This window comes from Gopherus evgoodei, chromosome 1, assembly GCF_007399415.2.
Source record: "Gopherus evgoodei ecotype Sinaloan lineage chromosome 1, rGopEvg1_v1.p, whole genome shotgun sequence".
NCBI classification, from domain to species: domain Eukaryota; kingdom Metazoa; phylum Chordata; order Testudines; family Testudinidae; genus Gopherus; species Gopherus evgoodei.
Genome location: NC_044322.1, coordinates 23870788 through 23993904, shown reverse-complemented (window position 1 = coordinate 23993904; position 123117 = coordinate 23870788). Strand labels below are relative to the sequence as shown.

At 44.3% G+C, this 123117-nt stretch overlaps 1 protein-coding gene across 3 annotated transcripts; it reads right to left on the bottom strand.

Annotated features, from left to right (window-relative positions):
* Positions 1-49960: 49960 nt before the first annotated feature.
* Positions 49961-116323, bottom strand: PIWIL4 (piwi like RNA-mediated gene silencing 4). Of its 3 annotated transcripts, XM_030559800.1 has the most exons (21): positions 116013-116323; positions 114644-114749; positions 113925-114050; positions 112002-112216; positions 109862-109983; positions 107798-107878; positions 107155-107352; positions 106400-106450; positions 105654-105765; positions 103307-103430; positions 81836-81953; positions 79731-79842; positions 78264-78448; positions 74993-75065; positions 73765-73965; positions 70141-70244; positions 63819-63889; positions 59323-59476; positions 58827-58952; positions 52003-52150; positions 49961-50469 (listed from the first exon to the last, which is right to left on the bottom strand). In XM_030559800.1, exons 1-21 carry the CDS (start codon positions 116100-116102, stop codon positions 50353-50355), a joined length of 2634 nt encoding a protein of 877 aa, XP_030415660.1. In that variant the 5' UTR covers positions 116103-116323; the 3' UTR covers positions 49961-50352. The 3 variants fall into 3 exon arrangements, with proteins under 3 accessions (XP_030415660.1, XP_030415671.1, XP_030415680.1); XM_030559811.1 differs by lacking the exon at positions 106400-106450; XM_030559820.1 differs by lacking the exons at positions 58827-58952; positions 59323-59476; positions 63819-63889.
* Between the last annotated feature and the right edge of the window lie 6794 nt (positions 116324-123117).

Here is a 123117-nt window from a genome sequence, read left to right as displayed (position 1 = left end):
TTTATTACATCCAGGCTGCAGGCAAGATCGCTGAACTCCTGTGGACTTGGCCATTTTGAACAGTAAGTTCAGTCTGGTATTGATGCTCATTACATTTGAATCCACCCATGCATGTAACCACATCGACTCCAAATGCAAACAAACAAATAATTATCCCATTCCAGCTGACAGTTTGGCAACCCCAGATGCCTGCACCCCATTTTATTTCTTGATTGTGACAGCCACTTCTGATGTTAGGCCAGGCAGCCCACAACTTACAGCATAGCGGGGGGTAATGCTAACAGGGCTGTATGTACAGTCAGCCTAAGACAGGAACAACTAAATAATCATGGTAAGATGCTTGGACAACAGCATGAACCAAAACGTGGAATTAAAATACTGTCTATAAAGAAGTTTCATTAGAGTAAGTAACACAGATCCATTTTTTTTAAAAAAGTCTCCTTACCATGTCTTCTGCCCCATCAGATGGAAAGAATGCTATCTGTTCTGATTAATCACTAACTTCATTTATCCCAGATACACGGCTTGTTTCGGCAGATATTATTTTAACAGTCATCAGCTTCTCTGGAATGTTTTAAATTATGAACGGAGGCACATCCACTTGTGCTCTTCAAGCAGTAGTTCCATAATTCCATCAGCAAAAGATGTTTAAACAATCTAGCTACCAGATGGCCAGTTAACTCAAAAACTTGGTGAGCATTAAAAGAAATATATTATTGCACTAAATTAATAGCTACTGGAAGATTTTCACTATGGTGACGGCTGTACATATTTATCAGCTCCCCTCCACTGTGCATTTAATAGGCGGCATTGCAGCTACAGACAGCAAAGTCATCTCTGCACATCTGTTTTTCCAATTTTGCCAAAGAGATTTCATTTTTCTTTCCTCGAATAATTTGACCTGTTTCATTTCTGGCAGAGGACTCCGTTAAACGGAGCACTAGCTTCCTGGATTCATTCCAGCCAGAGATGAGGTCAGAACAACAAGAAAAAAGAAGCAGCTGGTGGCTAATAAGCAATGGGAACAAACAGGCTAGGGATTTTTTTAAAAATCAAATGGGATTGGATTCCTAGTTGTAATGGTTGCACAGGAACAATGTACCACATAAACTGTATTTCCTACAATCACAGTAGTTGTAGCATGCCTCCCCTAGTACAGCTAGATAATCACACATGTGTTCAGCTATCAGGAAATCTGGTGCACAGCCTCTAAAAATTTCCACAGATGTATTATGTCTTTTACAAAAGCATTCGGAGCTGGATTCAGGGAGAGTTGGTTTCCCATCTCAAACCCCGCCCCCCCATTTTATTTTTCCACTTTCATCAAATTTCCATTATTCTATCACAGGTTTCTCTGATCCCCTCATGTAGGGAGAGAGCTCTTTCTTCCCACGCATTTTTCATCATCTGGCCTCTCTTTGCCCTGATATTCAACTATCTTATCCTAAAGCAGCGAACAGACCAATTTCTAGTGACACTTCCAGCTGAATGTGATTCAGAAGCAGGATGTGGCTGTTGAAGCATCAACTGATGCCCCTGCTTAAGAAACTCTCTCTCCTTTGCTCTTCCTTTCTCCAAGACCAAAAATTCCACCTCACAGCTCACCAAGGAGACAATACAACATTCTTCTGCTAGGCTGCAGAGCAAGTGTGAAATGTTCTGTTTTCATCATTTACAGAACAAAAGGAACACAACAGTCACAGGTGGAATCAGAAGGGCAGAAATCATGAATTTTGGGAGAGGAGACAGAATGAATGAGAAGGAGAGAGAAGAGTTCATTTTTGGCTAATCATTATGGATCCCTGACAAAATGATGCTTCCAGTACTTGCTTATCACAATCGTTTTAACTTGGGAATGAGAACGGGACACCTCATCTAGCAGCTACATAAGGGCACAATTGTGTCAGATGATGAACACCTCCTGAGGCTTCTCATCACCCTCAGTTCCTATGCTCTTGTGAAAATTGAACGTGCAAAACTAATCTCAAGAGATGCCCTTCGTCATGCAGAATCACACTCATTGGTGATTGCTAGGGACAACAGAACTAGTCATCCAAACCAAACCTTTTATGAAGTGTGGGGGAAAAATAGGTTAAACTTTCTTCCCCTTTATTATGTTTCATGCTGGAAGCCAAAAGAACCAAAATACCATAATAAAGACCGTTCTCATGATATTTCAAGCTATATAGAAAGCAGGAAGGATGGGAATCTCATGAAAGTGCTTGGAGCACTTCTGTACTATCTCCCACTTCCTGATCATGAGAATCTCTCTCTCTCTCTCTCTCTCTCACACACACACACACACTCACACACCTGTCTTGCTAAAAACTCTTTTCCTTCTTCTAAGCTCTAATCTTTCCTTGTTCTTCCATTTTTGCACAGTTGTCTCATATTCTGTTTTGGTCTTATCTAATTTAGATGTGAGATCCTGTCTTACTCTAGGTTTGGAAGGAACAATGGAAATGTAGGTGTAACCGAAACTACATTTAAGAATAATTTCTGGCCTCTAGTATGTTGAATATTCCCACAGCCGCTACTTCCCTTCCCACATGAGTGGTCAGATGGGGAGCAGGGACTGGGTGGGAGCAGCCTCAACTTGCCAGTTGTACCAGCACACTAGGGGAATTGATTTGCACTGGGTAGAGGGCTGGCACAGATTATTTCCTTCTCAGAGCAGAAATGGAACCAGAGAGTCCTAGGTCACAATAAAGTTCCTGATCTACTCCCAGGGCGGCACAATAATGCTCTAGCCCTTGCTTAGAGCTTGTGTCAAAGACACAGTTAGTCTAGTTTTGCAGGTCCAAAAGATCTTGCTAGTTGATCATCCAAACTCTCTGCTGTTTCATTTAACCAAACCAGACCTTAGAACTTTTGAGATTCAGCCATCACTAGTAGGGATGTGGTCAAGAGAAGGGTAGGAACAATGACAAAAGGTTTAGAAAGTGGAAAGGTTGCGAGAAACGGGCATGCTTAGCTGAGTGGACCCATCTGCAAAGAGAGACTGTAAATATGTGAGGGATCAGTAAGAAAAGCACAGAAGGGAATAGTTGGAATCTGCAGCAGGGGAAGTATGTTTTAAGTAATTTGCAGATTTTAGACGTATAAATTCAGTTAAGCAATGGACCAAGCAGCCCAAGGAAGGCTGTTGACATTGCATCACTAGAGATATCCAACACTAGACTAGACACCCATCTAGTATGGATTATTTTTTAATAATCTCAATCCTGACACCAAGCAGACAGAGCTCACAAGAGTTTCCCTATAATCCAAGGAATTACATGACTGTTAACAATTAGAATAACTGCTACAGTTTATCAACCCTTTTTAGAACCATCTAACGATAATATAGTTTCCATTTAGGCATTGCATTAAGAAATCCAAACTCTGGGCACCAGAGGTTCACAGTAGATATGTGTACATGATAAAATGACCATTTTTCTTCTATGCAGTGTTGTTGTAGCTGTGTTGGTGCCAGGATATTCAAGAGAAAAGGTGGGTGTGGTAACAGCTTTTATAGGACCGACTTCTGTTGGTGAGAGAGACAAACTTTTGAGCTTATACAGAGCTCTTCTTCAGGTCTCCTGAAATCAGTTCAATAAAAGATATTACCTCACCCACCTTGTTTCTCATTTTTAGTTCTACCTATGGACAACCCTGTGTTTTACTTTAGGGTGCTGGTGATCTATCAGTTCCTGTATGTTGTCTCCAAAAGAGGTTGTATCTCCATAAAATCCAATCTCTGTTCCAGAAATCCAGTATTTCAGAAAAAGGAGGGTATGTTTGCAGCAATTCTCAAATCTCGGCTTCAGAGCATAAAATGATCAATGAAGGAGTCAGGGAAGACATTTCCCCTCTAACTACATTGCACAAACGGTGCACTGTGAGTGGTGGGGAAGAAAGATTCACTTCCCACCGATATTCATGTGATGACCATTCCCGGAGGTAGGATACCAGAACTTAATGATCCAATGAGGGAAATCATATGTTCTTATGGACACAGGATGTTGCCCTCTGTGAGACATGGTGCTCTGCTCCAATGGTCAAATTTAAAAGTGCATGACTCTCAGTGAGGCAGTGGGGAAGATTGAGGGGAACCACAAGAGAAGAGTCTTTCTGCATGTCTAGCTAAACAGAATGTTGAAAGACATACCCCAAACAAATGTGTTCCTGAAATATCAGTGCACCTCAGTTTAGATCCTGCCCATCTCCCTCTGTGAGAACATCATTAAAGTGTTTGGTTTTAGAGAGGTCTGCTCTCTATTGTTTAGTGGAATGAATTATGTCACTTGGTCCCAGAGCCCTCACAGTGTAGAATGCTGACAAACATCACAAGGCTTGTACCCAAAACCACCTTAATTTAGGATGACTTTGGTAAGAAACATAAGTGCAAAGGGAAAGCCATTGTTCTAGGTCCACTGGCACCAAGGGGTTATATGGGGAAAGAGCGTACCTCTTCCTCAGGATAAGCCACTTTTGCTGTGAGTGCCTCAGCTTCCACTTCTCCCATGCTAACAACCTGCTGCTGAACAGCCATCTTGCTCAATGGCAGTAAGGCAGGACTGTCAGTGTGACAATGGAGCAGGCTGGGCACTTCATGCTGGCTGTGACGTCACCAGCTTTTCTGAGAAGCCCCTGGCCCATAGAACCAGAACATGTTAGTGATCTCTCTCAGAATAACTGCACTTTGCATGTTTACTGCACATTACACCTCCAACCTTTCCCACTTCTAAACTACCTGCAAACTTCTTGCCTAATTTTTCATTTTGTCACGTGGTCTTGACAGCATGACACACACCACCACCACCACTACACACACACACACACACACATTCTTGTAGCTCCATGCCCTCTCCCCATTCCTCATGGGAACAGGTGGTCAATATCTTCAGCAGGTTCTACAGGGTGCTGATGGTATGGGCCACCTGTTGAGGATCTTCTGATGAGGAACATGTAGTCCATCTCATCCTCTCTCTCCTGCCTCAGTACAGCACTTCTAGCTAGGGCTACAAAACAGACTACTGCCACGGCCCTGCTGAGCTGGGGCTAAGAGAAGACTCATGATTTTTATTGCCTAGGGCTGTTCTAATGAACCTGCTAAAGATTATGGATCATCTCTCCTAGAAAGTAAGTGCTGGAGAACCCCAAGCAAAGAATTAGGGGGTGTATCTCAGCCTCAGCTCAGTAGACCCAACAGCAGCAGTCTGTTTGCTGATCGCTGTTGCATTATTTGGGTGTATGGTCACTCAGTCTCCAGAAATGCTTTTATGCCCATTTGAGCCAGTCATCTACACTGGGTGGCCCCTCAAGAAGCTACCTAGTGCCCCCTGCAGCGCAAACAGCAGAACTTCTAGCTATAAGACTGAACAGGGATATGGCAGGCCATCAGCACCCAGCTCCCCACTTGAACGTAAAGTGGGTGGGATACTGAGCACAAGCAAGGGACTGACTGTATGTTCCCCCGAGTTTGTCGAAAACCAACCCATATGAAGTGAACTATTGATTTCAATGTGGGAGCTGGACTCTTCACTCCTCAGACTTCACACATTTCCAGTCCTGATTCCCAGCTCTCTGCTCTAATCACTAGCAATATAGCATACTGGAGGACAAAGTTTTTGGAGCTCATCATAGCACTAACCATCAGAGCAGAGGGTCACAGAAGTGCTGGTGCCAGGCATGGGTTAAACTTTAACTGCACTTCCAAAAAGCTGGAGCATTTACACTTTCTGCAACAGAAAGATGCAAGCTCTTGGCACAAAATAAAACACCCAAGCAAATGTGATTCTGAAAGGTACTAAATACATCTTCTAGTATCCAGCAGTGTCCTACTCTCTGGTCTGTGCATTCAAAAGCAACGCAGAAAGGAGCCACTGGTAATGATGCATTTGTGCGGCAGACTGCATAAAGCAGCCTCCCTATTTTTTAAACTAAGTCTTCTTGTCCAAATTACAGTATACGATGCAGAGAAGAAAAAGACATAGGAATATATGCTCTGCATGGAACTTACCCAGCTGATCCAGTCTGAATGGAGCTGGTGCGCCTTCGGAAATCTCATTGTCTGCAGGAAGAAGAACAAATGCCTGGAAAGAGCAGCCTGATTCATAGGTATATATTGTTAGAGAAATAAAACTGCTTCTAGTAACACTGCAGCGAGGCCGTTGCTTAGCTTGCCCCTAGTTCTGCCAGGTAGTGCTTTCTCTCAGCATGTCTGTTGGGAAATTAGTAATTGTCAAATAAACTTTGGGTCAATTCAGCCACAAAACCAAAGCATATTCTTGCTGCAAAATGAAACCTCGTCGTCCCTCCAGCATCCATACACTTTGCGTTGCCAGAGTCCTAGGGGGCTGCACTGCACCATCCTGATCCTTGGTGGGACACCCAGGCTACACATGCAAAATAAGAACCTCATTTTCAGACATGTCCTCCAGACTTTTCAGAAACCCCGCCACTCCCATCTCCTGTTCCTTTTAGGGTCCAAAGATTGGCCAGAAACATCATTAACCAGAGCAGAGGCTCCAGAAGTGAGCATGCCGATCCTGTGCCCACCTGAATGGACACAAACACCTCCCTTCGCTACTGCAGGCCCCTCTTTGCCATCCGGCCTGCCTGCCCACTGGTTGCTAGGCAACCACAGCAGGCAAACGTATTCGGCATTAACTCTCCCACCCGCTATGAGATTTTTGTTTGTTTTTTCAATTATTTAAAAAGAAAAAAACCCTGAAAAAGGCCAGATCCTCAAAGACAAAAAAATAATAAACAAACCAAAGAGACTCTTTCCCTTTCAGTCACTGGATTTGATCTCCCTGATACAAAATCTCTTGTCTATCAAACGGGGATGTTGTGTAGCCAGAATATATTTCAACCTATGGAGAGGAGGGGAAGTGCTACAGCCCAGTTTTCTCCCTCCTCCTGAATAGCAGACCAAGCGAGCCCTTTAACTCTGTGAATTTTCACCTGTAACACTCACAGGAGAAACTCTCACAAGGCACTAGTAGAAAATAAATCACTAGGGACTATCCTACACTGAGGATAAGACATGGGGACGGGAAATCTAGCAAGTCACCCTCACCAAAGGATCTTGACACTTAACACACATCAGTGAATCTATCCCCACAGTACCCTGGTGAGGTAAGGAAGTACTATTATACTCTACTGTCTTTGTTAATGGGCTCTTCAGGCTAGCAGACAAACCTGTAAGTAGATCCAATGACTGGAGGCTGAAGCCAGACAAATTCAGATTGGAAATAAGGTGCAAATTTTTAACAGTAATGAGGTTAATTAACCAATGGAACAACTTACAAAAGTTGTGGTGGAAACTCCATCACTGCCAATTTTAAAATCATTACTGGATGTTTTTCTAAAAGATATGCTCTAATTCGGTGGTCTCCAAGCTTTTTACACGCAAGATCACTTTTTGAATTTAAGGGCAACCCAGGATCTACCCCACCCCTTCCCCAAGGCCTTACCCCTTCCCCAAAGCCTCACTCCGCTCACTTCACCCCCTCCCCCATTGCTTACTCTCCCCAACCCTCACTCACTTTCACCTGGCTGGGGTAGGGGGTTGGGGTTTGAGAGGGAGGGAGGGAGTGTGGGCTCTGGGCTGGGGTCGAGGGGTTCGCAGTGTGGGTGGCGATTTTGGGCTGAGCCTGGGGCAGGAGGCTGGGGTGCAGGAGGGGGTGAGGGGTGCAAGCTCTGGGAGAATGTGTAGGAACAGGAGTGTGCTCTGGGCTGGGGCAGAGTGTTGGGGTGCAGGAGGGGGTGTGCGGTGCTGGCTCCAGGAGGGGGTTCAGGGCTGGGGGTTGAGGTGCCAGAGGGGTTTTGGGGTGCTGACTCAGGACTGGGGCTTGGGGTGCAGGAGGGGTTTCAGCAGGCAGGAGGGGGTATGGGTTGTTGGATCTGGGAGGGGGCTCAGGGCTAGGAGTTGGGGTGCGGCCTCCCACCAGGCAGCACTTACCTCCGGTGGTTCCTGGTTGACAGTGCAGCATGGCTGCTGCTAAGGCAGGCTTCCTGCTTGCCCTCGCCCCATGCCACCTCCAGAAGGGGCCAATGTGGCTCTGCGCACTGCCCCTCTCTACCAGCACCGCCCCTGCAATTGGCCACAGCTCCCTGTTCCTGGCCAATGGGAGCTGCAGGGGCAGTGTTGCAGGCAGGAGCAGCACGCAGAGGGAAACCCCTGCCTCCTCACTCCCCTGCCCCCAGGGCTGTGGGGCTGCACTGGCCACTTCTGGGAGCGGCGTGGGCCCAGGGCAGGCAGGGAAACTGCCTTAGCGGCAGCCCCACTAAACCACCAGAGATCGCAATCGACTGGGAGATCCTCTAGGATCAATCAATTGATCACAGTTGACCCACTGGTGACCACTGCTCTAATTCAAACAGGAAAGTCCTATGGCCTGTGTTTTACAGGAGGTCAGATTAGAGGATCACAGTGGTACCTTCTGGCCTTATTATCTGTGAATCATCTTGATTTAACAGATGGGGAACTGAAGAACAAAGAAGCAAAGTAACTTGTCCAGAGTCACACAAAAGCAAGTTTATGGCAGAGCTGAGAAACAAATCCACCTCTCCTGAGTCCCAGGCCAACCTCAGCCACAAGCCCATCCTTCCTTTCCTGACCTTAGCTGAGGCAAGACTATGCAGTGGTGCCTATAAGAAATCAGCCAACATTTAATGGTTAGGAGGAGGGACAATGGTGGGAGGTGTCTGAGGGTTGCTAAGACAATGTTTGTTTCAGAGCAGATGTTTAAATTCTCAAAGATTTATTTCCTGGAGTCCCCTCCCCTCATTCAGGGCTCTGGATTTAAGTCCCCCAGGGGGTAGGGGGGTGCTGGGAGGCACCAGCACCTCCAACAGAGCTCCTACAGGTTTGAAAATATTTTCCAAAGCTCTTCTCCAGTGGGCTCCTGCTAAATTTAAGCCCTAGCACCAGTGCAGATGAAGTGCTATCCAAGTTTGGTAAGCAGTGAAATGACAATTTTATCAGCTTATTATTAGTACAGCTTTATTCATTTCATACAAACACACACTATACTCCATATCTAGAGATGGCTGAATAGCATCAGAGAATCTCTAGTGTTAACAGGACCTTTTCTGGTGGTTGTGGTCATTGATTGCGGGGACTGAACCAAGTATCTCTGGATCTAAAATGAGTATACTGGATAAGACCAATGGTCCATCTAGCCCGTATCCTGTCTTCTGATAGTGGCTAATGCCAGATGCTTCAAAGCGAATGAACAGAACAGGGTAATTATCGAGTGATCAATCCCTGTTGTCCAGTCCCAGTATCTGGCAATCAGAGGCTAGGGACATCCAGAGCATGAGGTTGCATCCCTGACCATCTTGGTTAATAGTCATTGATGGAGCTATCCTCCATGAACTTATCTAATTCTTTTTTAAACCCAGTTACAGTTTTGACCTTCACAATATTCCCCGGCAATGAGTTCCGCAGGTTGGCTGTGTATTGTGTGGCATAAGCCCCTGCTGCCTAAACCAAAGGACAAGATCCAATAGTTTGAAACCATTTGTAGGGACAGAGGTCATGCAATACCTTGGACAATTCCCAACACCTGTAACAGATGCCAAGATTGGCCATCACCAGCACTAAAGGGAAATAGAGTTGGGTGGTACATTTTTGCTGAAGCAAAACACTTTGGTTTCCACAAAACTGTTGTTGGGAACTTTTTTGGGTCTGGGGCACAGAGAATGAGACACACACTAAATGGTTAGGCGGATTAAAAGCTGCACAGCTACCGTACCTCCTCTGTCACTAGCAAAGTGAAAAATACCACTGTGAGTCAGCCAGTTGATTTCATCCAGCTTCCAGTTGTCACCAAGGTCCATGCTTCCCATACAGTGTCAGAGAGTTCCTGGTAACGCCTCCCAGAGTTCTTTCTGAGGAATAACCAAAACCTATTGTGAATTATTGCAGTTGCCAGGCTTCAAAATCTGCCAATAGCTAACCACTGAAGCAGAGTGAAACTAGTATTTCTATGTCTATTCCTATTGGCCAAATTGTGCCCACACCACATATAGGGGTGCAAGAGATGGAAAGGGTGTACAGTTTCCAGATTACGTTTAGATGTTGGTTTATCTAGGGTTATGTGGAAATTTGTTTTCCTGTCCGGTGAAAATTTTTGACATTTAAAATTTTTTCCCCATCCCTTCGCACATCGGGATGAAGTTGAAGTCTCAAAAATTGTGATTAACTAAAACGGAAAAAAAACCAGTTCAGGTTAATTGAAATGTTTTGTCTCAGTTTTAACGTTTTTCCTTTTTAACATTTTTAGTGTAAATTTAATAAAATTTCAGGACAACTTGAAACACCAAAACTGTCTTGTTCAACAGAGTTAAAATCTTTTTTAACCAATTTTTTTTTAAGTCAGGTGTCTTAAACCTGACTCTGTTTCATGAACAGTTTGGGTATTGACAAATAGGCATTTTTCAGACAAAAAAATGTAAAAAAAGGTGGCAATCAGTTCTGTAGCTGTATAACCTGTATCTTAGAGACTGCCATAACAGGAGCAATTAGCTAGGGTGCTTCAACTTGTGGTCCCTGGTTTAAATGAGAGGGAGCTACTGGCAGGATTGCTAGGTAGGCTTTTTGAGCTGATGTCAGGGAAAACACTTTATCAGCATTGAGCCAAATTATACCAAAACATTTACAATTACTTGCTTTAAGTTTTACCACATGAATAAGAATTATCAGCACATCTTTAAAAATTCCACGTGTATATTATATATTATATCACAGTAACACAGTATGATAATTTGCCCCCATAGGGGCTAAGCCACATAACAGGTTTTTGAGTCTGCAACTGCTTTCAAGCCAAGGAAGCTAATCTTTTAGCCAAGGCAGCAGCTCCTGCTTTTAGATCCAGAGCACCTCGGTTCAGCCCCTGTAGACCCACCAGACCATGTCCTTTGAACATTAGAAATTCTCTGGTGCTATTCAGCACTCTCTAGCTATAGTTTAGAGCTGAACCCTAATGGTTTGCTAGCTACTCTAGTATTAATTATAATAAATTAATTATAATATAATATTACTATTATTATTATTATTTTAATGGCCACTACAGTTTGAATGATCAATTTCCAGATTATCTGGAGATTTGCACTGTGTGAGGTATTAATAGCACATGGAGGCAGATACTTTTTTCCTCCCATCTTGTCCATGCGGAAAGGAACATGGGAATCATTCCTAGTCCTTCCTGTATGGCCATCTGCCAGTCTATCCACAGGTAATTAGCAGTGTTGGGTTATGACACAGCTTTATTCCAGAGGAGATCTGAAAATAGATGAAGAGTCAGTGAGGCAGACAGAGGCATCAGATGACTGTTCTAGTTAGCAGAAACCACAGAGGAAGACTCTTTGTTTTGACAAGATTGGGCAGTGAGATAAAGAGGAAGCCACTGCTAGATGAGCTGAGAAAGAAGGGAGGGGAGAAGGAGACGGTCCATGTGTTTGTTTGAGGCAAGTCCAGACAAGGAGAATGGTTTTGAACTGGATTCAGTGCTAAGGCTGGGGCTAGCTGAGCTGGTTTTACTGCTGCGCCTGCTTTGCATTCATGCAGTCTTAATGCAAGGGAGATTCTGGGCCACCATTATTACTCAATTAACATAACCTTAGCAGCACAATAGCCAGATGTCAGGAGAAAAACCACTGGATACTAGGTATTAGATGTTTTTCGCACAGACTAGAGGCCTTTTATCCTAGTATCTGGGGTGCAGTGTGTTTTTGAGTGGAAGCTCAAGTCAGTGCTTGTCTACATGGAGAAATAGCCCAAAACCGCTATTGTGGAATAGCTCTCCATATGGACACCTTTATTCTGCACTTTGAAAGTGGACTAAGCTAAACTGCAGAAAGGCACTCAGCGCAGAATAAGAGTGTCCACATGGAGAGTTTGTGCTGAATAGGTACGATCTTGCCTTTACTTCCAGATGCAGTTTAGACATGTAGATGCTATGGCTGTGGGCACCATATGTGCTATCGATAGCTGGAAGTGTGCGTGTGTGTGCGTGCACGTGCGTGCCTGCACCAATAGTTCAAGTTTCCAAATGAATGCATAACCTATGTCCTCGATATTTACATGATAAAGCATAGCCCAGCACATACTTCTAAGACTAGATCAGAAGGAACCTAATGGGATGGACCTGATTCTCCCCTCACTTCCACAAAGGTAATTCAGAGCCAACAGAGTTACCCTAATGTAAAAGAGAGAGGGGAGAATCAGGCCCAGCTGGTCTAATGTTGCTAAATAGCAGTGCTGAAAGTTGCATCCTCATCCCATGGAGCCTGAAAACTGTTGCACTGAATCACTAAGAGTCCTCCTGTCTGGTGCACACTCTCTCTCTCTCAGTGCCTTCCTGGAGCTAGTTGTGCCAACACTGGCAGAAAGCCTGGGGGCCCATTTCCTCCTACAACCACTTAGAGGAAGACTTCTTTCCCTCAGCCCTCACTAAGCAGCTACTACTTCCATGATCCAGAAACAGGGGAGACCTGGTTCCCACTCCTGAACCCTTCTTCCCTGATACATAGGCAGGGCCATCCTTAGGATTTATGGGGCCTTACGCTGTATTATTAAACTGGTGCCCCTACCTTGGTGCGTTCAGCTCTGTGAATAGTGGTGCCCCTATACTGGTGCCCTATGCCGGTGCATTCGGCTCTGTGAATATGGCCCCTGCCTTCTGCCTAGTAAGGAGACTGCAGTGTGCACTGGGTGTGCAGGAGCCGACCTGTTCTTACCTGATCTTCCCGTCATAGGCGTGGACTCTGTGGGCGAGTGCTCTGGGGCCGGAGCACCCATGGGAAAATTCAGTGGGTGCAGAGTACTCACCGGTGCCAAGTTCCTCCCCTCTACCCCTTTCCCCCTCACACACTTACCAGCTCTTCCCCCTCCCTCCCAGTGCTTTCTGGAGTGTCACGAACAGCTGATTTGTGGCGTTCAAGCTCCAGGAGGGAGGGGGAGGAGATGGGGCAGGGGTGGAGCAGGGGCGGAAAGAGGTGGAGTAGGGGCTTGGGGGAAGGGGTGAAGGGGGACCGGGCCTGGAGTGGAGAGGGGGGGTCAAGGACCCCCAGGTAAATCAGAAGTCGGCGCCTATGGTCCCGGTGATGCCTCACATTTTCGGGTGCTCTATGCAGCTGCATATGCTGTGTATGCCTAAGGATGGCCCTGCACATAGGCTATGGGAAGCTGCCAGCACTTCCATACATCATGGAAGACTCTGTGGGTAAATAGGAAGTAGCTGGTTTACAGCATCACAGATATGATGCAAGTAAAACCGACTGATTCAGATGGGACATGATTTTCAGACAGACTGTTTAGAACTCTGAGATTTGCGGCGTGGTGATGAACACCCCATTAGCTCAAATGCCTTATGCAGTTAGAACAGATCAGAGCTGAGGGAGATTTTCAAAAATCACCTCAGGTATTTAGGAGCACATGTTAAAGAGGAAGTGATGGCTGTCATTGTGACCAACACACAGGGATTGGTTGAAGCAGGGACCTCCATGCATAAAGTATGCAGTGCTACATCTTGTGCTAATGAATGAAGACTCTGTAGTTGGAAGCCATAACAACTCATATCATCTGTGAATTGGCACAGAGGGGGACTTGTAACTCATGCACCAGCGGGTTACATAAGCATTTCCTCAGCCCTTCGACTTAGGGCTGAGAAATTACAATATACACCTGAGACCTTCCACTTAGTCCTCTAACAAAAACAAGGAGGAGAAGACTTAACATTCCTGATATTTCTAAGGCCGAGGCCGGGGTGGGGAGGGAGAAAAAAACACACACCCCCCACAAATCCTTCACAACACTACACATCAAAAAGGAACAAAAAATGGGCACAAATCCAATTCTTTTTCCTTTTTGCCCTCATCATTAAAGTCCTCCCTAACTGCAGAATAAATACTGCAATATGTGAATTATTATTTCAGTAACATTTTTTTAAACCTCTAATCTGTAAGAACTGGATGTCAGAGGACAAAGGTCAGTTAAGCTTCTGGTTTGGAATTTTTCCAGTTTAAAGCAATCTGTTGCATGTAGTCTCTGGACAGTAACAGCAGCACTAGAGTTTTTAAAGACTAAACTGTGCAGAATTCAACTAGCCAAAACAACAGGAAAATAAGTTGTAACAGCTTGACACTAAAACACACAAGCAAATGATTCATGGGATTAAATCCCCAACACTGCACCATGCAGCCATCAGATTTTGGAGGATGTGGTAGAATTCTTCCAAGGCTTTTCAGAAAGCCTATGACATGGTCACTCACCACAGGCTCTTAAGCAAAGTAAGCTGTCATGGGATAAGAGAGAAGGTCCTGTCATGGACTGGTAACTGGTTAAAAGATAGGAAACAAAGAGTAGGAATAAATGGTCAGTTTTCAGAACGGAGAGAGGAAAATAATGGTGTCCCCCAGGGGTTTGTACTGGGACCAGTGCTATTGGACATGGAGAACAATTCATCACCATCCTCTTTATACCAGGTTCCCCCACGGTCTTATTTTCTCAAGACTAACCACATTCAGTTTTTTTTAACCTTTCCTCATAGTTTAGGTTTTCTAAATCTTTTATCATTTTTGTTTCTCTGCTCTGAACTGTCTCTGGTTTGCCCATATATTTCTGAAAGTGTGGTACCCACAACTAGCCAGTACTCCAGCTGAGGCCTCACCAGTGCCGAGTTGAGTGAGACAATTATCTCCCATGTCTTACAAATTTCACTACACCCCAGAATATCAACCTTTTTCACAGCTGCATCACATTGTTGGTGCATATTTAATTTGTGATTCCCTGTGACTGCAAGAGCCTTTTCAGCTGTACTATCACCTAGCCAGGTATTCCCCATTTTGTAGTTGTACATTTGATTTTTTCATTCTAAGTACTTTGCACATATCTTTATTGAAATTCATCTTGAGGTTTTCAGATCAATTCTCCAATTTGTCATGATCATTTTGAATTCTAATTCCATCCTCCAAAGTGCTTGCAAGTAGAACCCCTCCCTTGGAGTCACCTGTAAATTTTAGAAGCATACTTTACACTCCATTATCCAAGTCATTCATGAAAATACTGACTAGTATCAGACCCAGTACAGACCCCTGCAGGGCCCCTGTCATGGTATAACTCCCACTCTGAACCTTAGCGTCCAAAAGATGGGGTACCAGCATGAATTCCTCTAAGCTCAATTACCAGCTTAGTACTTGTAGCGCTGCCACCAACTAGGAATTCCAGTGCCTGGTACACTCCGGTCCCCCCAAAACCTTGCCCTGGGACCCCCAAGACCCAGTCCCTCTGGATCTTAACACAAGGGAAGTAAACCCTTTCCCTCACCGTTGCCTCTCCCAGGCTTTCCCTCCCTGGGTTTCCCTGGAAGATCACTGTGATTCAAACTCCTTGAATCTTACAACAGAGAGGAAAATTCGCCTTCCTCCCTCCTGCTCTCTCCCTCTCCCAGACTCTCCCTGAGAGAGAAAGTAATCCTAACACAGAGAGAAATTAACCTCTCTCTCCCCCTTCCCTCCTTTCTCCCCACCAATTCCCTGGTGGATCCAGACCCAGTCCCCTGGGGTCTCACCAGAATAAAAAAACAATCAGGTTCTTAAACAAGAAAAGCTTTTAATTAAAGAAAGAAAAACAGTAAAAATTATCTTTGTAAATTTAAGATGGAATATGTTACAGGGTCTTTCAGCTATAGATACTGGGAATACCCTCCCAGCCTAAGTATACAAGTACAAATTAAAATCCTTTCAGCAAAATACAAATTTGAACTCCTGCCAGCCAAATACACATTTGCAAATAAAGAAAACAAACAGAAGCCTACCTCGCCTTTTCTATCTAGTACTCACTATTCTGGACATATAAGAGACTGTATCAAAGAGTTTGGAGAGAAACCTGGTTGCATGTCTGGTTGCTCTCAGAACCCAGAGAGAACAACAACCAAACACTAACAACACATACAAAAACTTCCTTCCCTCAAGATTTGAAAGTATCCTGTCCCCTGATTGGTCGTCTGGTCAGGTAACAGCCAGGCTCACTGAACTTGTTAACCCTTTACAGGCAAAAGAGACATGAAGTATTCCTGTTCTATTAACACTTAACTATCTGTTTATGACAGCCCCATTAGATAAGCCCTCCCCCCGTTTGACAGTGAACCATTGATAACTTCTCTTTGAGTGTGGTTTTTCAGACAGTTGTGCACTCATCCTATAGTAATTTCATCTAGACAAATGGTTCTCAAAGCTGGTCCGCTGCTTTTTCAGGGAAAGCCCCTGGTGGGCCAGGCCAGTTTGTTTACCTGCTGCCAGGGCCAGCTCCAGCGTTTTTGCTGCCCCAAGTGGTGAAGCGGGGCGGGGGAAAAAAAAAAGATTAAGCTGATCGGCGGCATTTTGACGGCAGGTAAATTGCGTTGCTTCATTCTTCTGTGGCAATTCAGTGGCAGGTCCTTCGTTCCCTTTCTTCCTCTTCGGTGGCAGCTCAAAGAGGAAGAGGGACTGAGGGACCTGCCCCCAACTTGCTGCCCCTTTCTATTGTCTGCCCCAAACACCGGCTTCATTCGCTGGTGCCTGGAGCCGGCTCTGCCTGCGGCGTCCGCAGGTTCAGCTGATCATGGCTCCCACTGGCAGCGGTTCACAGCTCCAGGCCAAGGGGGACTGCGAGAAGTGTCACGGGCCAAGGGATGTGCTGGCTTCCCTTCCCGCAGCCCCCGTTGGCCTGAAGCGGTGAACCGCGGCCAGTGGGAGCCGCGATCAGCCGAACCTGCAGATGAGGCAGATAAACAAACCGGCCCAGCCCGCCAGGGGCTTTCCCTGAAGAAGGGGCAGACCGGCTTTGAGAACCACTGATCCAGACCACATTTCCCTCAGCTCAGCACTTGGACACTGAAGATATCCAAATACCCATCTAAATAAGTGCTGAATTTAGGGTGCAGATGTACAACTGGCTTTGGCCTGGTTTACATTGCATAAAAGTTTTACCAGCATAGCTATATTGGTTGGGAGTGGATGACTTTTGGCTGACACAACTCGGTCAGTGAAAGCCTTGCTGCAGATGCAGTTATACCAGTATAAATGCACTTATAATGGTATAAATTACTTCACTTCACTGAACCTGAATAAGCTATGCTGGCATAAGCACTTTTATACTGACACAACTGTGGGAGTGTTGCCACTTTAACTATTAGGGCATAGTTAAAGCAGCAAAATAAACTTTTAAGTGTAAAGAAGGCCTTAGATGTCCAAATTTGAAATGTTCACAGCAGTGCAGTCACTTCACTCTGCTTCTGCACAGCCTGCTCTCAAGTCATAGTTCAGCCCTTGGAAAAGATTCATCGTTTTGAACCTGCCTTTGGACAGTTACACACCTGCTCTCAAGAGCAACATGAGTGAAAACTTCTTACAGCCACCTGCACAGCCAATGATCAGTCCCCTAGAACGCAGTGACACGGAATCACTCAGACCCTTCTGAGGCCAGAAAACCAGTGTGGATGTGCGCACACACAGTCATATAATAGGAATAACGTCCATTGTGCTGGAATTACAAGGTAGGAAGCTGCCTTGGCGTGGCTTCTTCATTTAATCATCCTCAAAGGCCCTTTATTGCCTCACATATCCCTTCCCCATGGAACATTCTCCTTTAATTAACCAGAGAGCTAATGAGCTGTTCGTTAATGCAATCATTCAAAATAATCCATGTAGCTGCTCTTAAAGTTTCTTAAACCATGAAGTTTGAGCCAACTGGCATGGAATATGGTCCCAATGTTAATTACATGATCTCATGATAGTTATCTTGAACTACTACATTATTAATCTGACTTTATTATAGCTAAAGGAGAAGCCAAGAGCACTGTGGGGTTTTGGGCATTGCAATCCCCGAAAGAGAAATCTTCTAAAAAGCTGTTCTGACTTGAGACAAGACACTAGTTTAGACATGGTTTATGCATGTTGGGACAGGGTTTAGATTTCTGTGTTGAAATGTACATTCCGACCACGTCCCACGCCTGCCCATGGAGAAAGCATTCAGTGCAGGCACATGGGAATCATGAAATGAATGATCTCCTGGGAAGAGCTGTTTATTTAAAATAGCAACAACTGTCCTACCCCCTATTTTAAGAGCTGTCTCCAAACAATCTTTTGAAAGATTTTTAGATGGAGAAAGATATATATATAAGCTACAATGTAAATTACTTTACTGAGAACACATAGTGATCATTAAAATGTTTCAGAAAAATTCTAACACCCTTATTTAAGCTTAAAAGTAGTATTTTAGGGCCAGATTGTCTAACAGAGCTTGGTGGCCAAAGGGTGCTAAGTGTGTTTGAAAATCTAGAAATAACTTTGACGATGGGAATAGCTGAGTGCTTTTCAAAAATCTGGTCCAATGTGAAATCAGTAGGACTATTTGCAGAGTCAGGAAACATTAAGTCACCTTCAATATTACTAAGGTTTCTGGAATCTGGCCTATTGTAAGACAGCTATGGAAGAAATGTAAAAGATTAGATAGATGATAGATGGATTTTGATTGAATTTGTAGTCGCCTGTCTATAGTCCTAGACACCTATGTATTACTTAACTTATGCAAAAAATAATCATTTAAATCCATTTCAGATTCCCCTCCACCTCTGTCCATAAAAATCAACTCCAGCAAAGCCCCCTATAGATTACACTAACCAAATCTCTCCTCAAATTACTTGGGGGGGGGGGAAATCCCTCACAAACCGCCCCAGAGAACCTCCCAAACTAAGGCTGTGCAATGCCACAGAAATGCAGCCACCTCTGGGGTGGAGGGAAGCCACATTGCTGGGACTGGAAATATTGGCCAGGAAAGTGGTGTAATCTCTTATTTTGCAAAAAGTCTTATGAGATCAATATGTCCACGTGGAGCTGGTAGGACCCTTTATTATTATTATTTTAAAGCTCCAAGAGATCCTTTCACAGTAAATTGCATGGAATAGTTAAGCAGATGGTTTTTATTTCTTCTTTTGCCTTTTATTTCAACATCAGTCATGAAATATTTTAAAATTAGACTGTAAGAGACCTATTCTGATGTTAAATCCTCAGGGCAAGTGCTGTGTCTTCCTCTGTGTCTCATACAGAGCTGACCGTACTGTCTCTACTAAACATATAACAACCACCAGATAAAAAAACAAAGTCTTAGCCTATTATCACTAATTCAGTCAGTGGCATGCATAGACTGATAAGATGCCAGTCCATTTTATACACGGTATTTGCTTATCTAGTCAACAGTTAATTACTTCTCTGTGGCTTTCCTGTGAACTAAGAAGAGGTATCATGCATCTCACGAAGTGGGTATTCACCCACAAAAGCTTATGCTCCAATACATCTGTTGGTCTATAAGGTGCCACAGGTGTTGCTTTTTACAGATCCAGAGTAACACTGCTACCCCTCTGATACTTATCTCCCAGAAAGCACATGGTTCTTTTCTATAAACACGGTGGAAAATGTTCCAGCTACATCTGGATAAGGTCTTTCAAAAAATCTGAATTGCAAATAGTAAAATCTTACCTGACAAAGTGTCCGTAGTGTGACTCCTCTGGCACGAAAACTCTTCACCCTGATACTGCAAGACCAAAGATTGTTCTCCCAGTGAGCTATTTGTACTTCTTCTGTTGATGACACTGTGAAAACTATGCAGCCATTGCCTGGGCTTGCTTAGGTTTGTATAGGTAAAGCCCTGGAATTCAACTGTTCTTGTGGGTTCAAAGAGCTTCAAAACACTCTAAACCACCTATCAGCATTACCAGTACTGGGAGTATCTAAAGTATGCATTCATTTACTTGAGTCATATAATTATCTTTAAAAGCAGCAAAGAATCTGTGGCACCTTATAGACTAACAGACATTTTTGAGCATGAGCTTTCGTGGGTGAATACCCACTTCGGATACATCCGACGAAGTGGGTATTCAGCCACGAAAGCTCATGCTCCAAAATGTCTGTTAGTCTATAAGGTGCCACAGGATTCTTTGCTGCTTTTACAGATCCAGACTAACATGGCTACCTCTCTGATAATTATCTTTGGGATATTAAGTCACTGGAAGTGCAGCAGGAAAAAACATACACAAACACTTATTTTCATTCCTAGAAGGTAGAAAGTATTATTGTGAGCAGTTCCCATTTAGCAGCTGCAAAATGACTGCATTGCCATATGGGCACTTCTAATTCACATATTCCCAAGCACTGAAATCTAACAGAGCCATTGGTTTATCTTTAGTTCCTGCATCTTCCAAAGGTTTAACCAGCGTGTAATCTGTTTGAAGATAAGGATTCTCTAAACCTACCGGAATCACAAGAGAGTCTGATCCAAAACCCACTGACTTCGGTGAGCCATGAATTAGATCCTTACTAGGGAAGAAAGTAAAAGCAAGTAATCCTGACTGGTGACTTTGCAGTGAAAAACTTAGGCTGAGTCATCTACGGCCCAGATAAAGAAAAGAGGACATTATACTATATCTAGGGTGACTGGGCTATTCAGATCTTAAAAGGATGCTGAATATCTTGAAAAACTCTGGGTATTTTCCATTGATTCCAGACCACCTCAGAACAAATGGCTCCAATGAAGGGACATTTGCAATACTCAAAAACCACTTTAGGCAGCCTGGGAAGTGAACTGAGGATGGATGACATGCAGGTGACCTTCTCAGAGAACCAACTTGGTCCAAGCACAGGTGAAGAAAAGAGAAGATGGATCCTGGAGACGAATTGATGGATGTACTACTGTGATGAAGAGGAGGGGGATTTGAGTCATAGAGCGCTGGGAAGACATCTGTGATTACACCGTTTGACTGAGCCTGACTGGTTTCTGGGTCGTGAATATGATTTCCTATGTGCTGAAGGAAGTGGTGGAGACAATTCATCAGGTGATACTTTAGCCTCTGAATCAGTACAGAATCAGTGCTACTATATGGTGCAATGAGGCGCTGTGCAGCTGGAAGTGCCATCTTTTGGCAGATTAAGGACTTGACATCTTTTTCATATATCTATAAAGGCCACATATCCCTTTTTGTAGGAGTTTAGGTGTTAACTCTGGTGCCCTGACCAAATTCTAACAAGAAATTACCTTCTACCTATCTATACGATAGCCTAGACAACCCCACTATAAAGGTGGGTGCTCAACTGGTTGGAAAATCATATTCAAACAGTTGTTTTTAATGATTCAGTGTCAAGCTGGAAGATCATATCAAGTGAGGCCCCACATTAAGTTGTCGTGGGTCCAGTTCTAGACAATATTTTCATAAATTATTTGGATAAGGACATAGAGAGTACAGTTATAAAGCTTGTGGGCTATACCAAGCTGGAAAAGGTTGCAAGTGCTTTGGCCGATAGGATTAGAATTCAAAATCACCTTGACAAACTGGAGAAATGGTCTGAAACAAATAGGATGAAATTCAAGAAAGACAAATGCAAAATACCACATTTAGGAATAATCAATTGCACAACCACAAAATGGGAAATGACTGCCTATGAAGGAGTACTTCAGAAAAGGATCTGGGGATTATATGAGTCAATATTGTTGCAGAAAAAGCAAACATCATTCTGAGATGTATTAGCAGGAGTGTTGTAAGCAAGACGCAAGAAGTAATTCTTGACTACTCAGTGATGATAAGGTGTCATCTGGAATATTGTGTCCAGTTGTGGGCACCACGCTTTCAGAAAGATGTGGACAAATTGAGAAAGTCCAGAGGAGAGCAATGAAAAGTGATCGAGGGTGTAAAACAATATAACCTATGAAGAAAGATTGAAACAATTGGGTTTGTTTAGGATGGAGAAGACTGAGGCAACCTAATAACAGTCTTCAAGTATATAAAAAAAGGTTATAAAGAGGAGAGTGATAAATTGTTCTCCTTATCCACGGAAGACAGGACAAGTCGTAATGGGCTTAATTGCAGCAAGGGAGATTTAGGCTTAGACATTAGCAAAAACTTCCTACTGTAAGGGTAGTTAAGCAGTGAAACAAATTACCTAGGGAGGTTATGGAATCTCCATCATTGGAGGAGTTAAAGAATGGGTTAGACAAACACCTGTCTGAAATGGTCTAGAGATAATACTTAGCCCTTCCTCAGTGCATGGGACTGGACTAGATGACCTATCGAGGTCCTGTCTAGTCTTATATTTCTATAATTCTATCTGAATTCTCCCTACAGTTTCTAATAGATAGAATATTCTTTGTCCCTGCTTACCCTAAATTGTTCTATAATGTTAAACAGCTGCTATTTCCCACCTCAAAGGTGACTGCGTTTTATTTGTGAGTAAAATTATTACTCCTAGGTACCCCATACCTACCTCATATGCATATTGGGAGGCGTAATACAGTTGATAGGCCTGCCCCTGTTCCCATTGACTTAAATGGGAGCACAATTGTGCCCAAAGACTTATCTAATGAGATTTCCAGAAGGGCTAACATGGTATTTAGATGTATTGACAGGAGAATATCAAGTAGGAGTGGGCACCTTATTATCTCTGAATACAGCACTGATGAGACTACTACTGGAATACTGTGGTCTGTTCTGGCAGCTCCACTTTAAAAGAGCTGTTGAAAAACTGAAAAGGGTTCAGAAAACTGGTACAAGACTGATGTGTGTTTTGAAAAACACACCTTTCAGTGAGAGACTACAGGAGCTCAATTTGTTTAGCTGATCAAAGAGAGGTTATGAGGCAACCTGACCACAAATCTGTAATGCAGCTGCTAGAATGATCTTGGAACAATTTCAATTTACCAAGGTATGTGGTGGATTCTCCCTCACTTGAAGTCTTTAAATCAAGATTTGATGTTGTAACATATTGGAATTGGGTTAGTATTCCTTTAAATAGCATTTGAGTGGCCCTTACTGTCTTCTGTGTTTCAGAAGTCACCGTAACCCTGATGAAGTAGCAGTGTATATTGGTAGCTAGGCCTTGCATGTTGTATATAATTAATAAAGTTATTTGTGCTCATATGATCCCTTACTGTTACACAACAGCTGTCTTTCTGAAAGAGATGTTCTAACTCAACCAGAAGACATGGGCTCGATGCAGGAATTACTAGGTGAAACTTTGTGGCCTGCGTTATACAGGAGATCAGACTAGCTCCTTCTGGTCCTAAAAATCTATGTGATTCTTCCTTGCCTGACCACGTTCTGACCATGTCACTGTCATCCTTGAGTTCCTCTGCTGGATTTCACACCACATGGGATTCAAGCTTCGTGTCCTCACTTTCAGGGCCTCTCCAATCTTTGCTTAAGGCTCACTTCTGCTGCGATGCCCCCAAGAAGTCAGACAAACCCTGACACCCAGGCTGTGCAGCAGTCAGCAGGAGATAATTTTAGTGGTCTATTAAAAGAAAGAACTTGCACTAGTTTGGATCCATCAGGCTGTGCAGTAGCTAAACCTATGTGAGCACATGGTCTTATCATCATTGCTTAGGATATGATTTAGTCACAGAGGTCACGGATTCCATGACTTTAATGAACCACCATCACTTTTTTGGCTTCAGCCCCTCCCCTGCCACCCCCGGGCTCTGACTTCAGCCCCCACCTCCAGCAGTCAGCCCTTCCTCCCCGGTTATTTTTAATAAAAGTCATGGACAGCTCACCAGGTTTCATGAATTTTTGTTTATTGTCTACAACCTGTCTGTGACTTTTACTAAAAATAACCATGACAAAAATCTTAACCTTAATTATTACCCTCAGCTTCTTTCCCTTCTGTGGCGACCCTCTCTTGTCATGCCTTCTATCAAATTTTAATGGGGTCACCAGGGCTGGCATTAGACTTGCTGGGACCTGAAGCTGAAGCCTATGCCCCACCTCCCAGGGCTGAAGTCTGAACCCCATCACCCGGGGCCGAAGCCTGAGCTCCATCGTCTGGGGCCAAAGTCCAAAGGCTACAATCTTGGGTTGCAGGGCTCAGGTTACAGGCCCCCAACCTGGGGCTGAAGCACTTTGGGTTTACATACCCCCTCCCTTGCCTGGGGCAGAGGGGCTCAGGCAGGCTTAGACTTTGGTCCCCCGCTGTGGGGTCGTGTAGTAATTTTTGTTGTCAGAAGGGAGTCACGGTGCAACGAAGTTTGAGAACCCCTGAATTAGATAATAGCATCACAGAGTTTAAGGCTAGAGGGGACCACCAGATCAACTCCTAGATACCGCAGTCCACCAACACAAACAGCCCACAACCAAAATGAGACCAGAGTATTACAGTTCTGAGGAGACTAGATTATTATGTGCTACAGGCTGAGAATAGAAGGGATTGAGGTGCACCAGTGCTCAAGGCCCTCCCAATGGCAAATAAACAAGTAAGTGAGATAGACCCAGTTAATCCTGGCGAGTGACCTGCACCCCATGCTACAGAGGAAGATTGGAAGTGACCTTAGTGGCTTTTAATCTGACCTGGGGGAAAATTCTTTCCCAACTCCACATATGGTGATCAGTTAGACCCTGAATGTGAACAAGAACCAGCCAGCCAAGCACCTGAGAGAGAGAACTCTTAGTACTAGGGCTGCATCTCCTTGTGTGTTCGTACAAGGGGGCCCTGATTCTCAGTGAGTCCTGGGAATGCTCCTGCAATACAAATACTAATGGATAGATAAAGGAGGAGAGAGAGTGAACTTTTAGGACAATATTGTAGTAAAAAATATGATTTTTTGAACCAGAAACAGACAATTTTCAATTTGTACTATTTAGCATATGGCAGAGCAACAAGCAGCACAGCACCACAACCAGTATCTTTCTCCAACTTCTACCCATTCAGATAGGATATGGTTCCACCATCACATTTGGTCATTGGACACCATACCCTACAGGGGACAGGCTGGTGTTGTGGTTAAAGGCCAGGACCATGTGTCATGAGAGCAAGGTTCTATTCCTTGCTCTAGCATGGACTTCCTCAATGACTTTACTCTCAGTGTTGCCTGTTTGCCATCTTTAAAGTGTTTTGAGACCCATGAATGGAAAGCACTCTGTAAAGAAATTCACCATTGTCTAACTCACACTGCAAGTTCAATATCTATCCCTGCAGCAGCCTCACTTACCTGACATGCACTCATGACTGAAATGGAAATAGTTCAGCAGGAGCCATGACCTCTTGCCTGGGCAGATCTCTTGGTGATGGATCCCAGAAGAATGATCCTTGGTCCAGGCAGGCAGCAGGACTGATTATTTTCCCTACATCTGTGTATTTCTGAAGGCCTTCTCTGCCTTCCCCAGGTCTTTATGGAGTCTTTTGAGGAGGTAACACTAACGATGGAGAGTGATAAGGTTGCTCACAGCCAGATCTTACTTCTATTTGCTTGCTTATGATGTCTTCAGCACTTTGGTAACTGGCTATGTGAGGCAAGGTTGTTCAAGTGCAATTAGAGGACAGCACACTAAATAGCAATGAAAGGATCCTCCCATAAATGTCATTGCTAGGCTGGAGAAAGATGTCCTCCTTGCAGCCTTCCACCCCAAAGACACTTCATTTATTCCCAGACATGAGGAGGACCACAGAAACTTCTCCCACCGTAAGTTGCCATCTGCATGCCCATATATATATAAAACACAATAGGTCAGATCCTCAGCTGGTATAAATAGGTATTGACTGTGATGGAGCTGCACTGATTTACAGCAGTTGAGGGTCTGGCCCTCTATTGCTCAAGGGGATACTCAATAAAACAGTGACAAGATAAGAACACAATGATTAGAGAGCTGCCAGAAGAGACAAAAGACACAAACACCAAAGAGTCTTCCTTATTAATACAATTAGGGGAAATTAGACACAGGAGTAAATGGATGAAAATCTATGGCCTGTGTTATACAGCAGGTCAGAGTGGATGAGCTAATGGTCCCATTTGGCTTTGAAGTGCATGAAATTACATGAAGGGGAAGGGTTGACTGCTGGGAGCCAGGGGTGTAGAGATAATGGACCTGAAGCTGGGACTGGTGTGGAGGGCAAGGCCACGGGATTGAGTGGTGGAGGGACCAGGAGGCCTTAGTGTGGACATGACTAAAAATTATTTCAGCAAATTTGTGACTAATAAGCTACTTGCTTATGATCATCTTGATCCATTTTTTTTTGGATGCTGCACCTCCTTCCCTGACCTTTCGACTGTCTGTGTCTCCTTAAACTGTATGTTGCTTCAGGGCAGGGACTGTCTAGTTTACATCAGTACATGCCAGGTCAGAATCAGGCACCACCAGATCAGAATGAGAGTTTCATCAGTCACCATGTGGGATTGCCCTGTTGTCATTGTCTCCATTAAGGGCTGTTTTCAGGTATGGTAGCTTGTTTCAAATCATAGTCCTTAGAAGCTCCAAGAAATACATATGCCATTAGTGAACTCTTACATAGGACAGAGAAGGTTCAGATACAGATATAGACCTGCCTGCAAAGTTCCAGACTGGGATTTTGGCGTAGCCATTTGGAGAGATTGGGACAAGCCACTGTGTTTAGATCAGAGTTCAGCTCCAAATGTCACTGAAGTTCAGGGGTGCTTGCTACTGGGGTTTTGGTTTGGGCTCGTTTAAAAAAAATTAGCAAAACTCCCACAGCTGTAATTACATAGACGATAGAATCCTGATAATCATCCAATACCTACTGGCACAGGGCATGCAGTAACTCTTCTTTAGTTCACATGTCTGTGCTTAGATGCTATCAGTCAGCACAGGGTCTAGTCACATTCATTCCTACATAAACAACCAGGCAAGCCAGTCTCATTTTTTAGAAAGTGATCAGCAGATATTGTGCAGTTCCTGCGAGCTTTAAAACAAGTAGTGAGTCATTAACTACATGATAGATTTATGGCATACTATGTAAATCTGCCTTTAAGAAGAATGAGGCAAAAGATAAAATTCAATCCAAATCTTTTCCCTCCTGCTTTGGATTTCAGTACTGGAAAGAATGGGGTGCTGATGAAATGCCATGCAGCACATAGCATGTTTAGAACTACAGTGGCAAATAGCGTTATTGTACAGAGGAATATCTCCCTCTTATATACACCCCATAGATTTGTCTGGATGGGAGAATCCCATGGAATGTGGCCAAACCCCTGAGTTCCTTCCTCAGCCATGATACTTGAACTCTGCAATATCCCACTGGATGGATTTTTCTAAAGTCAGATGGAAGCAGACTATGAAGCCTAAACTCCAGTTCTGCACCCAGATATGAGAGTCACATGTACAGGGTCTCTTCAGCTCAGAGTGGAGAGAAGCCTTTAGTCCAAAGATAAAGCACTAACAAAGCAGGGACTTATTTTCCACTGCTCTGCCCCTTGGATTGGTATGTACTACTCTGGGAAGGCTGGGTATGAAATACACCAAAAAATGTGAAAGGTTCCTGCTGCCCATAGCTGACTGAGTGGCCAAAGTGTTTCAAGCTCTGCTATGCCACAAAACATTGGACTTTCAGAGATTCTAAGACCAGAGAGGACCATTGTGATCATCTAGTCTGACGTCCTGGATAGCAAACACCGTAGAACTTCCCCAGAATAATTCCTAGAGCAGAGCTTTTAGAAGAACAGCCAGTCTTGATTTTAAAATTGTCAGTAATGGAGAATCCACCACGATCCTTTCTACGTTAATTACTCTCACTGTTAAAAATGTGCTTTATTTCCAGTCTGAATTTGATTAGCTTCAAGTTCCAGCCATTGGATCTGTAAAAGCAGCAAAGAATCCTGTGACACCTTATAGACTAAGGGTACGTCTACACTACAGGATTATTCCGATTTTACATAAACTGGTTTTATAAAACAGATTGTATAAAGTCGAGTGCACGCGGCCACACTAAGCACATTAATTCGGCAGTGTGCGTCCATGGTCCGAGGCTACCGTCGATTTCCGGAGCGTTGCACTGTGGGTAGCTATTCCGTAGCTATCCCATAGTTCCCGCAGTCTCCCCCGCCCCTTAGAATTCTGGGTTGAGAGCCCAGTGGCTGATGGGGCAAAAAACATTGTCGCAGGTGGTTCTGGGTAAATGTCTTCAGTCATTCCTTCCTACGGGAAAGCAACGGCAGACAATCATTTCGCGCCCTTTTTCCCTGGATTGCCTTGGCAGACGCCACAGCACAGCAGCCAGGGAGCCCGTTCAGCTTTTTTTTTTTTTACAGTCACCGTATGTGTACTGGATGTCGCGGACAGAGGCGATACTCCAGCGCTACACAGCAGCATTCATTTGCTTTTGCATGATAGCAAAGATGGTTATCAGTTGTTCTGTACCATCTACTGCCAGTGTAAATTGGCAATGAGATGACGGTTATCTGTCCTTCTGTACTGTCTGCTGCTATCATGGGTGCCCCTGGCTGAGATTGGCTGGGGGTGCAAAGGCAAAACTGGGAATGACTCCCTAAGTCAATCCCTCCTTTATGGTTTCTAAAAATAGAGTCAGTCCTGCCTAGGATGTGGGGCAAGTGTACTAGAGAAGCAGTGTATCAGAGAGCACAGCTGCTCTGTGTCAGATCCTGCAGAAATGATGAGCCACATGCCATTCACGGGGGGTGCCTCTGCAACAACCACACCCGTTGCTTCCTTCCTCCCCCAACCTTCCTGGGCTACCGTGGCAGTGTTCCCCTCATTTGTGTCATGAAGTTATAAAGAGTGCAAGAATAAGAAACAATGACTTGTTAGTGAGATAAAATGAGAGGGAGGCAGCCTCCCGGTGCTATGACAGTCCAGGCAGAACATTAAGCGCTGCTGGGGAGAGGAGCCCAGCATGCCGCTGCTATGATAGTCCAGGCAGGACAGAATCTTTTCTTTACACAGGAAAGGGAGGGGGCTAATGGAGCTCAGCCCCCAGTTGCTATGATGAAGACGGTTACCAGCCGTTCTGTACCATCTACTGGGAATGACCAAAATCATTCCTATTTTCACCCAGGCACCCCCAGCCAGCCTCACCTGAAGCTAGTCAGAGCACTCATGGGTTGATAACAAGGACGGCTACCAATCCTACTGCAATATCTGCCACCAGGCAGGGGAGATGAGTGCATACTGCTCTTCACTGCTGCAGCATCGCGTCTACCAGCAGCATTCGTAGACATAGGGTGACATTGAAAGAAGTAAAGAAACGATTTCTTTCCCTTTTCTTTCACATGGGGGGGCGGGGAGTAAATTGACCATCTATTCCCTGAACCACGCCGGACAATGTGTTTGAACCTACAGGCATTGGGAGCTCAGCCAAGAATGCAAATACTTTTCGGAGACTGCTGGGGACTGTGGGATAGCTGGAGTCCTCAGTACCCCCTCCCTCCCTCCATGAGCATCCATTTGAGTCTTTGGTGTCCCGTTACGCTTGTCACACAGCACTGTGTAGCCTGTAGATTTTTTTCTCAAATGCTTTGGCATTTCGTCTTCTGTAACAGAGCTTTGATTTGTTTCTTCATACAGCGATCAGATCCAGTATCTCCCGTACGGTCCATGCTGCAGCTCTTTTTGGATTTGGGACTGCATCGCCACCCGAGCTGATCAGAGCTCCACGCCGGGCAAACAGGAAATGAAAATCAAAATTGCAGGGCTTTTCCTGTTTACCTGGCTACTGCATCCAAGTTCAGATTGCTGTCCAGAGCGGTCATAGTGGTGCACTGCGGGATACCCCCCGGAGGCCAATACCGTCGATTTGCAGCCACACTAACCCTAATCCGATATGGTAATACCGATTTTAGCGCTATTCCTCTCGTCGGGGAGGAGTACAGAAACCAATTTAAAGAGCCCTTTATATTGATATAAAGGGCCTCCTAGTGTGGACGGGTGCAGCATTCAATTGGTTTAATGCTGCTAAAATCGGTTTAAACGGGTAGTGTAGACCAGGCCTAACAGACATTTTGGAGCATGAGCTTTCGTGGGTGAATAACCACTTCATGCATCCGATGAAGTGGTTATTCACCCACGAAAGCTCATGCTCCAAAATGTCTGTTAGTCTAGAAGGTGCCACAGGATTCTTTGCTGCTTTTACAGATCCAGACTAACATGGCTACCCCTCTGATACTTGACAGCCATTGGATCGAGTTCAACCTTTCTCTGCTAGACTGAAGATGCCATTATTAAGCATTTGTTCCCCATATAGGCAGTGGCGGATTAGCCATTGGGCCAATGGGGCCCATGCCTTGAGGCCCCGGTCAATTGAAGGCCCCCAGAAAAATGGGCACCCCCACGTCCCGATCCATTCGGCCCAGCTGCTCCTGCTGCAGAGCGGGGTCGGGGTGCGGTGGCTTGTCCCGCTCCACCCGCCTGGTGCTCCTGCCAGAGAATGGGGCAGGGGGGTGGAGTGGGGCAAGCCCCTGCATCACGACCCCATTTTCCTTGCAGGAGCACCGGGGAAGGGGTTGGGGAGAACTGCAGGCGGAAGGGGTGGGGCCCCCACTTGCTCTAGCCCAGGGCTCCACAAAACCATAATCTACTTCTGCACGGAGGTACTTTTAGATTGTAATCAAGTCATCCCTTAACCTTCTCTTTGCTAAGCTAAATAGGATTGAGCTCCTTGAGTCTATCACTATGTGGCAAGCCTGACACTGCACTGCCCCTTTGTGGCAGGGGTGGGATGGGGTGTCAGAACCTCGCCACTCCTGAGTTCACGTGCTCGCCTCTCTGTGGGCAGCCCGATGTGGCCAAATGGCCTCTCTCCACGCAATCATCCCTTGGGTGGGGTAGCGTGACCTAACGGCCAGAGTTCATGTAACTTGCCCCAAGTGTCAGGGCAGTGCGGCCCAATGGCCAGAACCCATATAATTCCCCTCTCACAGGCGGAGTAGTACAGCCTAGCCTAGCGGCCGGAGTCTCCAGTTGGGGCATGCCCAGCAGAGCTTCCTCTGCTAGGAAGGAAGAGTTAACCCCTGCGGTACCAGTGCGGGGCCGCTCTGCCCAGTCACACACTACAAGGCATGTTTTCTAATCCTTTAATCATTCTCATGGCTCTTCTCTGAACCCAGTCCAATTTATCAACCTCCTTCTTGAATTGTGGGCACTAGAATTGGACACAGAATTCCAGCAGCACGGACACCAATGCCAAACACAGAGGTAAAATAACCTTTCTTCTCCTATTCGAGATTCTCCTGCTTAGGCATTATGGCCACAGTATCACTCTGGGAGTTCAGACTCAGCTGGTTATCCAATACAATCCCCACATCTTTCACAGAGTCACTGCTTCCCAGGACAAAGTCCCCTATCCTGTAAGTAGTGCCTACATTCCTTGTTCCAAGATGTACCCACATTTATCCATATTAAAACACATTGCTTGCTTGCACCAAGTTTACCAAAAAATTTAGACCACTCTGAATTAGTGACCTGGCTTCTTCATTGTTTACCATTCTCCCAATTTTTGTGTCCTCTGCAAACTTCATCAGTGTGTTCTTCCAGGTCATTGATAAAGATGTTAAATAGAGTAGGGCCAAGAACCAATCCCTGCAGGACCCCAGTGGAAACACTCTCACTTGATGACTATTCTCTGTTTACAGTTCCATTTAATAATTGATATGTCTCAAAATGTATTAAAAATTGGCTGTGTGCCATGTTAATTTGATAGCATTCAAGATTTTTTAATCAAAATGTCATGCAAACACTTTACAGAAGTTTACATCTATTACAATCAATACTATTACTTTGATCAACCAAACTTGTAAACTCATCAAAAAAAAGGTATCGGGTTAGTTTGACAGGATCTATTTTCCATAAACATAGGTTGATTTGCATTAATTCCATACCATCCTTTAATTCTCTATTAATCAAGTCAGCCACTCCATTATCTTGCCTGGAATCAATGTCAGGCTGACAGGCCTATAAGCACCCATGTCATCCGGCTTAACTTTTTTAAAGAAGTGAAACAACATTAGCTTTTTTCCAGTCTTATAGAACTTCCCTAGTGCCCCAAGACTTATTGCAAATCAGCATTAACTGTCCAGCAAGCTCCTCAGACATCTCTTTTAAAACTCTTGGATGCAAATTATCCAGACCTACTAATTTAAAAATGTCTAACTTTACTAGCTTCTGTTTAACATCCTCTACAGATACCAGTGGAATGGAAAGAGTGTTATGACCGTATGATGAGACTCTAGCATCTGTTTTTCCCCAAATATAGAACAGAACAATTCTGTCTTTTCTGCATTATTATTGAAAATTCTATCATTTCCATCTAGTAATGTTAGGATTCTTTTTGTTCCTAATATATTTTAAGAACTCCTCCTTTTTGTCCTTAACTCTGCTGGCCTTGCATTCCTTGGCCTCTCTTATTAACTTTCGACAATTGTTGATGTATTTATATTCATTAATCTCAACTGCCCCTTTCTTCCATTTGTTGTATTTATTTTTTATAGCTGCCTTTGCTTCCTCTCTCAGTGAGCTGGTTTCTTAACCATCACAGACTTTTCCCTTAATTGTGGCTTTTGGAGCATCTACAAAGTTGTTCTTAAATGATTCCCAATGAATATTCACATTTTTCTGATTAAATTCTTCCTCCCAGATTATTTGTCTCAATTGTTTTCAACTTCATGAACTTTACCCTTTTAAAGCACCAAGTGTGTGTGTGTGTGTGTGTGTGTATGCGTATGTATGTATATAAATAAAATTGGTCTTGACTTTATTCTGCTTGCACATTATAAATGTGATCAAGTTATGATTACTTGTACCTAAGCTACCGTTAACTTTTAGTTCTGTGATCAGTTCCTCTTTATTTGTTAGGACAAGGGCTAATATAGAATCCCCCCCAATTCTGGCTGCAACACTTCTTGAATTAGGAAATTATCATCTGTACTATTTAGAAAGTCCAAGGATGTTTTAGGGGGGCAGCATGAGACTTCCAGGATATGTCACTCAAATTGAAGTCCCCCATGATCACAATCCCCCCCCCACACACACACATACACTGTAGATAGGTGCGTAAGGAGGCAATCATCCTGTTCCCTGGTGTGATTTGGAGGCGTGCAGCAGACACCAATACCCCCATCTTGTGCTTTATCTGTTAGGACACGAACGCTTATGGATCATAGATCATTTTCTTCTGAGTTATCAATGACTCAAACAGGTAATGCCATTTTTGACAGAGTGCCACTTCCTTTCCTCTTTTGCCCACTGGATCCTTCTTAAATAGGTTATAACCATGGACTTTAATATCCCGGTGGTGCAAATCATCCCACCAGCTTTCAGTAACACCAGCTAGATTGAATTTATGCCTATAAATGAGCAATTAGAATTTGTCTTGTCTGTTCCCCAGACTCATAGCATTAGCGTATAGGCAATTCAACAGTATTTTCTCTTCATGTCCTTTCATTTCTTGATTAATTTTGTTCTTAACATCTTGATTTTGTGCTGCATGCTTGTACCTCCCCTCTTTTTACTCTCCTCTACTGCCGTTAGTTTAAGCCCCTCCTGTCCCCCAGGAGACTGGTCTCTCTTCTACTGAGCTGGAGGCCATCCAAACTATACAGCTCCTTCTTCCTATAGAAGGCAGACTAATGTTCCACAAAACCAAAGCTCGCCTCCCGACACCACTTACCTCGCCAGCGATTCACTTTGAGAATCTTCTGCCTTTTGTCTTCCTTTGCTCATGGGATAGGAAAGATTTCAGAGAAGATTGCTTGGACATTCTTCAGCACGCTCCCAAGTTCCCTCAAGTCATCTACTAGCTAAGCTAAGCAGGCAAATCTTGGTACAAGACAAAATCAAGGGCCACAAAGAAAAGCAGCTAATGGGAGTTTGGGAGGGAGTAGTTCCAGCTACAGATGCTGTGCCTGGAGGTAGCACAGGACTTGGTGAGTGGAGCATTTGAGCCAGCTGTGGGCTGTTTGTTCGTTCTCAGTCTACAGGCTACAAAGCTGCGCTGCAGACCCGTGAGTATGCCTTTGGAGCTTTGATCAGTGTCTTGCTAAAGACCATGAGTCCCTAGCCCTTGGACCTTCTGTCTGCTGTTTGAAGTCTGAGTGGTTAATCACTCCCTGGTGGTGAGGCTGAGCTAGGCAGGGAAGACAAACAGAAGCAGCTATTTGAAGAGAGGCAAGGGAAATCTTAGAGAAACTTGTGCAGGTTAATTCTGTTCTGGGCTATAAATCTCATTGCTTCTCTGGCTGGTCTCACTCTCAGAGCACCTGGTCTACATTTATAGATGCTCAGGTCCTCTGTATGCTTCCATGGTAGCATTTCAGTGTATTCTATTCTATTCTATCCTATTCTTCTCTTTCAAGACTTTTGTATCTAAAAGATTTAGCCACAGAAATGTTGCACTCCGCTCCAACTCTAGAGCAGATTTATGAAGCTCCTTTGCTCAAGTTACAGGAAAAAACTCACTTGCCCAGCTCTTAAGCAGGGACAGAAGAGAGCCTGTAGAACAGATGGAAATCAATGGGAAAACTCAAGCCCTACACCAGGCCAGCTTCGTTTCTCAAAGGAGAGAGTTGTTAAGAAAACAGATGCAGACTTCTAAGGAAAACATTTAGTGGAGGGAATCAGACTGGGAAGCAACTCTGATTGGTTGGAGCACTCATGCTCCTTGGGAAACACAGTCAACGTTCCTCAGACAGAGAAAAGGAATGGAAACGTTCAGTGCCAAATAGAGCCTGGTTGTAGTCTCCACAGAGACAGAGTGCACTAATGCCTAAGGGTCAGGCTAGGGGTTATAAGGCAATGGCTGCAACTAGGAGTTATGGGAAGGGTCATGCAACAGCAGAAAGCCCCAAAGAAAAGCTCATGGGAAGAGGAGTTCTGTTGTCCTATGAAAGGAAACTGTGCACAGCACCACTCTCCTCCCCTCTGCCCTGCCCCACTCCAGACCACCTCAAGTGGCTGCTGCAGAAGGCGTGGGGGACCATGGCTCCACCTTTGTCTCAGTTCTCTTCCTCAGAGCTGGGGCTAGCTACACAATGCCATCACTCCCTAGACTGACTGGGACTCCCCTTTCGCATACGCCTGCACAGTTCAGCCATCCTATTGGTGAAGTATGCTGCAGTTCAAGTGCAAGGCTGTGCTGAGCCAGGCCAACAATTCCTCTTCCACCCCACCTGCTTTCCTTCTGTTTCACTGACAGATGTTCCGGGTGCTTTCATCAGCTCAACCCTTATCTTGTTTCTGTCAGCAGGACCATGTCCTATGCAGCCTTCTTTTGCTCTTAGGATTAGCTCAGGTCAAATGCAAACTACCTTCTACCGTCTGGGATACCTCACACACTGTGCCATTCTAAGGTACTAGAATACATACGGCATGTAAAATATACTGCATGCCCCACCAGTCAGTCGCAGCTAGATTCACAAATGACTGCCCTCTGACTCATTTTGATTGGGAAGTATGTACAGCTGCCTGTAAAAAGGAGGACATGGCAAAAGGCTACAATGCACTACTCCAGAAGCAAGACATCGGCATTCTTTTCTTTCCAGCTTTGAAGGGAATCTGTGGTTAGGAAGAAAGGGCCAACTGGTAGGTTAGAATGAAAGTGAAGGCAGCTTTACTTGACTCTGTAGCAGTGTGGGTTTTACATACATGACCCGTACTCCCCTTGCTCAAAAATCTACAGAAGGGGATGCTTGGTGCAAAGACTCCACTTGCTAGTGCGAAGAACCACCACACACTCCCCTAACAAAGGCAAAGTCACTCGCGATGCAAAACAAGCTTCAAAACTTGGCATAAGCCGAAGAAGTACAGTAAGCAACATTGCAGCCCACATACATCTGGGTCCACACACGGGGATCATTGCACAACTCCCCAGCACTGCTTTCTCCTGTGCCTGCTGTGGTGGTTGCCCTACAGTAGGAGATGTATACGTAACCGCTCTGGTGTGCAGAGACTTTTATTGAGGCCGTTTACTTCCCAAGGGGGACACCTCCTCCTGCTTTCTTCCAGCTCACACTCTCTACTCTTCCTCAGAGGGGCTCTGCTGTGCAAAGCGTGTAGGAGGGTTGGTGGTGTCTATGTAACCCACTGAGGAGTGTGTCACAAGTCCCTGTCTGTGCCAATCCACAGTGAGTCTGAGATATCAAATTAACTTGCATGTTTAACATAAAGCTGTCTCCACCATGAATAGATTAATGAGGCAGCAATATGAGTTCCTGTTAAATTGTGATGTGCCCCAATTCTTTTGTTTTCCATTGCTGATTGCCCACTTTCTAAACAGGTATTATGAAGCAATGCCAGTTCTCAACTTGGGGCATGTTATTTAAAATTTTCACTCAGGGAACTGAAGTAACAATTATCCACAAAATGCTCTAACGATTAACAAGGCTCCAACAGGCACAACAACACCATGCAAATGGCATGATTGATCAGCAAAGAACGACCATAAACAATGTCTACCCTAGGATGATTATACAAGAACTATTAATAACAGAACATGTTCAACTGTAGCCTAGGTGCTAAGGAAGTGGGAAGACTTAATTATTCCATTACGTAACATGCAGTAGATCTTATTACTTTTGCATATATACTGCAGAAGAGTCCTCCAGTAGTCCATCACAAATACACTCCAGAGTCTGTACAGCCTCTCAAAGAGAAAGGAATCTGATCTTCAATTTAAAACCTATTATTGGCCTGATCCAAAGCCTGCTGAAGTCAATGGATGTCTGTCTATGGATTGGATCGCATTTTGGATCATGAACCAAGTTGCAGAAGGAGGCAGGGAGAATCTATCTTTTTACTGTATACGATGCATAGCAACTGACCTAAATTCCATAATAGTTTAAAAAAACCACCTAAAGTAACACAGACCCATTTGAGAAACAGCTGATAAGGTGAAATACTTTCCTGCGGCTTTTTAACATGCTCTCCATTTTAATGGGCTATGTCTTTGCTGAGCTGAGCCTGGGGGATTATGTAATCAGAGAAGGTTTCATCCTGAACTCAGAGTGAGTTTTGCTGCTGCTCATGGATAAAGAGTCAAAAGTGTTAAATGTTAAATTTGCCCAAGAATTCTGTTCTGTGAACATGTGATTGCCCTTCAGGCTTTATTTGTTCTTAGTAAATTACTGTATTTCTGGGTGAGCCCAGTAGGCACAGGGACAGAGAGGAGGCCTTCTCCTCCTGGGTCATTGGGCAGCCCCACAACTCCTGCCCAGGAGCTGCTATAGCCCAGAGATGCCTCTGTGATCTTTTATACTGCCCCCCCAATAATAATGCCTAGCTCCTATATAGCACTAATGAGTAGATGTCAACAGACTGTATATAAGGAGTTAGTATCATTATCCCCATTTGACTGACAGGGAAACTGAGGCACAGAGAGATGACATGACTTGACCAAGGTCATCCTGCAGGCCAGTGACAGAGTGAGCAGTGGCACCTGCAGCCATGCACACATTACACCCAGTGCATACCATGACAGGGCACCCAGGGCTGAGGTTGCTAGAAGCGGAACAAGGCCAGGTAGGCCCTTGGGGAAGCCCTGGTGCAGCTGCTGAGTGGTCAGTAGGGCAGCTAGCACTGCTCCTCCTCACTGCTGCCGTGGGGCCTCTCCTGCAACCAGGCCTCGCCCTGCTTCCAGCAGCCAGTGTTCCCTGCTCTGCCCCCAGGATTCACTCAGCGACAGCCTCAGAGCTATTACACATCTAGGGAGCTGCAGTGAGTGCCCACGCAGGGGAACTGGCTAGGAGAGGGGCAGCAGAGATCCTGGGGGACAGACACAAAAGGGTGAGCTGAGTGTTCCATGTGAAACATTTCTGAGAGTACCCCTGAGAGCTGGAACTAGAGGCCAGAGGTCCCAAGTCCAAGTTCAGTGCTCTACTCACTAGCCCACATGGGGGAGAATCCATACACCATAGCAGCAGGTGCTCCAACTGTCCCCTGCATGCTGCCCTGATGGGAACCCCCAGGCAGAAATCTTCATACATCACAGGAAGGGAGCCCCCCCTTGGGTGGTCCCTTCAAAATCCAGTTCCTTCTACCCTCCCATGCAGTGGAACTGCACTGGGTCCACAATGAGGGGAGTCTACCGAGGCAGGATCTGCTCCTAAAGTGAAATGACAGACTCTTTCATATAGCTTGAGTAACTGGGATTATGTGGAGCTCTGCATCCAAACTGGGGAAGGCGAAATGCACTCCTCTCCAGCCCAGGGGCAAGCAGTGGAGCACCCACAGGCCTTGGGGTATGTCTACCCTGCAACTCAGGCTCAAGCCTAACCCCCCTTCCATCCACACACAAGTCGCGCTAACCCAGGGCTTGAAACCCAGCTACCAGGACCCCACAGGATGGAGTGTCTGAGCCAAGCCAGGACCCAAGGTTCAAGCCCTATCGCTTTGCAAGGTAGATGAAGCCCCACTGGACTGCTGCTCTGAGAGTTGGCCAAAAGTATCCCACAATCCCACAGGCCGACTTTCTTTGTCCTCGAGACAGTCAGGTTTTCCCACACTGCAAAATGACCATGTTTTGAGAGGGTGCTAGGAAATCTGGTATATGGGTGGTGGGACTCAGGCCCACTGAATCCAGTGTAGATGCTGGAGCCTGAGGTTGGGACCCAGGGTTCAACAACTCCTAACCCGGGGTTACAAACGAGCACAGGTGCTCAAGCCCCAGGTTAACAAAACCAGGCTCTGCTAGCTTGAGTTCTAACCCTGAGTTTACAGTGCAGTGTGGACATACCTTCGGGGTCCCCTCTGGGGTTTCCTCTAAGCACTGGATCCCTATTGTTCAACCCATGGCTTTCCTTTTTGCCAGCAGCACCTGGAGCATGGGTTTTTATTGCTCCCCTCACTCCAAGGAGTGGGGAACCTACCTGAGCAGCTGCTCTGCCTACGTCTTCTCCCACAGGTGGCGCAGGCCTTCTCGTGCGTGGAGGGCCTTGCCTGGCCCAGCATCACCCTAAGGGGCTTTTCAAATCTAAAGAGTAGCTGGGCTTGTGTTAAAGCAAGTTTCTGCCTTCACTCTGTTACTATCTCCCTTTCGGGGAACCACTGCTTTTTCATGTAGTCCCTTGTATTTCACCGCTGTGACCTAGCCAGCCATGGTGCTAGCAAGTTACCCAGTGCTGTGAAGAGTTATAGAGATGTCAGATATTATCACTTTGACAATCCAGAGATAGACTCAGGGCCGGCTCTAGGTTTTTTGCCGCCCCAAGCAAAATAAAATTTGGATGCCCCCACTCCAGCCCTGGGCCCCCCTCTGTACCCCCCTGCTGCCCCAGCCCTGGGCTCTCCCCCCCCATACCTCCCGCTGCCCCAGCTCTGGGCCTCCCCCTTCCCGCACCTCCCTGCCACCCCAGCCCTAGGCTCTCCCCCCTACCCGCACACCCTGGCACCCCAGGTCTGGGCTCACACACACCCTGTGCTGCACTAGCTCTGGGCACCCCCCGTGTCTCCCTCCCTGCTACCCCAGCCCTGGGCTTTGCCCCTTCTACCCCCACCTGCACACTCCTTCTGCCCCAGCCTGGGTCACTGGTGACTTGCTCCCAGGGCAGGTCATTCAGCAGGAATTTTGAATGTGCACAAAACAGACAGGATTGGTTCCCATATTGTTACAAAACTACAGTAGAGTGCAACAATTTTCAGCTTGTGTGATTGGAGGATATCTGGATGCATATTATAAGACTGTCCTCCATAATGACGAAAAGTCAAGGTGCCTTTATTATTCTTTTGTTCCGCTCTGTTTCTATGGGAAATTTGCCAATGCAATATCACTGTCTTCTTTTTAAACAACTAAAAATAAAAAAGCAATGGCTGTTGAAAATAGCAATTCTAGTCCTAAAAACCACTGGGAAGCATTTCTTGCTCAATTTTATCTACTTTTTGTACAGCAAATTACAGTGGATCAGTATATTTGATTTGGGAGAAATGAAGTAATAGCTGCCCAAATTGAGCTTGAGCACTCCTGAATTTTGAGGTGTTCAAATCTGGAAGGCAGGTGCTAGATTCCCTTTCTGAATATTAGCTAAATCTGGACAGGAAAAGTCAATTTCTGCTTCCATGGCTCAGAAGTGGAGATCCTCCAAAGTGCCTGGTACTGTATCTAACACTGCCTAGGTCCAGTCGAGCCTCCCCTCCCTTACTTCTCATTTTAAATTCTAGAGGGATCCATGTATCTCCCTTGCTAGGCTTCAGATAGAGAGAGGCACTGTCCATTTAGTCCACCCAATTCCTCCTTTGGGGGCTGCAAAGTGAGGTCACACCAGTATCCCTAAGCCAGTCTGGAGATGTCTTCTAAAGGGGATATCTGGGCCAAAGCCTTCCACTCCTTGGGCACACTTGTTCCCCATACAGAGTGCCACCCTCTCTAGCAGTGATCTCAAGCTGCAGCATGAGGTTTCAGCCACCATACTTCCTCCCCCACTTTCCTGTTGGAAGTGGCCAAGGGAATGCTGGGAAATGTAGTTCTTTCCCTGCTCCAGGGCTGGCTCTATAGACAGGGAGCTAACCAAGGAACTACAGCTCCCAGGGCCCCCTGTTCATTCTCAGCTCCCAGGCTCGATCCCCGCTAGCTGCCACCCCTGCAAATGGGCTGCCCAAGCAGCTGCTTGCTTTGCTGGTACCTAGAGCCGCCTCTGGCTAGACTGCAGTACAGGTGTCCTCCAGCCCCTTCCCTGCTCCATCCGTGCCTCCGGCCCCACCTAGCATGCAGCTATGCAGGGAACCACCCCCACCCCTCTGCAGAGTCTCCATGCTGCACAGAGAAAGAGCACCTCAATCTGCACCCACTCCCATTCTTTGGCTGTAGACCCAGCTCACCACCTGCCAATCACAAGCCTCCAAGTGCTCTAGCTGTCTCCACAAACAAGTAAACAAAAATACCCTCTGCCTACAAATTGTGCCCTCTCCTAGCCTGGGTAGCATCTTCCTGTCAGCCTCTTCTTCTCCACCCCCCTCCTGACTCGTTCCAGTCACTGCTTACATCTTGTCTGGAATTGGACTTGAAAGTTCTGTGGGGCAAGGATCATCTTTCACTGTATGTCTGTATAGCACCAAGCACAGAGGTTCTCAAACTGGGGGTTGTGACCCCTTACATGGGGGTTGAGAGCTGTCAGCCTCCACCCGCAAATCCCACTTCGCCTCCAGCATTTCTAAAAGCGTTAAATATAAAAAATGTTTTACACAGAGGCCGGCTGGGTGAGTCACCAATACAAAAGTTTGAGATCCACTGACTAGTCTAACAGGATCCTGATCCTGTCTGTGGTCCCCACGCATTATTGTAATATCAATAAATAATAACGTGGTGCTGCCACCTTGAGAGTTCTCTCCCATAGCAAAATGCTGTCATTTGTATCCCACGCTTTTGGTTCAGTCAGTGCCAAATTGCCCTTCCATAGAGAAACATGATAGGAAAGCCATCTGAGCAACAAAGTCCTGGCTTCTTCTGCTACAGAAATGGGCCCAAGCTGCATTGTTTGGATCTGGATTTGGGCTTACACGCTAGTGGAGTAACCTCTATCTCACATCAATGTAAATGGGAGCAGGATTTGATCCAGAGAGCAGAGCTACTGAGCAAAGAGGTGACATTCCTACAGTCATGTTTCACAGTAATAGCCACATTGTAATGCTACGATATGACTGGCTACATTTAGGACATTAACTACCACAAAGCAGCCTTGATGAGAGCCACAGCCTCAGGGGTTGAAGAGGCAGAGAACTCCTGCAGCTACCACTCAACCAAAGCCCAATGTTTATCCAGAACTTCTGAGTCAGCCCCAGTGTTCCCTATGCCACATTATACTCTCAAAAATAAACCCATAGGAAATTAAGTCAAATATTAAATACTTTTCAACTAAATTACAAAGATAAACCACCTCTCTCAAGGCTGGTGCAGAGCCAGAGTGTGACTGGAATGCTACAGTTATACATAAACACTGCATGCAGTTTGTGAGTGGCCCACATAGGAGCTACAGCATGAGACACCTAGGTTTGCAGGGCAGGGGCAACACAGCCCCTCACTGGTCTGGCTTGCACCCCAGAATGCCATACTCCCCTAGGCTGGTCCTTAGGGCAGCAAATCCTTCCCAGGCTCAAGCAGCCTTAAGGTGCTGCTTCCAGCAGCTCAGCTGATCAGGAAGTTGGGGGGAGGAGGTAGAATGAAGCTGATGCCGCTGCCTGAAAACCAAGAACTGAAGTGATGTGGGGAAGGCAGGTGATGTGAAGCTGCTCCAGGCCGTCCACCTCCCACTAAGTCACACACAGGAGTTTCTCAAGCAGCTCTGGGCAACTGCCACTTCCCGGGGGGGGGGAGGGAAAGAGGGGCAATTTGCCCCAGACCCCGGGCCCCACAGGGGCCCCGTGAGCCTTGGCCCGGCGGCAGTCCGGGTCTTCGGTGGCATTTCGGCGGCAGGGGACCCTTCAGTGCTGCTGAAGACGCAGAGGACTGAAGGGCCCCCTGTTACCAAAATGCCGCCAAAGACCCGGACCACTGCCAGGTGAGTACAAGTGCCGCAGCTCCCACACTTTGCCCCAGCGTCCCTGAATCCTCTGGGTGGCCCTGCACTTCCCCAGTCCCAGCTGCAGTGGCTGCCAAGCAGAGAGGCAGCCTGTATGTCTTACATGCAAGGCCAGCTCCAGGCACCAGTACAGAAAGCATGTTCTTGGGCTGCTCAACAGAAAGGGGCGGTATGTCTGGGTCTTTGGTGGCAATTCGGCGGTAGGGCCCTCAGTCCCTCTCGGAGGAAAGGACCTGCCGCCGAATTGCCGCCAAAGAGTGAAGCAACAGCAGTAGAGCTGCCGCCGGAGTGCCGCCGATTGCAACCTTTATTTTGTTTTTTTGCCGCTTGGGGCAGCAAAAATGCTGGAGCCGGCCCTGCTGACGTGACTCCCACTGACTTCTCCAGCTGCTCCTGCTAAGGAGGTAAATGGAAAGGAGAGTGAGTAGGGGTGTTCCAAACTCAAGCAATGACACAACCAAGGGAAGAGAGACACCCAAAGGGAACTTTACAGAGACAAGTCTCTCTCTCTTTTGGAGAGTCCATCGTGCCCCCTGCACTGGACCTAAAGGCAAAGAGGCTCCCTGCCTCTGCTCCCTCAGCTTGCATTCCCACTTGAGACCATGTAGAGCCTGCCCCCATCATAAACAGATAGTTAAGAGTTAATGTCTCTTTTACCTGTAAAGAGTTAACAAACAGGGAACCAAACACCTGACCAGGGGACCAATCAGGAGACAAGATACTTTCAAATCTCGGTGGAGGGAAGTCTTTGTTTGTGTTTTTTGGGTTTTGCCTTGCAAATGTGTATCTGGTTGGTAGAGGTCTAATGTGTATTTGGCAGGAAGTATTTTAAATTGTATTTCTGCTGGAGGAGGCTTTTTCTCCAGTTTCTAGAAGCTGACAGACCCTGTAATATTCCATCTTGAATTTACAGTGATTTTCTTTATTCTTTTTTTCTTTTATTAAAAGTTTTGCTTTTAAGACCTGTCTGATTTTTTCCCCTTGTTGAGACTCAAGGGAATTGAGTCTGTACTTAACAGGGAGGCAGAAGGGTGGAATCTCTTTGTTTTAGATTCATGGAGCTTGAATCTGTATATCTCTCCAGGAGCCCAGGGAGGGAACACCTGGAGGGGAGGAGAAGGGGAGGGAAATGGTTTATTCCCCTGTGTTGTAAGACTCAAGGAATTTGGGTCTTGGGGTCCCCAGGGAAGGTTTTGGGGGGACTAGAGTGTATCAGGCACTGGAATTCCTGATTGGTGGCAGCTTATCAGATCTAAGCAGGTAATTAAGCTTAGAGGAATTCATGCTAGTACCCCAACTTTTGGACTCTAAGGTTCAGATTGGGGAAAGATACTATGACACCCCCAATATCAGTACAGCGGATACCCCTAGGAGCCCAACAGGTACAGTGGTAGTGGTGCGATACACCTGGAAGTCACTCCTGTACAGAGGGCCAACACAAGGCTTAATTCATCACTTATGACCCAGGGACATACATGGATGCCTGGCCTTCCTGCTCAGTGGTAACTTTCCGCCAATGGCGCTAGCCTGAGTAAAGGAGTCTGGGGGTGAATGTGGCATTTTTAATGGCACCTGCTGTAAGCGTTACAGTTATGATCATTTTGTTCTCTGCTCTCATGCAGCATTACCAAGTTATACAGTTTTATAATCCTGACATTTCCCCCCTGCACAGCATAAAAGACTCATTCATCTTCAAAAACCATCTCATAATGTATTGAAGGGCTGCACTTTAAATACCTTCTAAATATTGATGATATGGCCTACAATAATAAGATATATTGCTGGGAAGTTAATCTCAAACCCATTCTGCGTAGTCTTCGGGGACTGTGAGACATAGCTCTGTGATTGTAATGGTGGATGTTTTCAAGTGAGGTAATTTACGATGATGATTGTTCCAGCATGAGCCCCACACTCTGTGCTCTCTCATGGAGACTTTAAGTTTGTTCTCTTCATTCCCTGTTGTTTCCTTTAAAAGTCCGCTAGCTTTTCTCTTTGTGGAAGAACATAAAGGTGCTAATACTGTGTTTCATTTTCAGAGATTTCTGAATTGAGGTCCTGAGAGACAAGCCTTCCACATGGCCAGAGATAGAAGCAGAAATCTGCTTGTTAGTATAACCTTACACAAATAACCATCTTGTTTAATTCCAAGTGGTTGTCAATTAACCAGTGGAGACCAAGACTTGCTACCTTTAGGGCACAAAGTAAGACTCATCTGTTTGCACAAGCTTTCTTCCAGTAATGACGGTCACAGAATAGGCAATCTAACAGCAGCCACTGGAGTCCATGGACACTGACCTAATCATGTGACCAGGATAAAAATCTTTGGAACCCTGACTCAGGTCACACAGTATTTCCCAGCACTCCTCTGTTGCCTACTTTTATAGAAACACAGGAATTGCTGTACTGGATCAGACCAATGGTCCATCTAGTCCAGGATCTGTCTCTGACAGTGGCCAGTACCAGCTGCTTCAGAGAAAGGTGTCAGAATCTAGCAATAGGCAAATGTGAGATAATCTGCCTCTACATCAGATCTCATCCTGGTGTCTACTAGTTAAAGATTTGCTTAAGACCTGAAGCATGAGATTTAACATCGCTATTTTTTATTATAATGAATTATGATAACTATGACTATTCTTAATGTCTAATCCCTACATGGAGCAAATGATGCCATCTGAATGTTTCATTCTGGAAAGGAGTCTGCATCTTCTGGATTTACAAATTTCCCTGGAAGCAAAGGGAATTGCAGATAAATCAGTAGGTGGAATCCTTTGTCTGATCAATATGTTTCCTGTAGAACAGTGCCCAGAACTGAGTGCAGCAACCCAACTGCAACATCATCAGTGCTCAATAGAGAAGAATTAGAAGCCCATTACTGGAAGGCAGTGTGTTCTGCTTGCTTGCACAGTTTGAATGAGATCTCCCCTGACATCTAGTGGTGAGCTGTGGAAAAAGACTTCAGAAGCTGATCTTATTTGCATGGACACACCCACCCTGCCTAGGTGCTCAGCATGATGGGATTGCTTGCCCAAATGATCACTTGTGGCTGGTGTTGGATCCCCAGTCTCCTTGTTATTGGGGCAGAAGTAATTAAAAGTTGTTATCTTTGTTGTATGAACTGAGGGCAGCAGAACTGTACCTGGCATACCCCAATGGAGGGACTCACCCTCAACTCAACAGCACTCACTAAGCATGTGATGTGGGTTCCAAAACCCAATGATTTGAGAATATCTGAGTATCGGTATGCATACCTGGTTTTGTGTAAGGGTCTTAGATATGATTTGATCCTTTCTCTCTTTAATAAAATAGATAATTTAGGCTTAATTGAGAATCTTGTTACATGCTATAGAGCTGAAATCATTATTAGACTTATTTTGAGACACTGTCTCTATTGCAAGAGATTATCCAATGTGCACCAGCAGTAAAGCTCTTCCAGTAACAGCTAAAATCACTAACAGCTGTGTTAAGTGTGGGGGAGCCCTGCAAACATTTTGACAAGCAGCCGGCAGGGTGACTAGTGGAGAAGTGTGGCAAGTGGCTAGTAGAGAAGCTGGTGAAGAGCGCCAGAGCAGAGCCCTGCAGAGGAATGTCAATCAGCTGTTGGGGTGATGAGCAAATGCCTGAGCAGTGCAGCATGTAAGGTGCCTCCTTACCCCCCACCTGCCTTCCACACAGGGTGGCAAACTCTGTGGATGAACCTCTGAACTCTGGGGCTGCACTGGCCAAGAACACAACTGTGAGTGGGATGCAGAGAAGGGATGGGCACATTAAAGGGACTTTTGGGTTGCTGGACTTAAGATCCTGAGGGGAACAGGATACTGCTCAACTTACTTGGGGGTGGGGCTTTTGCTCATAGTTTGTGTTTATGAACCCTAGTTGCAGTGTTTTCCCAAATTAATGCTGAGATAATTCCCTCCTTTGATTAAAAGTTTTTGCTACACAGACTCTGTGCTTGTGAGAGGGGAAGTATTGCCTCTTAGAGGCGCCCAGGGGGTGGTGTGTAATTGTCCCAGCTCACTGGGTGGGGGCTCAAGCTGGTTTTGTGTTGTATTGTTGAAAAGGAACCCCTAGATACTGAACCTGGCCCTTGTTGCTGCTGGCTTCACCTGGCAGAAGGGTTACACTTGAGCATCTTCAGTGGAAACTGAATGGAGGAAACTTTCCACGAAGAACATGTATTGTATTTTAACCAGATAAGAGAGACAGAATTTTATTGTAAAAATTTGCACAAAAAATTCTGCATTTTTCAACTAGCTGAGGGCAGAATCAGGCTTCATCTCCCTAGATTTACTTGTAATGTCACTAATTATACAACCAGAACTGAATTTACTTTTTCTATAGCTGCCTCTCAATATGTACCCTCCTCTAGTTTTTCCATCTGCTATAAGACCAAAGGTCTTTTGCTGCAACTCTACTTCCAAGCCAGCAAGCCAACTGTGATGTTATTTGGATCATCAGCCATTCTATTATCTTGTTTCCTTATGGATTTTATTAACTTGAACAGTTTGATCTTGCCTGTGTTCCCACACAGGGACACATTTTGAGGCCATGCACCCTATTGAATGTTATGAGGTTCATCCATTGCGTCCACTAAACTAATTAGATGCAGTATCGTTGCAGAATAGAATTTGATATTAATTAATGCCTTTCATGTTAAAGGTGTCCAAAAGTAATTGAGAATAATGATCTAAAGACTGACTAGTGCGCCTCCAACTATTTGTTATGAATAAAGAGTCTTTGGAAGTTATTTATATGTAAAGTATTCATTAACTCATCCTTACACAACACACAGCATTAAGTATACAACACTGAGCAATACTACAAATTTGCTGGCATATATTGGTGTGATAGTCTACAGTATTATAGTCATCACTTTAAAAAAATTATGATCAATCTTGTGCAAAGTATGCCTTGTGAGGGATCATTGAAAAAGTCAATCTGTTGACCATTGCTGTCCTGTTGAAATGTCTGTATCATCATTGTATATGAAGTTTTGAGATTTTGCTATGTTTGTTACTGAAACATGTTTGAGTCCAGGAAACACCCAGGGACTAGGGCTGCAGTGGAAACAAAGGGGTGATCAACACCCAGCCAGGTGTTAAGCCATTCAGCAGCAGGAGAATTGTAAGCAAGAGATTTACAGTGCACAATGAAAGACAGTTGCTCCACACCATAGGGCTGCCTAATCCCCATGACACAGCAAGGGTATTTCGAGCATCTGGAGGCAGGGCTGGCTCCAGGGTTTTTGCCGCCCCAAGCAGCAAAAAAAAAGCCACGATCACAATCTGCAGCTCTACTGCTGCTGTTTCAGTCCTCGGCAGCAATTCAGGGGCTGGTCCTTCACACTGAGAGGGAGTGAGGGACCTGCCACTGAATTGCCACCGAAGACTCGGATGTGCCGCCCCCCACCATTGGCCACCCCAAGCAGCTGCTTGCTGGGCTAGTGCCTGGAGCCGGTCCTGTCTGGAGGAGAGTATAAAATGAGAGACAATGACATCACCATTTCACCACTCCTCTCTCACCTGCACTGAAGTCAACAAGATCTTTGGAAGACAAAGAAACATTTGACCAGGGGAGGGGAGTAGTGGTCCTAACTGGAAAAGCTTGCCAGTTAGCACAGGTTTGGGTAAGACACTTTTTTATCAAACTAAGTCAAATTTAAAATAATAGTTTAGGAATTAGACTGCAATTTTATCTTTTATTTCTTTTTGTAACCAGTTCTGAACTTCTATGCCTATATCACTTATACATCACTTAAAATGGATCTTTCTGTAGTTTAACTTATTTTAATGTTTTATCTAAGCCAGAGTGTTTTTGATTTGAAATGTGGGAAGTCTATGTGGGTTACAAAGGCTAGTGCATACTTGTACCCTTTGATGGTATCACAAACTAATTAATAAGCTTACTCTGATCAAGGGGTTCTTGAGCAGTGTAAGATGCACACTTCTGAGGTGCAATGGGGGGCTTGCTGGTATCTCCCTGTATACAGTTCATGAATGGCTGGACCATTTTGCTGTCCTGGGAGCACAGTATGTGAATCATGTAATTAATGACTGAGGGCCAGATCTTCCGTTCTATGGGCCACTAAACCATAGGCTGTTACCATTAAAATTAACAGCCAATATACATCAGCTATGGATTTGGCAATGTATCATAATGCATATGCATAAGAAGGCGGAGTTAAAGTTATACAGCCTTAATTGTGGCACTGCCTGGTCACTGATTAACTTTCAACATTCTCCATGTTGATTTTTGCATGTAAGTTTATAAGATTTCAGGCAACTGGAAACCACAAGTTAATTCATAATTTTAACTGTGCACTGTTAAAGTACAAGCCTATGTGCTCTAAGCCAGAATGCAATGATTCAGAGTAACACTGCAGTTAGCAACTGTCATTGCAGGCTAGTCAACCTGGTAGCTGGAACCGAAATAACTGAGTTGCAGTTTAAATGTTTTGTTAGTTTGGTGCAAGTCTCTGCATGGATATTCTTTTTTCAATAGAACTTTCACTGACTTTTTTTTGAAACCGTCAATTCTATCAAAATCGAGAACTCTGTAGCTGTATATGGAATAGTGTGATAGTCACATCAGATACCCATCAAGATGCTTCATATCACCAGTTTGGCTAGGGACTCACTGGCTTCCAGGTGGCAAACTACCTGCATGAGGGACTCAATAATGCTAAGAGTGCTTATTTTGATAAGTGACCTGCAGTAACAATGATACAACTATTAATAGATTCCACTAGTTCCAGAGAACTAGGTCACTGACTGGAACTATGTGAAAAAGGTGCAAGATGCAGAACTCTTCAGGGAACAATCTAATCTGGGACATTTTTGGGCAGCAATCTCTCCACCGTTATTCTTTGCTATCAGTATCAATCCTGATTCTTAGAACTCTATTTTGCACAAAGTGGAAACAGCTCACCTCAGCAATGTGTAGACTCCACTTTCATTACTTCCTTAGATATGGCTTGTGGGTAGCTTTTCTCTTTGAATCCCACTCATTTATTTTACAGATTTGACTGTATCTCTATGTGAAACCCCCCTTTTAAAACTGTGAAACTTTTCATATATGTTTGTGAAGTATCTGAACATAGAATATAGTTATTTCTGTGGTACTAATACATAAAAATCAGATAGAGTTAAGTATCCTATGTTGTATTCTTGCTCTTCACTCAAAATTTTGCTACAACCAAGACACTTAACTTCAGTCTACCCATTTATTAAGCATATATGGTAACATTTACCAATCATCCAAGGTTGCTGAGACACAATTTGACTGCTGAACCCAGATCCTTGAATGAAAAACTCACAAAGTAGGGCTATTAATTTAACTAGTGCAGTGAGGCACCTACACTATTTAAAAAAATCAAACTACAATAGATGTAATTTAACACTTAAAAAACCAGACTCCTCCAAATCAATTTTTTCAATGAACTGAATTCTAAACCATTTAGTAATATCTCCCAGCTAATATGTATGTATAACATGGTGTCTGTTCTTACATTTTGTTTACTGTGATTTGTGTTAATTTGCAGAACATCTGTGCAACACTGGGCTTTTTTTTTTTTTTTTTAGGATTGTCTATCAATAGCAGAGTGAGCTTAAAAGAAAGTTTGATATATATTCTAACTAATTATCAAAAATAATCTTAAAATGCAAACAGAATAAAACTTTATTTGTTAAAAAAATTTCAACCTTATCCAAACAGTTTTCTAAAAGAGTCTTTGAAGGAAAAAGTAACCCTCTAAAACAATCTGGCAATGATATGCTTACAGAATAATCAGTTGTACGGTGTATCTATATCAACAAAATGTCTATCATATACATTTTCAAATGTTACTAGGGAGTATGCTCCAAGTCTCCTATTGGGGCTAACTGAAGCAAAGTACCTTAATCCCTTATACTGTTCAGGATTCTCTGTTCTCTTAATTCAGAGAATAGATATTTCTCTAAGTCTAAAACTAGATATTTTCCTTCAAATACAAGACTGAGTTTGAGCTACACTATGCTGGCACCCATGAGACCATATCCAGATTTGGCCATGTTAGTATTTCTTGAAGTTGTCTTCATGATATATTATTATTATTCTCCTCACAAATAGAAAAGCTTGTCAGCTAGTTCCAGGCTTGGCTCTCTGTGAATGCTCTGACTCACCAGGAAGGTCAGCTTGTGGGCATACTGACATGGCGCTGGCACTCTGATTAGACCCTATGAAACAAACATCAGATGAAAGTAAGACTGACATTCCCAGCCTGTATTGCTGCTTTCTGCTGAGAAAAGCAAACTATTTTTAAGATCTCAACTGCCATTTCCAAACATAATATAATCCCAGAATTCCTTTCCTAGCCAATGGTAGGCAGGAATTGCCCACGTTTGTACCAATGAAATTCAGCCGATAGAGGGCACTCCTGCACAATGAAACACATCCCCTTTATTCAAAGGTTATGTTGTATACACCTAATGGAGAGGTAGGCCACTCCCCCCGGTCTTTAAGAAATTGAATGCAGATACAGTCTAAATACCTGCTGAAGGGAAGGATTCCCATCTTCAGCTCTCCTCTTCCCACTCCCTCATCAAAACAAGTATAATCTCACCCAGGATCCCAAGTACATACTCAGGAGGCGAGCCTGGACTGCTGAGGCTACACTGCTATTTTTAGTGACCTACATCAATTAAAGCTAGCTCTGGTACACCAACATATGCTGCAATTCTATATCTTGAGTGCAGTGTAGACATACCCAAAATGTCTCAACCTTGAAATGGAGTGACCACTTCTACAGCTGAATGTGTAATGCAGGCTGTCTGCCTATTCAATCATTGGCCTCTCTATTAAAGTACGCCAAGGCTGCCAATTAGTACCAATAATTGTGATATGGATACACGTCTACATGTCTGAATTAGTATCAAAAACATTTTCCAGGGGGGTTTCAGCACATACAAGCCTTTCAAAATAGCTTTTTGGCTACTAAGAAACAATCCTCTAGCCCTTGTAAATATGTCCAACCAGCTTGCAGCTGGAGAAGCTGCTCCTCCCACCACAGATGACATGGGGGAGGCATGTGGAACCAAAATTTCTGCTTAGCCTGCTTGGGGGGTGGAGGGAGGAGAAAGAAGGGCTCTGTCCTTCTCCAGCTGCACCTGCCCCCTTGCATGTTCAGCCCCTGTCCCTGGCAGCTGGACCTGGGCAGGGAGCAGACCGGGTGAGGTGGGCCGCTGCCCCAGCTACGCTCGCTCTCAGGCAACTGCTGCGCCACACAGAATCAGTGACCCAGAGCGGCCAGCTTCAGCTGCATGAGAAGTGGCTCCATACCACTCCCTGTCTGGGCCCGGCTGTCAGTGAGAGCGGTCTAACATGGGGCAGAGGGCGCACAGCAGGAGAAAGACAGAGCCCTCCCTGCAGGTAACTGTGGTGGGGTGGGGAAAGCGCGGCAGCCCTAGGCTGGGCGCAGTACAAAAGGGTTGCTGGATAGAAGAGATGTGGGCAGTCATATGTCCTCCCCTATACATTGTGCCCCCTACCCCAGCATCTGGAGGCACAAGTCACCTATGCCTCCCACCATAACAGCAGCAGGGTGGCTATGATTGGGAGATGCAGTCCTACCCTTTTTATAACAGCAGTACTGTGATAACTACATTGAATCATCAAATGTGAAACTGCGTGATTTCTTCCCAGTTTTATTTAAAACCAGCTGGAAAAATTACACTACTTTTAATGATGATTGTATGTGACTATTTACTTACTGGCCAGTTGTAGTACAGGTGGCACATCTTGTACGTGAGGCGCTGCATGTGATCTGGTTTTAATCCACTGTTATCATACACAACATTGTAGTATGTGGGATTGACAGTTCCCTGACGCGCTAGTTGGCTGATTAGGTAAAAGTCATACCTAAAGAATTTGGAGGGGGAAAAAAAAAAAGCATTAGCTTATGTGCACTTGACAGTTTACCCTCACTAATACTGCCTATTAGTTAAAATGTTAGGTGGTTCTTTATCATTTAAGGGCCTGTGATCTCACTTTCACTGTTGCAAATCAGGAGTAACTCTACTGAAACTAGTGGATTTACTATGCTGCAATCAGATTAAGGTTCTCTGAGCTAGATTCACATTTCTGCTAAGGGCCCTTTACAGCAGTCTTGCAATGTAAAGGGGCCTTAAGGTAAATGAGAATCTGATCCTCCTCTGTTTATGTTCTAGACAAGTCCAGAGCCCTGTCTACACTACAGAGTTTTACCAACAAAAGGAAGCTTTTGTCTACAAAAAAGTGGAGGCATAACCACTATTATGCAACTTTTGGTGGCAAAAATGCCTCGTTTTATCGACAAAATAAAGCCATCCAATGAGAGAGACAAGGCTTTTTGCGCAAAAGTTTTGTTGACAAAGTGCCACTGTAGACACCGCACTTGATTTTTATTGCTTTGATTGGCCTCCAGGTGGTGTCCCGGGTATGGCTACACTTGCAGCTGTACAGCGCTGGGAGTTAAACCTGTCTTTCTACAGCTGAATAGGGAAAGCGCTGCAGTCTGGCCACACTGACAGCTGCCAGCGCACTGTTGTGGCCACATTTGCAGCAGTATTGGGAGCGGTGCATTATGGGCAGCTATCCCAGCGTTCAAGTGGCTGCAATGTGCTTTTCAAAAGAGGGGGATGGGGTGGAGTGTGACAGGGAGCATGGGGGGGGGGGGGAGAGTGTGGATTTTTGGAGCCAACACTGTCAGCAGCTGCCTTGCAAGTTCCAACCCCCTCCCCCACCCCTCTCTCTCACTCACTGAAAGCAAACAGACCCCCACTCCCTCCCTCCCGCGTGCCGTGTTGCTTCTCTCCTCAAGCCTCCTCCCTTCCCCTCTCTTCAAGATACAGCGCTCTATGTGCCTTGCCAGTGTGGACGGGGAGTGAATTACAGCGCTATAAAGCCACTAACAGCGCTGTAACTCTCAAGTGTAGCCAAGACCCCACAATGCCCATCCTGACTGCTCTGGTCAGCAGTTTGAAATCTGCTGCCCTCTAGCCAGGTAAACAACCATTCCTACCCCTCCCCTGTAAAGCCAGGGAATTTTTGAAATTCCATTTCCTGTTTGCTCCCTGTGGAGAGGTCTCATCACATCTTTCCAGGTGACCATGGCAACCTCACGTCAAAAGCTCTCCTGTTGAACTACTAAGGAGCAGTGTTCCCTCTAATTTTTTACATCCATGTATAACACATCACCTTCATATTGGTGCACATAAAATTCATTTGGTAGGAGTGGGGCCGAGGGGTTCGGAGGGGGCTCAGGGCTGGGAAAGAGGGTTGGGATGGGGGTGTGAGCTCCAGGGTGGGGCTAGGGATGAGGGCTCTGGGTATGGGAGGGGACTCAGGGCTGGGGCAGAGGGTTTGGGTGTAGGGGCTTGAGGGCTCAGGGCTGGAGGTAGGGTGCAGGCTCTGGGGATGATGGGCGCAGAAGGGAGGTTGGGGCTGGAGGTAGGGTGCAGGGAGAGTGAGGGCTCCAGCTAGGGGGTGAAGGGTCTGAGGATGAGGGGTTCAGAGTGTGGGAGGGGGCTCAGGACTGGAACAGAGGGCTGGAGTGTGGACTCAGGTGGGGACAGGGATGAGGGGTTTGGGGTGCAGGCTGCCCCACAGCTGCAGGAGGGGAGAGAACTCCCCAGCCATCTCTCGCCACAGCAGCTTGGGGCCAGGGGAGAGGTGCCTCTTGCTAACCACAGCAGCTCTGGCAGGGCTGGCCCGGGGCTCTTCTCCCCAGTAGTTCTGACTGGCTTGGGCTGGGCCAAGGGAGGTTCTCCTCTCCCCCACCCCAGCAGGTCTGTGCTGGGGCCGGTGGGGAGAGGCACCTCATCTCCCTGCTGCTGCAGGTCCATGCTGGAAACTGGTGGGGAGGGGCACCTCTCCTTGCCGCCGCAGGTTCATGCTAGGGGAGAAGCATCTCTCCCCGCTGCAGCCCCAAGCCCTTGTGCGGGGCTTAACAGGCAGCTGCGCAGCTACACAGCTAAGAGGGAACTTAGCTGAAGAGCTGCTGGATCTGCTCAGTATTTGGGGAGAGGAGGCTGTACAGTCCCAGTTGCACTTCAGCCATAGGAATTTCAATACCCATGGGTACATTTCTTGAGGCTTGTACGAAAAGGAGTATGACCAGGACATGGTGCAGTGCAGAGCAAAGACAAGAAAGCTGAGGCAGGCGAACCAGAAGGCCAGGGAAGCAAACCGTCATTCTATTGCTGCACCCAAGACCTGTTGGTTCCATAAGGAGCTGAACACTGTTCTCAAAAGCAACCCCACCGCCACCGCCAAGAGGTCCATGGATACTTGGACGGGCCTGGAGGTGGCAGGAAGACCTAACCTGGAGGACCAAGTCGTTGATGAAGAGGTGGAGATAGATGATGATTTGGAGCCCAAGGGACTGTTCACCACTCTGAAGGTGTCTAGCCAGTCTCAGCAGTTGCTCTCCAGCAAGCAAGAAGCAGGAGAGCACACACCTGCTATGCGGCTGTGCTTTGTGTAGTTGAAATTATAGCAACCAAGGATCACTTGCTAGTTTGCAATGCAAAGCTGAGCCCTCCAGTAGAATAAACCTTTCTGCCAAAGAGGTCCAGCTTCTTCACATCCTTTCCTTTGGGTGTTGGATCTTGCTGCCCCTGCTTCTCCCATTCATTTGGGGCTACTATCACCATTGACCCAGGCTGAGTGGGGGTACAGAGGTATTTGTACCCCTTTGATGGCACAAAGTACTTTCTCTCTATCCCTTTAGTTGTGGGAAGTAGAAAGGTGGGCGTCAGCCACAATGTCATGGTACTGGTCTGAATGGTCTTTATGAGCAGTAAGGCCACCCTCGAAGGGTCCTTGCATCAAAATATCCACCACAGGGTTCGTTGCCTCCTCCACCTGGAGTCCCAGATTCTAGGCCACTCTCAACAGCTCCTGGTGAGCCCTGTTGTCCATTGGAGTTCGTGTCACCACTTCATCGGGGTGAAGATGACGCCCGGGCTGGTACACGGTCTTCTGTCCCTCCAGCTTGTAGATTCCTCAGTTTTGGTGCCAGGCTCGGCACCAGGCCTGATCTCGGTGCTGGCCTCAGGGCTGTGCTCCTGTGTAGAACACTTACCCCAATCCCCCAGCTAACACTCATCATGCTTGGGGTGTTTGCCAAGATGTGTGCTTGCCAAGGATCAGTGAGAAAGTGATTGTTGTTACCAGAGGTGCATTTTACTGAAATGTTTCAACGCTGTGTGTGAACTTAACAATATAGAGAAACGTGATTGTTTTTTATGCTTCTACAGATGTGGCGTCAGGGGCACCCCCTACACTCTGGCAGAGCATGTCGGCCAGATGATAAAGCACACAAAACAGAGCAAAGACGACATGTTCAAGAAGGTACTGCAATTCTTCAATGCAGAGAAAAGGGAAGGCCAGGAACGGAGGGAAGCCAAAAGGCAGGACAGAAAATAATATCAGAAGTTCTTTAAGGACGTTACTATGCAGATGACTGAAGTAATGGGGGAGCAAATACAGATGCTGAAGTCCTTAATAATGCTTCATACTGAGCAGATGTGTGCCCACCCTCCCTTGCAGCACATTCAAAACTCTTTTCCATGTCCCCCAACTCCACTCTCACATTCCTTTCCACTTTCCGAGACTTCTCTATTTCCTATTCACTCCACCTCCTTGGACAACTTTCAGAATGATAGCTAGACCTATGCACAGCTCTGAAAGTCTGCCCTTCCCTGGTACCTTCTTTCCCACCAAGTGTGTTTGCTTTTATTGCACAAAAACCACCACAAAGTTTTTGAATGATAAGTAATCTTTGTGTCCTACAAATTGAGATAGAAGGCACTACCAAGGCACACACAGGCAGTTTAATCATTTGCTTACTGGAATTTAAGGCCCCAAAATTCACAATTCCTTCCTAGGAAAACTAGATGTAATGTAACACTGCTGTACCAAGTACAGGGATATACATTACTGCTTCTAATGTTCAAAGTGTTGCCTCAAAGCCTCCCTGATTCGAATTGTCCCCCTCTGTGACCCCGATAGCCCTGCTTTCTGGCTGCTCAAAATCAGCAGCCAGGCAGTCTGCCTCAGCACTCCACTCCTGAGCAAACCTTTCACCCTTAGCTTCACAACATACACACACAGTTGTGACCATGGGATTATCCGCATTGAGGTCTAACCTGCCATAAAGGCATCACCAGCGCACCTTTAATCTGCCAAAGGCACATTCCAAGGCCATCCGGCACCTACTCAGCCTGTTGTTGAACCGCTCCTTACTGCTATCCAGGTTTCCTGTGTAGTTTTCTTTCGTGAGCCATGGCTGTAAGAGGCATGCTAGGTCTCCCAGGATCACTTCAACATCCCCCACTGTAATCTTCTGGTCCAGAAAGAAAAGTCCCTACTTGCAGCTTTCTGTACAGGCTGGTGTTTCTGAAGATGCATGAAGTGGGTTCAGGGTACATAAATATACAAGGCATGCTGTGTTTGTGTGCTCGACATTTCCCTGTGCAGCTAATCAGTATGGCAGACAAAACTGTTACCTATCTTTTTGTAACTGTTCTTCTTCAAGATGTGTTGCTCATGTCCAATCCAAGTAGGTATGTGCGTGCCATGTACACAGTTGTCAGAAGGTTTTTCCCCTAGCGGCACCCTTCAGATTGGTCCAAGTGCCCTCTGGAATCGCACTTTCATGGTACCACAAATAGGACCCTGCCAAGCCGCCACCTATTCAGTTCCTTCTTGCCAGCTGGTTCCGACAGAAGGGTAGACAAGCGGGTCATGGAATGGACATGCACCTTCCTGGACCACTCTGCATTTATGTCAGTGAAACACCCACAGTGATCCACAAGCGCCTGCAACATCAATGAAGAAGTACCCCTTCCTCTTAATGTACTCTGTTGCAAGGTGGTCTGGTGTCAAAATTGGCACCCTCCACAGTTAGGGAAATCCATTACTGCAAAGCTGTCCACTATTTCGCACACATTTCCCTGAGTCAGGGTCATTCTTAGAAGGATGCAATTAATGGCCCTGCACACTTGCATTAACGCAACCGCAACGGTCGACGTTCTGACTCCAAACTGATTCACGACTGACCAGTAGCAGGCTGGAGTCACCAGCTTCCACACTGTGATTGCCACATGCTTCTCTACCAATAGGGCAACTCTGGGTCCAATGTTCTAGTGCCGCTGTGCTGGGGTGAGCGCACAGTTCCAAGAAGGTGGCTTTCTGCATCCGAAAGTTCTGTAGCCACTGTTCGTCATCCCAGACCAGCATGACAATATGATCCCACCACTCCTTACTTGTTTCCTGAGCCCAAAAAATGATGGTCCACCATGTGCAGCTGTTCCATGAATGCCAACAGAAATCTAAGTTTCTCCTATCCACATCACAGAGCAGGTGAGGCAACCGGGAGTCCTGTTCGGTTAGGAACTTCATGATTAACTGCACTGCTATCCGTGATGTCTTCATGACAGTTATCAGAGCACAGGAGAGCAGTGCGGGATCCAACCCTTCACACACAGCGAACAAGGGCTGTTGAAAAATGCCATGAAAGAAATCTGGAAGCCCACTGAATGCTGGGATGGAAAACTGCATCATGGGATGTTAAGCCCAGTCCAAAAATGCACTGTGATCCACTCCACTTTCCCACAAGACTTAGTGGCAGAAGGTGGTGAGTTGAACTGTGGCATAGATACCCACAATGCGCAGCTCACACTGTCAGTGCTAGTGCCTGACGACAGAGGGAGAGTAGTGTGAACATGCAATATCGATTTTTATTATCACGCTTTGAGTGTCAACATAACTTTTGTCGACAAAACTGTAGTGTAGACAAGGCTGAGTTAAAAGTCTTGGCTGAAATGGCTTTGAAAAGGACATCAAAATGCAGACCTTTTTCCTTGTTAGGTTTCTGAGTCTGTCATCTCTGTATCAATGTCTATTAATGTAGCATCTTTAGCTAGTTACATTAATATCTATAACAAATATAACAAAGAAAATAAACTTTAGGATTCTCATATGGGTCCGATTCGCCCATGCATTACTCTAACTTCATGCCAGTGAAATAAATGGACTTGCATCAACATAAGCCTGGAGTAATGCACAGGCAAACCAGACCCACATGAGAATCTTAAAGTTGCATTTTCTCCTTTTTTTTTTTTTTGAGGATTCATCTTTTAAAATGCAATGTAAAGATGAATGGATTATGTTGGTACGTACATTTTGTGTACTATAACTGTCATTAAAAAATTAATGCAATTTATGTAGCGTAATTCAGTGCAGAACACTGTATATTTCACTTTTAATAGGAGTTTCAAAATCAGAAATTTTGTACAGGGATTAAACATAAAATGAATTGTTTGCTGAAGAAATTCTACAAGCATATCTGAAAGCAGATACATATGCTCCTTCAAACAAATTATACTGTATTGTTGTTGAATTAGGAGAGCTGAGAAAATTTCAGGGTTCCTTTCTAACCTAAAGTTTTAGAAGACTCCTGCTTAATAACATTATACTCTCAATCTGATATTCAAATTGTACTCTATGAAGGAGACAGCAGATTCTTTTGGTCTGACACAAGTATACTTGCCATTCAGGACGAGTAGCCTCTGTGTCAACAATAGTGCCAACAGGTGGGTTTTGCAGGCTTCTGTTTGCCTCTGCAAAGAATCGAGGAATGCATTTCTTCCTGACCACAATCACTGACACTTTGGGACTTGAAAAAAAGGACAAATATAAAGTAGCTATAATAAATTATTTCATATTACCTCTTTCCTAGTTATAAAAGGACTAAGAATAGAAACAGGCAGATGGCTTGAATTATGTTGCCATATTTCATTCAGAATGTTCTACTTGTCTTTTTTATAAAGCATATAAAGAATGGGTTATGGTTGAGAGCTGAAAGAACACATCAAGTTACATGATAGTGTCTCTAAGTCCTCAGTCTCTTTGGAAATCAGCAATGTCAGCCAGAATTTTGTTTTCAGGTATATTCTATAGGAAATTACGTAATAGATACAAGTCCATTGAATTTGCTTTGATTTCTCCAACATGGAAGGGGAGGGGAGAGAAGAAATTCTAGTTACCTGTAATTAGTAGTTAATTCTGTGAGGACACTAAGTAATTGTGGGACCTCATAATCCACCACCATCTTCAGCTGGCCATCTGCAACACCATCACGGTATACTACGATGCGCGCAGGCAACTCACAATTATACTTGTGCCACTTGCTGATAGCGCCTATATTACACACCGCATCAGTAAGGAGAGAGTGATCAGGATTTATTTCTTTGCAACCTAATTTAATATTAATATTCTTGTTTTCTTTTGTAACAATATTCAATCATTTTGTTTTGATTTTCATAGAATATTGTGTCATAAAAATAGTACTGGAGGTAAAAACTTTTATCATCCAGCCCTGGCTCTAGAGGTAATAAATTTCCCTCTCTGCTAAAATGTGTACTGTGCTGTATGTGCTGTTAATAGTAACAGCAAGTTCTCTGATGCATTTTTGTTTCACTTGAGTATTTTTAATGCATTAATATACAACATATTACTTTATGAAACTTAATAGTATAAATTCATTCCTAGTGTTAACGACTCAAATAAATTGATTGTATCTTTTTATTGTGGTTTCCTGTATTTTATATACAGTTGGCTCCATCAAATGTTCATGATTTACCAAAAGCTAAACAGTTTTTATCTATTCCAAGTACCAAAAACTACACATGCTTGTATTTAAGATTCTAATGCAGAGCACTATATATTTCTGCATATATAATGAACATACACTACAAACACACGTCCATCTTAGATCTATTTAAAGATGGGCACAATTTATAATTAGGGCTGTCAATTAATTGCAGTTAATTACACGATTAAAGCAAAAAGCAAATCACGATTAATCAGTTTTAATCACACTGTTAAACAATACCAATTGAAATTTATTAAATATTCTGGATGTTTTTATACATTTTCAAATATATTGATTTCAACTACAATGCAGACTACAAAGTGAACAGGAGTACTTGTGGCACCTTAGAGACTAACGAATTTATTTGAGCATAAGCTTTTGTGGGCTACAGCCCACTTCATCAGATGCATAGACAGGAACATACTGCAAGAAGATATTTATACATACAGAGAACATGAAAAGGTGGAAGTAGCCACACCAACTGTAAGAGGCCAATCAAAGTGTACAGTGCTCATTTTATATTATTTATTTTTTATTACAAACATTTGCACTGTAAAAAAGATAAACAAAAGCATAAGAGCTGACTCTATGGGTGCTCCAGGGCTGGAGTATCCACCAGGAAAATATTGTGGGTGTTTACTACCCACTGGTAGCCCCCCCATCAGCACCTCCTCATCCCCCAGTGCCTCTGGCCTGCTGGTGGGTCACATGGTTCAGCACCTCCCCCTCCCTGCATGCTGTTTCATGGCGTGCAGAAGGTTGGGGGTGGAGGAGGAAGTAGCGAGGACATGGCATGCTTGGGGGAAGGAAGAGGCAGAGCAGGGCCAGGAAGAGCTGAGGCAGGGATGGGGCCCTGGGGGAAGAGGTGGAGTGGGGGCGGGGACTTGAGCAGAGCCAGGAATCAAGCATCCCATAGCACTTTGGAAAGTAGGCACCTGTGAACAAAAGAAATAGTATTTTTCAATTCACCTCATACAAGTACTGTAGTGCAATCTCTTTATCGTGACAGTACAACTTACAAATGTAGATTTTTTTTGTTATTTAACTGAACTCAAAAACTAAACAATGTAAAACTTCAGAGCCTACAAGTCCACATAGTCCTACTTCTTATTCAGCTGATTGCTAAAGTAAACAAACTTGTTTACATTTACGGGAGATATGCTGCCCGCTTCTTATTTACAACATCACCTGAAAGTGAGAACAGGTGTTCGCTTGGCACTTTTGTAGCCAGAATTGCAAGGTATTTGTGCCAGATATGCTAAATATTCATATGTCCCTTCATGCTTCAACCAGCGTTCCAGAGGACATGATTCCATGCTGATGACGCTCGTTAGAAAAATAATGCATTAATTAAATTTGTGCCTGAACTACTTGGGTGAGAATTGTATGTCCCCTGCTCTGTGGTTTTACCCACATTCTGCCATATAGTTCATATTATGGCAGTCTCAGATGATGACCCAGCACATGTTGTTCATTTAAAGAACATTTTCACTGCTTTGACAAAACACAAAGGTATCAATGTAGATTTCTAACGATAGCTACAGCACTCGACCCAAGGTTTAAGAATCTCAAGTGCCTTCCAAAATCTGAGAGGGATGAAGTGTGGAACATGCTTTGAGAAGTCTTAAAAGAGCAGCACTTCCATGTGGAAGCTATAGAACCTGAACCACCAAAGAGAAAATCAACTTTCTGCTGGTGGCATCTGACTTAGATAATGAAAATGAACATGTAACAGTATGCACTGCTTTGGATCGTTATCAAGCAGAACCTGTCATAAGCATGAATGCATATCCTCTGGAATGGTGGTTGAAACATGAAGGGGCATACAAATCTTTAGCGCATCTAGCACGTAAGTATCTTGCGACATCAGCTACAGTGCAATGTGAATGCCTGTTCTCTTTCAGGTAACACTGAAAACAAGAAGCAGGTAGCATTATCTCCTGCAAATGTAAACAAATTTGTTTGTCTGAGTGATTGGTTGAACAAGAAGTAGGACTGAGTGGGCTTGTAGGCTCTAAAGTTACACATAGTTTTATCTTTGAATGCAGTTTTTTTGTACATAATTCTGCATTTGTAAGTTCAACTTTAATGATAGAGATTGCACTACAGTACTTGTATTAGGTGAATTGAAGAGAACTGATTTTAGCAGTGCAAATATTTGTATTCTGTATTGTAATTGAAATCAATATATTTGAAAATGTAGAAAACATCCAAAAATATTTAAATAAATGGTATTCTATTATTATTATTAACAGCACAATTAATCAAGATTATTTTTTTAAATCATTGGATAGCCCTATTTATAATATACTTGAGATATTCAAATTATGGGCCAAAGCCTACCACAGTAAACGGAAACATTCCCACTAATGTTAATGCACTTTGGATCAGGATAAGCCTCCAGAGGCTAAAATCAAAGATGCATGTTACACACTGGAAATGGGTGTACATACTGTAAATAAACTGATGTAACTTGTATAATGAAGAGTTGGACAAAAGTCACGCATCTGAATTTGGATCTTTTTCTTTGCTTCTGCTAGGCCCCAATTCCTTAACTCAAAATAAAGCAGAGTCTTGTGCTGGAATGGCAGAGAGTGAGATTTCCCTCCTCTTGTACCTGACCCCAGTCATCCCAAAAATAAAGCAGTAGCATCAGAACAAGGAGCAGGGTGATCCAAGCCATCCTGAAGACCAATAGCAGCGGGCGCCTTGCCTGTTACTGCCACAGAAGGCTCTTCTATGGGGGGCGTGAGCATGTGTGGGCCTCTGCTTTTAGAGAGTGATGGCTGGACTCTGGCAGCCTTAGCACTAGTGACAGGCAGACTCATCATCTGGCCCTCTTAAAGTGACAGCAACACTGGAACCATCTCTCTGAAGAGTTATATTACATCTATACTGCAGGCTTCTTTCAGCAGTGTGTAGCGTAAATACTCAGCCCCGCTGCACAGATATAAACAGCAGTGTTGATGGTGTGACATGGCTTAGGAGAGAAAATATACATCTGAAGGGGGGGCTGCAGCTATGTAACCAAGTATATCTCCTACATGGTTCTGCTCACCCAAGCCATGCCTCCCTGTCTATACTTTTTAGCCACCTACTGTCCCAGGGCCTGAGCCTTTCCCTGCTGCAGGAAAAGACTCTGATGGGGGAGCTACTGACACCTTTTGGAAATGCCAGAGCATTTTATTGAGTTGACAGCATGAAGCTACATGTACCCTGCATGCTGCAGAAAGTGGTGTATAGTGTATGGTGTAGACGTAAGCCTTAGGAAGACCACACTTGGTTCCTGGGAGGTTTTCTTCACAACTACAAGAGCTAGAAATGGGGTTGGGGTGTTTTGTTTTGTTTTTGGTAGAGCTTAGATTCTACAGATGTTGAAGAAGAAGAGCCATAATCACTCTGGATGAGTGACATTTTCAAGGTCTCTTACTATATATTGCCATGTAATTTTGATTATATATTTATATAGCACACCTGGTGAGCCTTACTCTTTACAAATACATAATAAGTCAAGGTTCCCTGCCCCAAGGAGCTTACAAAGTGAGGACATGGGAGCAGTACTCTGTATAGTGAATAAGGACTACTCCTGTGACTAAGGATTTACAAGTTAGGAGTTTAACTTATTATTAGAAGAACCAATAAAAGAATATTAGAATTTACAAAACACAGAGTAATTGGTGTAATAATGTTGTGCATCTGGTTTTAAAACTAGTCTGGGTAGCCATTTCTGTAATAATAATAGTTTCTATAATACTACACGTTCTGATGCACTGTGAAATTCATTTACACAGGAGATTAGAATGTAATGCAAACAATACATTGAGAAATAGCCAATAATCAACCTATAAACTGTATTGCTCTAACTTTAAAAGATAGATGACATTATACCTTTCATGCAGACTTTTAAACAATCTGTGATATCAGTCCCTGTATTCCGAAGGATGCAGCGAGAGAACCACCTAAAAATAAGTAGTAAGTTACTAGGCAACCACAATTGCATTCTTCTGAGTTTTGCATTACTTTAACACCAAGCTTCCTTTACTATGGGCTGCGCTTCTCATAAATCATACAGCCATCACCTGAAACTACCAATAAAGGGAGGACTCTTCAACGTAGGCATAGCTTAGCAGAACATGAAATCCAGATCCTGAGCAATGCAGTAGAACAGGTCAGACCTGCCTTATTCCCCAGGATTTATGAGCTACATTTTTCAAACTTGATGTCTAGTTAGCTCACACTGACTCTATTGGTAGATTAAGCATTCAACAGCTCTGAAAATTAGCTAGTTGGTGTCTAAAGTTGGCCACCCAAACACTGAGGAATCTGAAGTCAGAGGCCACTTTTGAAAACTTGAGCTTCAACCTCGTTTTCTTTCTTCTCTGTAAAATGCCTACATCTCTCACTGGGGTGTTGTAAGATGAATAGACTATGGGTTTGGCTACACTGGAGAGCTGCAGCGCTGGTGGTGGCTTTACAGCGCTGCAACTCACTCACTGTCCACACTTGCAAGGAACATACAGCACTGTATCTCTTTGGCTACAGCGCTGGCTGTACTCCATCTCGACCTGGGGAATAACGACTATAGCACTGCTAATGCAGCGCTGCTCTGCCAGTGTGGCCACCAAAAGTGCTGGTGTTATTGGCCTCCAGAGGTATTAGGAGGTATCCCAGAATGGCTGTTCAGCCACTCTGCTCATCAGTTCGAAATCTACTGCCCTGGCCTCAGGTGACCAAGCGTCAGACCTGTCCTTTAAATGCCCCAGGAATTTTAAAAATCCCCTTCCTGTTTGCTCATCCAGGTGTAGAGTGCAATCAGTGAATCTTTCCAGGTGACCATGGCTCCACATGGCAAATGAGCCCCAGCATGGAGCAATGGCAAGTTGCTGAACCTCATCAGTGCTTGGGGGGAAGAAGCTGTGCAGTCCCAGCTGCGCTCCAGCCGTAGGAATTACGATACCTATGGGCAGATATCAAGGGCCATGCTGGAAAGGGGCCATGACTGGGACGCACTGCAGTGCAGGGTTAAAGTGAAGGAGCTGCAGAGTGCCTACTGCAAAGCCCGGGAGGGAAACCACCAATCCGACACTGCCCCCACGACCTGCCGTTTTTACAAAGAGCTGGACGCGATACTTGGGGGTGACCCCACCGTCACTCCGAGGACCACGATGGACACTTCAGAGCGGGGGAAGGAGGAGGAGGAGGAAAGCAAGAGTGAGGGTACTGGGGTGGAGGGAGACACCCTGGAGTCCGAGGAAGCATGCAGCCAGGAGCTCTTCTCAAGCCAGGAGGAAGGTAGCCAGTCGCAGCAGCCGGTACTTGTTGGAGAACAAACAGAGGAGCAGGTTCCCGGTAAGCGGCTTTTATTTTCAGGATTAAAATTTTTCAGGAGAGGAGGGAGAGTTAGGGCTGCAGAGATCTTCCAGGAAAAACTCCTGCGGAAAATGTTGGGATAGTGTTCAGTGTAGGTGTCCCCTGCAGCTGTTCGCTTTCCCCAAAGCACAGAAACCCCAAGGACAATACAGCCCTGAAACAATCAGTCCCCCTTACTCACCATTTTGGGGCTCCCATGGGTTGTGTGTGCTCTCTTTGGGATGGGAAAATTATCCTATTGTGAAGACTGTTACTCTCCTTGACTGCGGGGGAATAACTGTCTGGTATAAACAATGCTGCCTCTGTTAGGTGTTGCATTTTTGCCTTTACAGATGCAACCTTGAGATCTCGGCTGCCCGTGTTATCAATGGCAGAGAGACTACAAAACCTCCGGAAGAAGCCGAGAAAAAGCAAAGAAGACATGCTGCAAGCAGTTATGCGGCACTCTGTCACAGAGAATCAAAAAGTGCAGGACTGGAGGGAAAGGGAAAGCAGGATCTGCCAGAGAAATGCAGCGGACAGGAAGAAAAGCACAAAGCAGCTGATAAGCATCCTGGAGCGCCAAGCAGACTCTATCCAGGCGCTCCTAGCCATGCAGGCGGAGCACTACCGCACCCGCCCGCCCCTCCCCCCGCTGCCCTTGTCCCAAAGCTCTTTCCCTTATGTCCCCATGTTAGTTCAAAACCCCCTTCCCCAGTATCCAGGTTCTTACCACCACCACCAGCTGCCTCCAACACCTGTACGGTCATCAAGCAGCCCAGAGAACTACGACCCTTACCCTCTGCACTCAACCCCCCTCACCATGCAGTATAAGCATCCTGAAGTGCAGCAGTCATTGCACAGCACTCCAGACAGGACATATTCAAGCCTGTGACTGTACAGTTCCCCACCCCACCTCCCTGCCCTTTTAGGTTCCCAAAAACTTGTGTCTGTCAATAAAATTATTTTCTTTTCAATAAATGAATTCTTGGCTTTGAAAAGTGTCTTTATTACTGCAGAAAGTTAAAGATACCTTAGCCCAGGAAAGAAACAGGCACTGCAACTCAGCTTAGCAAACACAGATTCCTACTAACATTGTAACCAGTGCACTTCACTCCCGTGCAAGGCACCAAACATTACTGTTGGTTTTCAGCCTCAAATTGCTCCCTCAAGGCATCCCTAACCCTTGCAGCCCCGTGCTGGGCCTCTCTAGTAGCCCTGCTCTCTGGCTGTGCAAATTCAGCACCCAGGCATTGAACCTCGGAGGTCCTTGCCTGACTGGATCTTTCATCGTTCCCTTCACAAATATTATGGAGGGTACAGCACGCGGATATAACCGCAGGGATGCTGCTTTCCCCCAAGTCCAGCTTCCCATACAGAGATTGCCAGAGCCCCTTTAAACGGCCAAAAGCACACTCCACAGTCATTCGGCACTGGCTCAGCCTGTAGTTGAACCATTCCTTGCTGCTGTCAAGGCTCCGTGTGTATGGTTTCATGAGCCACGGCATTAACGGCTAAGTGGGGTCTCCAAGGATCACAATGGGCATTTCAACGTCCCCTAATGTGATCTTCCGGTCTGGGAAAAAAGTCCCGGCCTGCATCTTCCTGAACAGGCCAGTGTTCCAAAAGATGCGTGCATCATGCACCTTCCCGGGCCAGCCTGTGTTAATGTCAATGAAATGCCCACGGTGATCCACAAGTGCCTGGAGAACCATGGAAAAATACCCCTTCCGATTAACGTACTCGGATGCTAGATGGGGTGGTGCCAGAATAGCAATATGCATCCCATCTATCGCCCCTCCACAGTTAGGGAAACCCATTTGGGCAAAGCCATCCACAACGTCCTGCACGTTCCCCAGAGTCGCGGTTCTTCTTAGCAGGATGCGATTAATGGCCCTGCAAACTTGCATCAACACGATTCCAACAGTCGACTTTCCCACTCCAAACTGGTTCCTGACCAATCAGTAGCTGTCTGAAGTTGCCAGCTTCCAGATTGCAATAGCCACCCGCTTCTCCACCAGCAGGGCAGCTCTCAATCTCGTGTCCTTACGCCACAGGGTGGGGGCAAGCTCAGCATACAGTCTCATGAAAGTGGCTTTTCTTATCTGAAAGTTCTGCAGCCACTGCTCATCATCCCAGACTTCCATGACAATGTGATCCCACCACTCAGTGCTTGTTTCCCGAGCCCAAAAGCGGCGTTCCACGGTGCTGAGCATGTCCGTGAATGCCACAAGCAATTTCGTGTTGTACGCATTACGCAACTCACTATCATCGTCGGACTCCTCACTGTCACTTTGGATCTTAAGGAATAGCTTAACTGCCAAATGTGATGTGCTGGCGAGACTTATCAGCATACTCCTCAGCAGTTCGAGCTCCATTTCCCACAGAAATAGCACTGCACAGAAACCTTCCCACAACCCACGGCGCCAGAATGGGAAGAGGTGCTCTGTGGGATAGCTGCCCAAAATGCACCACTCCAACACCGCTGCAAATGTGGTCACACTGCAACGCTGGTAGCTGTCAGTGTGGCCACACTGCAGGGCTTTCCCTACACAGCTGTACGGAGACAGCTTTAACTCCCAGTGCTGCATACCTGCAAGTGTAGCCAAACCCTATATTTGTGAGGCACTTTCAGATTCTCAGATGGAAGGTTCTATGTAAATGCTAATTATTATTATTATACGCAGAAGCAGAGGGTACACCAAAGAACTGGACTGAACATATATGAAGGGAACATTAACATCCATTCAGCACTTAGAAGTTGACTGACCATACCATGACAGTTTATAATGAACCCCATCAGGGCTGCCAACAAGTCTTTCCAGGTGCAGGACTGTGAAGACATTATCATGCACTAACAACATACCCTTACTGGATTATTGTAAAAAAATAGCTTTGAAAAAATTAAGTTTGTGTTGGTTGCTGATTATACCCCCAAACACGTAAACCATCACAATATTTAACTTTATACAGACCTCTTAATGCAAAGAAATTTCTTTTTCTAACATTGAAGCTATATCACAACAGTGAAATTAAATTGCCATCATTCTATCTTCTGAAGAGTCTACAGACTGAATATTGTATTAACAAACACTTGCCCTGACACTGTATGAATTAAGGATTTGCAATGAATTCACTATCATTATACCAGGTCCAAACTCCAAAAAGTTTGTAACTCATAAATAATAAATATTTAATATTTATATAGCACCTTTTATCCTAAAGCACTCCATTAACTACTATTAAAGTCATATACAGGAGTCACTTAATCTTTGGGGCAAAAAAAAGGCAGCTGTTTAATACTAAGACAGAAAGTGAAAAGAATACTATATCCAATTTAGTAGGCAGAATGTAATTTCCTAATTCAGCAAAGACAACAGGGTTAACACCCATATTCTTGCAAAAAATGCCCTTGCCTTTCAACAATACATGCAGCTGAATTTTACATCCTTTCCAAAAAACAGCCACGGACTCTGTGGGTACTCCAGCCCTAGAGCACCCACGGAAAAAAAAATTAGTGGGTGCTTAGTACCCACTGGCAGCCAGCACCCCCATCCCTCCCAGTGCCTCTCGCCTGCAGTGATCAGCTGTTCCACAGTGTGCAAAAGGTGCTGGGGTAGAGAAGGGGAGGAGTGGGGCTGGGATGCACTCGTGGCATGGGGTGGAACTGGGTGGGAAGAGGCAGGGTGGGGCCTTTGCAGAAGAGATGGATTGGGGGCTGGACCCAAGGCAAAGCAGGGGCAGGAAGAAGTGGGGCAGAGGCTTGGGTGGAGAGGTGAAGTGGAGGTGGAGCGTGTGGCTGAGCAGGGGTTGAGCACGCCGAGGGAAAGGAAGAAGGAAGCGCCAGTGAGCACATACAATGTGGGAGCAGAACCCAAGAGTCCCCTTGCTCACAACATTAAACACTGCCTTCCTTAATATTTATGAATAAACATTGAAGACCCACATGGTACTCTTGATCCACATATACAACTACAATCAGTATCAACTGGCAGTGATGCCTAGTGACCAAGGGCATGATATTGTCTTTAACATGGAAGCCACCTCACATGGCTCATAACAGTTGATTTTAAAGAGTATCATATATTCTGTAATACTTAGGAACTGTTTGAGTGATGGATGGAATAAGGGCACAAACTTACTGCTGTTGAAGTTGATGGTAAAACATCTATGGGTGATGAGCATAGGTTCATGTCTTAATGGCCATTTTTAAGACTTCTACAGTCTTTATGGATTTAAGAGTCATCTGAAGTTATTTCATATTTGTTTTAAACTCTTGTTTTCTTTGGTATACTTAAGGGATTGCAAAGAAAAACAAAATTACTGACTTTTAAAATAAATTATATTTAAACTATGCTGGCTTGAAATGGCTGTGGTGATTCACTAAGTCTGACTCAATATGATGGTGGATATTAAGTATGTATATATGTACAGAAATGAATAAACGATAATGACACCATTCTGATTATACACCATAATCCCCAAATCTTTTTCAGTCACTGCTTCCCAAGATATAGTCTCACATCTTATAAGTATGGTCTATGTTCTTTCTTGTTAGATATATGACCTTACATTTGGCTTTACTGTACTGACCTTACTGTATTAAAAGGCATACATTGATTGTGCCCTGCTTACCAAGTGATCCTGATCGCTACATATCAGAGACCTGACCTCCTCATTATTTACCATTCCTCCTATCTGACACCTGAAAACTTTAATCAATAATAATTTTATGTTTTCTTCCAGGTTTGTGATAGTGCTTTCTGTCCAAAGAATCTAAACAGAAAGTAAGCCCCCAGACACCCTTCTGATATAGGTAGGCATAATTACAGGACTCTTAGGAGTAGTACAAAAAGCTTACCTTGTAATTTTTGAATTAGTGCTAGCCACAAATCCAACTACTGAACTTCCTTTGTTAAGGGCATCTTTATTGACATCAATACCTATCACCATGAGTGATTTTAGCTGTGAAATAAATGTAAATTTACAATAATTTGGTGATGCAATGAATTACCAATTATATACAGTACTTCAAATATACTGATTTTCAAAGCTTTACCAAATCACTTTTTGAAACAGTTAAAATACATATGGCATAGAGCCACACAACAAAGCAAAGCTAGAGTATTGTCAGATGAGACTACGTTATTTTAAATAAAACCCTCAAGTTTAATTTTGTTAAATAATGACATTTTAAACTCTGTTTAGCTAAAACATCCCCACCAATGCTAATGAATCACTTCAGACCTGATTTGCTAATTCTGTAAGGTCCTGACCTTGTACCCAATGATGTGTCAATGAGCATCAACATAACTAGAGCCTGTAAAATGTGAGCCTTTCTTTCTCCCTTTCGCTCACTGGGGAAAAACTGTTAAAAGAATTTAAAAATATTTTATGTATGCTGCTATGCGTATTTATTATTGAAGGCCAGGTCATAGTGTGCCTTCCACTTGGGGGGGAAAAGTGGTAAAAGGTGATTCTAAGAAGGAACAGACTGCTAAAAGATACTATCAACTTGGAATAATTGAATCAAATCTTTTGAATTAAATTAAAGTGTCAGAAATAACCACTATTTAGGACATTTGTAGATGGGACTCAGGCTCTCTGTAATAGGTGGGAGTAAATATTTCACACAGTACTACTGCTGAAATTTAACTGTGTTATGAAAATAAGATAGTATCAGAGGGGTAGCCGTGTTAGTCTGGATCTGTAAAAGCAGCAAAGAATCCTGTGGCACCTTATAGACCAACAGATGTTTTGGAGTATGAGCTTTCGTGGGTGAACACCCACTTCCTCAGATGCATGTCATCTGAGGAAGTGGGTATTCACCCACGAAAGCTCATGCTCCAAAACGTCTGTTAGTCTATAAGGTGCCACAGGATTCTTTGCTGCTTTTATGAAAATAAGATTGTGTTACTTAATCTTTTTCTACCTATGCAAACTATGAAAGTGAAGAATGTTTCATTATAAAGAGGGATGAAAATCCCATCCTCATCCCCACAAAATGTTTGTAGTCTGATGCCTCTCTCACCTAATTAAATTACAAGAGGATTAAAATACAAGGATTGCAAAAGTACTGTAGATACTTGGGTTAGTGTGCCTATTTTTACTGTTATTTATAATTATAGCAGGACCTCATTACAAGGCTCAGACTCTCATACAACACAAGAAGTAGAGATACAGGGTGAAATTCACATAGAGCGCACAACAGACATGGACTTTTAGTGGTGTTGAAAAAGCATAACTGCAGGGGAGTAACTCAGGGCAAAATCTGGTACATAGTTTACATTTTTATATCTTACTAAATAAACCATAGAAGGGAAGGGGAGTGATAGCAGAGAGGCATAAAGAATGAGCAGAGTTCTCTGGTTCAATGAAAAAAGATAAAAGAGAACAGTAAGGATATTGTCTAGCACTAACAGAGTTAAGCTCTGCTCATTCAGTAAGGAATCTTGACACCTTTTAAGAAGGGAAATCAGATGAAATGGAAGAATTTCAAAAGGAGCATGGGTGTCTCATGATGAAAGATCATACTAAATAAAACCATGTAGTCCATTTCCTCTACTTAGTTCTGACAACTGAATTTCAGCATGCTGTCAAGCTGTTTTTATAATGACAAAGAAAATCAATGAATGAAGTAAATTCTTGTTAAAGTCGGAGCTAAAGATTAAAGATGAAACAGAATTACCTGTTTCCCATTAAACATTAGATTGATAAAATATATATGAAATAAAGTAGAGTTCTGAATACTTTAAGAAATACAGAAAAACTCCATTTATCTGAACCTCCATGTGGTGTGGCACTCTGGGCAACTGCAACAAAAAGGTTGAGAAACACGGTTGTAGACAGTCCCTATAATGTTCAGGGTTAAAAGGAAAGAGTGAAAAAATGACCAATACCTGTACTTGTAAAAAACTCACGTTGGTTTTCTTGTTAATAAATGAACAAAATATTCTCTGAAAGAACTAAGGGTTTGTATATTCTGTTAAGCAGATAAGAAGGCGGGGGTGTTTTAATGCTTTTCTGGGAGTAGTTAGTTTTAAAGCAACTTCACATCTTAAAATAACAGATAGAAAGCTCTTTGCCCATTCTCCTGATTATCCAAAATTTGATTATCCAATCTGGGCCCAGTCCCAATTAGATCAGATAAACTGAGTTCCATCATGTTTTTAAAACGTGCAGGAGGCATCCCAAGATGATCAATTAAAAATCAGGGGGAGATGACAGAACTTGATATGGAATTAATTGCTTACTGAATCTCCTACTGATGAATGAAAACGTTATTCTGTAGTGTGATCATTTATTTTACTTTTTACCAAGTTTCTAAGAAAGCACTATTCAATCTCACTTTTGGCCTTAAGTCTGAAGCCTCAAGGTGTTGAAGGACATGCAAATACCATAAGTAACAATCAAATAACTGGCATTTTAACACTAGAGTTTGTGATTTCCAGACAGGACTTGCTTGATATAAACTGTGGCCCTAACCCTGTTCTTTTTTCAGTCAGTGGAAATTTGGCCATTGATTTCAATGGAAGCAAGTCTGGACCTCAAGAGTGATTGCACAGCCCTTATATCAGGGAGCTATTACTCACACAAGCAGATCCACAGAGATACATAAAGATTATCATACCAGTGTTAAATATGGCTAATATGAGACACATGCGTTTGGGGGCAGAGCTGTCTCTTACTAGGTTTGTATAGTGCCTTGCACAATGGGACCCAGAGCCTACTTGAGGTCTTCAGGTATTATTTGTAATACCACTGCCACAGCTAATGATCCCCTGTTCTAATCAACAGACCATACATCTTCCCAGAACACATCCTTTTTGTCAGAAAGCTTTACATTTCTTTAAATTCTATTATTTTAAATCTCATCACCACTGCAAAAATACTGTGAAACTAAACGGCCTATTGGTATGATCACATGAAAATAAAGCTTATTTAAAGAATTTCAGAGGTTTTTTTTCCCCATTGGTTGGGCCATTAGGGTCACAAATGCTTGATTTCTTGCCCAGAAATGTGGATCAAAGAAATGCTAAAGCTGAACATTTGTTTGCACACCTTCATAAAACATGGATGTTTCACAACACTGTACCTTGTAACAATTTTTATTGTAAACAAGAAGTGCTCAGATTTTTGAGTATGCACAGAGACATACTTCTAATGTAAAAATGATTTTGATGGGATTATATACATCAACATTTTGTGAAGTCATCAGATCAAGAGTAAGGATCCTGCATCATTAACACAGAGCCCAATCTGGAGCAATCATTCCTCATGCTGAGGAGTGGTTTCTCGTATGAATTATTGTTGCTGAAGTATTCTGAGATCCTCAGATGAAAAATGTCAACAAAGCACAATTTATACCAATTTAAATCAATTTCAGCTAGAGCTAAGCATTTTTGACATACCAAAGACTAGGTAACATAAACGGTTGAAGAAGTTTTGCTGTGATAAAAACAAACATTTTAAACAAATTACTTACAGGGATCTCTACTGCCCACAGCTCCCCTCCGAGTTTACAGATAATCTGCATTGCGATTTTCGTGGCGACACTCATCATCATGCCCTGCTTGTTCAGAGTGCGTGCTAGTACACATTGGCTTGGGACAGGTCGGTCAAGGCTCAGGAACTTTTTAATCGAATCATAACAGTCCTTCTGATTGGAAGACAGTACACACATTACCTAAGTGGAAGAAGCGGAACACAGTGGTTAGTGCTCTACTTCTGCAGATCTCTCCTTACACTTTGATACATTTCACTCTCTTAAAAGACATACAATTTCCTCCACAAATCTGAAGAATTTATAAAGCCAGACTAACTTGTTTTTCCTGCAAATCCTCTTGCTCTTGTGAGTCCATGACCGGAAACTGACATCGACAGATAACGGCTTGTATACATTTTTTAAATGGACCACATTACACTTACTGGTTGATTAACTATAGGCCAAATCCAGCCACAACCAGTGCAAACTGAAGAAGCAGAGACATTGGCAGATGTATTCTCTTCTCTAGGAATTCTGCCAAATGGGGGAGGGTGCTTGTGAGAGGAGTACTGGTTGCAGAATTCTGGTCACAAGGTTGCTGCAGCACACAGAAAGTGGCAGACTTAACTGGAATCAACCTGTTACTGGTGGGGACTACTGACACTTGGTGGCAATTGATGGGCTAATAAAGTAATTGGCTTAGTAATGGAAGGATATATAATCAGGAGGAACAGGAAGTGGGGGGGGGGGGGGATCTTAGAGGGTGAGCTGGATGAAGGAGAAAGCTGTTTGGAAGGCTCCCCATGCTGTATACCTGTGCTACATCCTGCCCTGTTAGGAAACAGAGGATTAAAGGTATATAAGGTGGAAAAAGTAACCTTGTGTGTTTGTGACTGAAAGACCACAAAAACAGGCTAGAAGTGCTGCTCACTGCTGCTGAAAAAGCATCCTCTGACAGTGCTATTCTGGAAAGAAGCAGTGCACGTCCTGAGCCAGACATGCCTCCTAATTGGAAAGTCATCCTTTGGGGTTATGGTATATTATCTGCTGCTGTAGTCAGGCTGATGATAGTGTTCTCAGATATTCTGCTCTGCTGATTGCACAGGGAGAAGAGGCGCTCTATGTTTTCTCTCCTCTCCCTCCACCTTCCTTGCATATCAGAAGACTGGACTTAGCCCTATCAAAAGCATCACAAAGCATCACTTAATGAACATAAATCTGTACACACCAGCTGTACTTCAGGATTTACATGCTGTTGCACTGCTCGCAGGAATGTCATTGGGCTTTCTTGTACTTGTACTCTGAATAAAAACATATAAAGACATTTAAACATGCACTATCTTTGCAAATGTCAGTTCACTGCACATCTTTAGAAGCATTATGAACAGATTTTCCACAAAGACTAAAATGTCATTCAGACTAATACTCAAAATTCCATCCATTGCCTGAAAGAGGCTGCATCTGTGTGGAGACTAGAGTTGGGCAAATCACTGATTTTTGGGGGTGGGTTGCTGATGGTTCATTATCCTACTCCACAGAATCTGACATGGAGGTGAAGAAAGTAAAAAGAGAGGCAATGCATATTTGCAGGATATAGGAGAACACAGGTTTTAGGACTACCATCACAGTCAGCTCACTGAAAACATATGAAAGTAGCATGGTCGCAGCCATCTATGTTGCAGTTAAGGTGGATGAAAGTTGTGAATTAGTTACTTCCTTTTAAAAACAAGAGGTCTCACAGCTGCCTGACGTGCACTTAACACCCTATAGAATCACTCATCATATCACAGGATCAGCTTCCTGAAGGAATAACCCTGACAGTGCCCTATGAAGTCTAACAGCCCTTCAGTTTCACTCAAGAGAGGCTCAGTTTTTGCATATGTAACTCCTACTATCTATAAGAGTTAAATATGTATATATCAAAAGAACAAGTTAAGTGAACACAAAATCATTGAGGAAACAGATCTGAACTCATTACACATCACCATCCACAGGAAAGACGTTGGAATCTGTCCATAGCTGGCCCGCTAAGAATTTTCCCAGTGGCATGGACCTCATAACTAGAAACAAATGGACATTGCTGGCTTTTATGCTACCTTCCTGGCCTAGGAGGCCACACCAAGGGGTGGGAGAAGGCCAGTTTAAGGGCACGGCCAGAGCATGGGTGTACTCAGGCCATTCTCAACTGTGGAATGATCCCCTGGAGACTTGTGCCTTCTGGATTAGATTAAAACAGTCTCTGCACTGCTCTAATCAAGGTGGGTGACAGCTGCACAAGGCAGAAGATCAGGGAGCTGTACATGGCTCCAACAGACCCATACTCTCGAACCAAGCAGACATAGGAGAGAATCTGGCCCAAAGTTACTACAGAATATAAAGTATTAATATTAAATTTATCAGGATGGTAGTGTAATGAGAATCTGAAAAGGTAACCTGATATATAGTGTAAGATATATCTATTGAAAGCTGCTTACATTAAAACCCAACTTTTTGTAAAACTAAGTTTGCATTAGATACCTTAAGATATGTAGGAAAGGGCCTAAATCAAGTCTTCCAGTTTATTGTCCTTCAATACTTATATTCTGCTTCCCTAAATCACTTCTGTAGTTTCAAATGGATATACGGTATTCCTTTACCCTAAGGCTCCGTTACATAATGTTGCTGCAAGTTATTAAATAGCTGGTCTACTATATGTCCCAGAAGTGACTGTTTCTAGTAGTGGCTGAGACATTCCACCTGCTTTTTTTTAAAAATTCAGTTCACCTATTAGAATCCATATTTCATCGTGCCAACTTGCATACATAATTATTTATACATAATACTTATTATTCAACATTTATATTGTGGTAGTGCCAAGAGACCAATCAGATTGCAGCTAGACAGTGTGCAAACATACAGAAAATGAAAATACCTGCCCCAAAGAGCTAAAAATCAAAACACAGTAAGTGGAGGAGACTCAAGCAAGGTTGGATGGGAAAGAGAGAGCAACAAATTTAACAGGATGTGTCTCAATCCTAGCCAATCAGGTGCAGTAAACACAACTCACTATATGTCTAGCCATGATATGGTTGCAGTTTAGTGTATGCATAATGGCAGAAGTGAGTTTGAAGAAGGATTTGGAGGATGAGGCTTTATAGATTTTGACTGGGAACTTTTATGTGCATGGGGGACAGCATAAGAGAGAGCAGTCGTTCTTGAGAGAGAAGTGGGTAAGCAGGTGATTGAGTCTGCCATAATTCATTTGTTAATTTTGTGAAAGACTCTGGAATATTGCCGGCTGAAAGAGCTACGTAAATACAAGTTACACCTCTACCCCCATATAATACGACCAGATATAATACAGGTTCGCATACAATGTGGTAAAGCTCTGACACACTGCTCTGAGCAGCACGTTAAGGATGCTGGACCGGGGATGAGGGGTTGAATAAGGGACAGAGGGTCCGGGGGCAGCCAGGGGCTCCTCCCCACCAGGGTCTAGGAGGCAGGAGCTGGGGTGGGGGGCAATTTTGAGGGCCCTGCAGTCCCAGAGTGGCCTGGGGGACTAGCGGGAGGCCGGGAACAGCCCATTCTGCTTCCCTTGCCCCGGCCCTAGCCGTGTCGCTCAGGGGAGGAGACTTGGGGGAAGGGATCCCCCCACACTCACCAGCAGCAGAAGTGGAGCAGCCCAGCCCGCTCCACTCTGCCAGCTCCCAGCCATGGCGCTCCACTTCCTGCCGCAGGTGAGTGAGGGACCTTTCCCCAACCCCCTGTCAGCGACAAGTCTGGGGCCGGGGCAAGGAAAGCAGAGTGGGCTGGGGCTGCGGCACTCCGCTTCCTGCCACTGGTGAGTTTGGGACCTTTCCCCAAACCTCACCCACCCACCCCCCGGGGACACAGCTGGGACTGGGGCAAGGAAAGCGGAGCGGGTTGGGGCTGTGGGGCTCTGCTTCCTGCCGCAGGTGAGAGCAGGGGGCGTCCTTTCCCCAACCTCCCCGCACTCACCGGCAACGGGAGGCAGAGCAGCCCGGCCCCAGCCTGCCCTAGTTCACCAGCTCCCACCTGCGCTGGTCCACTTCCTTCTGCAGGTGAGTACGCGGGGCATCCTTTCCCCAACCCTCCCCACACTCACTGGCGGCAGGAAGCAGAGCACTGTGGCTGGGAGGTGGTAGAGTGGGGCGCGCTGGGGCCACATTGCTCCGCTTCCCCCTACTCCCGGTGAGTGCCTGTCAGGGCGTGGGGGTGTGTGGATAGGGGTCAGAGCAGTCAGGGGACAGGGGGGTTGCGTAAGGGGTGGGGTCCTGGGGACAGGGGTCTCTGGAGCAGGCGGTCCGGGAACAAGGAATGGGGGGGCCAAAGAAAGTTCGATATAACGTGGTCTCACCTATAACGCAGTGAGATTTTTTGTCTCCCAAGGACTGTGTTATATCGGGGTAGAGGTGTATTATTATTGGTAGTAATAATGCACAAGACTGATGGATGAAAGAAAAGCAAATATAGGTTAGTCCTTTGAGAAATCTCACATTCTGGGATATTCAATGTGAAATCCCATGGGACTTCCTGCTCTTTTCAGACAATTCAGAAGGTTCTCAGCTAGTTCTCCATTTCTGTTACTGCACAACATTAACCAGTTGTCCAAAGGCTGCACTCCAATTATCTTCATATTACGTATATCCTTTGACCAGTCACCAGCACTCATTGGCAGACACTGCCAAAGGGAAAAAACAATAAATTAACAATTAAAGAAAAATATCATGTCAGAAGACGATTCTTCATAGACAAACAAACAGTCTTCAGCAGAAAATATTAAGTGTCATTTTTGTTGACCATTCTTACATCGTTATACCTAGCTCAAGGGGTAATTCAGTAGCCCTCTTTAAAGACAGGCTGTAGTAGTTTACGGTGGGAACAGAATACTTTTAAGGGTCTGATCTGGCACTTGGAGCAAACATCAGGACTTATTTCTATGCACTGAGAAGATCTTACTAGATGAAGTACGCATTCACCGTACTCCACTGATCATACCTAAAAAGAACTGCTAAATATGTTTGAGTATCTGGCTGTGAGATGGTTCTGCAAGCAAGTGAGCTGATACAAAAAGTATCATATGCAGGTATTAAGTTAACAAACACCACCATCCGGGGTCCCAAGAGGCTGTCGACTTGAGAGCCTGTCTCAACAGGGGGGAGGGATAGCTCAGTGGTTTGAGTATTGGCCTGCTAAATCCAGGGTTGTGAGTTCAATCCTTGAGGTGGCCACTCAGGGATCTGGGGCAAAAATCAGTACTTGGTCCTGCTAGTGAAGGCAGGGGGCTGGACTTGATGATCTGTCAAGGTCCCTTCCAGTTCTAGGAGATAGGTATATCTCCAATTACTATTTTATATTAACTTGCTTTGGTGCTTGATCATGCAAGCTTCTGAACATCTTTAACGCCTACTGATTTCAGAGGGAGTTCAGGGCATTCTGCATTCACTGGATCAAGCCACAAAGCTGTTTTTTAAAATCATTTCTTACAAAACAGATGTCCCATATCTGGCTCAGCACCCTCATATTAAAGGTGCTGGTGGTTACTGAGCATGGCAATGATGGCTAACTGACCTATGCAGACATTTTTTTTCCTGTAGCTAAGAAAATTATTCACACAAGGGTGAATTGTGGTAAATTCTCAGCTACAAAGTGTAAAGTAGCAAATACCAATTTCCTAGACTCAATCCAGACTGCTGGGATGAATTTCTGTATTCCAAAGGTGGGGTGCATAGAGTATGGCCTGAGGACTCAACGTGGTCTACAGCCACCTAAATTACAGCGCCAACCTGACTCTTATAACTATTTGTAATGATAAAACTGAGTTTTCTAACAGCAGGCTTTCCCTCAGTATGTTTCCCAGCCTTAGCTATATTGGCACCTTTAAACAACAGTTACTGGGCACACTGGGAGTGCCTAGAGAGACATTCACATATGGAATTTAAAGTAAAAGTTTCTGTACTCACTGTCTGCTCCCGCATTAGGATTTTTTCAGTTGGGACAACACGGCCTGTCAGGGAAACTTGGTACCCAAGCTGCAGCCCCCACATCTCCAACTCTAAACGAGCCTCTTTGATTCTGTAAGAAGATTTTTGTTGATCTTATGGACAAGAATTAAAAAAAGGAAGACAAAACCTACCAGCAACAAAAATCCCAGTGAAGAGTCAGTCAGTAAAATAGCAAATAAATTTTCAAAGGATCGGTTTCTATTTCCATTTTAATTTCTATCTCACAGGAAAAAATATACTTATTTTATTCTAATGGAATAGCTGGTAATATGGGTGCTCTATACATGATCATTTTTAAAGGTTTCAGAACTTCTGAATAAAAGGAAAAAACTAAACACCACCAGTAATCAATATCAGCTAGCTAAACTAGTGAACCCGAGTACTACATTATGTTTAAGTACTATATGTAGAATCCAGCCTAGTGCACTGTACATATAAAACACCTAAGAATTATGGTACTTTAACTCCATCTAGGGGATCTACTCATATCATAAATCATAAGAGTAAATGTATGTAGTTGCTAAAACTCTAATACTGAATTCAAAGCTTATTGTTGATTGTAAATAAAGTAATGCATTACTTCAAGTACAAGACCTGTACTTCTCTCCTTAACACTCTCCCTCACAACTGTCAAGCCCTCCTAATCTTGTGTCCCATTACAGCTCTCTCATCCTCCTCTTTTCTTCAATGTATCACTCCAGCACGTAGGCCTTGCTGCTGCTCACCTTCTCCCCCAATTGTCCACACTAGTCAATATATTACCTTGATACTATACAGTTTAAGCATATAAATACAGTCGAGCCCATTTAAACAAATACCTTTTACAGGATTAGACTGGCTAAAAGGCAGTCAAAACCAAGTAATACACTATTTTAAAAAAATAGCTGGTGAAGCAATAAAACTGATTAAAATAATTTCCACTGCATAAAAAAAGGTAAAATGAGCTAGTAAAATAAGAGTGGTTATATATATGGTCAGGTATACAGAAATAATTATAGTATTAAATATCAGAGCCCATCTGTTCTACCAGCATCAATCCACCCCAGTGATTACTATACAAATCTTGTAAAAGTAGTCATAGACTTTAAGGTCAGAAAGGACCATTAGGATCATCTAGTCTGACCTGCTGCACAATGCAGGCCACAGAATCTCACCCACTCACTCCTGTATCAGACCTGTGTCTGAGCCACTGAAGTTCTCAAATCAAGGTTTAAAGACTTCAAGGTGCAGAGAATCTTCCAGCAAGTGACCCATGCCCCATGCTGCAGAGGAAGACAAAAAATTCCCAGGGCTTCTGCCAATCTGCCCTGGAGGAAAATTCCTTCCCGACCCCAAATATGGCAATTCAATGATGTAAGTAGAATGTTCACTCTTCCATCCTATTCCATTATTTCCGAATAGAATATTTATAGGGGTGTATGCGTCTATATAACTTACACCTTAATTTAATGGCCAAACATTTTTAAAATGGGTACTTAAGAGTACACCCCAACATATCTATGCACTGATGCAAGTATCTGATTGCACATAGAGTATTTTAAAGGTCTGGTGCTGCACTGATGGAAGTCAATGGCAATGCTCCCAATGACCTTCATGGGTGCAGGATTGAGCCCTAAATGAAGAAACTACTAGTGATGTAAACTGAGCTAATATCCTCCAGATAATTAATAGTCACTATAGCTACTCAGCTATTAACCTTACTTTCCCAGAAGGCTAAACTAGTGATGCATTCTCTTATTTTTGATCCCATCTACACTACAGAAAAATCATATTTTAACTGTGTCCCAAAATCTTTCTACAGTCCTTACAAGCTTGAAACCAGGCTGTTACATGATTTTATGTACACAGCTTTTTTTTATAGTAGTAGCAGCAAGTGTTTTGGTAAGCCATTCCTCCTCTTCTACATCTGTGCTATAACGACGAATCATAGAATGAGATTGCATGGTATTTTAGCAGAACAGGTAACTACAGACTGTCAAAAGATCACAAAACTCATTTCACTTAACATCTCAGGCAGAAGTCTAATTTTGGTCCTGAAGGCGAGTTTTGTTATATTAAATTACCTCTGAATGTTGTCAGCAAGCCGAGACAGTCTTTGCTGTCTTTGCTCAGGATTCAGATGCATTTCTTGAGCCAGATCCTTCATCAGACGGAAGTCAGAAATTGCCTGACTGGTCAAACCTAATAATGATAATGAATATGTCAGAAAGCATTCTTCCCCCACCCCACCCCCAAAAAAACAAAAACAAAAATTGCCTGACTGGTCAAACCTAATAATGATAATGAATATGTCAGAAAGCATTCTTCCCCCACCCCACCCCCAAAAAAACAAAAACAAATACAGAAAAAGGATATCATCAGCACTGATCCTGAGTATGTGTGTTCATACCAAGCCTATCCATCATGGTATCTGATGCTATATTATTACTTAACAGATATATTGTGGTGTCCCCTACTAGCTTCAACCTGGTTGTGATTCTTTACGCTAGGTATTGTATAAACACAGAAAAATGACAATCCCTGCCCCAAAAAACGTACGATGTAAAACAAGAAGGTTGGGATAAGGGAAGGGAAAGTGAGATAAAAACAGAAGGATGTATGCAATTCTAGTTGATAGCTTCCCTAGCTATTAATATTGAATTCCTCAAAAAAAAAGCATCCTTTGGTTTAGCAGACAGCCATTTTGCCACTGTGCAAACTACTCACTAGTAGGGAATTGGATGCAAGACTGAGGACTGGTCTTCATTATGGGGAGATCGAAGCTGTTGAAATCGATGTAGCAGAGGTCGATTTAGGATCTGCTAAATCGACGGCAGAGCACTCTCCAGTCGACTCTGGTACTCCAGCTCCCAGAGAAGATTAAGGTAAGTTGACCAGACAGTGTCTCCCATAGACACAGTGCAAAGACACCAGGGTAAGTTGACCTAAGCTACGTTGACTCCAGCTACATTATTCATGTAGCTGGAGTAGTGCAACTTAGGTCAACTTACCCCAGTAGTGAACTGTCAAACAGATAGTTAAGGGTTAATGTTAACCCTTTACAGGTAAAAGAGACAAGCTCAGTGAACCTGGCTGATACCTGACCAAAGAACCAATCGGGAGACAAGATACTTTCAAATCTGGGTGGAGGAAAGTCTTTGTTTTGTGCTGTTTTTCTTTGTTCTCTGTTCTCTCTTGGGATTAAGAGAAGCCAGTGACGTAACCAGATTTCTCCAATCTTTCTGAAAAGTCTCTTCTATTCAATACTGTAAGTACTAGATAGCAGGCGGATCAGGCATTTGTTTGTTTTCTTTATTGCAAATGTGTATTTTGCTGGAAGGATTTTAACTCTGTTTGCTGTACTTGTATACTTAGGCTGGGAGGGGGAATCCCTCTGGTCTAGGTGAAGCTGAAAGACCCTGTAACATTTTTCCATCTTGATTTTACAGAGAATTTTTACTTTTTTCTTTCTTTAATTAAAAGCTTTTCTTCTAAGAACCTGATCGATTTTTTTTTATTCTTGTGTGAGACCCCAGGGGACGGGGTCTGGACTCACCAGGGATTGCTGGGGGGAAAGGAGAGAAGGGGGAGGGAAAAGTTAATTTCTCTCTGTGTTAGGATCACCGTCTCCTTCTCAGGGAGAGTCTGAGAGGGAGAGAGAAGGGGGGGGGGAAGGTGAATTTCCTCTCTGTTTTAGGATTCAAGGAGTTTGAATCACAGTGATCTCCCAGTGTAACCCAGGGAGGGGAAAATCTGGGTGGAAGATAGGAGGGGGGAATGGTTTATTTCCCTTTGTTTTGAGACCCAAGGGATTTGGGTCTTGGGTTCCCCAGGGAAGGTTCTGGGGGACAGGCAGTGTACCCAAACACTATATTTTGGGTTGGTGGCAGCGTGGTAAGATCTAAGCTAGGAATTAAGCTTAGAAGGGAACAGGCAGGTCCCCACTTTCTGGATGCTAAAGTTCAAAGTGGGAAAGAGACCCTGACATGAACACAAGCCCAGAGTTAAATGGGTCAAATACCTGGTTGGACAGATGACACCTATGGAGATCTTATCTTATGAGTTAAAAGATGACATCTGCTAACAATCTTGAAAGAACGCAGGTTATTCTTTTGGCATGCGTGATGTTGAAGTTATTGCCAAAAAAAGATGACATAAAAGTGGTTGTCCAATAAAGGGGAAAGCAGTAGATGAAGGTGTCCAAATTGATAATAGCTGTAACCCCTTCCAACAAAATACTGCAAATCTCAGGTCACAGCTGTAGTTTTTCTTTTAGATTTACATCAACATTTTGGTACATGTATTATGCAGCCTTGAGTGTTTTCACATGTTGTCACTGAGATGGTGTAATCTATTTGAGGCATCCTTAATTTACACAAATATACACTCTTCAAAAAGTATTACCTGGTCTTCACAACCCTGGCCAGTGTCTTAGTATGGCTTCTTGTCAGTTTCACATTGCATTCAATGGAGTTCCTCCAGATTTAAAGTGGTGTAATTGAAACCAAAATGGGCCTGCTGTATATAGGGCTTTTGATTTGTTTCAAAGTGAGTATCAATCCAAAAAGCATATAATTTGCTGCTACGTTTCATACTGCTGTCAACTTGTGAACCTTAAATTGTGCCAGACCCTTGCTCTTCTCTAGTCTGAAACTGACAAGGAGCAATGCTGAATATGTATTTAGTGTAGTTACTCCAGATTAAATCAGTGAGAGATGCCCATCTCCTAATAGAAATAGCTGAGAAGTGAGAGGTTGCTTATTTCTGATCATTGCCTCATATGCAACATAAACATAACTTTCTTTAGCAAAGAGGCTTATGCTGTTTTTTTCCCATCTTCATAGCAGCTCTGGATGCCAGCTCTAGATGCAATTTACAAATATCTTGTTTTAAGTGTATAATAGTTTGTAAGTAGACGGCAGGTAAAAGATGGTTACTAACTTTGCATAACTGTTGCTCTTCAAGATGTGTTGTTCATGTCCATTCCATTTTAGGTGCTCGCATGCCGACATGCACCGCTGCTGGAGATTTTTGCCTTAGTGATATCTGTAGGGCCAGCTCTGGTGCCCCCAGGAGCCCTGTGCTCATGAGCTAGTATATGAGGTGCTGCCTGCCCTGCACCCTCTCAGTTCTTGCTTGCAGGAAAGGAGGGTGAGTCATGGAATGGACATGCGCAACACATCTCAAAGAACAATATTTACAAAAGGTTAGTAACTGTCTTTTCTTTTTCAAGTGCTTGCTCATGTCGATTCAATGTTAGCTGGCCCGCAAGCAGTATCCCTGGAGGTGGGCTCTGAGTTCACAGATGTGCTGTTTGCCACACTGCTCTGCCAAAACTGACATCGTTCCGAGCCTGATGGGTGATGTCATAATGGAATGCCAAGGCATGGACAGAAGACCAAGTAGCGGCTCTCAAGATGTCTTGAATCAGCACCTGTGTAAGGAAGGCTGATGATGAGAGGCTTGCGCTTTGGTGGAGTGAGCAGTTACAATCGCTGGTGGTGACACCTTTTCTTGTTCATAACAGAACTTGATCCAGGTGGTTATCTACGAGGAAATTCTCTGAGAAGACCAGCAGACCCTTCACACTGTCTGTCACTGCGACAAAGAGCTGTGTCGACGTACGGAAGGGTCTAATTCTTTCAATGTGGAAGGCCAAGGCCCAACTAACATCCAGACTATGCAAGATGCGCTCCTTGCTGATTTGTGAGGTTTCGGAAAGAACACCAGTAGATGTGTCCTGATTATTGTGGAACTGTGACACCACCTTTGTTAAAAAGGCTGGGGGGAGCACCAGCTGGACCTTGTCCTCATATAACACCGTATACGGGGGTTCCAATGTCAGCGCTCTAATCTCGGAGACTCTCTGGATTGACGTAATTGTCACCAGGAAAGAGACCTTCCACGACAAGGAGCAGCAGAGAACAAGAAGCTAATGGCTCGACCGGGGGGCCCATGGCCTTTGACAGCACCACGTTCAGATCCCAAGGTAGGATAGAGTCACAAACTTGAGGGTAAAGCCTTTCCAGTCCCTTTAGGAACTTGATTGCCATGTATCAAGGCTGATTCCCCACTCTGGCACTTCGAGTGCAGAAGATGGGAGCCCACAAGGATTTTAAAAAATTAATACTTGCCACTCCAGGCTTGTAGTAAACTCCCAAGGTTACAGCTTCTCCCTGACCTTGGCTTGGTAAATGCTGCCGCCATCACCCAAATGCAAACCTTTTTTTCGGATCACAGGAAAGCGCACTTAGGAATTCCTTCCTATGGGGTACCCTCAAGCCCTTTCACACTACCTACCTCCAGGGAAGAGCTGGGAAAGAAAACAAAGGAAATTAGCTGCCACCAGCCAATTTAACAACATATGCACAAACCTCTTAGGACACCAAAAATCCTGTTCTTAAAATAGGTAAATTTTATTAAAAATAAAAAAAAAAGAAAATACATTTGGAACTTGGGTTTTTGCTAGATTTTAAAAGAGCAATTACAAAAATTAAGCAATCAAAATAGCTTTCTTGGGGGGTTCACCTTAAAGGTTACACACAAACAAAAGCATCTGGGGTTAGCACAGAAAAGAAATAAACCTAACCGCATCTTTCTAGACATTTCCTAATCTACTTACATGTTTGGGTAGTCCTAGGTATAATCTGATGATTTCCATATCTGGCAAGAAGTTTTTTTTTTATAGCATAGTCATAAGCCCTAACTTTGCTCTGTTCCCCTGTCTCCGGAGAACAACCACAGGACATATTTTAAAAAGTTTTAGCCTTCCCGTAGGCTCTTTCGGTCAGGTGCCCACTCCCTTTTCTTTACCTGGGGGACTTTTTTAACCACTTACAGGTAAAGCAAGCAGCCATCAAGAGGGACTGTATAGCTAAATGGCTGGATAGGTGTCCATAAAAGGGAGCTACCCTCCCCCCCTTCATTTATCACATCATGTCATTACAGAAAACTGATTTCCCTTGGAACAGAGGGTAGAAGGCTTAGATGGATGCCAGGAGAACTTTAATTGATTAGCGGGCCAGGCCTCAGTGCTTGAGATATAGCTGGTAGTCCAAGATGGATTGTAATGAGGCCCAGGAAGGACAAAGGTTCTGGTCTGAGGCCCACTTTGTAAAGCACTTCCATTTGGCTACGTAGGTCGCCCTGGTAGAGGGTTTTGTGTTACCCATCAGAACTTGCTAAACTTGTGCCGAGCATGCTTGTTTCTCTGCATTCAGTCACGCTGTCAGGCGCAGGGACACTAGCTTTAGGTGCTACAGACAGCCAGGGCTCTGTGAGAGTAAGCCCCACCAGACAGATCTCCTAGATCAGCACCTGCACCAGAAAGGCAACCAAGGCTGCCAGCGCCCTAATCAAGTGGGCTGTCACAATCTCCGGCACGCCACCTTCGCCAGCTCATAACAGTAACGGATGCAGGCCGTGATCCAAGAACAAATTATTTGGGTAGACACTGAGAAACCCTTCATCCTGTCTGCAACAGCAACCAACAACTGCATAGACTTACGGAATGGCTTGGTCCTATCTATGTAGAAGGTCAGCACCTGTCAGACATCCAGGGTGTGTAGCCTGTGTTCCTCATCCATCGCATGCGGCTTTGGACAGAAGACAGGTAAGTACACATTCTGACCTGTATGAAACTGGGAGATGACCTTGGGCAGGAAGGCCGGGTGCGGATGCAGCTTGACCTTGTCCTTGTAAAAGACTGTATGGGGGACTCCAAAGTGAGCGCCCTGATCTTGGACATCCTTCAGGCCGAAGTTATGGTAACCAGAAGAGAAGCAGGAGGGCGCATGAAGCCAGGGACTCAAAGGGAGGGCCCACGAGCCTTGACAACACAAGATCCAGGTCCCAAGGGGGGACCGGGTCCTCGACATGCAGGTAGAGGCGCTCCAGATCTTTAAAGAACCGTGCCGTCATGGGATGGGCGAAGATTGAACAGACTTGAAACAGAGGGTAAAATGCCGAGATGGCTACCAGGTGGACTTTAACCGAAGAGAGTGACAGGTCCTGGGTCTTGAGGTGCAGTAAATAGTCCAGGATGTGTTGCAGCAGGGCCTCCTCTGACCAAAGTTGTCAATCCAAGGCCCAACACATGAACCGTTTCCACTCTGCCAGGTAGGTCGCCCTGGCGGGAAGCTTCCTGCTGCCCAACAAGACCCGTTGGACACCAATAGAGCATGCTCACTTGTCCAAATTCAGCCATGCAGTAGCCATGCTATCAGGTGCACCACTGCCAAGTTCAGATGCAGCAGGATGCCATGGTTCTGGGCCAACAGATGCATCCAAAGAGTAGCTGCAGAGGGGCGGCTGTCGAAAGACTGAGCAACATGCTGAACCAGTGTTCACAAGGCCATGTTGGGGCTATGAGGATGATGCTCGCCCTGTCCTGCTTTACTTTTATCAGGATCTTATGAATTAGGGGCACTGGCAAGAAGGCATACATCAGCACTCCCGACCACAGAATCAAGAAGGCGTCCGACAGGGATCCCTTGTCCCTGCCCTGCAGGGAACAGAACATGTGGCACTTTCTGTTCTGCCTGGAAGTAAGGCCCATCTGGGGACTCACCCACCTGCCATGTTCACCTGGGGACTCCTCAAGCTGCAGAAGATTAGGCTGATTACCTCTGAATGGTGCAACCATTTGTGATGAGATGAGAAGGCTCTGCTGATGTGATCTGCCACGATGCTCTTGACACCAGGCAGGTGGGCAACCACCAGATGAATATCATCCCGCACACATAAGTTCCAAAGGCTGAGGGCCTCCTGACAAAGGGCCGAAGACCTGGCCTCGCCCTGCCTGTTGATGTAATACATTGCAGTTGTATTGTCCATCAGGACCTGCACTACCCTGTCTTTTAGGTGGGGAAAGAAGGCCTAGCAGGCCAGGTGAACTGCTCTGAGCTCCCTGATGTTGATATGCAGGGGTTAGGTCATCCCGCAGCCAGCGGGCCTGGGTTCTGAGCTCCCCCAGATAGGCTCTGCATCCCAGAGCTGAGGTATCAGATACTAGAGTCAGCGATGGGAACTCCCTGCAGCACCGCTTAGGGATGAAAGGACACGGTCCGATACCCTGACTACCTAGTCCAGGGCGTTTCTGTTGGGAACTTAGACCAAGGTGAGCCACACCTGTAGGGGTCATAGGTGGAGCCAAGCATGGCTGACGACCATTCATGCATGTGTCCATATGACCCACCAGCTGTTCTTTAGATGGGAGATTAGGTCCGATGTGGCTGAAAGTGTGCTTCTGGTAGGAAGGCCCTGGATGGCATGGAGCCTAAAATGGCTCCGATGAACTCTTTTATGTGCTGGACTGGCACTAATGTGGACTTTTCTATGTTTTTTAACAAGCCCAGGTCGTCGCAGGTGGAACGCACCAGATCGAGGCTGCTCCACACTCGAACTGGAGACGTGCCCTTGATGAGCCAGTCATCGAGGTACGAAACAGATGGACCCCATGATGCGTGAAGTAAGCTGCTGCTACCAATGCCATGCACTTTGTGAACACTGTGGTGGCCAAAGGGAAGCACCATGAACTGGAAATGGTGCACTCCCCCCACAAAACAGAGGAAGTGCCTGTGCCTCAGGAATATAGAAATATGGAAGTAAGCATCCTTTAAATTGAGAGCAGCGTACCAGTCTCCCAGATCCAGGGATGGGATCACAGAGGCCAGGGAGACCATAGGAAACTTCAACTTCTGGAGGGACTTGTTGAGGCAGCGCAGGTCTAGGATGGGTCTGGAACCCCCTTTGGCTTTTGGGATTAGGAAGTACCAGAGTAGAACCCCTTTCCTTTCATGTCCCAAGGAACTTACTTCATGGCCCCCAGATGCAGAAGGTTGTCAACCTCCTGAATGAGGAGCTGCTCATAAGAAGGGTCCCTGAAGAGAGAGACAGGGGTGGGAGGGAGAGATGACCAAAACTTGCAGGGTATAGCCCTGAGCTATTATGTCCAGGACCCAACAGTAAGACATAATCCTCAACCAAGCTGAGTGGTAAGGAAAAAGGTGACTGAAGAAAGGTAGCAGATCCGGGGAATCCGCTGGGGCGTCACTCTCGACCGTGCCATCGAAACAGGCACTTCTGCCCTGCCTAAAGTTTAGTCTGGCTAGGCTGCGCAGGAGGCAGAAGGGTGGTGACAACTAAAGACAGTGTCACTATCCCTTCTCCTGGCAGGTCTGGAATGCAGATGCCATGACCTTGTTGGCGAGGGCAGCTGGAATGGATAACATGCTGACTGTGTCGTGTGGACGCCCAGGGAACAAGGGTTGCTTTAGTGTCCTTCACTTCATGCAGCCTCGCATCCGTTTGGTTAGAAAACAAACCGTTCCCATCAAAGGGAAGGTCCTGAATGGAGGTCTGTATCTCCTGGGTGAGTCCAGCTGTTTGAAGCCAGAAGCTGCACCTCATCACCACTGCAAACGCCACTACCCTTGCTGCCGAATCCGCTGCATCTCACATTATTTGCAGGGCACAGCAGGCCACCGACATGCCCTCCTGCACAAGAGTGCCAAACTCCTGGGCCTGCTCCTGCAGGAGGGACTCCTTAAATTTAAGGAGAGTGTTCCATTAAGTTACAGTGGCCCAGAATGGTGATTTGACATCCAAAACTATAGACTTGCTATTGAATAAATTTTTCTTCCAAGTAAGTCCAGCCGCTTGGCCTCCTTGTTTTTTTGGGTAGAACTAGAGTGCACCTGCTTCTCCTTTTCATTGGCCACTGAAACCACCAGTGAGCCATGGAGAAGGCATAAAGATATTCAAATTTTTGGCTGGAACAAAGTACTTTTTCTCAGTTCGTTTTGAGGTGGGAGGGATGGAAGAGGGTATCTGCCAAATGGCCTTGGCAATATTGAGTACCCCTTCATGCACCGACAGCGCTATACGGGCAGGGGTTGAGGCTGACAGGATGTTAAACAGAGAGTGTCCTCCTGTTCAGCCATCTCCTCCACTTCCAAGACCAGGTTGTCAGCTATGCGCCAGAGCAGGGCCTGGCGGTCCTTAAAGTTATCAGGCAGGCTGGTGCTGGATGGGCCTGCGATCGAATCATTGGGGTAGGACGAGGAGGACCGCATGGGCAGGGGGGGGGAGACCTGTTCCTCCTCCGCTGGGGAGGATGGCTTCGGGTTAGGCACAGCCTCTTGAGGGTCACTCACCGGGTGCTCCTCCGGTGCCGGGCCTGGTGCTAGCAGCCACAGTTCCATGGTGGTGGCTGACAAATGGACTGAGGGGGGCATCGCCATGACTGGAACCCTCCAGACATTCCAACACTATCAATGAGCAGGCCACTGCCCTGGCTGCCACTGTCCAACTGCCACTGCTGTCAGCTCCGATGCCCAGTCCCGCTGCTGAGGCCAGGGTGACCAGCTGAAGTGGCCCTCGGTACTGGAGGAGCCCCCTTCTGGAGACCACGGAGGGGCTGTCGAGGCCTGGGTCTCCACTGATACTGGAGATAAGTGCCCTGTCCGAGGGGACCAGCGCTGATGGTATTGTGAGTGGGTGCAATGCTGAGGAGATTGGAGGCAGGAAAGAGATCATTCTCACGGTGCTGGTGACCGAGAATGGCACTGTAACTATGGTCTTGGGGACAGTAACTGGCGTCAGTAATACAGAGAAAACAAGGACTGTGACTGCAGAGCCAGCAACCAGGGGTAAGTCCTTGTCAATCTTAACGTAGGCACTGGCAACTGGCAGTGCTTAGGTAGAGAGCGCACCACTGTCTCAAGGGATTGGCGGCGCTCCACCACTCCCTGAGGAGCCTTGTCAGCTGGGTTGCCCTCTTGGGGAGCCTTAGCCAAAGCCTGAGGCACTGGTGGCTCTGGTTGCGCAGGAGGAGGCTTGTGCTCCTTCACGCTTAGGCCTTCGAAGGCATCGGTGCCGGCAGGGCAGTAGGTCCATTCCTGCTCACAGGAGTCAAAGAAGGACCTTTTGTCAGGCTGACGGCCCTGAGCAGGGAGGGCCGACCACAGGGCTCCGGTATAGGCAGGCAGCTCAGGGCCCGCTCCTTGCTCCCAGCTGACTTGCCCTTTGTCCCGTGCTTCTTGGCCCTTTTCTTTGGCACCGGTGACATGCAGCAGTGCTGGGAGGACCCCGGTGGCACACTTTGCGCTGATGCTGAGGTGCTGGGAGACTCATGCCGAGATGGCTCAGACGCCAGGCAGAAGGTGGACTCCATTAGCAGAGCTCTAAGCCTGATGTGTGTCTCCTTCTGCATGTGAGGCCTAAAGTTCTTGCAAACGTGTGCTTCCCCCAGGCACCTGAGACAGCCACCGTGGGGGTCACTAACAGGCATAGGCCTGTTACAGGAGTGGCAGAAGGAAAAGTCCCCGCTGGGACCTAACTGCTAACACTAACTAGTGCAATTAACAGGTACTTAACGCTAAAGATAGCTATACACAAAGCCAAAAGGCACAAAGTCCAAAGGAAGTAACCACAAGTCCTTGACGAGCAAGGTGGCGCTCTAACTGACCACCATGCACAGTAGGAAGGAACTCAGAGGGCATAGGGCTGGTGGCACCTGATATACTGTGCCATGAGCACAGCACTCCAGAGGGCACAACAGCCGACACTACAGGTACCGCTAAGGCAAAAATCTCACATGGGCGTGTATTATACCTAAAATGGAATAGACATAAGCAAGCGCTCAGAGAAGAACCAGAGGTACCAGCGGAAAGGTGTATAGTAGTGCCTCCATCCATGGAAGTAGGAAGGCATCGGAGAAGGAACCTCTGGCGAACCCGCAGATCAAGCAGAACTGGTGACACTATCTGTTCTTCCTGGATGCGAACAGGTCCACCTGGGAAGTCCCTCACCTCTGGAAGATCACACTGACTGCCTCTGGGTGTAGTGACCACTCAAAGTGAGAGAAGACCCCCTGAAGAGATTTGCCAGCACATTCCTGGCACCCAGAAGGTGTGAAGCCACGAGATGAATGGCACACTGTACACAGAAATCCCATAACTGGAGAGCCTCTTGGCATACGGCTGACAAGCGAGCTCCACCTTGCTTGTTGATATAGAACATCACGGCACTACTGTCCATCAGGATTTGAACCATTCTGCCCCTCAGGTAGGGAAGAAACACCTGGCAGGCCAAGCATATAGCCCTGAATTCCCTAACATTTATGTGGAGGGCATGATCCTCCTGTGACCAGAGGCTTTGCGTGCTGAGGTCATCGAATTGGGCTCCCCACCCCAGATCCAAAGCATCAGAGACTAATGTCATAGATGGAGATTGGGCCACGAAGGGAATTTCTTAGAACACTGATCGGGGATCTGTCCAACAGGTTAGGGATGGGACTGTGACCACTAGATCCAAATCATGTCTGCCGGGAGCATAAACCAATGCCAGCCATGTCTGCAGGATCCAGAGGCATAGACGTGTATGCTGGACTACTTAAGTACATGCTGCCATATGGCCCAGCACCTTGAGGCATACCCGAGTGGTCAGGCTCTTACGTGTGTGATGAGCATGGCTCAGAACTGGGACTCTGGCAGAAAGGCCCTGGCCTGAGCAGAACTGAGTACTGCCCCTATAAACTATCTCCTGAATTGGAATCTGGGTTGATTTCCACTTGTTTAGAAGCAGGCCCAGATCCTGACAGGTGGCCCACACCAGATTGAGGCTGTGCAGAACCTGGGCTTGTGATCTGCCTCTGACAAGTCAGTTATTGAGGTATGTGTAGATCTATACCCTGAAGTCTCACGTATGCGGCCACTACCACTATACACTTTGTGAACACCCTCAGAGCAGACAAAAGATCAAAGGGAAGCACCATGAACTGTAAATGGCATTGGCCCACTACAAATGGGAGGAACCTCCTGTGTCCACGGAGAATAGAAATGTGGAAACAGGAAACGGATCCAGAGAGGGGATGATGGAGGCCAGGGAGACCATGCGGAACTTCAACTTCTTGAGATATTTGTTGAGGCGACGCAGGTCTAGGATAGGTCTGAAGCTGCCTCTGGCCTTCAGGATTAGGAAATATTGGGAATAAAACCCCTTTCCTCTCATATCTTGAGGAGCTTCCTCTATGGCTCCAATCTGTAGGAGTTTCCACCTCCCGGATGAGGTATTGCTCGTGAGATGGGTCCCTGAAAAGGCACAGGGAAGGAGGGATGGAAGAAAACTGCAGGGTGTAGCCAGTTGCAATGGTGTTGAGCACCCAACAGTCTGAGGTAACCTCAGCCTGTACAGTGATGAAAGGAGACAAGCAGTTCAGAAACAGAAGGGGGATGGATCCTGGGGCCAGACTGAAATACCTTCGTCAGGTGCACCCTCAAAATGCTGGCCCTGGGCCACCTGGCTATTGTGTGGGCCCCAACTAGGCAGCTGGAGCATGACAGGGTGGGATAACTCATAGACTCTAGGACTGGAAGGGACCTCGAGAGGTCGTCGAGTCCAGTCCCCTGCCCTCATGGCAGGACCAAATACTGTCTAGACCATCCCTAATAGACATTTATCTAACCTACTCTTAAATATCTCCAGAGATGGAGATTCCACAACTTCCCTAGGCAATCTATTCCAGTGTTTAACTACCCTGACAGTTAGGAACTTTTTCCTAATGTCCAACCTAAATCTCCCTTGCTGCAGTTTAAGCCCATTGCTTCTTGTTCTATCATTGGAGGCTAAGTAAGGTGAATAAGTTTTCTCCCTCCTCCTGATGACACCCTTTTAGATACCTGAAAACTGCTATCATGTCCCCTCTCAGTCTTCTCTTTTCCAAACTAAACAAACCCAATTCCTTCAGCCTTCCTTCATAGGTCATGTTCTCAAGACCTTTAATCATTCTTGTTGCTCTTCTCTGGACCCTCTCCAATTTCTCCACATCTTTCTTGAAATGCGGTGCCCAGAACTGGACACAATACTCCAGTTGAGGCCTAACCAGCGCAGAGTAAAGCGGAAGAATGACTTCTCGTGTCTTGTTTACAACACACCTGTTATTGCATCCCAGAATCATGTTTGCTTTTTTTGCAACAGTATCACACTGTTGATTCATATTAAGCTTGTGGTCCACTATGACCCCTAGATCTCTTTCTGCCATACTCCTTCCTAGACAGTCTCTTCCCATTCTGTATGTGTGAAACTGATTGTTCCTTCCTAGGTGGAGCACTTTGCATTTATCTTTATTGAACTTCTTCCTGTTTACCTCAGACCATTTCTCCAATTTGTCCAGATCATTTTGAATTTTGACCCTGTCCTCCAAAGCAGTTGCAATCCCTCCCAGTTTGGTATCGTCCGCAAACTTAATAAGCGTACTTTCTATGCCAACATCTAAATCATTGATGAAGATATTGAACAGAGCCGGTCCCAAAACAGACCCCTGCGGAACCCCACTTGTTATACCTTTCCAGCAGGATTGGGAGCCATTAACAACTACTCTCTGAGTACGGTTATCCAGCCAGTTATGCACCCACCTTATAGTAGCCCCATCTAAATTGTACTTTCCTAGTTTATCTATAAGAATATCATGCGAGACTATATCAAATGCCTTACTAAAGTCTAGGTATATCACATCCACCGCTTCTCCCTTATCCACAAGGCTCGTTATCCTATCAAAGAACGCTATCAGATTAGTTTGACACGATTTGTTCTTTACAAATCCATGCTGGCTATTCCCTATCACCCTACCACCTTCCAAGTGTTTGCAGATGATTTCTTTGATTACCTGCTCCATTATCTTCCCTGGCACAGAAGTTAAACTAACTGGTCTGTAGTTTCCTGGGTTGTTTTTATTTCCCTTTTTATAGATGGGCACTATATTTGCCCCCTTCCAGTCTTCTGGAATCTCCCCCGTCTCCCATGATTTCCCAAAGATAATAGCTAGAGGCTCAGATACCTCCTCTATTAACTCCTTGAGTATTCTAGGATGCATTTCATCAGGCCCTGGTGACTTGCAGGCATCTAACTTTTCTAAGTGATTTTTTACTTGCTCTTTTTTTATTTTATCTTCTAAACCTACCCTCTTCCCATAAGCATTCACTATACTAGACATTCCTTCAAACTTCTCGGTGAAGACCGAAACAAAGAAGTCATTAAGCATCTCTGCCATTTCCAAGTCTCCCGTTACTGTTTCCCCCTCCTCATTGAGCAGTGGGCCTACCCTGTCCTTAGTCTTCCTCTTGCTTCTAATGTATTGATAAAAAGTCTTCTTGTTTCCCTTTATTCCCATAGCTAGTTTGAGTTCATTCTGTGCCTTTGCTTTTCTAATCTTGCCTCTGCATTCCTGTGTTATTTGCCTATATTCATCCTTCGTGATCTGACCTAGTTTCCATTTTTTATATGACGCCTTTTTATTTTGTAGGTCACGCAAGATCTCAAGGGTAAGGCAAGGTGGTCTTTTGCCACATTTTCTATCTTTCCTAACCATCGGAATAACTTGCTTTTGGGCCCTTAATAGTGTCCCTTTGAAAAACTGCCAACTTTCCTCAGTTGTTTTTCCCCTCAGTCTTAATTCCCATGGGACCTTACCTATCAGCGCTCTGAGCTTACCAAAATCCGCCTTCCTGAAATCCATTGTCTCTATTCTGCTGTACTCCCTTCTACCCTTCCTTAGAATTGCAAATTCTATGATTTCATGATCACTTTCACCCAAGCTTCCTTCTACTTTCAAATTCTCAACAAGTTCCTCCCTATTTGTTAAAATCAAGTCTAGAACAGCTTCCCCCCTAGTAGCTTTTTCAACTTTCTGAAATAAAAAGTTGTCTGCTATGCAGTCCAGGAACTTATTGGATAGTCTGTGCCCCGCGGTGTTATTTTCCCAACATATATCTGGATAGTTGAAGTCCCCCATCACCACCAAATCTTGGGCTTTGGATGATTTTGTTAGTTGTTTGAAAAAAGCCTCATCCACCTCTTCCACCTGATTAGGTGGCCTGTAGTAGACTCCCAGCACGACATCACCTGTGTTTTTTACCCCTTTTAGCCTAACCCAGAGACTCTCCACACTTCTGTCTCCTATGTCCATCTCCACCTCAGTCCAAGTGTGTACATTTTTAATATATAAGGCAACACCTCCTCCCTTTTTCCCCTGTCTATCCTTCCTGAGCAAACTATACCCATCCACACCAACATTCCAGTCGTGTGTATTATCCCACCAAGTTTCAGTAATGCCAATAATGTCATAGTTGTATTTATTTATTAGCACTTCCAGTTCCTCCTGCTTATTACCCATACTTCTTGTATTTGTATATAGGCATCTAAGATACTGGTTTGATCTTGCCTCCCAGCTTTGCCCTGACCCTCCTTTCTCTCTGCCATTATAGCCCGTGCCCCCTCCTGTTTCCAACCCATCTCCCAGGTCTTGTTCCCCACTTACCTGTGGGCTTTGCTCACCTGTCCCCGTCGAACCTAGTTTAAAGCCCTCCTTACTAGGTTAGCCAGTCTGTGTGCAAATAAGGCCTTTCCCCTCTTCGAAAGGTGAATGCCATCTGTTCCTAGCAGTCCTTCCTCGAATAGCATCCCGTGGTCGAGGAAGCCAAAGCCCTCTTGGCGACACCATCTTCGCAGCCAGGCATTCACCTCCACGATGCATCTGTCTCTGCCCGGACCCCTATCTTCAACAGGAAGAATCAAAGAGAATACCACCTGCGCTCCAAACTCCTTAACCCGTACTCCCAGAGCCCTGTAGTCACTCTTGATCTGCTCAGTGTCACACCTCGCAGTATCATTTGTGCCCACATGGATGAGTAGCATGGGGTAGTAGTCAGAAGGCCGGATAATCCTCGACAATGCCTCTGTAACATCTCGGATATGGGACCCTGGCAGGCGGCATACCTCCCGGGATGAACGGTCAGGGCGACAGATGGGTGTCTCCGTCCCCCTCAGCAGAGAGTCTCCAACCACCACTACCCTACGTTTCTTATGAGTGGTGGCAGCAGACCTCTCAGCCTTAGGGGTACAAGCTTCACCTCCTTAACTGTTGGGGGTGAATCCTTCCCTCCTGTATCAAGAAGAGCATAACGGTTATCTTTTACCACAGCAGGAGGGTTTGCAGCAGCGGTGGAGCACTGCCTGCTGCTAGAAGTAACCAGCTGGCTGTGTCCACCCTGAGCCTCCTCCTCCACTGGTGTGTCAGACACACCCTGAGGCATCTCCTCCTCCACTGGTGTGTCGGTGACAATGACATTTAAAATCTTTGTGTTTGTCCCCTCTTTTGTAGGAGCTCTGCCATGGTGGACCCGAGAATCTAGGTAGTAGAGGTGGCCGGAAATGTCAGCCTGAGGCATGTATAGTCCCAAGGAGCAAAGCATGGCACAGGAATCTTTCAGTTCGTGCAGCCCGGTATCCATTTACTCTGGAAACAGAACTTTGCCCTCAAATGGAAGGTTCTGAATGGACTGCTGCACTTCTTGGGACAGCCATAAGTTGCGTCTCATGGATATAGTGGAGGCCATTGACCTGGTCACCAAATCAGCAGCATCCAATGCCATCTGGAGAGAGGCTCTGGCTACCTTTTACTCTCCTTCAGGATGTACGCGAACTCCTGTCCAAGTTCTTGTGGCAGGGAGTCTTTAAATTTACTCAACAAATCCCAGATATTGTAATTATATCTCCCCAAGAATGGCTGCTGGTTAGATATCCTAGGCTGGAGACTGACAGTAGAATACATTTTTCTCCTAAAGAGGTCCAGTTTTCTAGCATCCTTGTTTTTGGGTGTGGCACTTGCCTGTCCCGCTCATTTGCAGCAAACACTACCAGAGATGCTGGAAGTGGGTGTGAATGTAAATATTCACAGTGCTTGGCAAGCACATAAATTTCTTTTCTGCCCTCTTAGACATTGATGGCAAAGGGGATGGGGTCTGCCAAAGGGCCTTAACCACTTTCAGCACCCCTTCATGCACTTAGAGAATGCTGCAGCCACCAGTATGGCAAAGAGGCTATGCGTTGGCTCTGAGCTCCTCCTGGTGGGCCAAAAGTCATCTGGTGGGAGTGGGTGGAAGGAACCTGCAACTGCCTCGTCCAGGGATGAGGAGGATGATGACAATACCAAGGGAGAGGCTTTGGCACCTTCTACCAGGAAGTCTCCCTTGGAACAGACACTTGCCCTTTAGTACCAGCATCAAAGACCAAGTCTGGTTCCTTCACCAGTGCAGGCAGTGCCACGGACTGCTTCTCGGATGTGGCTGCGGATGATCAGTGAGAGTACGGGTCTGGCGTTATGAGTGGCTGCGGGTCCAGCTCTAAAGTCCAGTGCCCAGGCTGACCAATGTTTGTGAGGCTGTGAACTGAATTCCCCCTCCGACTCTGAGGAGGACTCCTCCCTCGGGGACTATGGCGGGGCTGTCAGGGCCTCCCTATGTCAGCCCTGACAGGAGGCCGGAACGCAGTGCTAAGAGGAAGGTGACTGGCAGTGTTCTGGAGAATGGTACTGTGCAGGCAGGGACCAGAGTTGAGATGGTGGAGTGGGGCACCGAGCTGGAGACCACGTCGAGGACCTTCGAGGAGTCAGCGATTGGTGCTGCAGCATCACCAACAGTTGCCGAGAGGAGGGCAGCCAATACCACGAGGTTGGAGACCGACATTGCAAGGTCAGTGAGCCACATAATGAAGCTGAAGAATGTGAACATGGAGCCAGCGACCTGGGCCGCAGGATTGGAGACCATAGTTGTGGTACAGAAGATCAGGGCCATGATGTGACAGACTGGTGCCATGACTCCAGGACCGGCAACAACCGAGTGCCCATTGCGATGGTCCTATGGAGAGCTTCCATTTGGAGGGAAGAGCCTTCGCTGACCCTGTAGCTAATTAGGTATCCCGTTGCATAAGTGGGGATACTTAATGAGATCCCTGGCCTCCTGAAATGCCTCTGGCATTGAAGTAATCGTTATATGTAGGTGTCCCCTACTGCTCCCAGGAGTCTGAGGTAGTTCCCTGGGTGGGCTTGGAGCCCTTGGTGAAGAAGCTGCCCCTTGCCACTCCACAGAAGGCAGATGGCCCGAGACGGGTCATTTACCTGCCCTCCCTTTCCTTTCTCAGTGCCAGGAAACACCCCCGTTGTTTTTTGCACCTCTTTCTTGACATCAGCGATGGTGAATGGTGCCAGGGTGAACCCAGTGCCAGTGGAGCATTCCGCACCAATGCAAACATGCCCAGTGCAGAGTCAGAATGGGATGACTCCGAGGCCGGTCTCAGAGCCGCCTCCATCAGGAGGGCTTTCAAACAGATCTCTGTCCTTTTGAGTCCTTGGTCTAAAGTTTTTACGAATTCTGCACTTATCTTAAACGTGTGTCTCCCTCAAACACTTCAGATAGCTTCTATAGGAGTCACTGACCAGCATAAACTTACAGCGAGCGGAACACAGTTTGAGGTCTGGGGACCGGAACATGCTCCATCCCTCGGATGATGTCCCTAACGGGACCATTAACTAACTCTAACTTACTAACTACAAAATACTAACTCTACTGAGCAACTATATACAAGAAACTATGAAAGAGAACCACTGTAAGTTCTTGCAGTCGCAAGAGGAAAGGCATTCCAGCAACCGTCACAGGCAATAAGAAGAAACTGAGAGAGCACAGGGCCGGTGTCACCTCACATACCGGCGCATGAGTGCCAGGCTCCAGAAGGCACCAGATTCGGCCCTACAGATACCACTAAAGCAAAAATCTCCAGCAGCCACATGGGCACGCATACCTAACATAGCATCAACATGAGCAAGCACTTTAAGAACTTCTCCATTTTCTGCAACGCAAACATGTGAAAGTTCTCCCACTTCCTGAATATCTAAAATATGAGTCTAGTTCTCACCAGTGCAGCATATACACTGCACTTCACTCATGAATATTTAAAGAAGCTGTTTGGTGACAGGGAAAATAACTGCTAAATTCTGGCAGAATAAAATAGTCAATTAAAAACACACACAACTCTTGTAAAGAAACTAACAGTGACCCACCATATGAGAACCCACTATAGCAACCTAATTTTTCTCTTCCCTTAGATAATGTAACTGCACACAGCATATAAAGTACTGAAAAGTCTGTCTTTAAAAGTAAGAAAATGAATCTGAGTCTGTGTCATGTGGATCACTGTTGAACCTATTGGCTAAAGTGAATTCCTGTAAACAAAATAATAATTAGAATGTATGTACCATTTTACATTTTCAAAGCACTATATGATCACCAGGGTCCTAATTCTGATCTTGAACTGGTGTAAACCTACCAACTTCAACTGAGTTGCTCCTGATTTACAACTGTTTTAAATCAAAATAAGATCTAGCCAATTAAGCCTCTCAAAATACCTATATAACAGATATTATTTATCCTTATTTTACAAATTAGGAAACAAACAATGAGGGTAAGCAAATTGCCCAAGAACACACATATCTAGACATACCTCATATAGGCTCCTGTTTCTAGTTTAAGTTAAATAACTGTTTAGGGCTGTTGATTAATCACAGTTAATTCATGCAATTAAAAAAAATTAATTGTGATTAAAAAAATTAATTGCGATTAATCACAGTTTTAATCGCACTGCTAAAAAATAGAATACCAATTGAAATGGATTATATATGTTGGATGTTTTTGTACATTTTCATATATATTGTATTCTGTGTTGTAATTGAAATCAAATTGTATATTATTTATTACAAATATTTGCACTTAAAAATGATAAAATAAATAGCATTTTTCAATTAACCTCATTCAAGTACAGACTGTAGTGCAATCTTTGTCATGAAAGTGCAACCGAAAACGTGTATTTTTTTGTTACATAACTGCACTCAAAAACAAAACTATGTAAAACTTCAGAGCCTACAAGTCCACTCAGTCCTACTTCTTGTTCAGCCAATCGCTAAGACAAATAGGTTTGTTTACATTTACAAGAGATAATGGTGCCCTCTTCTTATTTACGTCACCAGAAAGTGAGACCAGGCATTTGCATGGCACTTTTGTAGCCGGCATTGCCAGATATGATAAACATTTGTATCCTCCTTCCCTCTTTGACCATCATTCCAGAGGACATGCTTCCATGCTGATGATACTCTTTAAAAAAAATAATGCATTAATTAAATTTGTGACTGAACTCCTTGGGGAAGAACTGTATGTCCCCTGCTCTGTTTTACCCACATTCTGCCATATATTTCATGTTATAGCAGTCTCAGATGATGACCCTGCACATGTTGTTCATTTTAAGAACACTTTCACAGCAGATTTGAGAAAACGCAAAGAAGGTACCAATGTGAGATTTCTAAAGATAAGTACAGCACTTGACCCAAGATTTAAGAATCGGAAGTGCCTTCCAAAATCTGAGAGGGACAAGGTGTGAAGCTTGCTTTCAAAAGTCTTAAAAAAGCAACACTCTGATGCGGAAACTACAGAACCTGAATTACCAAAAAAGAAAATCAACCTTCTGCTGGTGGCATCTGACTCAGATAATAAAAATGAACATGCGTCGGTCCACACGGTCTGCTTTGGATCGTTATCAAGCAGAACCAGTCATCAGCATGGATGCATGTCCCCTGGAATGGTGGTTGAAGCATGGACATATGAATCTTTAGTTCATCTGGCATGTAAATATCTTGCAACTATGGCTACTACATTGCCACAAGAACGCCTGTTCTCACTTTCAGGTGACAACGTAGTCAAGAAGCGGGCAGCATTATCTCTTGCAAATGTAAAGAAACGTATTTGTTTGCGTAACTGGCTGAACAAGAAGTAGGACTGAGTGGACTAGCATTCTAAAATTCTACGTTGTTTTATTTGTGAATGCAGTTTTTTTGTACATAATTCTACATTTGTAAGTTCGACTTTCATGCTAAAGAGATTGCACTACAGTACTTGTATGAGGTGAACTGAAAAACTTTTTTTTACTGTGCAAATACTTGTAATAAAAATATAAAGTGAGCACTGTACACTTTGTATTCTGTTGTAATTGAAATCAATATATTTGAAAATGTAGAAAACATCGAAAAATATTTAAATAAATGGTATTATTATTGTTTAATCGTGTGAGGGTTACTTGTCTCTATCATCTCATTAGGTCCTCACTGCCCCTACTCCCAACATAGGGACCCTGAATGGCGTAAGGAAAACCTCTCGTGTTGGGGGCAGTGGGGGGATACTGGCATCTGTCATATTTCTCTCCTTAATTAACTCAGGACTTTGCGGTATTAGAAGTGCTTGGTTCTCCCCAACCCCATCCCAACTTGAATCTAAGGGTATGTCTACACAGCCCACAGCAGCAGGTCTCCGAGCATGCCTCCTCTCTAGGCTTCAGAACCAGAGCTCCAGTCCAAGCTGCAACGTCAAACAGCCATTTTTACAGAACTACCACAAGTCTGAGTCTATCAACCGGGCTGAGAGGCTCGCTCTCAAATGCTGTGTAGACATACCCTCAGAGGCCCTAGTGCAGTTTCCATATGACACATAAACTAAGGAGTTGGTGGTCTCTTCAGCAGCCAGGTCTGGTTCTGCCCCATGCTTCCCCCATCATACTGAGTCAGAGTAAGTTTAATACACTGTCATTTTGCTAACTAAATACCATTCCAAGTGCTCCCTGCCCTCTTTTGCTGTCAGACTACATTACCAGACAAGAATTATAAGTTAAGTGTGGTTTACCTGTTAGATAGCACAGTTCAGGAATCAGGTGGACAACTCGTGGTTCAACAGTGCTATTCTGCTTACTTTTCAGTCGGCTAACCAGCATAGGCTGATTTAGGTCAGTCAGGACTATATCATACTGCTGTAAGGTGAAATATTATTGAGGAAAAGGTTAATCAGAAGACACTGCACCACGTTCCAGATAATTAGTCAAATCTGCTCATAAGCTGCAAGCTATTCCAGTGGCTGTGTTTTGGGCTGTACAATAAAGACCAAAATAATCTTGTCCACATATAGAGATACATGCACTCCCCCAATCTGGAGGTACAAAAGGGAAGGAAAGCAGACTTTTCCAACCACACAGGATTCCTCTTATATAGAGGAATTCCTGTGTGGTAAAACTGGCATAGATACCTCTAAACCAGTTATTCCTTATTCTCCCGATGTATAGGGCATATAGTGCAAGAACTGAAACAGGCAGTGCTTCAGCCATCCCCAGCACAGGGGATGGATCCTCAGGAACCACCGCTAATTCGATATAATTCACAACAGGCCTGAGACTGTTCTAAATTGCATCAGTTGTCAAAAACAGCCCCCAGGATTATGGGGAAGGCAGAGAGTAGGGTCCAGTACACTGAGAATCTGGCTCTATGTTTTTATCCTGTGCTTCTAACATCACTCAAAACTACTCTCTGGAAAGATACTGGGCCTGATTCCACTGAGTGTTAATCGCTACCAAATAGGAATGACTAATATTTTACAAAGGTCTAAATACCAACACAAGGTACAAAGCAGTACACAATCTTAAGTTTTCTTGTATGACATTTTCTGCTACTGTTCTCATGCTGCCACCACCATCAGCTACTATATTCCTTTTCTGGTTTCCACATGTATGTAGAATAATCTTTTGCTTCCACTGGAAGTGATTCCTGGCCAACCAAAAGGGATAAGAATGAAGTATTGTCTTCTCTGCATAATAACATGCCAATCCCTACCTTTCTGTATTTTCTTGTATTTGTAAAGAACCAGTTCATATTATAAAGACAGAGGTTCTAATTCACTATCACTTCCAATACAACTCAGACACTAACAAAGGAGAAAATGGAACCAAAATGCATAAAGGGATTTTATACCCGTAGACATAAAGGAAGGTATCTGACTAGCCAGCTACTTTATACATCTGCATCAATAATTACAATGAAAGGCCAGATTCTGTTATCAGTTATACTAGTATAAATAAGGAGCAACTCCACAGAAATCAGTGGAATACTGGATTTACTCTGGAACTAACAATAAGATCATTCAGGAAGAATGTATTTGAAGGTACAAAGCCAAATGCACCCAACAAGTGTAACAGTCCCAATTTTATCTTTTGGCCTAATTAAACCTTTAAATGAAAAGCAGCAATACTTTACTTCAATCTAATGTCTCAAAATATGGTTAGGATAGGATGCCTGCAATAAGACCAAACGTAAGCCTGCCCTTAAACATATGAACAAGGGCAAAGATGGATAACAATGGCATTTCTAACTACTGTAAAGTTGTGTTACCAGCACTGGAACTAATGAAATATAACACCTTTTAATGTGTATTGTACATGCAGCATCTGGAGTATGAGCAGATTTTTTCCATATTAGCATGTTTATGTGCTTTGAAGCATATTAAACACAAAAAGGGACTATTTCTAATCTTACTGTACATTGGTTATCTAGATTTTTGAATATTTTTAGATATTTAAAATTACTTTTACTAATACACCATGCAATATAGTAGCGATGAGTGTGAAAATGCTTTTTGCCACACTCTAACTGTACTCATGATTTTATTAATGTTCATAAAGTGTTTCAAATATGTAAGTACCATGTAAGTGTGAAACATCATTATTCTTAGGATTTCACTGTAACTTATTTTTTATGCATGTATGTTTATGGATGGAGCAATGTTTGCTCTCACTTGCCAAGAGCACTCTGTCCTGAGAATACTTTAAGACAATGGAACAAGTTAAAGTTCTGTTACTTTTCATAAAAGGTTAAGCCGAACGCTCTAATATACAGAATGCTGTTAATAATATTTCATACTTATAAAGAATTATTTCATCTTCAAAACACTTTACAAACAGTTCCTCATCCTAGAACCTGGCAAAGAGTTACCAGAGTCTATTAGTAAAAGTAATTTTAAACATCCAAATGTAACAGTACTGTATTTCCAATGTACATCATACTACTAAAAATGGTTCCTTTTTTGTGTTTAATATAGAAAACTTTGGTCATACTTGCCACAATTACAGCGCTAGTACATTCAGAAGCGGCTACACAATCAAAAAAAATTATATTATTTTGTAACAGCTTCCTAGTTTTTAACCTACCTGCTTATAATAATCAACATAAGAGATTTCAGTGCCATCACGTTTTGGAAATGTGTCCGTTGGCTTCACACACCAGTCAATATCATCAATACGGTAGGTTTTATTGTTATATCTGGGAAAATGCACAATAAGTGAGGGGATTTAATTGCTTGGCCTGTTTAAGTGTGGTATAGTCATAAGTCTTCTCCAGTATAGAGACTTCCCCTTTTGGATGTATGTGGGGGGGAGGAGGAAGCTTAGAATGACACAAGAAATATCAGTTGAATGTGATACTGTCTTCTATATTTTCTCAAAGGATAAAGCTTGCACCTTTAATAAATTTTCAGTAGTACAATAAAAACTTCTTTAAAAAAAATCTTATCAAATATTACTGCAAACCAGACTGATTAATTTACAAAAGACAGTTTTAACATACATGCACCAGTACATACATATTTACTCTAATAACTCGGAGATAATTTTAACTACACTGAATTATGTTTCAAAAAAATCTAAGGCTCCAAATCAGCAAAGACATGTGCATGCATTAATTTTATCTACTGCAAGTATTCCCATTGAGGTCACTAGAATTACTCACAGCACCCTAAAAATAATGACATGCATATGTCTTTGCAGGATCAGTGTGCAAGCTTCGAAGTCATCAAATTCAAGAAGTACATATCCATCACTCCTTCCAGGCCAGAAGGAAGAGGTGCCACAAGAGCAATCCAAACTGTGAGAGAAAACAGACTAAAATGGTGTACTACCTAGCCCCAAGTGGGGTTGAACAGTGGCCCAACATCAGACCCCAGAAGACTCTGTTAAAAATCAGAAAAAAAGAAAGATAAGAGTCACACTGTGGTACATGTAGCAGGCAAAAGCCCTGTACAAATCCAGGTTCTGCTGGGGTTTTTTGGCTTCTCTCAATCCAATTCCCACAGAACAGGAGGATCATGCAGGGGGAAGGGTCAATAATGGCCACCTCAATCTTCTAGAGACAATAAAGACACAGTGAGGGGAGAAAACTGATGGCCCATTGCCCCTTCAAGGGGCAGCAATACTGTGATAGGGAGGCTCCCTCTTAAAGAGGCTTCCCATAGAAGTTTCTTTTTCTGGTGGGAGACACCCAATGCACTCCCACGTGAGGTAAATATCCTTGTGACCTGGACGTATCTACAATATCCTCCCAAACCAGACTAATAGCCACAAAAACTAGCAGCTCTCCCCCACATACATTATCCACCTCCACATTTGTCCTCTTCATGGGACACCCAGATTTCTTCCATGTGCTCCTGCTTTTGCAGATCTTTCTACTGAAAGACACACCTATAATCCTTAACAGAGAGTCATCTTCTGCCTCATGAACACTTAGTTTATGAATGACAAAAAACCACTACAAGTTTTAACATAGACTACAACTTTTTAAGTAGAAAGAAGTGCAAAAAGCCATTATGTACTAATAGTTCTAGTTGACAGGACACCTAAGTCAACAGAACAGCAAAATAAATAGTGATGTCTTTACCTTGTAAGCACAATAAGCCCTATTAGCTCCTTTTCACATGTTTGTATGAAGCACGCGCTGTCAATCCTGGTATACAGACTTGTCATGAATTCCAGAACAGTCTCACTGCGAAGGACTTTATGGCTCACATCAGCACTTAACATCACTCTGTTCTCAAACTGTGTAATGGAAACAGCAAATCCTGGCCAAAGAGTCAGTCTTACGGAATGCAAAGAAAAATATTTAAAATAACTCTTTTTGAATTAACACATATTTAACAACGTAGGTCCACTTCCACCATCTTAGCTGCCATGTGTTTAAAATTAAGTTTTGCATATTTAATGTACACAAACATGCAAGACGTATAACCTCTTTCTCTTCTCACATTGGTAATACAAAGAGTATTATCACTGGTTTGCCTAGCTCTGCCTTATGGTAGCAATTCTGTACCCAAGTTCCTGCTGCAATTTGTATTAATAATTCAGCACATCCTAATAATTAAAATAATAATTCTCTGTGTGATGGCAGAGATTCTGTTCAAACACAAAGCTCAGACATTAAAAACTATTCTCCAGCACGATGTACTGGAAAGAATTTACATGTTAGCATAAACTGTTATTAGAAAATTCTAGAATTAAAAGGGGAAAAAACCCAAAAGCCTTACTTGTGCTGGGGAATTTCCACTGGGTCTGAAGGACTGTAGAAGTTCCGTCCAACTTGGTACATGGACAGTTTTTTCAAAACCCTATGTATTAATGCATATTTTTCAACACATCACATAAGTATAACTCTGAGAACACACTGAAAGTAGATTTCAGACTAGATTTTTAACTCATTATTAGATCATTACATTTTAAGTTAACAAAATTCACAACAGAAGCTGAACTCACAACGCAAGTCTCAAATCTAGCTATATTCTTTACTCCTAGGGGAATTCTGTGCCAAAAACATTAAAAATTCTGCTCACAATATTTTAAAATTCTGCAAAATTCTGCATATTTCATTTGTTAAACTAACACAATATAATCACACTAGTTTCAATTATTTTGGTAACTTATTTAAATTACAATATAATGGATGGAGAATGGGAGTGGGGAGCATGGGAGGAAATCCCCAAACCTCCTTTCTCTAATAGTAATGTACTTAGGTTTGACCCTTTACTTTGAATTATTAGTCAATACAAATATATGCAGCCATATGCTCACTGTTACATCATAGGCAACTGAAGAGCAAGTGAGGGTTGGGGAATCAAACTCAATTTATATTGGCTACTGACCATCTCCAGAAACGTAAGTAGCAAACAGTTCATGGAGCACATTTTGATAGGAAATTTTTTCAGTCCAAAAATTTAGAACAGTTCTAATCACTAAAGCACCATAAGCCTTTATAAGGCCATACTGTCCTTTATAATAAGGCTCCATTAGACCATTCTGGCAATGTAAAGGACCCTTAAAACTTTTACACCTGTTTTATACTCCATGGGGAAATTCACTAAGAACAATGGGTACAATTCACTAAGCAGGCAAGCTGCTACATTCTGCTCCGCCTGAGGGGACAGAGCCTGCTCCATGCCTACCCCTCCATGCTGAGCATGCCACAATAGCAAGCGAGAGGGACAGAACGTCTGTCTCTCTCACACACACGACTGCCCAGCCTCCTCCTCATCCCCATCTCTACAAGCTGCTCTGGGCACCTGAACCAATGTGTCTGCACTGCCAGGGAAGGGCACATGACTACTCTTGCAGCCTCCCTTTGCTTCCCTATCAGAAGTCGCTTTTCTGCAGGGAAGCAAAGAAATCTGTGAAGGTCATGAATTCTGTGTGCGCAGTGGCGCAGAATTCCCCCTGGAATAATTCTTCAAACGAAGCTATCTTCTAGAAATTGCTCAGGTTTCAAGGCAGCAATTTGGACCTGAAAATTAAACTATATCTAGTAAATCTCACAATCTACTGTGCAAGAAAAAAAATTAAAAAGAAAAAGACCACATCCAGATCAGTGAAACAGTCACAAGGAAAAAAAAGGGGCAGTTCAGAAACCAATATTAGCTATAATACCTTAGTACAAAGTGGAAATACTGCAAGAGTTCAGGACAACAGTAGCTAGTACTACCCATTCTACTGAAAGGTCTAATGCACAATTGATAAGTGAAGTCAAAAAGTCTGTGTGGTGGCGATTTACAAACACTTGGTATGGGGGTAATGAGGCCACATAGCTGTGAGATTTGATTAAGACAGAGTTGAGTTACACCTGCATTATGGAATACAATAAATTAATTAATTCCAATGGTTCTTATAAAAGAAAAAACATGTCCTTTAACAAATGCACACAATTCCATACATTGAGCTATTCATGTGTTAAGGAAGTGTAGAATCTCAAAAAAGTTGATCTTCAAAATTCAAGTGGAAATCACTACTGCTGCCCAAAACACTCGACATAAATAAAGTTTTAATAATAGGTAATACTACTAAATAATGACAGTATCACATTTATGTTAACACTTTCATCAGAAGTACTTATATTTTTATAACTACTTCTGGCAATTAATATTTCATAACAATTTTTTTTTTTACTACCTACATTTTTACAACTTGAACAACTGAAAAAGTCAGATGCTACTAGACATGCAACTTTTTAGAAGTTTAATTTTCACACCATTTTTTATAAGGCCATGTTTTTATGCTCCATCTTTAACAGTTAATCTAAAACAAACACTTTCAAAACCGCTTACTTTTTTAAGATGATATTGAAAAACTGAATGCACACAGGGGAACTTGATACTAGCTGATTTGTTAGTGTAATGGTGATGTTTACAGTCTCACCTCTTTTTGTTACACTCACTAATTCCGTAACCTAAGAAAAAATTCAAAACACATACATGTAATATCCATTGCACATCTTGCCTGGAACACAGAATAGTAGTTGTAAAAGTTTAACTGCCCAAAAATGTATCCTATATTACTGTTCAGATAATTTGTCTTTTCATCGATTTTCTGGGATCAGGAAGTTAATGTTCACAACAAGACTGTAACTAATGCAAAAATTAATGGGGCATGCAGGCCTTCAACCAACATATCCAGAGCTCTGTGTTTACTGGCACAATCTTTACTCTCTCAAAGACAGAGCTTTCCTACAATGCAAAGGTCACTGATAATGTAAAATTTATTTCTATGCCAGAAAACTGCTGCTACAGCATAACCCAGAAGAAGCTAAAGCATTGTGGCATTATCTTCCATAAACCCACTTAAACAGCTTCTTGGTTTAAAAGTCTTTTTCCCCCACTTACTCACCTTTTGTTCCAGTAATATGCTTCAAACTGCAGACTATTGGAACACTAGCAATGTTACTAAAAACTTGAGACTGAGCAATGCTTGTAAGGCCACCAAACACTGAGAAATACAACTAAAGTGCAATAGCAATTTTAATAAGGTAAAGTGAAGACAGTTCAGTGTGCTATGTGAAGCCCCAGAAAATAAAGAACTGTACACCACAGTTCTGTCTTTTTCTACCTTTTAAAAAACATATTGTATATCCAAGCTTTGAAAAGTGTTAGATTGACAGACCTGGAAACTGATGTAGTAAGATGAGGCCCTGAAACAAACTCTTGTGTCAGAGGCCCAGTCTGAGGCCTGAAGCCTGAACCAAAGTACTTCCACGCATTGCTAAGCAAAAGCTGGGCTGTGAGCCAGAGGCAGACCTCACTCACAGAAGATGGCGAAAAGAGGGTTGTTAGAAGCAGATGTATTCACATACAAGTGCTAATAAAAGGAACTTCTGCCAAGATGACAACTGGACAGCCCGATACAAGGACATTCCACAGACATAACAAGGAACAGGCAGGTGCATCTAAGAGACAGGACAGCATGATGGATAGATCTGTTTGTCTGAAACAACATGATCAGAGGGGAGACAGCACCCTAATGAGCCAAGGGGCTGTACCTCAATACATCAGTAGGGATAAGTAAACTGTATAAAAGAAGGTCCCGAAGTGCACATCTTTGTCTGACTTAGGGGGCGGTGGAAAGTCCCGCTACTGACTGAGCCAGTCAATTGCCAGGGGGCACAAATTTGTAGTATGTCTTGTAGAGTCTACAGGAAACTATTACTGTGCTTTGTTTGACAATAAATCTGGATCGGGTTCCTTCGTACCTTACTAGAGTCTGTGGTCTTTGGGGGTTCTCTCGGGGTTTGCTGTGTCAGCTATCTGCACAGAGCTGGGACAGCACACAGAGGGAACACGCACGCAGCCAACTTATTATCATCCAACAAGAGCAAAACATCACACTGGTAGCCACTGACAACAACTGAAACCCTCTATTAGCTTAACAGACATAAACAGTTGAAATGGGAGCTATGCTCAATTAAAGATTGCCAAAATGTACGCATACATGCAGCACTAATGAAATGCAGGCACCTCTGTGTGGAAGGACAGAAGTCAGATAAGACAATCAGCATGTAAAACTCTACATATCAGAAAATGGTGGCCAGGGGAATTTTGGCCAAGGACATCATTACAGTGCCATCTTTAGTGTTCTCACAAAGTGGACAAGCCTCATTTTTTAAAGATTCACATACAATAAAATGCAAGGAATTCAATATATCTACCTTGGAGGATGATAACCTGAATTGATCCTGTTATTTCAATCTTAGTGTTTAGCTCACTAAACCATCCCCTCCAGCAGTAGATGTTACCAACACCAATCTTCAGATAAGAGGAGATGGCTTGGTTACTAAATTATTTGAACTCTTTTAAACAAATAAAACAAAAGGTTTTGGGGAGGGGATCGTTTCAGCCTGCCAACACAAAGGTCATAATTAAAATGACTTTGGCTTTGTGGTAATGTAAAAGTGCACTAGAGGCTTATCTTCACCTGATTTTCCAGCTTTTGAGAAAGAAAAAGGATAGCTCCATCAAATGCTTTGGCTTTTCCAAGAAGTTCGGTATGGCTGTAAAGCAAAGCAAGGCGCAGGCGCCTGGATTCCAACTCTGGATTAAATGTTACATGGTATTGGTAAAGCTGCCATTCCTTAGGCAAGCCTAAGCTATATAGGTTTGTGACCACTTTCACTGGAATTCCACTGAAGCCTGAAACAGACAAGTAAGTTTATTTCTTTTAAGACAAATCTTACTACCAAAAATATTTAAATCCTATTACGTAATTACAGGCAATACTTTATTGCTCAGTAAACTTAAGAAACAACACTAAGATCTTTTTGACAAGAAAGTCATCAAAATACAAAACGCAAGTCAATCAAAATGAATGCCTTACCAACATCAAAACAAGTAGATGGAACACAATGTCTAATGAAACATAAAATGATACAAATGGGCTAGAAAAAGTCATTTCCCACTGTCAACATATGTTATTTTACAAAAATACACTAAAGATTAGTTTATTTCTCCCAATTAACTATTTGATGGTGACTGGCAAAACATACCAGACCTGTCAAAATAAATAATAATAAAGCTCCAAATAAATGGGGGGGGGTAAGGGAAGGTGTAACCAGCCTTTGATTTCTTATTTTGAAGGATCATGAAGACTAGACTTATGACCAATCAACAGGTTACACACACAGAGATGCCCCAGTGTGTACTGTTCTGGAGACATAACTAAGGAACCCTGCTCATGTCAGCTTGTAAAGGTTATGTCAGACTGCTTGCTTTCCCTCTCTCTCTCTCCCCCTCAAAAAAGCAGTTTCCATAAAATACTTATTACTACCATCTTTTATATTCCAGACAAAGCATGACACACATAAATGCAGTCACTGTACTTAGGCAGCGCAAGTTTACTTTTAACTGTAAAACCAACCTGCTTTGCAGTATAATAAAACAGTACACCACAATGATGTAGCTCATCCCAGTTATACTTGAAATGCATGCGAACGTCTGACTAAGAAATAATACTGTTTAATTCTGTATCATGTTCCATCCAAGGATCTCAAAGCACTTAAATATTAAGCCAGACAATACCCCTATGAAGCAGAGTGCTGTTAACTCCATTTTCTAGATTAGGTGACTTAGGCATAGGAGGCTTTATAAGTAGTTTACATAACGTCACACAAAAAGTAAGTGGCAGATTCAATAACAGAACACAGATCTGACTCCCAGTCCTTTGCCACATCCATAAGACCCCATTTCCACTCTAGTGGAATTTTTGGTTTAGCAGAGACTACATTTTTCTGTGAAAAAATAAAATCAAAATGCCCTCGTTTGATAGACAATATTCTTGATTCTGAACAATGTTGAAAGTCAATCTTTGAATCAGTTTCTTAATACTTCATTTAACAAATACAAGAGACATTTATTCCACATCTTACTACAGAAGCCATGTTTATTCTATTCTTTTTTTTAAAACTAAGATAAAGATTTTCTCTGGTTAGATATATTAATCCCTTAGATTCATCAGATCAAGAGCACCTGCCAGAAGTACTAATGCAAAATGTATTGTGTTATGTCAGAGAAGCTTAACTTCAGAAGCCAAGAAAGTTGAAATATATCATACAAGTAACACAAAGAATTTACAGGTCAAAAATTAGACATCTTTGAACATTCTCTTGATAACTGGAAACTCCTGTAAGCGGCTGAAAACATATTCTGAGGTAAGGAGCAACCTCAGCTTCAAGTTAAGGGCGCTCAGCATATTTTCATGTTCTCATGTATTAACCAAATACTGTGGGCTTGCTGCTGAAGACATGGAGCTCTTGCAACTTGCTGAAATCAATGGACCTTAGCACCTCCCCAAATCAGACCCTTAGAAGGTAAGGCTAAGCTGAAGGAAATGGAGTTACTCCACCTGTTTTACAGTCTTTCACGTGTGTCATAGTCTCTCTAGTATTTACTCCCAAATCTTGAAAGTTACATCGGGTCTTTCCCCCTCTCTCCAGCAGTGTGCATCCAGCAGCCCCAGCAGAAAAGCCATCTTGAACAGAAACATAGGAAGAACTGTAAAATGTGTTTATTCCCTGCAAATCCAGCAAAATAACCTAAGAATTCATAAATTTGGACACAGGTAGTTTTATAGCCTTCAGTCTATTACCCTTCAATTTTTGTCATCCTAATAGCAAGAATTAGGCTATATAACTGGAATATGTTTAACTGGATTTTATTTGGACAGCAGCACATAAAATATGTAATAATGAGATGCAAAATCACTTTTTAATAACCAGAGCCTGAACTACCACATGATTGTCACAGCTGTATTAACAGCACCTTATTCTTAAAGTGGTTTAAAAAATAAATTCCTTATTTTTATACAAGACTTGCAACTCATTTATGTCTTTATACTTCATCCTGTCTATAATTTCCTCATACATGTTAATACATTCACTTAGAAAACAAGCTACAGTAGTTAATAATAAAATACATTACCCATTATTAATATGTATTCTGCTAGAACCTGGAGCCTCAGTCATGGACCAAGACTATTGTGCTATGCCCTTTACAAACAGAGAACAAGTAGATAGTCCCTGCCTTCAAGAGCTTTCAAAGTAAATAATGCAGTTGCTCTCTTACATCGCTGAGTAAGTTTTGCTGTTTCCCTGTGGCCACAGGAAGTTGAGGCTTCTTTCTCAGATTGCAGAGTCCTAACAATCATGGGCTCATCACTTCTAGAACAATCCTATGAGATATGGATAAGGGATGTCCATAAGAGGGAAAATGGCTTAGTTATCAAAATAGTTACTCTGTAGATAGCCCATTGTCCTAATAATATGATACATGTTCTCATGGAAGAGATGAAATTTCAGTGCGAACGTCACCACGTACAGCACAGGTGATACTGTAAAGAAATTTCAATACCGCATAAAACAGAGAGAGGCAGCTATTACAGAATAGAAATAACATTATCCCCAGCACATATTTAACTTTAAGCCTGTGCAGAAGTCCCCCATGCTTAAACACTTCCCTGATTAAGATAGATTGCTGTATCACAGCCTTAGTGAACTGAGATCATGTCATGCAGAAACCTGCTCAGACAGAAGCAACAGAGAGGTACCAAACACTAGAAACAAATACAACCTGCCTACTACTTAAAAATCTTCAATTCACAAACACTAAGAGAATTAACTCTAAAAAACAGCATTATTCAGGTTTTTCAAGGGATGTTAATAAGTTATTTTTCTTTAGTTATTTTATTCACATCACAAAAATACTGAGTCAAAAGAAAACAATTTTGGTGCTTAGTTTTGAATGGTAGATGTCACCCCTTCTTGATAAGGCAGGCCTTTTTCACTCATTCTCTATTATAAAAACTAAACGCAGTATGGCAGGACAGAAGGGGCACATGGACAAATTGTCCTGAAAGACTAATAATTTGACCTTAAATGTAGGCGTTTTCCAATGTTAGTTAAAAGCAGGCAATATTCATGGTACAATTTTGTAGTTTGTGTCTTTCAAGAAGAAAAGAAGATAAGCTGCAAAAAAAGTGTGAATATTTTTGTATTTCTTGCCATTAAAGGAAGTTATATTAGACTCTATTTCAGTGATTAATCCAAAAAGATAAATTCAGTCATATGAAGGAATGAAATGGTGCTGGCCCTCAATTTGCACTCAGTGTCAACAGCTACAAGAACCAGTTTCCACTCTCTGGCTCAGATACTTATACCCCACACACGGGTGATTGGGGGCCACTGGGGAAGTGACACATTTTACCCCCAATGGGGGGAGGAAGGGGTGACCTGTCACTGATGAGCAAGGCAGTGTTCAGCTACCACCCTGGTGGTCAGGGACAGGAATGAACCTGAACGGACCGGCCCCGGCCCCGGCCCCGACCCCGGGTGTCACGCACACACAAGACCGGGCCCCACGAGGAGGACACGGACTAAAGCCAGACTGGAGGCCGGGGCAGAGGACCCGGAGCACGTCACGGACGCGAAGTACGCACCGGCCGCCGTGGGGAGCCCGGCTGCCCCCCGCTGCCGGTGGAGCCCGCGAGGGCCTGTCCCCGCGCTCGGACCCGCGCTCGCCCGGTCATTTCCTTCGCAGAGGCACCGCGCGCCGCCCTGTGAGCAGGAAACACACAGACACGAGGGTGTGAAACACGCTGCCTGGGGCGGGGCCGTTACAACCGCGCGTTTGTCCCACCCCGCGGCGAGGCTGGGCTGGGGCATCGCCGGGCGGCCCCACACAGGGCGGGGACGGGGACGTAACCGGCTCCGGGTGGGCTCTAGCGCGGGCAGGGGGCCATGACGAGCCGCAGGGGCTGCGACAGACGGGGAGACACCGAGTCCGCCCGCCTGGATGTCCGGAGGCGCCTCAGGGCCTCGCTCCGCGTGCTCACCAACCCCGCGCGCAGCTGTCCGCGCGCTCCTCCGCACACACGTGACACTGCGGAAAGCCACGCCCCTCCGGCGGCAATACCGCGCCCGCTCTAGGCTAGGCGCGCGAGCCCCTGCAAGCCACGCCCCTCACTGATAGGACAGCGTTCGGGCCTGGGGAGTGTTGCATTGGCGTGACACCTCCGGGGGCAGGCTGGTCCCAGGGTTCAGCAGCCCCCCTGGGGCCGGGCAGTGGGGCCTTCTCCATGTGGAGCCGGCCCCAGGGTGGGGATAGGCAGGTGGCAGCCATATAGAGCCACACCAGGAATGGCAGAGAGAGATGGGGGAACTACAAAATCACCTTAGACCTGACATGTAATGTCATGACAAAGTTGCTTCCTGAGTCAGATGTTACATTGTGACAAAGCCCCTCACATTGCTGTCACAACAGTCTCCTTGCGCTGCAGTGCAATGCCATGGCATCCAGACACAAACAGTTCATGCTGTCAGAAACAAAGAAGCAGATAGATCCCAATACCTATGATGTATTTTCATAAATATTTAGTATGCTAAGCAATTCAGCATATTTTTCCACACTCTTGTCAGTTTAAGTTACAAGGTATATACATACACATGCACATATACATGTATCCTCCTGGTGTTCCCAGTTACAGTGGGAAGGGGCATGTGCTTCCTCTGGACATTTTTGCTCAGATCTTTTCATCAACCAATAAGGAGATGTTTTTTGTGGGCTCTGAATATAGAATAGATCTACCAAATTAAGGTGCAAGGAAACAAAGTGCCATGGCTGGGAGCTGGCGGAGTAGAGCGGGCTTGGGCCAGGCTGCTCCGCTTCCTGCCGCTGCCAGTGAGGGGGGAATCCCTTCCCCCAAGTCCCCTTCCCCAAGCAACACGTCTGGGGATGAGGTGAGGGAAGCAGAGCAGTCTGCTCCTGGCCCCCCTGCTAATCACCCGGCCCGCTCTGGGCCTCTAAGGCCCCCAAAAGTGGCCCCTCCACAGCTCCTGCCTCCCAGACCCCCTGGGGGGGCTGTGTAGGGCACCCAAATGGCTAGGGACGGTCCTGCATATCAAGGCTACACCTACCCTTTTGGGAGATCACCTTTCTTCCTGTTCCATCCTGCCACAACTAGTCAGAGGAGATACCTAAACTGGAGCCCCTTTAGTTTGCAGAGTATATTTTGTGAAGGGCTCTAGACGTTTAAATTCATTTTTCTCCATCTCCATCTAAAATAGCCCAAATCTGTTGACATTCAAGGTTCATCTCTTTTTCCTAGCCTTTTTGGGAGCGAGAGGTGAGCTGAATTCTGGGACAGGTGCACTGGGTCTAAGCAACTGGTATGATGTTTTTCTTTTCTTCCTAGTTTCCAGCATCAGAACATAAAAATGGCCAGACTGGGTCAGACCAAAGGTCCATCTAGCCCAGTATCCAACAGTGGCCAATGCCAGGTGCCCCAGAGGGAATGAATAGAACAGGTAATCACCAAAGGATCCATCCCCTGTTGCCCATTCCCACCTTCTGGCAAACAGAGGCTAGGGACCCTGTCCATCCTGCCTAACAGCCATTGATGGACCTATTCTCCATGAACTTATCTAGTTCTTTTTTGCACCCTGTTGTAGTCTTGACCTTCACAACATTCTCTGGCAAGGAGTTCCACAGGTTGACTGTGCGTTGTATGACAAAATACTTCCTTTTTTTTGTTTTAAACTTATTGCTCACTAATTTCATTTGGTTACCCCTATTTCTTGTCTGCAAGGTTTATATTATTTCTGCGTTCATTTACTATATTTTAATATATGTTAAAGGCACATACAGCCCTGGACAGTTGCTTTTATGCTTGTATAGATTTAAATAAATAATTAACCATAGCAATTACAAAGTGCAAGATGCCGACTATTGCCATCAAAGAGTTAGTTAGCAAACAGTGTATTTATAGAGCTCAGCAGAGAAAATGAACAGCGTTCTTTGGCCTTTTAATAGTGACCATACAGTTTTTAAGAGTTATGCACACTCCAATCTGTCATCACTAATGAGACAGTGAAAAACAAAGAAGTCAGCCACTTCTTCTGCTGGTGTACAAGCAAAATAAAATGTCTTCCAAGTAGAGGAAGTCAATATTTATGTGTATTCATGTAACTAAAATACATTTAATTGCATAAATCATATTGCACCTACAGTTGCCTCCATTTAGAAGCTTAACTACTTAACTGCACCTACAAATATTGGAGGTTGGATTGAGATTTGGGTAAAAATCAGAGCACTCAGGATGTTTGATTTCAGTCTCTTTAGCAGCATTTTCTAATAACTTTTAGGAACACAAGTTGTCAGTGAACAGAGTTTTTTGTTTGCTTCATGTCTGACCTGGGTGGTACCTTGGAACAAATTACTGTGTTTAGATGAGCTTGAGACTTGGATGAGGTCCACCTGTCTGTGACTGAATGTGGAAAAAACTGAGATTTAATGTGTGGTTTTCAAGAAGTAACCAGAAGTGGTGGTGACGTTGAACCTGACTGAGGGAAGGCAACTAATGTTTATAACAAAAGTGCATAGCATAGGTGTATTACTAAATCCCAGGCTGCTTCTAGAGGCCCTGGGAGAAGCTGTGGCTAAGAGTTTTTTTCCATCTGCATCTAGTAGGAAATGTTTGTCAGTTCTTTTCCTTTATGAATCTTTCCACAATTATGTATGCGTTCTCACAGTGAGATTGGAATACTGTAATGCATTCTACATACTCGCAAAGACACCTTAGATTAGAAACTGAAGCTAGTGCAGAATGTGATGACCTGCACAAAAAGCTAAGTTTCAGGCTGAGTGCGTTACACCACAATGCTAGTGGTCCCAGTCAAAGCCCTAATATCTACAGTGCAATTTTATAGTGCCGCAGCCTCAGCACCACGAGCCTGAGCCACTGACACATGCCAGCTGTGGGAGCTTTATTGCAGTGAAGATGTAGTCTGAGAATCTGCCTCTCTCCTTGTGCAATACAGCCCCAGTTACAATCTGTGGAAGTACTTGAACTAGAGCACCACAATATAAAAGGGAGGGGATTGCTAGCAAAGTATTCTCTTTGCTTTGCCAGACGTGTTACGCTTCAGGACATTTTTTTTCCTCAGGCATTTGACAGCTGGGTTGAGGGTTTGAAAGGTCTGTTGCTTTCTGTGTAGTTAGGGTGACCAGATAGCAAAGGTGAAAAATTGGGATGGGGGTGGAGGCATGAAGGGTAATAGGAGCTGTGACAAAGTTCCTCCTCTACCTTAGTGGGTCCTGTGCTTATTGGTGGATTTGTTCACCTCAGTGATCTTCCCCTCTTGTGGAGCCGACAGTCTGGGTCAGCTCCTCCTGTGTCTGATCAGGAGTTGGGAGGTTTGGGGGGAATCCAGGCCTACCCTCTACTCCGGGTTCCAGCCCAGGGCCCTGTGGATCACAGCTGTCTATAGTGCCTCCTGTACCAGCTGCATGACAGCTGCAGCTCCCTAGGCTACTTCCCCCTGGCCTCCTCCAAACACCTCCTTTATCCTCACCACAGGACCTTCCTCCTGGGGTCTGATAATACTTGTCCTCCTCAATCTTCCAGCAGTACACTCTCAGCTTCTTGCTCCCAGCTCCTCACACACACTCCTGCTCCTCTCTGCCTGACTGGAGTGAGCTCCTTTTTAAACCCAGGGGCCATGATTAGCCTGCCTTGATTGGCTGCAGGTGTTCTAATTAAAGTAGCTATCTCTACTGCCTTCTAGAAAGATCTTAATTGGCCCCAGGTGCCTTGATTAACCTGGAGCAACTGCCATTTGGTTACCAGGGTCCTAGGGATTTGTTTAGCCTGGGGCTAACATACCTGTTTCTCAGTACTTTACTGTAGCCATCTGGCCTTGCCCCATCACAGAGCCTATATAAAAAAAAAGACCCAAAAAGCAGGACTGTCCCTATAAAATAGGGACAGCTGGTCACCCTATCTGTAGTTCATGTTATCTTCTGGCATCCCATTTATTTTAGCTTGGAAAGAGAAGTTAACTGCTTTGAGATTTTACCATGAAATTAAATTATATTAGGATACCCAGGACATGGGATGGGCACCTACTTATGTTTATATGAATTAGAACAGTGGGGGGTAACCACCTATGGCCAGTGAGGGTAATCGCTGGTGGACCGCTAGACAGTTTGTTTACATTGACTGTCTGCAGACACAGCCACCCACAGCTCCCAGTGGCCACAGTTCACTGTTCCCAGCCAATGGGAGCTGTGGGAAGCGAAGGCCAGCCCTCACCACTGGCCTCACCTAACTGTTTTCCTTTAGCTCGGGGTCACCACAATGTAGCCTGATGGAGCCAAGTTCAGCTCACAGTGTCTTTAATGTGGTACTTGCGACTGGGAAAAAAAAAACTATGCATCCCAAATGAACTAGGAGAAACGTGGCGGAAGATGGGGTGATATTTGTTGCACAGGCCCCAACGACGCAGTAAAGAAACAGGAGACTGTGCTCTGATTTATTCAAAGCAAATTAGATGTGACTCTTGGGCTCTTGGCAAGTTGCTAAAGCCAATGTGGCAAAGTTTGAATTTCTTTGTTCCAGAGTTTGGAGGAGAAGTCCCTATACACATTGCAAAAACTTCATACAGAATCATAAAGTTCCTGTGAGAGTGGCCATTTACACATCAAGCTAATTTTTAAGGTCTAGAACCCCACAATATTTTTTTCATAATACAAAATCATACATTCAAATGATTATACAGTAGAACCTCAGAATCACGAACACCAGTGTTACGAACTGACTGGTCAACTGCACACCTCATTTGGAACTGCAAGTATGCAATCAGGCAAGAGCAGAGACCAGAAAAAAAAAAAAGCAAATACAATATAGTACTGTGGTAAACACACATTACTTTTTTTTTAAACCATCTTAATTTAAATTAAACAAACACCTTTTCTTACCTTGTCAAATCTTTTTTTTAAACTTTCCTTTTGTTTTTAGTACTGTTTTTTTCTGCAATAGTAAAGTTTCAAAGCTGTATTAAGTCAATGTTCAGATGTAAACTTTCAAAAGAACAACCGTAATGTTTTGTTCAGAGTTACAAACAACCTCCATTCCTGAGGTGTTCGTAACTCTGAGGTTCATCTGCATCTTGAAAACTTATTTTTATATGATTAAAGCCTTCTTAAAGAGTCCTTGTTGGATAAGATTTGTGGGACATTGCACCCAAAATAAGGGATTTCCCTTAAAATACAGGATAAATGGTCTTATTAGTTCTTGCCCATAGTACCAGGTTCTTGATGCAGTACCATTTGCTGTCATTGAACCACAGGTGCTGTTTTCCAGTGTGCATAGGGGTGCTCAATCCCCGGCTCTGTCCTAGGCCCCACCCTCATTCCACCCGTTCCTCCAAAGCCCCATCCCTGCCCTGCCTCTTCTTGCCCCAACCCTGCCTCCACACCACCCCCACTCCACTCCCACACCACCTCTTCCTTATCCATTCCATCCACTCCCTCAAGAGCCACACCCTCGCTCCTCCCCAGCGCCCCTGCATGCCACAAAATAGCTGATCGCAGCTCGTGGGAGGCGCAGGGAGGGAGGAGGAGGTGCTGATTGGCAGGGCCCCTGGGCAGGCAGGAGGCACTGAGGGGGAGGGTTGAAGATGATAGGGGGCTGCCGGTGAATGCTCAGCACCCACCATTTTTTCCCCATGGGTGCTCCAGCCCAAGAGCACCCATGGAGTCAGCACCTACTGTAGGGACCACTGCAAAGTGAAATCTATGCAGAGAAGACTTTGTGAGGTTCTGCATGAAGCACACAAATACATATGGAGCCATAATATTATTGCTTGCAGTTTCCTGCACTGTATATTCTGTAATCTCCATGTCTGCAAAGATCAAAGCAATTAAATTGTACTTTATCTCAGTGCAAAGTACATAAATCTGAGTGTAAATATCTCCTACACAAAGGCTGTATGTGAAAAAGAACAGTATGACCTTATTTCAGCATTCCCTTTGAAACCAAACACGTCAGCTGGTTCACTGTATTTAGTACTGTACCCATTTTGAAAAAATCTGAATGAACTGGATCATTCGTGATCATGACTGTACTCTCGATTAGACAAATATAGTACCACCTATGATTATGATGATATGGAGAAACTGGCTGGGGATTTTCCCCATGGTTTTTGGTTAGTCAGAAATGAATAGATGCTTTTAACTGAACCGAATCAAGCTTAATTCTAGAATGCTGGCAGCAAGGAAAAGCTCCTGACCCTGGCGAAGAGGCTTAGTTCAAGCATCACAGCACAGAGAATTCTCTCTCTGAGACAAAATCCAGGGGATTATAAAACACAAAAACTGTGCTGTCACATGCTTATCTGAAGGATAAGTGAGAGCTCCAGCAAGTACTTCAGATTAATAGAGTTGTCACACAGTTTATCCAGGCAGAAGTCACAGGAGTCAGACAGTTTTAAAGGAGCACTCCTTTCCTCTTCTTTTATTTGTATGTACTACTGTGGTCTCTTCTCAGTGCTTCTGTAGAGTTTGTTATCTGCAGTTCTCAAAATACTTTATGGACATTAAACTAGGGTTGTTGATTAATCGCTGTTAATTTACACAAGTAACTCAAAACAATCGTGATTTTAAAAATTAATCGTGATTAATCGCAGTTTTAATCACACTGTTAAACAATAGAATACCAATTGAAATATATTAAATATTTTGGATGTTTTTCTACATTTTCAAAT

Excerpts from the sequence above, each read along its gene's own strand:
- PIWIL4 (XM_030559800.1), bottom strand. The coding sequence starts at position 116,102 with ATGACCGGGCGAGCGCGGGTCCGAGCGCGGGGACAGGCCCTCGCGGGC. Across the intron at positions 114,750-116,012 it reads CGGGCTCCCCACGGCGGCCG|GATTGTTCTAGAAGTGATGA; the intron begins GTGCGTACTTCG and ends CATATCTCATAG. Across the intron at positions 79,843-81,835 it reads CTTGCTGACAACATTCAGAG|AATCAAAGAGGCTCGTTTAG; the intron begins GTAATTTAATAT and ends ATCTTCTTACAG.